General features: G+C 34.2%; 1 protein-coding gene across 1 annotated transcript; it reads left to right on the top strand.

Moving 5' to 3' along the window:
• Nucleotides 1–36,529: 36,529 nt before the first annotated feature.
• On the top strand, nucleotides 36,530–133,285 carry FSIP2 (fibrous sheath interacting protein 2). The gene is made up of 24 exons (XM_045558790.1): nucleotides 36,530–36,678; nucleotides 36,993–37,118; nucleotides 40,752–40,913; nucleotides 41,670–41,759; nucleotides 42,731–42,870; nucleotides 43,993–44,134; nucleotides 44,634–44,744; nucleotides 46,585–46,705; nucleotides 49,030–49,116; nucleotides 58,585–58,703; nucleotides 60,877–60,922; nucleotides 65,062–65,174; nucleotides 67,561–67,624; nucleotides 80,518–80,575; nucleotides 82,378–82,414; nucleotides 85,617–94,584; nucleotides 96,415–103,328; nucleotides 103,383–105,962; nucleotides 111,240–111,722; nucleotides 112,960–113,060; nucleotides 124,519–124,565; nucleotides 128,055–128,098; nucleotides 131,652–131,721; nucleotides 133,125–133,285. The coding sequence occupies exons 1-24, from the start codon at nucleotides 36,580–36,582 to the stop codon at nucleotides 133,259–133,261; spliced, it is 20,859 nt and encodes a 6,952-aa protein (XP_045414746.1). The 5' UTR covers nucleotides 36,530–36,579; the 3' UTR covers nucleotides 133,262–133,285.
• Nucleotides 133,286–144,179: the final 10,894 nt, after the last annotated feature.

Raw genomic sequence — 144,179 nt, 5'->3', positions numbered from 1 at the left:
GAGTTTTATTTGTTTAAATCAAATAGTTTAGGAATAAGGTATGTGAGAGTTGATCATATCAATTGGGTCATTCTTGTCATAGCCAACTAAACAGAGTCAAAAGGCCAGCAGGGAAAAAGGCCCTCAGGGCACATAACATTTCTCCAAGCATGTAATTCTCTGCAAGCCAGCCGCTGAAACTGCCTATTATAATCTGGAACCAGCTTTATCTAATAGCTACTGAAACAACCTGTGCATCTCTACGACTAGTTTTACCTACCACCATCACTCACCAATCAGAGCTTGCCAGCTTCCCCAAACTTTGCTAGTGCCAAAGAACTTCCCTTCAAACAATATGTAACTTTTCTCCTTTTCATAAAACCTCCAACCTTCTCTTTGTTCTTTGGACATACTGAAGACCACTTGTTCTGTGTGTATGCCTCAAACTACAATTTTTGCTTTCCAATTTAAACTTTTTAAATTTAGAGATTTGTCTCTATTTTATTTGACTTTGACAGGTATAAAAGTTATTGCAGAGGTCTTGTAAGAATACTAGGAAAAAAATACAACTTGGACTCAGTATTAAAGAGTTTTACATTCTACAGCAATATATAGAATATAGCAATTCTGTATCTCTGGATTTACAACATGTTCAGAATTATTTCAAAGATTCCTTTTTTCCCTAATCAGTATACAATGATATTTGAGAAAGAAGCATCTTATTTCTGTGCTCATTTACATATATTTACTGAACAAATATTAAATTAACACAATATAGCTAATTTACAGCTGTGCAAATAAATGGTCTGTTCAAAGAATGAAGACAACACATTTTTGAAAAAAAAACTTGTTTGTTATTCCTTATGCTTCCCCTTATGTCATTTTAGGAATTGTTTAAAATTATGTTGAATAATATAGCTGTCATATTACTTTGCTAGGTTGACATTTTAATAAATTGAACAGATGCAAACTACTTGTCTTAAACTAAACACAGAAAATTTTGCAGCTTTAAATTTAAAATCATTTCATAAATATAGTCACACCACAAACTAGATATGTAAGCACCCAAGCATCAGAATATATAGTTGGAATAATTCTGACCTGTCTCAAAATATGGCGATATCAAGAAAAGCAGTGTCATCTTTTCTTATTGTAAGTTGAGGATTAGCAAGCAATTATGTATAAACATAAAAACACTATGTATATACATTTTGTAAATTTTCCATATTCATTTTTCTTTTCAATTCCATTTCTTTTATTTCAATAGATTCAGGGGGTACAATTGGTTTTTTACATGGATGAATTGTATAATGGTGAAATCAGGGTTTTCAGTGCACCGTCACCAGAATAACATACATTGTATCTTGTGGGTAGTTTTTGATCCACGACCCCTTTCCCATCCTCCCCTTTTCTTAGTTTCCAATGTCCATTATACCACTTTTTTTTGCTCAGACATAAAGTTTAGATCAACTAAAATACAGAAAAAACTTACATACTAAAAATATAGGAAATGATTTAAGGCCATAGATCTCTTCCTATCTGCCAAAGAATGCAATAATTATTGCTGTACTGTAAGGCAACAGCTAATGAATTTCTGGGATAATTAGATCAATTAAAATATGTTTAAGAAATATTCTCATGTTTACTAGATTTCATGAATTAGCAAATAGTAAACTGCTATAACTCTTTCCAAATAAGAGTGGACACATATATAAAATTATGCACCACAAACAATTCACCACTCTTCTTTTAAGACAAAACCATTTTAATGGAGGAAAAGACCAAGAGAGATTAACTCTAAAAGATAATATAGCACATATACATGTGTTACTTTAGGCCTTAAATAAAAGAATTTCTTTCATATCAAACAAATTATAAATGATACGCTAGTTTTTATATTCCAAGTTTAGAATCTCTCTATATAACTTCTACTATCAATAGATGATTATAAACAATGTAATGATATTGAACTTAGAATCTGAAAATAGTTCATTATAAACATAATATGGCATGCAAAAATTAGAAAATTGTCTTTATAATTTATTTTGTTCAACTATGTTTATGAAACAATTGAAAAAGAAGGGAAAAATAAGTATAAAAATATAATTTAAAAATGATTTCACACTCAATCCCAGGAAGAGTCATTCATCCTGAATTAAAAGAAAAACAACTGAGTCTCACGATAAACATCAGTTGTTTAAGAATGATGGATGGTTACGAAGTTATCTGTATTTCTAGTCTATTAAAAAAACAAGTGTAAACAACGATAAAGGAAGTTCCCTGAATCTAAGAATGCCTGTGCTGGTAACTGAATTCGATTATAACTTGGTATTTTTTGTTGTTTGTGCTCATGTACAAAGTAATGATAATCTTGTAAGAATTTGAAATGTTGAATAGGACTATGAATTAATAGAAGTGTTATATTTAGACATCCATGACTTTTTCTTCTATTCTGTAAAATATTTGTCAGGCCAATAGTAAACATATAGCCCTAATTACTATTACAACTTCCATTAATAGTACCTCATTGGCACTGGCACAGGAACACAGCAGACCAGAGAAACTTCCAAAGAGGACATCTACCCTATCTGCTACACCTTATTATTTAATTAAAAAATGAGGCCAATATGGAAAAATATTATCCTTTTAATAGTTATATATTTTAATGGTTAATATTATTTTCTTTTCTCTAAGAGTATTTTATGACACATTTCATTTAAAAAATCTAACAATATACCAGTAGAGATGACTTCCATTTTCATGAAAAAAGCATTATACTAGAGTTCTATTTATGCATAGAAACACATATAAAAATAGATAGCAGATAATAGGTAAAAAGATAGAATAAAACATTAATGTTAAATCAATTATAAATGGTACTATATTAAATGTATTATATTTAATTTATTTGAACGTAAGATAATAAAGAAAAAAACTTAAAAGGAAATAACTAAATTGGTGAATTTTAGGTAATTATTTCTTGACAGAAGCTATTTCTTTTAATAATCCTTTACTGTTATTTATATGTTTAGAGAATAATTAATTTTGTAGACTTTAAATTTCTCTTTAATTACACTGTTCATTTTAGAAAATATAGTCAATTTCTCCCTATTATGTGAAATAACTACCTCATCTACATACTTCTTACCTCATACTGTATACTTTATTTATGGCAATAGTATATTTACATTAAATTCTTAACAAGGTAAGAACCATAATTACCAACTATATTTAATTAAAATTCACTAGGTAAATGTATTTAAATCCCACTGGTATTACTTTCATCAAGTCTTTCAATTCCTTAGTTTTTATGCTGAAACTTTTCTAATTTGGATAGATTTCTTGAACAAGTTTTTTTTCTTTTTCCTGGAAGAAACCATAAAAATTCCCTGAGATTTTGTATATTTCAGAATGTCTGTTTTTGCCATTATCAGGAATGATACTATGATTGGATATAATTATCTTGGTTCACAATTGTTTTGCCCATTCTTTTGTAGACCTTGTCGCACTATCTTCTAGTGATTGTGGAGATATGGAGACATATTTAAGTACCACCACCATTTCCCAGAAATTATTTAATTATTTCTCCTCCAAGGTATGTATTAGCTATGGTTGTTCTATACCAATCATCCTTGGAATGTGTCCTCCATTGGTGTGTAATTTATTCCCTAGTTTCATGCAAATTCTCTTCTTTTACATGTTGGAATATTTTTTTCCTATTCCATTTTTTTTTATTTTATTCTCAATTTAGTTGCTTCTCTCTGTAATATCACGTTCATGATGTTCTCTTATTTTATCATTCAGCCTTCGAGTTCTTAATTTTTTTTATTTTCTTTTTTAAATTTTTCTTTATTTCAGCATATTATGGGGGTACAAATGTTTAGGTTATATATATTGTCTTTGCCCCATCTGAGTCAGGGCTTCAAGCGTGTCACTAGAATGTTTACAGCAGCACAATTCACAATTGCAAAAATGTGGAAACAACCCAAGTGCCCACCAATACATGAGTGCATTAATAAAATGTAGTATATGTATACCATGGAGTTCTACTCAGCCCCAAAAAACAATGGTGATCTAGCACTCTTGTATTATTCTGGATAGAGGTGGAGCCCATTCTACTAAATGAGTTCTTAATTTTCATTGAATTCAAATGACTTCAACTTTACTTTTATTTTCCATAGCAAGGTAACATAAGGAGTCATGGGAAATTTTCATCCATTTCTTTAGGATGAATATTCTTCCGCATAGAGGAAAAGTTGAGTGAGGTTTTATCTTTGTGAGTAAGTGAAGCTGAAGGAGCACAAAAGATTTCTAGAGATGAGGCACTGTTGACTCATTCTGATGAGCTAATAGCTCAAGGCATCAATGATGATTGAAAGACGAATCTGAGTCTATGAGAACTTACATAGTTAATATTCTCAGCTGATTCTTAGGCACATGAAAGTAGCACTGACTTGAGGATATGGTCCGATAAAAATAAAAGGATTCTACCCCAGATAAATTACCTCAAAATGGCTTTAAAGGAAAGAGAGTTTATTACACTTCATTCACCATCAGCTCTCAGTTATTTTATATTTAGTGCTGAAATAAGATTACATAAAGTATCCTCTGCCTATAAAAAGGCAGAAAAACATTTCTTCTTGCAAATATTTAATAGAGAAATTATTCCAATAAACCATTTTATTTCACATTTTTTACTTACTTTTTTTAATGGCACAAATAGATAAGTCAGCGTCATGTTTAAAACTACATTATAGTTTCTAGAAATATAGTATTGAAATAAAATATATTTCATAAATGAAGGAAGAATTTTTTTATATTTCTGTAGATAATGGAAAACTTTATTTGGATGTTCTTGTGGATACTTTCTTTTCTGCTAGGGACTCTTTAATGAGCCAAAAACATCACTGTCTAGGAAAGGGATTTGATTATCAATTGCTTAAATGGTAAATCAACTAATTATTTATATTTTGAATCCAAGAGATTTTGATGGTTTCTTAATTTATAATAAGTACTTATTAATTGCCTTACACATCCAAGTAACTGAATAATACAGACACTCTCTGTGTCTCATTAAATTTACCTGCTGTTCAACATGGAATTCTTAGAATTGGTTAAAATCAGGATTGGGGGCTGAAAATTCATTCTTTTGTACTCTCCTGTATTAAGGCAGAAAATGATTATTGAAGATTGGATTATTTTGGAGTACATGAACCTATTTATCTTCTGAAGAGAATTTGAATTTGGTCATAAATGCTTAGAGCACAGCTGACATATAGGATAAGTAAAAATGATAAGTCATTAGACAAACTGCAAAGGGTCACAGTGGAGCATGTGCCCATGTGTGAATTTGAGGACTGCACCCCAGGGAGTGTGGAGGCATGTTCGGCCTGCTGCTTTAATTTGCCTGTACATGATTTGTTAAACAAACAAAAGAATATGGGAAGCTTGCTTGTCTGAGTGTGCCAAGGCTGCCATCAGGCACTTCCACTTCACCCATTCTTTCCAGTCTGCCGCCCTCGTGAGAGCTGCAGATGTGGAAGAGCTGGATGCTGCACCAAGGTAAAAAGGGCCCAGCAGCCAGAAAGAACTCTGAACTACAAGCATGTAAACCACAGATGCTGTGCTGGAAGAATACACAGAGACAGAAACAAAAAGCACAACAAAGCAAAACAAAAAAGGCATAAAATATACATAGAAGGCAAAAATTAAAACTCATTCTCTTAGATACCTAGATAAGCAAAGCTTGTGAATTAAAACATACTACAGGTAGTTGGTACAAGTATTACTGTGAATTGTATAATGATTAAGAAACCCAAGCATGATGGAAACTGAATTTATAGAGGAGAAAAGCTGTCACTTGTGAAAGAAAATGGTTTGCCAAAGCATATGATAAATTTTGAAACACGACTGAAATTATAACCTGCATCTCATAATTCCTAGTCTAATCATCTTTCCACTGAAACATGTTGCCTCTCTTCCATCATCATAATATGCTATGTCAATAATATCACTCACATTAATGTCATTAATAAAACGTTGCTGTTCAACATGTTATTTAATTCTCAAATATTAAGGCTTAATAAATTTATATTGTTACTTGATATTTCATTAATATATGAAATAAACATAAAGCTTCTGCTAATTTTATTATTTTATTGAACATATTATAATATTAATTTCAAAATATTTAAGTAATAATGTATACTATTATTTTTCCTGTGACAATATACCTTATATTATTTAACCATTTTGTTGTTTTTGATTTTATTTTATAGTTTCTTAAAAAACTGGATATGCTATATTCTTAAACCTTTTTAAAGACTATTAATTACATTTTCAAGCCTCTTCTATTCGTTGTATTACTTTTATATGTTTTGGAATCTGTGGTTCAGTTTTTATATCCTGATCTTTCTCTGGCTGCTACTGGCTTTCTTTAAACATCTGTTAGTCCTTGACTAGTATCCTATATTTATAAATGAAGGATTATGTTGGTTAGTATTGACATTGGTATTTTATTTTGCAATGGTGGAAGATTGTAAACCACTTAGTTTTTTCTGCATTATTGTGAGAACTTCAGATGAATTATGTGTGGAATGAACATAGGTTCTGAGAAAGTGGGCAGGTTCGAAGGGGAAGCAGACTTCCATTTAAGGTATGTGACTAGGGACATGATTAAGACCCTGAAAATCACTATAATAATAAGGATACTTCTCTGGAATCGGCATATTTAATATTTATTTCAAAACTGAGCAGCACCGAGTTCCTTTTTAAAAAAAAATTCTTATCTAATTTGGAAATTAAACTTATGTTAACTTCTGCTCTCCAATTCCCACTATAGGTCCCATCTATGCAGTGGTTATTTAGAAAGTACTTCTTAGGTTTAGCTAAGGGAAAATGCTACAGCCAGTTGCTCCTTGTAACACAAAACATATAATTATTCAGACAGTTCTTTAATTCATTATCATGATTTCTTCTCTAACAGTCCATCACGGCACTCAGTTTCTTTACTGTAGTCTCTTCTTTGAGACTTATACATTCTTTTCCTTAGATGTCTATGTCAATAAATCATCTGCTCTCTCTCCTCCAGAAATTTGTCAACATTTCTATTCTACTGATGGCATTATTTCTTATTTTGATTGGATTTATTCTTTTGTTATTAATATTTTAATATATTTTGTATATATCAACTCTCACATCAGTTGAATTTTATGGAGGAGAAAGGGTAAATTTATGTGCTCTGCCATTTTGAAACAGATGTTCATTTGTTTTTTATCTTTATTTTTCATCATTTGTTTAGACCACATATTTTAAAAAATTTATATAAATCTGGAACTGTCTTTTGTTTTTGTTTGTCTTTGTAGATTTTCTTAGGAAAATTTTAACCTACCCAATGCTATATAGTGCTTTCTTATTATTCATTTTAATTATGTCAAGTTTTTAATCTTTCCATATGACAATGAGAAACACAATGAGCAAAAGATATACACAATAATTATAGGCATAAATTTGTAATTTATCTAGCTCCACTTGGAGGAAGAATTAGGGTGGAGTTCTGGAGGATATTGTGTAAATGAACAAAGAATAGAAGCAAGATAATGTGAACTTGGGTTTTAAGTAAATTAAACTATAAGGAGAAAGTATTTATGGGGTATTAGAATCCTATTGTTCTCCCAATTGTCATGGGTTATAATCAGTGTAAATAAATTAAATACTTAAAAATCTATATGTTTAACACGCTCTATTTGGGGCAATTGTATATTGGAAGGAAACTCTAGAGCTAGGAAATGATGGCACTCATTTCCTGGCTTCATGTGTGATCTAGCTTGAAGAATTACCCTCTTGCTACAATCTTCCTATTCCTGGTTTTCACCAAAGTAGACCAAATAAATTCAAAAGGAGAGTTACTACAAAGGATTTTTGTTTTACATTCTGACTCTGGAGTTTTGGATTCTCTTAAACTCTTTGTGGCAATGTATTGAATACTCTATGTTCAATTTAATTTATTTATGACATGATATTTTCTTTGTTCAATATGTGATTCTTGGGAGGGCAGGGAAAAATATGTGATTCTTTTAAGTTTTCCTTTTCATAGGTCTATTTTTAAAAAGTAAATGTTCAGTTTAATTTTGTCTGTGTATGACACATAAAAATTTCATGTTGTAATTAGTTTATTAAAACCTGCCTAAGAATTCTTGTCTTTTATCATCAGGGGATCTTCATTTAATTACTCATAAAATGAGTGCTATATTTGGACTTGAAATCTTGATTCAGTATATTTGTTTTAGGGTTTTTTTGTTTTTTGTTGCTCTTTACATGTTTTTAGAACCGTGTTTCATTTTTGCAAAATGCGGATTGTCTTTTAAACTTTACTAAATTTAAAAGGAAAGCCTTTTCGATTATTTAAACCTACTATAAACTAAATTATGCTAATCAGCAAAATCATAAATAAAACCAAATATATTGACCTCCTCAAATAATCTACTACTTTCTAGAGTTTGATTATTTAGTCCAAAATATTTATTGCTGATGAATAACAGTAAAATACTGTAGCTTACATTTTATGCATTTTCATTATCAAAAATAATAGCTACTTTTGCTTGCCATTTACAGTCTAAATTGTAGATATTTAGATCTTCATTTTCTCTTTATTGTTGTCAAAGTACATCATTGTTCATCTATTCTTTCACTCTCTCTTTTCTCATCTACTCCTAATACACTCTTAATCTAAAGTATTTTTGCTCCCAGTCATCTCTTTCATGGTCCCACTTACTAATAAGTTGTGGAAGCCAGAAATATGGAAATTATTGTTGAATTCTTCCTTCCCCTAGTTCTCAAATTTTAATTAATTCATGGAGTCACTAGCATCATTCAAATCCATCCACTTTTCTATTTTACATTGCTATTGTTTAAGTTCATATCACCAACTTTTCTTGTTTTCTAATCCTCTGAGAGGTTATTTGCATTACTCTTACTTAAATAATTTTACACTCTGTAGCCAGAAATATGTTGTTTTTTCTTTCTGAAATTTTTAACCCATAGTTAACATTAACTATTTTCCTAAGTAAATAGTGATACATACTTAATCAACAAAATGACTTCATCATGTTTGTATTTATGCATTTTGTTGTATACCTTCTCTCTCTTTTTTAATCCTGCATAATTGTAACTTTTAGATATGAGTACACTTATGCTAGTAATTATTTTTTATTAAAGTTGAGGTATCTTATGCAAAAGAATCAAGCATTAACATATGGTAAATGTGCTCATGTATGCATTCACTAAACATATTTTCAAACCTGCCAGATAAAATTCATTTCATTATTAAAAAAATAAGTGAATATTTATTTTTTAATATATCATGGTAAGTTAGAACTTTCATTAAAATTTCTGTGATATTTCAGCATCAGTTCATGGTGGTATTACATTTGGAGAAAAAAAAATAGCCATAAAAAGGAATATGAAATATTTTTTAGAGAATTATTCATGATAACCTTGCTCAGAATGTATAAAAAAATAATATTTCAGGAGCTAAACTAATCAGAATAATAAGATGGGCAGGTAAAAAAAAGTAAAAATTATTAATATGTATATCTCTCTAGTTTTAAGAGATTATTGCTTATGAATTTTTATGTTCTGTTGGCATCAGGATATGACTTTTATTTATTTAAATTTGAAGGAATAAAAAGTGACCTAATATAGACCACTTTCCATTTAATGAGTTATATTAACTACCAATTATTTATTTTATACTTGTAAAATTATAATATTGGAAATTAACACTGCTATTTTAATTTTAACAGTATTTGTACATTCTAATAATAATATTAAAATATTTAAATAAAGTGAACTTAAAATTATTTTGCAGATGTTTCTATAATATTAGAATTTATGGAGGAAAAAACCACATTTTCTAGGTTTTTGAATGCTATTTTAGACTTTTAAGTTCAATGTCTTTCCATCCTTAGTAACTTTACCTAGTAGAATAAATAAATTTGAGAACTCGATCTATTAAAACAAAATATGCAGGAATGAGGATAGGAAGCAGCTATCCCTGACCCTAGGGATTGATATTAAATGAATCTCTAAAAGAAATCTATTTATAGCTTAACCATGAAAAATTTTTACCCAGAATGAATTATATATAGAAGAGAATTATAAAGAAAGAAAATTCCAAAGATTTCTTCAGTGGTCCTCTTGAACCTCTTGGTGAGGGCTTAACCTACACACACAAGGAGTGAAACTCCTTAGCCAGGGCAGGAAATTATAGGCAACTATGGGCTGAATCATTCCCAGATCTCACACAAAAAGTGAATTGTTCAAATTCTGACAAGGTAGAGTGAAAGTATCTCTTTGAATACCTGGACATCAAGTAGAGACAGCAGAAGTTCAGTGGTTTCTTAGTAGGGCTAACAGAGGCCTAGAGTAAAGACTATTTTAGGTCTCCAATTAACAAAGCTTAAAAATAAGTTTTATAAGATAATTTTCCAGATAATTTTCCAGTTTTATAAGATATATTTCCAGATAATTTTCAAGTTATTTATTATAACTATAGGCCAAGTAAATTTCCATGACCATAGAGGAAAACAATAAAATAGAGACACTTAAGGATGCTAAGTATGTCAAGAGAAGTTACTAGACAAAAGCATGTGTAGTAAAATGTTAAGGGAGAACCTGGGTGTGGACATACAGTTTTTTATATCAAAAATTGTTTTAATTTTTATTTAAGTCTTATACTTTTCTTAAAAAAAATAAAAATGTAGGTATGGGCCATAAGAAGAATGTCTTGCAAATTTAAGAATATAACCATACAATGTATGCTCTCAAAATACAGTGAAATTAAACTAGAAATCGATAAAAGAAAAATAGCTGGAAAACACTAACATCCTTGGAGATTAAACAACACACTGGTTAATAATAACACATGAGTCAAAGAAGAAGTCTCAGAGAAATTTAAAAATATTTCAAACTAAATGAAAATCAAAATACAATTTTTCAAGCTATGTGGGATGCGATGAAAGCATCCCACATATGTACAGGAAAACTTATAGTACTGAATGCATGTATTAGAAAAGAAGGATCTAAAATCAATAATCTAAGCTTTTACTATGGGAAACTTGAAAAAAAGGACAAATTAAACTCAAAGTTAGCACCAGAAAAGAAAAAATAAAAAATTAGAGCAGAGAACAATGAAATTGAAAATAGGATAAAAGCAAAAGGTGATTCTTTGAAAAGAATGACAAAATTGATAAATCTGTAGCCAGTTTAAGTTATAAAAATGAGCACATAAGTTACTAATACCAGAAATGAAAGCAGGGCTACTGATCATATGGCCATTAAAAGGAGAATAAAAACCTAAATGCCTATGCATGAATGAATAGATTTTTTAAAAAAGATAGTACATATGTACACAATGAAATACTATTCAGTCTTACAAAAAATGGAAATCCTTTCACTTTTGACAATATGGATTAACCTGGAAAATATTATGTTAAGTGAAATAAGCTGGATGCAGAAAGACAAATATTACATGATCTCACTTATATGTGGAATCAAAAAAAGTTGAACTAAGAAAGAGAGAGTAAAATGGTGGTTATGAGAAACTGCGTGGTGGGGGGAGATTGGGGAGATATTGGTCAAAAGATACAAAGTTTCAATCAGAAGAAATAAGCTCAAGAAATCTATAGTAAAACATGATGACTGTAGTTAATAACAATGTATTGCACCCTCAAAAATTCCTAAGAGAGTAGATTTTAAATCTCACCACAAAAAATGATAAGTATGTGAGGCAATGCATATGTTAATTTGCTCAATTTAGCCATTACACAATGTATACATATTTCAAAACAACATATGGCGCATGACAAGTTTTTTTACAATTTTTGTCAATTAACAAATAAAAAGATTTAGAAAGAATAATAAATATAATGAACAATAATAGTATACCCACAATTTTGATAACTTTGAAGATTGTATCAATTTTTTGGAAGATATAATCTATCAAAACTCACATAAAAAGAAACAGACTATCTTAACAGGCATAGATTTATAAAAAAATTAAAACAATAATTAATTGCCTGGCAAAATGGAAAGTACAGGTCCAGATGGGTTCCCTTGTAAATTCTACTAAACATTTAATGAAGATATTATAAAAATTCTTATAACCTCCTCTAGAAAATAGAAGCAGAGGACATACCTCATAATCATTAAGCCAGGATTACCCTAATACCTAAACTAAAGAAATTATAACAATTGAAAATTACAGACTAATATCTCTCATGAAAATTGATACAAAATTTCTCAACAAATATTTGCAAATCAAATCCAACAGTGTAGAAAGGAATTACATACCACGATCAAGTGGATGTATGACAGATATGCAAGGTTGGTTCAATATTAAAAAGATCAATAAATGTAAGCCATCACATCAATAAGCTAAAGAATAGAAATTATATGATCAAGTTGACTTATGCAGAGAAAACATTTAAAGAAATATAACATAGGCTCATGATAAAAGCTTTCAGCAAGTTAGGAATAGAGGTGAACTTCTTTGACTTTATTTAAAAAAAAAAATCTAAAAAACCTACAGCAAACATTGTACTTAATGGTGAGAAAGTCGGTGCTTTCCTGCTAAGATCAGAAATGAGGCAAGCATTTCCACTCTTACCACTCCTATTTAACATCATACTGAAAGTCTAGGCTAATGCAATAAAACAGGAAAAAGAAATAAATGTATACTGACTGTAAAGAAATAAACAAAACTGTCTTTATTCACATATAACATAAGATTGTCCCTTAGAACACCCCAATGAATCAACAGAAAAACTCTTGGAACTAATACACATTATGGCAAGTTTGCAGGACACAAGTTAACATACAAAAGTCCATTGCTTTCTTAAACACTAGCAATAAACATCTGGAATTTAAAATGAAAAATGCAGTACCATTTACATTAGCATCCAAAAATGAAATACTTAGGTAAAAATCTAGCAAAATATGTACAAGATCTATATGAGAAACTTTGATGAAAGATTCTTACACTGTACATTAAGTGGTTTAGTGGTTTATAAGTAGATTATGACAAGATAATGCATTACATAAACCCTAGAGCTGCCACTAAAAATAAGTCAAATAAACAGAGGAATTCATAGAGATGGTAAGTATGGGACACTAAAAATATTTGAAAAAGAGGGAAAAAACAAATAATAGATGGGACAAATAGAAAATCAGAGCAAGACAGTGAGTCCCAGATATGCTATCTTCTCATGCCAATACTGTCTCACCTCTATGTTTTCCTCCAGCATTAGTGTTGTTTCTTTCAAGATGTATTCAGTTGATTCAGGTTCCAAAGCTATTCATTTTTTTTGGTCTATATTGTCTATCTCTCCCCACCCCTACCCTATCCCTTACTTCTTGAGAATTCAGGATTTAGCTTCTTTAGCTGTAAAGGGAATTTCCTTTTAATGAAATATGCTTTTATGTTAACACTGAATTACCTGAACTCCATATACACCTCATCTAAATCTTGCATGTGCTCATCCAACCTACAGATATTTTTTTATGTTTTTTTAGGTTTAAGTATTTATTATTATTTATACTATAATCCCCCATATGCAAGAAGTAAATATAAAAGTTGTTTCTGTGGTCTTATTTTTAAAAAACTCTCTATTTAGCCTTACCTCATGCTATTGTTTTTATTTTTGTTTTTGTTTGGTTTGGTTTGGTTTGTGCTTCTAAGAATCACATCATTTATTGCCTTTCTGAATCTGTGGAATCCTGACTTTATACTCTCCTTCTTTGAGCATTTTTTTTTTAATATTTCACCATCTTTTCTGTATCAATTTACGAACTGGACTTCTCTACACAAAAAAGGGATCCAACTATACAAGCTTAAAAGATAGGAGTTTATTTTTCTCATGTAATTAGAAGTCTGGAATGGGCAGTCCAGATCTCATTCAGCTATTTTCGGAAAAAAAAAGCCTCCTCCTTTCAGTATTTAAGTTTCTGTAACTTTTTTTCCCTTATCTGAGAAGGCTGTTCTCCTTTAGCCTGCTATCTGTACTCTGGGGCGGGGAGGGACGGGAAGGATGAAGCAAAATGCCAGAGGGATATGCTTTTCAAAAAGGCTTTTCTAGAAGCACACATCTACTGACACTTCAAATATTTCTGCCCAGAACTGTGGTGCATGGCCACTCTAGCTGCAGGAGAGTCTGAGGAGGTGAATATTGCTTCTCTCAACAAAATTGCTCCTGGTAAAGGAAAACAGGAACACTGGAAATCAGAATTGCAGCCAGCATAGTCTGCCTCAGGTCAAAAGATTTCTTTTATAACTTCTTTCTGTGTTCCTCAGTGCAGTGATACTAATAGAACCTCTTTTATCTAAAAATAGCTTATGCTTTCCAAGGAATACGAAGCACTCAATTCCACATAGACATTTGCTCTCTAGGCAATCTACCTTCTATCTTCTACCTGAGGACATGCATAAATTCAATATTTCTAAAACACTCTCCTTCTTCAAGAAACCTCAAGTTTGTATGAAATCAGATAAATTGATTTCCCAGTTTCTTCTTTTCTCTGGATGATCACATTTTGTCCATTCCAGAGCTCTCCCTCACAGATCTGAACTGTAAAATCTTTCACCTTTATTTAGACTTTCTTAAATCTGTCAGTATGCTACATTATGAGAATTTATATAACCATAATTTGCTTTATACATAGACATTTCTAGTATTTTAAAGTTCTGCTATGAAAAAGGACATTCATGATGTGTTTTAATAAATTGTTTAAAATGTGTAATTACTTGACTGTTATTTATTATTCTCAATCTAAAAACTTTTTCTTTTGTCCTTTGGGAGCTGATATAGGAGACTGTATGAAAATAAACTGTTTAAATCAAATGTTTATAGGTTTTTTGTTTATAATTTTCATCTCATTTGGCTGTTAGACTATGGGTCTTTACTTTTACTAGCTTCCCCATTAATTCATTTTACCTTTTCCTGGATGCATTTTGAAGTAAATACAAATATCCGTGTATCTACCTCTGCATCCTGCAGTATATAGTTTAATATTTATTTGAGTTTTTTAATTGGTTTGTTGATATAATATTTACATACAACAAAATGTACAATTTCTAAGTGTACATTGGCTGAGTTTTTGTTTTTTTTTTAAGACAGTGTCTTGCTCTTGCTCGGGGTCTAGTGCAGTGGCGTCATCGTAGCTCCCTGCAACCTCAAACTCCTGGGCTTAAGCAATCCTCCTACCTCAGCATCCTGAATAGATGGGAATACAGGTGTGCACTATGATGCTCGGCTAATTCTTCTATTATCAGTAGAAACAGGTCTCACTCTTGTTCAGGCTAGTCTCAAACTCCTGGGCTCAAACAATTTTCCAGCCTTGGCCTCCCAGAGTGCTAGGATTACAGGCATGAGCCACTACACCTGACCGATTGTCTGAGTTGTGATGAATGAATATTACTATATAACTGAAATCTTTATCAAGATAGAGAACATTCCTATCACCTGATACATTTTCTTAATTTCCCCTCCCACTCAGTTCTTATCCACACCCCTTCAAAGACAATTATCATTATGATTTTTTCCCCATAAACATCAGTTTTATCTGTTCTACAAATTCATGTAAATGAAATTGTTCAGTATTCACTCTGGAGAAGGCTTATTTCATGCAATAAAATATTTTCTAGACTTATCCATGCCATTGTATGTATCACTAGTTTGTTCCTTTTCATTGCTGAGTAGTATTTCATTATATGAATTAACACATTTGTTTAAAACAATTCTATTAAAGAATACCTGGAATGTTTCTATTTTTATTTCTTTTTTATTTTTGACTATGATGAAATAAAGTTTCTATGAATATTCACCTACAGTTATTTTTGTGAAAATAAGTTTTCATTTATATTAAATAAATGCCTAAGAGGGGAAGCCTGGGTCACAGGATAGTTTATTTTAACTCAAAGAAAAAAGAAAAAATAACTTCTCGATTGTATTCTAAAGAGGTTTTACCATTTCATATTCAACCAACTATATGAGAGGTCTAGTCCATATTCCTGTCAACATTTGATGTTAGCATTTTCACTGCAGACATTCTGATGGATGTGCAATAGTATCTCATTAGTTTTAATTTGTATTTTCTTAATGACTAATGATGTCGATCTGTGCTCCCTTGACTTGGCCTCAGGAGCGCATTGTTCCAGAGTCAGTCACAGACTTTGTCAAAATTTATACATAGGATTTGGAACTTCTCATCTCTATTTTCAAATCTAATATTTCCAATAGATTTTCTTTTATATTTTCTATTCCTCTGCTGATATTTCCTGTATTTTCACTCATTATAAGAACATTCTCTTTTACTTCAACGATTATAGTCAAAATAGCTGTTTTAGTGTCTTTGTCTGATAATTATAACATCTGAGTTAATTAGTAATTACCATCTGTTGATATTTTTTTTCTTTGCTACCAGCTCACATTTTCCCAGTTGTTGAATAATTTAATTTTGTCCTGAACATTGTGAATAGTGTGTCGGGTTTATTCTAGATTCCTTTATGTTGCTTTAAAGAATATTGATGTTTTTGTTTTAGTAGGAAACTAACTTATTAGACAAATTTCTAACTTTCATATCTTCACTCAGTTCCTTATGCTTTAGTGGCAAGCTTCTTTCAATTTGACCTTCATCCATCTGGTTCAGGGATCGTGCAGTGACATGAGTTTGAGAAAGAATTAGGGATTCCCTCTTTCTCTCTCCTTACTGGGGACTCCTTCCCTTACTTTTCAGCAGGTCTGGTTTCTTGGAGCTCCTTCACTTGGTTACTCCAGCTTGAAAGACATTGTTTTTCTTTTAGACTTCTGAAACCAGGTACTGCCATTTTTGCAACTGGTTTTCTTCAGGAAAAAGCCACAAAAACATGGAAATCACTCCATGCTGATTAAGTCTTCCAAGTGTTGCCTTCCCCCTTCTTCTCCCCAAAATTTTCTACTTTTTTAAGCTGCAGAGTTCCCAGGTAGTGTTGTGTTTTGCTTTATTTTTCCCCAAAGTTGTTAACAACTTATTTGTGGGAGGACAAATATGTTAGATGCTCACTCCCCCACATCAGGCATGAAATTCTGGTAGCATCATGTATAGACTTAACTGCATCTGACTAAAACTCTGACTTTTAAAGTTTCAAAAATATCAGCCAGTAATTGAAGGAGAGGCCTTATATAAAAGTATGTTTATGGGTTTTTTCCACTTAAATGACACTACTGAGCCAGTATCAAATGAATTCAGGGCATTTCTCCTGTATCTGCTATAGGCAACAGCTCCATTAGTCCAATTATTCCACTAGTCTCTTTCTACAATTCTGGTACTGGTTAGACAAGTATCAGAAATTTAAAAAGAGAATATATGATTCAAGTAGGGGGACTTAAAAAAAATAACATTATTGTGTCTACAATGCACTAAATGTTTTGTTAGAGAAATGAACCCCAAATATTGGCTCTAAGTTTATCCTACCTATTGAATCTTTCTATGTGGCTCTGATTAATGAAAGCTTGGACTTGGAATTCTCAAATATGACTTAACCTAGTACAAGTAAAAAGATGTCAAAAAATCTATTCACTACGACTGTCAAATTAAAAAATTTCCATGGTAATTTAGTATTTGTAAACAAAGTAAGCTGGAACTTTAAGATATAATTCAGGAGACAGAATAGAAGACAAAATGGGTACATAAGTATAATATACAAAATAATTTCTATCTGCAAAAAAAACAGATTTAAGAAGATATGATTTTCTTCATTTGTGAATAATATGGCAGCAAGAATAAATATGCCTTAAGTTTTTTTTCAGGTCAATATTTTATGAATCTTTGTTTAACCTGCTGATTAAAATTAATTTCAATAGTCAACTTTCTTTTCATTTTCATATCAAGTGGATTTTATATCTCATGAATTAGTGATGGTACATCTACTCCAGGTTTTAGAAATAATGTACATTATTTAACTTAAATGATAAACTACTGTTGAATATCTGTGATTATGTTACAGGTATATCATTCTTATTATATATTTTGTAATAAATTGAGTGAAAAGAATGCAATTATTCTTTCAAGTTATTCTGTTAGTATTTTTTTTTTTTTTTTTTGAGACAGAGTCTTGCTCTGTTGCCCAGGCTAGAGTGCTGTGGCATCAGCCTAACTCACAGCAACCTCAAACTCCTGGCCTCAAGCAATCCTTCTGCCTCAGCCTCCCGAGTAGCTGGGACTACAGGCATGCACCACCATGCTTGGTTAATTTTTTCTGTATATTTTTAGTTTTTCAGCTAATTTCTTTCTATTTTTAGTAGAGACAGGGTCTCGCTCTTGCTCAGGCTGGTGTTGAACTCCTGACCTCTAGCGATCCTCCCCCCTTGGCCTCCCAGAGTGCTAGGATTACAGGTGTGAGCTACCATGTCCAGTCCTGTTAGTATTTTAATACATTGAAAAACACATTAAGTTTCAGATCAGAGTGAAAAAAGTCCTTTCTGTTTAATGAAATCCAATCATTCTTTATGATTTAGCCAGCCTGCTTTCATAAAGCCTTTCCCACATTCTCACCTCTTCTGCTGGCATGTCATTCACTTAGAATCATTTATGTACTATCTTTTGATATCACTTTCATTTGTAGTATTATTTCCATTTTTCAGGCATATCTATCTAAGTTCCCCTAAATGAACTTAAATCTTCTTAGAAAGATTATGTAGTACTCCAAGTTATTCCTACACAGGGACACAGCAACATGCACACATGATCTGTTGACTGCATACAAAAATGAAATATATATCACTGTTTAAAAATATGAAATATCTATCCAATAAAATTTCAAAATGCTTAAATAAGTTAATCAAAGTGAAGGAAAAATATGTTTTGTTAATGTAAAATTTTATTTGATTTGGTAGTAAGCTAAAGCAATTGTTTGATATAAAATTAAGTCCATGTCCAAATGGACATGTCACGGGGAAGAGAGCCGTTACATCATTTCTGGGGAAAAGACTCAAGGAAGGCAAGAACCATGTCTTAAATCCAGAGATAAATGCTAGTCCTACTCCAAAATATTACAGAAAGCTCAAGGCCCAATAGATATTTCCTTGGAAAACAAGCTAATAGGATAGAGTACAGGTTATTTTACGGCTTTTGTCTGAGTATCTTATAAATTCAATTTTTATTTTCTGCTTAAATGTTTATTACATGGATTAATGGTGATTCACAACAAGGCGGACAATCATGAATGGAAAAACAAATACTACATGTACTTACCGTTAAATTAGAACTAATTGGACAACACTTATGCGTACATATGAAAATAAAACTCCAGTCATGGTAGGTACTACATATAGATATACCATGTTTTATCTTTTATACTATCATTTTACTGTACCTTTTCTGTTCAGATGAGTTTAGATACACAAATACATACCATTGTATTCCAAGTGCCCACAGTATTCAGTACAGTAACATGTTGTACAGGTTTGTAACCTAGGAGCAATAGGCTATGCCATATAGCCTAGGTATGTGGTAGGCTGCACCATCTAGGTTTGTGTAAGTACATTCTATGATGTTCACACAACAAAATTGTCTGATAACACATTTCTCAGAATGTATCACCATTGCTAAAGGATTCATGACTTTACATAATAAACTATGTACTACTATTCTTGATATATAAGCTAATATTTTGTTCAGTGAAATACAAAATATGTTTAAAGTATTATTGAATGTATATACCTGTTATTCATGTGTTCCTTCAATCAGCTGAATCTAAAATTTCAACTAATAGCATGATAAATCTTTGAAATATTTTGATATTAAAAGTGTCCCATGCTTAAAGTATTTGGAACCAACTCTATTTTTCTTTTTTCCAAGTGAATTTGATTATTCCTTATTTTATTTAGTTACCTATACAAATTTAGTACTGAAAATAAAATTTAGAGATGCCATGATTAGTCATCTCAGAAAATTTACTGCTTTACAATAAAAATTAAACAAAACATGATGCTTTAGACATAAAGGCTCTATCTGCTTTCAACCTGAGGACTGCAAAAATGTTTTTCCCTAAAAGTCTCTTGGGTCATTTTAAGAGAAATGGTTTATTCTTTTGATATTAAGCAATTTATCTTCTGAAAATTATTTTATACAATAGAACAAGGACGCTATGTAGAATTAGGTCCCTGCATCAGGTTCTATGGGAGGTGGCAATGACGAATATAAATGGAGAGATCTAAAAATGATTTTTCATGGGTAAAATTCACCTCCAAATGTTTTCAGTTGGGATATATATATTTCCAGATTGAAGCAGCATTTTTGTTTTAGAGAACACAAAAATGAGCATTTGCTTTGATCTCATTTCTTAGAAGTATGAAATTCATTTACAAAATCAATTTCCTGTGAAAATAACTACTTGTTGCATTTGTTTTAGTAACTGATTAAATGCTGGCATTCATAGTAGAGATTTAATGTATATATTACACAAAACAAGATCTGCTTGCATATTTATTCCATTTAGAACTATGCCGTATGTATACTCAAACATAATTACATAACATATATGGAGAGCTGTGATCTTCTACCCACATAAGCACCTTACTGGTGCTCTAGAATATGTAAAAATAGCATATTAAATTCTGAAATATAAATGTATTTAGAGCTAAGTATATATTGCTCATTTGTGTTTAAAAGTGCTGATAGATGTTAGTTAAAATTTGAATATTATAAAATAAACATGTATCATATAAAAACTCTCACAGACTATAACTTTTAATAAAATAAAAATAAAATTGTCGAGATTTTTCTTCACTATTGCTCATACCTTCTGATCCTCCCAAATCTGTGAGGAATATCCCAGCATCCTAGAAGAGCTCTGTGGTCACTCTTCTCTATAGGTCAGAAATTACCGTGTAACTGCTAAGATTCCTAAATGCACTGGGATTAATAGGATCCTAAGTGGTAGGGCCCAAGTGGTGGCACTCAACTACCAAACACAAGGTGACCATGATTACGGTAAGGGACAGCAGAGACAAAGCAGTGATCAGAATAGTTAGACTCACCGAGACGTAAGATGTTGGCTCACAGGTCATGGTTTCCCTAGAAAAAAATATAGATTTTAAATTCTTACTTGATCTGTATAAGTAGAAGACTTCTAGATTCAGTGATCAGAATATAACCTGAATCATCAGAACAAACTCATGACCCCTTATCATTTCCAGACTTGAGCAGTTTACATACCAAGAATCTCTTGAATGAAGGGAAGGCTGGGTCCACTTGAGGAAGGACATACTTGTTTTTACAAAATTAAGTACCTACAAAAATAATGGTTTTAGTGATTACCAAGGTTACCCAAAGCAGCACACAATAAATTTAAAATGAGAACAAATCTAAAACATGTTTACAATATTTAGACCTATTAGAAAATAAGATCATATTTGAAATGAAGCACCCATGAAAATGAGGACACAAGGTATATTTAATCCATAAATGACAAACTTTCTCAAATTTTGTTTCTCTTTCTGATTTAAAGAAAACATTTTATTTTTTGTATCTTCAAAATCACAGCAAGAAACAATGGCTCTGATGATCTTTTAAATTTGGCTAGAATTTTTAAAAATTACTCCCTTTTCCATTTGCACTCCCTGAGCCAGAATGAAACTATTAAGACAACATCCTTGTGAATTAGTACTTGAAAATAATTTCATTATTACTTTTTCTGTAAAGATCTCGAAGAAATTTAGAAGAAATATCTACAAGTCAGCTAAGACCCTTAACAACTTACCCAAGTGAGAGAGACTTAAAGAAACTTAGTAAATGAGTAAAATACATAATATTTATGTTAATAAGTAAAATAGATTAATTTATTATATTTAGAAAAAAGAAGATTTCAAATTGTCCCATGAAGTAAAATACAACACCTTTCTATATGTAGGTAATATATACAAAACAAAGTGATTCAAAAGGATTTAAAATAAAGAGTTAGGAAATAGTAATACAAACATGCAAACACTAATACAACAAGAATGAGTTCCTGATCTCAGACAAGGTAAAATTCAGACAAAAAAGCCTCAGATAATGGAGAGGTATTTTTTCTTCCCTGCAGGGGGAGAAAATAAAGGTCTCCTAAGGTCTTTTTTATTCCCACGTTCATTATTTTGAAACCATACAAAAGATAAAGCTTTTCTCAGACTGTTCACTAATTAAGTAAAAAAATTAAACCAACCAACCAAACAAACAAACAAATAAAAACCTCATAACTGATAAGCAGCTTTCTGAAATAACACTGAGATCCCCTGCAATGCTAATATGAACAACCAGCTGGCAGAAGATGATAAGGATGCAGTCATATTTTTAATTGGCACTTGTTCTGAACACTTATATTAGAATAGTTATAATACCAACTACATGAATAGGTGACAATTATTACATGGTGACAATTATTACATGTTAAAAAAATCACATTTCTCTTAATTCATAAGGATAAAAAGTAAAAAAAAATTACATAATCACAATTAGAGGAACGTTATTGAAATGAATGTTAATTCCTTACAAAAACTGAGAAGAACTACATTTCTGCAGTGATTGCCCTTAGAGTAACACGTGTTTATTTAAAAAAATAATCTTAACTCCATGCCAGTTTCAGTCTAGTAAGCAGAATAGATCCAAAGTTATATGCTTAGACTGTTAGCATTGTATTCTTTCAAGTTCTTATGATTTGATGGAAAATTGATAGAGGACTTGACTTGTAATGTTAAGTCTCCTAATAATCTAATTTTTAATTGGAGAAAACAATTTTATTTTACTTAGCCCCTGTATCCTTACTTATAAAATATAATGTTCAATTATATTATATTCAGTAGCAATTTCTGTTCTAACATTTTGAAAGGTTTAACTTTTTAGAATACTTTATTGAAATATAAATGCTCAAAATTAATCATCTTATGCTACTTTCAAACTTTCCTTCCTTAAATGTATAATACACACAGCACATATATTATCTATTTATATAAGCAAAGTATGTGAATTATACATCAATAACTAAAACAAATTTGTATAAAGTAATACTCTTGCTAAGTCTGAAAGACCCTATTTACTGTTCTTTTCCCTTTTGTTTTATTTTTAAAAATATTAGTCTTGAACCACTGAGTTAATATCATAAATTACTAACAGTTTGTGATCCTACATTTAACAAAATAACTACATCTTTATGCAGATCTGTAATTTCTGTACTTTGATTAATTTTTAGATACTGATAGATTTTGTGGGTATCTATGCATGAAGACTAAACAGTCGCAAATAAAATGTGTTGTGATAAAACAAAGTATATAACAAAGTTATTACTACAAATTTGTGATGTATATATTCATTAAATAGATAAGTGAATGAGAGAAAGGGAGCTGTAACACATTTTTAAATTTTTAAAATTATATTAGTTTTATATAATTTCAGAGTATTACAGGGGTACAAATGTTTTGGTTACATAAATTGCTTTTGTACAGTTTGAGCCAAAGTTATAAATGTGCCCATCACCCAGATAATGTGCATTGTACCCATTAAGTGTGAATTTACTCTACCCCTCTTCTCCCCTCCCACCTGCTTGATTTCTGATGAGTTTTATTTTCATATTTGTACGTAAGTGTTATCCAATTAGTTCTGATTAATGGTGAGTACATGTGGTATTTGTTTTTCCATTCTTGTGATACTTCACTTAGAAGAATGGTCTCCAGTTCCACCCAGGTTAATACAAGAGATATTAGTTCAACATTTTTTTTTATGGCTGAGTAGTACCCCATAGTATACATATGCCACATTTTATTAATCCACTTATGTATTGATAGGCACTTGGGTTGTTTCCATATCTTTGCAATTGGGAATTGTGCTGCTATAAACATTTGGGTGCAGCTGTCTTTTTTATAAAATGACCTTTTTTCCTTTGGGTAAATACCCAGTAGTGGGATTGATGGATCAAATGGTAGTTCACTTTTAGTTCTTTGAGGTATCTCCATACTACTTTCCATAGAGGTTGTACTAGTTTGTAGTCCTACCAACAGTGTATAAGTGTTCCTATCTCTCTGCATTCATGCCAGCATTTGTTGTTTTGGAATTTTTTGATAAAAGCCATTTCTCACTGGAGTTAGGTGATCTCATTGTGGTTTTCATTTGCATTTTCCTGATGATTACAGACATTGAGTATTTTTTTCACAGTTTTTTTGGCCATTAGTCTATCTTCTTTTGAAAAGTTTCTATTCCTGTCTTTTGCCCACATTTTAATGGGGTTGTTTGATTTTACTGATTTGCTTGAGTTCTTTGTAGATCCTGGTTATCAGCCCTTTATCAGATGTATAGCATGCAAACATTTTCTCCTCTTCTGTAGATTGTCTATTTGCTCTATTGATTGTGTCCTTGGCTGTGGAGAAGATTTTTTAATTTGATTAGGTCCCGTTTATTTGTTTTTGTTGATGCTGTGATTGTTTTAGGGGTCTTCATAAATTCTTTGCCTAGGCTGATGTCTATATGAGTTTTTCCAATATTTTCTTCTAGAACTCTTATAGTTTCATGCCTTAGGGTTAAGTCTGTTATCCATTATGAATCAATTTTTGTGAGTGATGAGAGGTGTGGACTCTGTTTTTTAGCCTTTTATAACTGTATGCAGAACCCCATCTTTAGATTTATCCAAAAGGGGGGCTGAATGCCCACCAAGATTCATATATTCAGGATTTCACCCAAATAAGAAGAGTGATTGTGAGCTAAATAATTAAAAACTCTACTCTGGTTATCAAAACTATTCATCAGAATACTATATTGGCTGGGTCAGTGTTTCTGGGATTTCTAAGACCACCACCCAGACTTTTAGTGATTCACTAATGTTAGGTTTGCCTCAGTGTTCCCTGGTCCTTGGTTCCCAGTGTCAGGAATGAGTACTGGTACCGAGTTAAGCCGATGACAGAGTGATCACAAACACAAAGCAATCCCACACGCACATTCTTTATTGCAAAGTGAAAGTACATCTCAGAGGGAGAGACGAGTCATTCTCCATGAATGGAGAGGACACTCAAGTCTTAGCACACATTGTCTTTTATATACTCACTAGTGTGTCCTGCCTTGCCCCTGAGTGGGATTGGTTGCGTTTCCTGCCTTTGGTGATTGACATGTTGGGGTTATATAACAGGTTACATAACATAACAGGTTGAGGTTATATACAACAATTTCCTTTCTATGCATGCATCTTCCCAGAATCCTTCACAAAAAAACCTACTGGGGTGGGGGGAAAATGCTAATTAGATGGTAATGAGCCTCAGGTCAGTTAAAGTCCCTAGTACCTCCTCATTGCACATGCTCAGTCTAAGAAAAAGTCTCTGGCCACAAATATCTGATATTGTGGTTTCTTTTCTGCATTCTGATTGGTTCCCACCCTCCACCTTTAGCCACTTCCTCTACCTGCCTTTCCACCTGCTTGCCCTCCACCTAGACCTAACACTAAGACACATGGGACTCTGCAGAAAGTTGTGTTCACTTCTAAAATTTATTACAGTGAAAGGATATACAACAGGATTAACAAACGAAAAAGACACAGATGAAGTCTGTAGAAATCCATACACAGTCTTGGAATGTTCTCTTCCTCCCATAGGAGAACACACCAAACACTCCTTTCCTAGGCAGTGAAAAGTGCAGTAAAATGTATGCAATGTTTCTGCCAAGGGAAGCCTGTTAGAGACTCAGAGGCTGTATTAATTTGCTAGGGCTGCCATAACAAAGTACTACAGACTGGATGGGTTAAACAACAGAAATTTATTTTCTCTCAATTCTGGAGGCTACAGATCTGAAATCAAGGTGTTGGTAGGGCTGATGTCTTTATGATTTTCCCTCTGGTCAGGTCTATGTCCCAGTCTCCTCTTCTTGTAAGGACACCAGTAATATTGGAATAGGGCCCATCCTAATGACTTCATTTTACCTTAACTGCCTATTTAAAGACCCTATCTGAAAATACTGTCACATTCTGAGATACTGGGAATTAAGATTTCAACACATAAAGTTTTGGAGGCATAATTTATCCAATAACAGATTCCAAGGTTTTTATGGGGGCTGATCATATTAAGTACCTGCTCCTAGTAAATACCAAAATTTCAAACTCCTAGATATATGGCAGGCATTCAGCATAAACCACATTGTTAATACAAATAGTGTAGGCACAATGAACTAGCCTTATCAGTTTATGAATAGTTAAACTGACAAATTCCCAGGTACCGGCCAAAGCCAAATTGTGCAGGTAGGCATTTCTAAAAGAGAGCAGTCTCAGACCCACTTTGTTAAATTTTTTGTGCACAGTCAAGCAGATAATTGCAAAGTCATTTTCAATTTGTGGTATATTTTTATGTCAAATATATACATTTTATTTATTGTGATTATTTAATTTTGCTTTGATTTTTATAAAACAAAAATTATAAAATTTTGCAGTTTAGTCCATAATAAGCATTTTGGTCACTTTTACTCATCACCTTTGGTCCTTTTATCTATCACCTAAACTAATATAATTTAAAAAGCAACTGACAATTGTCTAGGGATTTTGTTTAAAGTTAGCAGAATAAAAGTTTCTTTACCATGGTCAAAAATACAGAGTGAAAATTGAAGGAAAGAAGAGGGGAATCTCTATTATCTCTGAAACCAAAAAATAATCATATAAACTAGTTTTAGCCATTACCTAAAACCACAACCTACGAGAAAGTTCTATTTGCTATTTTAACAGAAAGAGGACACTAACTGCAAGTACATACCTTCTCACATCTCAATTTGTGGAAGGATAAATTAGTGTACCTGCTTTGAGGGAAGCATGACAATATTTATTTTAAAAAAACATAGAAATGGGCATATCCTTTAATTCAGGAATCTAGGTAAAAGGATGCTTATTATAGAATTTTTATAACATAAAATATGTAAACATTCATAAATAGAAAACTAGTTAAATAAATTATGGTAATTACAGCATTAAATACTACATATGTATGGTTATAAACTAAATTAAATCCCATTGTGCTCATATGAAATGATCTTCAAGATATATTGCTCAGTGAAAAGTGTAACGTGAAACAATATGTTTACAAGTATATCAAGATACACAAACTACTGTTGTTTGCTTCTGAGTTGAGAGTATTAGGATCTAGAATTAAAGTGTGAATTATTTTTCTTTTTACTGTGTAGATTTTTGCCCACAAATGTATATTAATTTACCAAGATAAAATGTGCTTCCTATGCCACTAGGAATACCAAAAATGATTAAATCAACTGATAGAAGGATAACGTTTGAGAAAAGCTATCATAGAAATCAATACATCTTGGAATTTATGATGCCATAAAGGATCAGATTGATAATTCAGACTAATAGGCTTAGAGATCTTATCCAGTATCAAGCCTCACGAGTAATTTCAAGGATACATGTAACTGTAAAACATAGGCAAAGCAAAGAGAGGTCCAGGATGTCTAGTGCAGTTCACTAAGTCCTACCATATTAATACCATGTCATACGCATTCTGGCCCAGGCAAACAGATGCACTTTCTATGCAATTACCTCACTAGCACAGAAGGAGCCAGTTAAGTTACAAAATATTTATATTTTATACTGAGTTACATAATTTTATAACATTTTCCAAGGAGCCATTATCCATACATCCATATATTTCAGTTTGTTTACCCTAAGTAATTTTAGACAATTAAGCACATCCTGGTAAAAGTATCCCATAGCAAAACACTCTTTTGCTAGCAAAAACTTTATGGTTGTTATTGTTGTCTTGCTGGGTGATTTGTCATTAGTATGTTTTTAAGAGGATTAGTTCAGGCCACTTGCCTTCTTTCTCTCCCTGAAGCACCCCCAGGGAATGGAGAGAATGTGTTGCAGAAATCCTGCTTAACTTTTTCCTTTCCAGATGGCATGGATGAGTTCCATGGACATGCTGCTCAAATCTATTTACCCTAGAATGAGGAGAGAGGTGGTCAATTCTTAGGGGCCAAGAAAGAAATTAGTAATTAGTATTTAATATACTATATAGTTAATTTACATTCATATGTATTAAGCACAGAAAATTACTGAAATGGATGAAAACAAAAATGGATTTTGATAAATAGATAAATGGGATTGTAATGGATTATTAAAGTATGCAAAATAGTTTAGGGATTGTATCTTTAACATCTGAGATAGAATCAAGTGGAGAAATCAATACATCAATCTTTTTATAACCTGCCCTTCATGCCTCTGTCAGGCTTTGTCAGGATCAGGTACACAGTACAGATGATGAGGATACAAGCAGGTGGTTTTAATGTTGGTTTTCTATTATTTTCTCTAATTTTGTACTAGTGAAATCCAACATCCCAAAGAAAATATGTACATAGTTTTTAAAAATTTAAGATGTAAGAAATAAATTTATTCAAAAAAATGGTAAGGAGAAAGAACTGTTTGCTTGTTTAAAATGATCTCTTATAATTGAGCCTATTTCAAAGCTTTATAATAACAGGCAAACATTTAATTTCTCTAATCCCAAAGTCCATCTTTGAAAAATAGAGATCATAATAACGGTCCAACAATGTTAGAGAAAGGACTGCGTACTTTGCTCGCTGACTACTAGTACATATTACAGGAAGCATTACTTATCTATTGCTATATAATAAATTGTTCTAAAACTTAACAACTCAAAATAACAAACATTTAGTATCTCACAGTTTCTATGTGTAGGTGTGGGCGCAGGTTTTGTGTGCATATGGCTCAAGATCTCTTACAAGGCTATGCTCAAACTGTCAGCCAGGGTTGAGGTCTCCAATGAAGGCCAGATTGAGGGAGTATTTGATTCCAACTCCAATCACATGGTTGTAGGCAGGATTCAGTTGCTCAATGGCTATTTGACTGAGGGCCTCAATTCCTCCCTAGGTATAGGCCAGAGGCCTGCCTCAGTTCCTTGCCACATGATCCTCTTCATAGCTAGCTCATGACATGGTAGCTGGCTTCTTTCACAGTAAGCAAACAAGTGAGTAGAAGAAGGTGAGCAAGATAGAAGGAAGATTTTAGAAGTGATATTGCATCATGTTTGCCATATTCTATTTGTTAGAAGTAAGTCACTAGGTCCAGCCCACTTCTAAGTGTTAGAGAGTATGTAAGAAAATGAATATTGAAGGCAGGGATCATTGGGAATCATTTTAGAAGCTTTCTACAATAGACCTTAAATAAGTAGTAGATATTATCATTCATATTAACATAATTTTACTGACAGTTATATAATAGTAAATTGTATATATAATAGTAAATTGTTTACTTTTCATTTATATATAAAATTATTAAACTGAAAGACTTCTATGTTTTGTATTGTTTTTGGAAATAGATAAGGTGGGTATTTTAAAAACAAACTGCAGCTACTTGATTAATAAAACAAAAATGCCCATTTTGAAAAATATTTGAAAAATATTTTCTAGCTATTTTTTTAAACTTTTTTCCCCCAAAACACATTTAACATGTGATAACAGAGACTGAGACTGTGGGGGCAATGTACTACAACAATTATAATGAAAAGAAATAAAAGTATAAAAAACAAAGTCCAGCCTCTCCAGTTCTCTCTCTATGATTTTAAGCTAGAAAACATGGGACAATAGTTAGGACAACATGGACCTGGGGATAACTGCCCACCATTTAAATTAGTCACTGTTTCAGATGACGCTTCTCAATCAATGATATTAGATGGTATAATTTTAGAGAGGAGGAAACTGAAGCCATGAGTTGAACTGAACAAGATTTAAACCCAGGCACTCTTAACACTTATATCTATACTACTAACACTGTGCTGTATGTTCCGAATGCCTTTTACTACCAAGAAATTTTCTCCACCTGTGATGTGCTGTATGTCTGGCTACCTTAAATTTTAATACTAAACTGGAAATATTTTTATGTTTTAACATTACTTTTCATTTTATATTTCACTTGGATTTTTACAAATTACAAAAAAAATGTTTTTTTTTTCCTTTTTTTAATTTCAGCATCTTACAGGGGTACAAATGTTTAGGTTACATATATTGCCTTTGCCCACCTGAGTCAGAGCTTCAAGAGATGGTGCACTCCGCACCCATTATATGTGACTATACCCAACTCCCCCTACCTCCCCACCTGCCCAACACTCGATGAATGTTGCTACTATATGTGCACACAAGTGTTGATCAGTTAATACCAATTTAATGGTTAGTACATGTGGTGCTTGTTTTTCCATTCTTGTGATACTTCACTTAGTAGTTACTTGACATTTGATGAATTATTCATCTTTATAGATGGTTTACTTCAAAATTTTGAGTCAGTTTTGTCAGCAGTTTAAGAAGAAGTGGTTAATCAGAAGCAGTAACTCATTAGAAGCTAAGCTTTTATCTGGCAGAAATAGACCACTCCAGGGAGTACAGGTGGGTGATATTCATTTATGCTTTTTGCCTACTTTTACTGACTCAATTAAAGGAAGTTTATTGATTTCTTTCCATCTTCTCTTTCTACAAGTTCTGGGATCATTTAGAAACTCACATATATCATGAAGGTTCTGATATCTATATTTTTGTTATTACTACATAGATTCTTATTTTGAGCCCTCTGTCAAATGAATATCCTTGACAAATCCTTTTTTAGAATGCCAATATATTAATCTAACCCCAACAGAAAAATGTTCTGTAACACTTTGGTCTTAGTTTAATGGTGTCCTCCTAAAATTCATGTCTACTCATAACCTTGGAAAATGAGATTATTTGGAAACAGAATATTTATAGATGTAATCTGGCTAAAATGAGGTTATACTGGGTTAGCATGGGCCCTAGTCCAATGATTGGTATCCTTGTAATAAAACAGAAATTTGAACACAGAGACACACACACACAGAAGCAAACGTGAAAGCAGAGGCAGAAATTAGAATTATATATCTATAAATCAAAAAACGCCAAGGATTGCCATCGATCACCAAAATCTATGAAGAGGTAAGGAAAGATTCTCCCAGAGAGCCTTCAGAGAAAGCATGGCCTTACCAACAACTTGACTGTGGGCTTCAAGCTCCAGAACTGTGAGAGAATAAATATCATTTGTTTTATGACATCCAGTTTGTTGTACTTTGTTACAGTAGCCCTAATAAACTAATACACTCTTATAGAATGCTGTTTATATTAATATCTCTCTGATGGGGTCTGTATTATTCTGCCCTTTGTTGTAGCTACCTATACCTAATTCACAGCCTTTAACAGTATTCTAGCATTCCACTTTGATTACTATAGATTTGTGTATCTCTATTTCCTTTCCTGTTTGTTTCTCAGGTATTTGGTTAGACTACATTGCAATCATCACTATATATTTCTGGAAAGAAGACTTAAAACTTTTCAAACTTTCTGGTTTTTCTTAGAGGGATTATGTCATCTTTGAGTATTTCCTGCGTATTTGTCAGAATACTATGTGATGAAACTACTCTATGGCATGGAAAGAACGACTCAAAAAGAGTGCTGGGCTTTCACGTAGAGCTGAAAACAGTGTTTGTTTCCACAAGCCAGACTGGAAAATCTCCTGATTGAGGAAGCATTGGGTACAGTATTTAGAAAGTTCTTGTCTCAGAATGGAGCAATAATTAACCCTAGACTTAGAACTATTCTAGTCTTGCCTAATAGTTCTTAAAAGTAAGACCTAAAAGGAGCAAGCTGTTTACTGTTAACTTTAGAAAGAGCTGATTCCTGCTATCAGCTTTCCAGTCTTCCAGCTGAAGTTCCAAACGTCATAGAGAAGAGAAAAACTGTCTCCTCTGTGCCTCATCTGAACCTCTTAAACATCAGAAACTACTAGATAAAAAGAGCGATTAATGTTGTTTCAGCAATTAATGCTGAAAGCCTAAAGTTTTGGGGAAATTTGTTACTCATCTATAAAGTATTAATGCAACTTGGTTTGAAGTTCACAGGTCTTCAAATTAACAAACGCAGAGTCCAAGGAGCTGCCCCTAGACATAATTATAGACTACAAGATACTAAATTTTAAGTCTGATAAATTATTGAATGAGATTTTTGGTAGTGTGTGGAGGGGTAAGTGTGTTTTAAATATGGTAGGAACACAAATCATTGGGATCAGAGTGTGATGTGATAGATTCTTACAGCAATGACCCCCAAGGATGAGAGCCTTACTGTATACCGTTGAGTAGTTCCCTTCTACGCTGACTCTCCACTTGGCTATGTTACTTGCTTTGGCTAATGTGATGATAGCAAATATGATGCACTCAAATACTTGTAAAGTACAAAAGCCCATTCATGACTCCTTTTGATGCTGGGACCCCTGAGACTACATGTAAAAAAGCACTGCCTAACCTCCTGGAGGATAACAAGAACATAGGGGGTCCAGCCACCCAACCATTCCAGCCTTTTCAGCTGAGGGCCCAGACGTGTGAGTGAACCCATCTTAGATGATCCAGCTCTAGCTAAGCCAGCCCAGACTCAAAGAGCAGCCAGACAACTCAGAGAACTGTGATAAATAATAAATCATTGCTTAAATCATTGATTTTGGGAATAAGTTGTTATGTAGCAAAGGACAATAAATAAAGTGCTCGAAAAGACCTTCAAAGTTCATAAAATCTCAGAGACACATTCTTCTAACATCTCTAAGAATACAAAAAATCCTTCTTTACATATAAATACCATAGGCTTTCAGCTTCTAGACGTTTCCCTTTCCAATTGCTTTCCTTATAAACAGAGCTCTCCTGTTCAATGTGGGTTTATTTATTTACTTATTGAGAGTTGGTTTACTTTTTTGGCTTACCTATTCCCTCCAGACTCCATGCTACTCATTCACCTTTGTCAAATTCCCACAGCAACCATTCCTTCCAACTCTGTTCTTTTTACAGTAGGTGAGATGAGAAGGAGCCCAAAGTTTTAAAATATTTCCTCTTAAATGTTTCTCAAATACATTTTCTATGTGACTACAAGTCATGAAGTTTCCCAGGCCTTTACTTTCACCCCCACAAACCCACCTCCATAGCGTTGCCAGAGTGTTCTTCTAAAATAAGATTTTGCTTAAAGTCCTTCAGTGGGTTCTCATTCATGTCTAACTAGGTCAGGAAACAAAAATGCACTTAGGGTTCACTAAGTTCTTGCTAGCCCCTATGCTAGATGCTGTGCTAATAAGGTTGAATAAGCCAACTTCTGCTATATAGTGGTTTACATTCTAGTAAAAGGAGACTGACAGGTAAATAGATATTCTGGCTATAATGTGAAGATGCTAACAATGACGGAAACACAGAGAAAAAGAATTTGTCAAAAGCTTAGAACTTGTCAGGAAGACTTCCCACAGGTAATAACACTTGAGTTGTTTTAAAGGCTGACTGAAATTAGCTAAGCAAGGAAGTGCAAAGAACTGTAAGGGAGGAGGGACAGCATGGACAAAGACATAAAATCATGAATCAGCAGGCTCCATGTAGGGTTACAGCCCCCAACCCCTGGGCCACAGACTAGTACTGGTGGTCCGTGGCCTGTTAGGAATTGGGTTGCACAGCAGGAGTTGAGTGGCAGGTAGCTAGCAAAGCTTCATCTGTATTTACAGCCACTCCCCCCATTGCTTGCATCACGGCCTGAGCTCCACCTCCTGTCAGATCATGGGGGCGTTAGAGTCTCATAGGAGCTCAAACCCTACTGTAAACTGCACATGTGAAGGATCTAGGTTGTGTGCTTCTTATGAGAATCTAATGTCTGATGATCTGAGGTGGAGCTCAGGCAGTGATGCTAGCACTGGGAAATGGCTGCAAATACAGATTATTATTAGCAGAGAGGTTTGACTGCACAATAAATGTAATTCACTTGAATCATCCCAAAACCATCCCCATACCCTCTGGTTTGTGGAAAAATTGTCTTCCATGAAACCGGTCCCTGGTGCCAAAAAGGTTGGTGACAGCTGGTGTAGGGAACTAACCACAAACAGTTCTGTGTTGTTTGAGGTTCAATTTTGGTATGTATAGGGGAGTTGTGTCTCAGAAAGGGAGAAAAGGGCTGTGGCAGGCAGTATGATAGATAGAAACCTAAAGATGTCTATGCCCTAATTTCCAAGACCTTTGAATATGGTATGCTTCATGGAAAGGAGGAACTAAGGTAGCCGATAGTTGATGTAAATGAGGTTGTTAATCAGCTGATCTTAAAATAAATAATAAATGAGTCTGGATCACCTACATTAGGTGGTTCCAATGTAATCATAAAGATTCTTCAATTGTAGAAGAGAGGGAGGCAGAGTTCTGAGTCAGAGAAAGATTAGAGGATGCTACGTTGCTGGATTTGAAGTGGGAGAAAGGAGCAACTTCTAGAAATGTGAAAGGGCATGGATACAGATTGTGCCCTAGAGCTTCCAGAAAGAAGATAGCCCTCTCAAGAACTCGGTTTCAGCCCAGTGAGATTCAATTTGGACTACTGACCTCCATTACTATAATATACATATATATATATATATATATATATATATACACATATATATATATATATATTTGTGGTATTTTAAGCCACCAAATTTGTGGTAATTTGCCACAGCAGCAATAAGGTACTAATATAGGAACCAAGTAACAGAGGTTATTTATTAATATTGCATGTTTTGTGTTAAGTCATTCTGAGGGCAATTGGGGGTTTAAAGCAAGGAAGAGAAATGGTCAGTTTTCCATCAAAGAAAAATTTGATAAAAGATGGATTTTGGGGGCAAATGGTGGCAGAGAGATATTATAAGACTGTGACAATGGCACAGATATCCAATGAGTGGCTTAACTGGGGAAGTAGTGTAGGATAGACAGGAGGGGGCCAATTAATTTTGGTGATAAAATCAGTGGCAGCTTTAGGAATCAACTGAATGTAGAGGATAAGAGGAAAGTAAAGTATCTGGAAGTATTCCCCAGTTTCTGGCTTCAGTAAATGCTGCTATTGTCACTGAGATGGGAAAGGCAGGAAGGAAAAGGAGGCCCTTGTTTTTTCCTGTTTTGGTGAAAGGAATGTGTGTGTGTGTATGTGTGTGTTGAGATTTGAGTACTTTGAATTTGAGATGATTGTGGGACATCCATGTGGAGACCTGCCCCTAAACTATATCCCAGGCTCAGATTTCAAATTTAAGAGTCCTAAGGACATGAGTGGATCAAAAGAAACAGAATAAACTGTACTGATTAAGAAAAAAGCCTTTAGGGCCACCATTTCATAGCAATTATCATTCTTCCTTAATCTTTGACAAAAAGGGTAATTACTGACAAGGCTGTTATAAGACATAAATGTTTAAAAGGGTGTTTAGCACAGTATATGGAATTAGTAAATTCTCAATAAATGGTAGGTGTTATTATTAGATGGTCTAGGAATAATAAGGAACAGCAGTGGGCCAAAGAATTTATGAAGCTAAGGCCAAACTCCTGGCAAATCGATACAGTCTCTGCCCTCAACTTTGAGTCTAGCTTCTTAAAGGCAGGGCCCATATTTAACTCACTGCACTGTATCCCAGTACCTATCTCAATGACTGGCCCAAAGAAGTCAGGCACTGTGTAAATTTTGGCTGGATGGTTGACAAGAGAAAGAGAAGGAATTAAAAAAAAGCAGTGATATGTTTATAGCAGCACAATTCACAATTGCAAAGATGCGGAAACAACCCAAGTGCCCATCAACACATGAGTGGATTAAGAAAATGTGGTATATGTATACCATGGAGTACTACTCAGCCACGAAAAACACTGGTGATCTAGCACCTCTTGTATTATCCAGGATAGAGCTGGAGCCCATTCTGCTAAGTGAAGTATCACAAGAATGGAAAAACAAGCACCACATGTACTCACCATCAAATTGGTATTAACTGATCAACACTTAAGTGCACATATAGCAATAACATTCACCAGGTGTCGGGTAGATGGTAGGGAGGAAGAGAGGATGGGTATATTTGCTGTCTGGGGGATGGCCACGCTTGAAGCTCTGACTTTGGTGGGGCAAGGTCAATATATGTAACCTGAACATTTGTAGCCGCATAGTATGCTGAAATAAAAATAAAATAAAATAAAATAAAGGTGTGGAGAGAGGTGAAGAGAGCTTGAAAGGAAAAAAAGACGACTAGAGGAGGGAGGAGGCAGGAGGAAAGCAATGAACCTACAGGAGAGCAAATGAGCACTGTGTGGGACCTAGCTTGGGGATGGAGTATGGTCACAATGTCTGTAAGGGGGAAGATGTGGAAAGAGCCATACAAATGAATTTTTATGGAACGGAACCAGAGCTCCTTGGCTGCTATGAGAAATCAGCCAGCTACCCACCAACAAAACTTTATACGTTTTAGTTAGGACTGGCTGAAGGGTGATGGTTTCAGGGAGGAATGAAGTTTCCACTGTGCTCCCTCTTAGGCCAGGCCGCTAGGGCTGATTTTTTCAACTCTGAGGGCAGCTCAAGCCCCTGGAGCCGCGGCCCGCTGGGAGGGGCTCCGCCCTTCTGGGGCCCTGCCCTTGGGAACCTGGAACGCGGCGCGAGGGTGGCCTGGGAGACGCGGTTCACTGGTCATTCCCGGTCCGGTCGGGACGGTGGGGCGACCGGGAAGGGGTGCGAGGAAGGCCAGAGGGGCCTGGGCCCGCCATGGAGCTGTACCTCAGCGCCTGCTCCAAGGCTGCCAACGCCGCCGCCGCCAGGGCGGCCAGCAGCGGCCTGTCTGCCGCCAGCCAGCAATGTGGAGACGTGAGTGGCCGCACGGCTGGCGGGGAGCGCAGGGCCCGGCTCGCAGACACGGTCCCCGGCTCGTACCCGTCCGGCCGCTGCTCCCTCCTGCCGCGCAGTAGTGGCGGCGGCTCCCGGAGGGGCCGCAACTGGCTGGGGCGGAGCATGGAGAGCGATGCCCTGGGCGGCGGGAGCACTTCAGGGGGGTCCCGCAGGCCAGGCCCCTTCGACCCTGACTGTGTGACTTTTCTGTTTCTTTCGCTGGAGTGGGAGTTGGTTGGCCTGAACAAGTACCACCTAAAAAGTAAGGCAAAACTCCCGATTGTATTTGACAGGGCGTACACAAAAACCACTTCGCGGGGGTTGGACCGGATCACCTACTGGATCTGCCTCTTGGGGTCAAGCTGCCTGTGATCCCAGGTAGTGACACTGTATTCTTTACCACGAATTTAAGTGAAAAGGTAAACTAATTTTTGTTGTCTTACATTAGTTTCTTTACCCTTTACTACTTGCTGTTAAATTCAGAGGCTACATTATACAAAATCCATTTAAGGGAATTTGCACTAACATTCACAGAAAAAAAAATAATCCAATCCACACCTAACTGAAGGTATTGTTAGGAATGCATATCAAGCAGTTTCATCAAATATGGTTTGGACAGAATCATGGGCTAGAAAGTTAAGATTCTCAGTCCTTTCTTAATTTATAATTTATGGAAGCGTATTAACATTTTTTATAATAAAACTTTATATGTAACTATTTAGTGAGTTTTGATTTACTTAAAAACATGTTTGAAAGGTGAAAGATTATCAGTATTGGCTGCCATTTAATTATGTGTTAGGATTTTAATCAATAGTAACTTGGACTAGATTCTCAACATGTCTATGATTTTGTTTTGAGCTGAATTCTACTCACAGGGTGGGCAAAAAAGTGGAGTGGAAAAACTGGAGTGGAAAAAAAGTGGAGTTAAAATCAGTTATATGTTTAGTACTTTAACTTCACTTTAATGAAAGAGGGCCATGCCTCAATGAGGAGATGCCATAATTTGCCCCAGCCTTCCCATCCAGTGTTTTCTTCAACCAGAGCCCCAGCTACTTCCAGCTGATGTATTTTATACCTACCCATGGATACCATGATAATACTTTTGTGCTTTTGTCTGCCTTACCCCCAAACCTGGTATACACATTACCCTTGGTTTGTATGATCTCACTCGACACTTAATCATACTGGATTACAGACTGTACTTCCCTCAAACTTTTCTATGTTTTTAGTCCTCAGTGCTATCCCTACCCCCAAACCACCCTAGCCCTTGACTAAGTAGCCAACACTGAAGGAGGTTTAGTACATTCTTGGTGAGTGGTTGCTTTGATAACTATTGCAAAAAGTTCTACAAGGGAGAATTCTAAATGACCCACTTACCCTTCTGATGTCTATGATGTCATCAATAAGTAAGACCCCTTGGTATTTGATACTTGCCTAATATCTTAGTCAGTTCAGGACATTATAACAAAGTATCAAAGATCAGTTGGCTTAAAAACAACCGAAATTTACTTATCATTGTTTTAGAGACTGTAAGTCTGAAAGGAGGGTGCCACCATGCTTAGGTTCTGGTGAGAGCCCTCTGCAGTCTTCTTCTTGCATCCTTGCATGGTGGAAAAAAAGCTAGAGAGTTCTCTGTGGTCTCTTTTATAGGGGCATTATTCCCATTCATGAGGGCTCCACCTTCACAACTTAATTAGGCCCCACCTAATTAATGCCATTACATGAAAGATTAGGATTGCAATATATGAATTTTGAATTTTAGGTGAATTCAGTCTGTAACACCTAATAAACATGATTTCTTAAAGCAAGTGTTGTTTCTAGAAAAAAATATAGTTTCCCTTTTTGAAAACAAATCTGTTCTACTAGAATGAAGCAAGCTCACTAAAAATATGCCAACCTCACACAATTTGAGTGGCATTCACACAAACTTGATTTGCTCAAAGGTGCTTGAAACTTATTCCATTACAAGTGTTATAATTTCTTTTTAGGGTATAAACTTAGCTCTGCCTCTTTCTTACTTGCTCAAATATATACTGTTTATTGTATTGTCATTTTCTCTGTCAACCATTAATTTACTCATCTATTACTTTTTTAAAAGTTGTTATCTCTATTCTTTATTACATTAACTCCCCTCATACTTATTCATTTAATAATTAATTTGCACCAGACTAGTTTTTCTGAAGACGGACTTTGTGAGATTCTTTTGTCTCTTTTAATCTCCTTGATGAAGTAATGTTTTATATTTATATTTATATATTTTAAGGGAAAACGATTATTTCAATTGACAATAAAATGGTTGCCCTAGCTCTAATGAATGGGTTTCTTTAAAGGTATTCTCTGTTTACAGGTCAGTAGCTCAGGTTTGTTCTTGAGAGACATACACCTGTCACAGCTAAAAGACAACATGTAAAAGAAGTTGACAGCTGAATGTCAACTTTAAAAGAGATAATCATTCCACTCACTGACTTATTATTATTGATTGCTCCCCTTCTAGGAAAGATCTGGGCTTCATATCTGGTCTCACTGAATTCAAGACTTTACCCTATAAAATTTCTTTCTTTGCCTTCTCAGGGAAGCATTGGTAATCGGGGAAGCTAGTTCAAGAGGTCTGAAACTTAACAAAGATGCTTTTAAATGTAAAGTGAGAACTAGGATTCTGGCCTGTTCCTCTTATCTACCCATTTGCCTGCAAAGCATCCTCCTACCTATCTTGGGGGCATTCTTTTTAAGGTCCCACTAAGCCAGGCTTCACAATATTCAAGACTTGTACTGCAGTTGTGGGTATAGTCAGACTGAACACAGAGGTGGCAAACTGGTACCTGTAGGCATGTCTGGGAAGGTGCTCAATGTTGTGGTAGCATAAATTGAATCAGATGCCTGCAAACAGGGCGGGTGCTCTCTGGTGTCCACATCCCCCACATCTTCCAATTGTCTTTCACCTGAGCCAGTTGCTGATTTGGCATTGCTTTGGAATAAAACTTATGGTGTTCTGGCCCAACCAAACTTAAAACAGAAAGAAAGAATGCAAAGACAGCATTAACACAACTTCCACACCTACTTCCCTCCTCCACTTTTTCTCCTTCAGAAGTCCCCCTTAAGTGATTATCACCATCCTACTACTGAAAGATTAACTGAGAACTAACATCAAAAAAATCACTTTAGTGTTTTAGTTCATAAATGAGCTTAAGTAAATCAGCTATTTCCTCTAAAGTAACGGATATAGAAATATGACTATTAGCCAATTGTCTTTTCCTCCCTTTATTTGTTAATGGCTATTGCATAAAGATGTATATGGTCTTTAAACATTTGGAGAAACCTTAATTCCTATAAATATCCTTTAAAATTGGTTCTTTGATATGTTGAACTGCATGATATAGACCTGGAATAGTCTTCTGACTTTAGCTCTCAGAGATTATTGGTTTTCTTGCATTAAAGACCCTAAGATATTAATACAATGGCTTTTTAACTGAAAATCTTTAACATCTAAGTTTTACTTCTACTATTTCTTAAAGTTGTTTCCATGAATCATGGTGAAAGATTTTCTATTATTTTTCCTTCATTTTCAGATGATTGAAGTATAATAATCATAATTAATACTATCCCTTTATCTTTTGAGTATAGTGCCTTGATCTGTGAGAGGGAAGAGGAAAAAAGAGAATCCTAGCATTGGCTTATACCTTAAAACAAATTATTTTCTCTTCCCTTTCTTTTTCTCTCCTCTTTTTTTATTTGACTCAGAGACAGGGGTTGATGAAAATTAGAGGAGGAACTAATGAAGGGAGGGTGGGTTTTTATTTATTTATTTTTTTTAATTTTTATTTTCTTCCGACTTCAGTGAGCATCAGAAAGGTTTTTAGAATAATTCATGTAGGTGAGGAAAAGAAGAAGGCAGGTTGCCTAAGCCAAATCTTTCTTTTGCTGTTTTTTTCCCCACTTTAGATTCTTGTTGCTTGTTTTATTTTCAATGAACATTCTAGTCATTTCAATAGGTTATTTAAAAGTAAAAATGCATTAATTTTACATTTGTAATATTTTTGAATTTGTGTTTGCAGCTTTTTCAGCCTTCTTATGGTTTTAACCTGACTGATCCTTATTGTCAACTTTTGGAAAACCAGTACAAAAGTCTCCATGATCCACATTTAAAAGCATACCATAAGCGCAAAGATATCCTGAGGAGATTGAAGAAAGGGGGCTACATAACCAGAAATAATAAAGTGGGTTGAAGATTACTTCTTTTGTAATCAATGAAAACCTTCAAAATTTGATATAAGCTTGCCTTCTATACCTTACTAGGGGGCCTGTAATACCTTTAACTTGGTCAGGAGACGATACTTAATGGGAAATTCCATAAATTACTCAGTTATTTATGTTAAGGGAGATCAGACAACAGTTGTTTCTATAATAAATGAAACCAACTTCTTCTTTCACCTTTTTTCCTTGTAATATAAAAAGGTTATTGACAAATAATTTGAAGATCTAAATATATATTAGTTTTCCCAGCAGTATCATAGTCTTCTTTCTCTGTCTCTAATAATATATTTATGAAGGATTATGTTTCATATACTTTTAAAAAGTTGAAATGATGTAGGAACCTAGCAAAATTCAGTCTGTTAGAATCCTGATAGAATACATTCTTTTGGGGGTTGAACAATGTTATAACATTTACAATTATAATCCAATTATAATTAATTAAATTATTGTCAGAATAATTCTAATTAATTGTGTATACCAAATTCCTGATTATGGTATAGGTCATATTAATAAAGTAATATTTTTGGATAGAAATTTCCTGTTTATTATTAACAACAAATATAGAGAGATACTACTTACAAAAATGTTTGCAATTTATTACTCTTGATACCAAAATGTCATCAAATTTTATATCATTACTATTTACCCTCTGGAAAGTACTCTGATTTTAAAATATTTATATATTTAATATATATCTATATTTTTGTTTTTGTTTTTAGATTGTATGTACCTTGAGAGAATTGAATAAGTACAGGCAATATCTTACCAATTTAAAATTAGACTTTGAAAGAAACTATATAAGAGAACAAGTAAGTTAAATACTTAAATTTGGTTTCTTTACATAGAGTTTGGGAGAAAGGTTTGGTTATATGTAGAGTTTTTTAAATAATATTTTGACCTATAATTTATTGAAAAAGTAACTATTTTTTCCAAATGAAAATTTAGAGCAGGAATAAACAATATTTGAAGGTTGCTATATTTGGCCAAGAAAGGGAAAGGGACTAAGTCATCTGTCATTACACCAGTGGTAACTGGCATAATTCCGTAATTAAATTGCAAGTCAGATGTGTTCCTTCTACCTGATGTGGGACCAATAAGAAGTATCTCTTGTGGCAGCAAGATTCTTAAACTGGAATCCAAAACAGTTTGAGCAATTGGAGAAGAACAGAAAGAATAGCTGTGGTGTCCTACAGATGATTCAAGGAACATATACACTCTATATGTGCACCGATTTATGTGCACCTGTATTCATCCAGTAAAAACCTTGTTCTTAAAGATGAAATGGAATGATTGGATATAGAGTGAGTGGTTATAAATAGTGTGTGTGGGGTGTGTAAATATGAGTGAATTCAGATTCAGGGTCAAGAGAGTTGGATCAAATGAGAAAGGTGTGTGTATATGTGTTTTTAACAATTTATGTTCTACAGATAATAGGGTTGGATAAAAATGAGAATGACTTCCCTATACTTTTAAGTGTTCTATATTTTTCCCCACTTCCCCTTTCTGTGGCTAGAGTTTCTCCTTTACTTGTTGAATGTTTTCATTTAATTTCTTTGGAATAGGTGGATAAATAAACTGAAATATCTATCTTTTATTTCCAGAGAGATAAATCTTTATTTTGGTTCATTTATCCATGTCGTTAATGGATTCAAAACAGACTTTAATGCAATTAAACAGAATTAATCACTTATACGATATAGGAATTTAAATGGTTTTATATCTGGGAAATGTAAAAACCATTACATATATATATATAATTTACACACATTTTTTTAAATAGAAAATGCTTGCAAGACAACTACATAAACTACAGGAAAACAATCAAATCCCTGAACATTCTGACGTTGCACAGTTCCAAAATTGGTTGTTAATGGAGAGCCCTCAATTTATTAATGACCAGGAGAGGTTAATAAGGCACAGGTAAGAGTAAAGTTAATGCAAATTTTATGTATATATTCTGGACCCAAACGAGTTGGAAAAATACTAGAAATAATTGAAGGCAGGATTTTTATTTTTAAAGTACTCCCTTGTAGCTCTCAGAGTGAAGAGGAAGGAAGGGAGACCAAGAGGTCCATGGATTAGGAACTTTGCTGTCAAGGCTATTAGGAGTAATTTCTACCAGACAAGTCAGGGTTTCTGGGAGCCCAAGAGATGAGCCAAACTGATAACTGAAGGAAAAATCAGATCCAAAATTCTTTCTCTAGTAAGAGAAGGAGAAGAGATATCTTTAGCACATGCCTCAAACAGTAACAGTGTTTTATAATTCACCTTTAAGGACTGACATCATTAAGTTTTAGGAATTTAGTGCAAAGTCAAAAAAATGAAGTTTTATATAAATTTATCTGATGCCAATATAAATGGGTGTTGTCTCTAAAAAACTGTGCTCATTCAGATGTAACCCAGTCACATTCATTCATTGACATTCCATGGTCAAACCCATTTCTTAGGAAGTGAAGGGGTATTATAGTTCTTTTTCCTTAACTAGGCATGGGATGAGAATTGGGCTACATTACCTGGCTTTTGTAATTCCATGGTTTCATTTTATGGTACTGCCATAATACGTATTGATATACCAGACACAGACTAGAGATGGGAGATTTGTTCGATCTATGAATTACAAGGAACCCAGTATCACTTTTTTCTTAGAAAAATTTAAATATACTGTTATGTTTTCCCCACATTTCCCAAGTTATGATTTCAGTGATTTCAGACTTCTTTGCAAACTCATGTTCTTAAACCTGCTGAGTCATGAACGCTTATTGTGCAAAATGCTTTTAATCAGTTTGTTTCACATTTTACCATTGTCTTGGCCATGAGAACAGATACTTATCTAGTTGAGAGACCTTATAATGAGTAAAACATGGTGAGTTGGTGGGTTAGGCTGGCTTAAAGGTTCATGAACAGGACTGATAGAAAAACTGTATAATTCCTACAGTTCAAGAAATGAAAAGCTAGGAGGTGGTTTGGGAATATCAAAGCAGATGATGCTGTCATAAAGGAAATACTCAATTCACTTTCAGTAATATTTGCACTCTTACTCAGATATTTGGATATGATAAGTAAGGAACTGGAACAACTTGAGCGCACAGCAGAAGAGCAACGCCTACTCCAGATGAATAGAGAAGAAAGACGACAGCGGGAACACACAAGAAGAAAACTCATTCTTCGTAGAAAAATTGAAGAGGTGAGAGATAGCAAATTTAAAATATGGAGAGAAAATTTCTGCGCAGTTGTTTCCTTTGTAAATAGTTATAGCTGTACATCATACTTCTTTAAGTCATTCAGTTCTAAGGAATTTACTCCCATTAATCTTTCCTTATAGCTGTAATATACAAGTTGTTACATAAAATAATGAAGCAGATACCACAAACTATATGTGCATGAACCAATTTCTGCTCATAAAGAGCAGTTTAAGAAAGTTACTAGACACTATTTGACTCCCTTATAGTGCTTAATATGGAGAGAACAGTTTTTTAAATTTAGCTGTAGTAAAAAATAATCATACTTGCATTCCTAATAAGAGTACAATAAGAAAAGCCCATTCTAAACCTAGTATATGACTTCCATTATGCTTGACTTGATTTCTGTTAGGCCCTGACTTGTCTAATTTGCTATAAGACAGAATATGAAGATACTATAGTGAAGGGGACACACACCAAGTATAGTAACATTGTGCTTTTTAGGAATGGAAGACAAAAGAGATGTTACTTTTGACAAAGATTGGAGAAGATGTTAAAAGAGAAGAAAGGATAGAACAACAACGTCGTAGAAGCAGAGAAGAGAGTGACAGGAAGGTAGGGTGAGCTTTAACCTCTAACTTGGGCTATTTGAAGAAAAGGTTTTGTTATTTTGATTTTCCAAAGGAAAAAGTATTTTGTAAGATGACCATGGACCAGTTACCCCAAATGATATATACTATACAGAACTGAATGTTATGAACATTTTTCCTATATTTTGGTGCTATAACATAAAAAGTACTGTCCTATTAAGTGATATAACTACTTTGGCTTTATTTTCACACCATAAACTGTACTTGTAATTTTAGGTAGTTATTATCAAATATTTCTTTTATCTTCTTTTTCCTCTCTTCAGGTATATTAGGCTGCTTGAAATTATCTTACATCTCACTGAAATCTTTTCATTTTTTCTTCTCTCATTGTTTTCTTTTGTATGGTTTCTGTTGCTGAATTCTCAATAATTAATCTCTTTTTCTGCAGTGTCTACTCTGCCCTTAATGAATCCATTGTATTAGTCAGCTAACATATTACAAAAATTATTTTGATTCTTTTTATATCTTCCATATCTCTTCTTTACATTGTAAACATACAAAATGTAGTTATGTTAACTGTATTGTTGTCTTTATTTCTAATATTTGTGTCATTTCTGAGTTGATTTTAAATGATTTATTTACTTCTATTATGGGTCATATTTCCCTGCTTCTTTACATGCCTGGCATTCTTTGTTTGGATGCCAGATATTATGAATTTTACTTTGTCCTGAATACTTTTATATTCTTATATATATTCTTTAGCTTTTTTTTTCAGATGTAGATAATTTATTTGAAAACAGTTTTATACAGGTCTTGCTTTTTACAATTTATTAGATGGGTCAAGAGCCATGTTTAATCTAGTTATTCCCTACTACTGACACAAAACCCATCTTAATGCTCTACCTAGAGCCCTGTGATTCGTGAAGTTTTTCCAGTGCAACTGGTAAGAATAGGCATGATTTCCATCCCTAGGTAGATTCTAAGCACTGTTTCCTCTAATCTTTAGGATGGTCCTTTCTATGGTTTTTGGTAGTTCCCTTACACACATATACTGATTCATTTTCTTGATGAATATTTCATAGAACCCTCTGAGAATCTCTGCCTGTGTAGCTAACTCCTTTCTGGTAAATCCAGGGTCATTACTAGCATAGGGATTCACAAAGGGAGTCATATTTCATCTATTATTTTATGTTTACTTATGGTAGGCCTGAGTGACATATGGTTAAGCCCTTAGGAATCTTCCAGTTGAAGATGATTGAGAAATTGCTTAAACTTGCCAGGATAGCTATGGATGAGAGACTCATTTTGATCAGAAACTGTCCAGTGAGATAAACTGCATATAAGTGTTAAATATATTCTTTGTGGCCAGTTGCTGTGGCTCATGGCTATAATCCCAACATTTTGGGAGGCCGAGGTGGGAGAATCACTTGAGCTTGGGAGTTCAAGACCAGCCTGAGCAACATAACGAGACCCCGTCTCTACAAAAAGTAGGAAAAAAATTAGCCAGGCATGGTGATGTGCACCTGTAGTCCCAGCTACTTGGGTGACTGAGGCAGGAGGATCACTTGAGCCCAGGAGCTATGGTGATGGCACTGCACTCTTGCCCAGGCAACAGAGCAAGACTCTGCCTCAAAAAAAAAAAAATAAATAAATAAAATAAAATAAGTATATACATATATTTTTTTCTTTGTGTTTAATCACAAATGGAATATTACCACATTCCTACCCTCCCATTTTTTGTGACCTTACAAGTATGAGACAGGAGTGATTGTCCACTTCCAATATACTATCACATTTTAAATATTTGTTTTGCATTTTTAAATGGCAAGTTGATATTAACCAATGTATTTTCTTTAATTTTGTAGAAACAAGCCCTTCTAGAGAAAAAAATGGCTTATCATTTACAAAAAATGCAAGATACTGGCTTTAAAGGAGAAGATATGGAAAAAAATGCATTTAAATACAAAGCACAAGATGGAACATTTTGTGAATGTGAGAAAACTAAAGATGATGTAGCTAAGTAGGAAATGCTTATTTATGTAAAAATCATTTTGTAATACTCTATGTGCTTACACTTGCTACCCACTTTGTGCCAGGTGCTATTCTAGGCATTTCTGCGTTATGGTTCAAACTGAAAAGTAGATATATATGTAAAAAATTATAACAAACTAAAACAATCTTACCAAGTGTCTCAGGAGACAAACTTGCCCGTATTGCAGTTCTAACCAACTCCCTTATACTTAATGTTTTTTTAATACTGAAACTACAAAAACTTATTTTTAAGCTAATTGCTATTATATTCCAACATGGTATTCTACTATGTTGCCAATCAGTAAGAATGAATAGTACCAGATAAAAAAGAAGGGAAGAAGGAAAGGAGGAGGTACAGAAGGAGGAAAAAGAAAGAAGAAGGAAGGAAAAAAAGAAAGAAAATGAAGAAAGTCTAAAAGGAGGAATATGGAGCCATGACTTTGCTATGCCCAATCATTACCAGCTTCCTTTTATTTATACATTATAAAACCATTAATATAATGGATTTTTATCCCCTGAAAATAGTTAAAACTTCATGGCCAGAATGCAAAAATGTAGACTTGTTTTAACTGTGACTCTGTAGTATCAGGAAAGAAAAGTATCGTTTTCCACGCATCTGTCATCACAGTGTCCCATCAATCCTATTTCTAAGTCTGAACCTGCCTGTGTCACTCTGGTGTATATATTACTATCTGGTCTCTGTTGGCCCCTATTTTTACTAACCTCAAAGTTATTTGTGCACTTCCTTCTATTAATAATAACAATTAAAATTCTGTTCTGATGGTTTCTTCCCCTGCCCCTGTTACCTATTAAATGAAGCTCAGAGTGCTTAGGCAAGCATTCATCAGTGTCTCAAGTCCTGGCCCCACCTAACGTTTTAACTTTATTTTACACTACATCTTTGATGGCATCTGTGATCTAAGGGTGATATGTACAGGCTCTGGAGCCAGACTGCTGAAGTTCAAGTCCTGCTTTATCATTTTTCTAGTCATGTAATGTCTTGGGCAAATTACTTAACCTCTCTGAGCCAGTTTCATCATCTGAAAACAAATTTATAATAATACTCCTAAATAATTACCATGAAAAGCACAAAAGTTCTAACACATGGTAAGAACTTCATTTATTTCATTGTTCAGTCAAATGACACTACTGGCCATTTCTAAAACACAGGTTACCTTTCCCACTTCTCTGCCTCACTTTATTCAGTTTTCTCAGCTTAGAACGACCTGATCACTGCCTCTATTTATCAAAATCCTATAATTCTTTAAGCCCTACTGTAAATTACAGTCCATAAAGTTTTTATTGATAACACTAATTGGAATATCCCTCTTCTTTGAATCTCTTTATTTTTTACCATTCCTAAAACACTTATTACGTACCTTCCACTGCCTTAGTAACTCAAAATAGTAAACTCCTACCTTTTGTGTTCAACAGAGCACCAAGCAAGATATATATACGTAATAAGTGCATGTTTGCTAAATAGATTTATTCAATTTATTTAGTTCATTGAGGCAATGGCTGTAACATCATGCCTTAAATAAGAAATCACATTAATAACTGTATATATTCTTATATCTTCATTAACTTTCTTATGTAATAGGAAGAGTTTCAAGTAGATATCTGAAAGATTTTTTACCTCACATCCTCTTTTGAAGAAGTAGGATATAAATGAATTTAATTTATATTAGCAAAGTGACAGGAGAATAAACTCAAAGTAAATTGAATTATACTGCTATAGGAATGTTGTTATCTTCCACCAAGTAGACAACTTCTAGGACAGAGAGAAAGAAAGAGAAAGAGGGAATACCAGAAGAATCTTCTTAGTGAAGAGCGAATGGAAAAATAGATCATTCTTACCTGTTACATCTCCAATAAAAGCCCATTGAGCATATATGCAGTGAGGATCCTTTGCCACTTTAATAGTTAGAAAAAGATCCTGTGGGCTGGTAGGGCTTCAGCCCTGTCACTATGTTTGTATGCAGCTCCACAGAGAGGGAATGACATTTCCCAGTTGAGGCAGGTGCAGATTTTCCTTTCTACCAGAAAGAAAATTATATTTCTCCAAGTATATCTTTTAACATGAGTGGATAATATTTCCATCATAATTGTCTTTTCTCCCATTACACGTCTCTCCATCTTCCCCAATTTATCCCCCAAATCCCATATATAGGTTAGCATCTGGCTTGCCTCTTCTTGGGCATGAAAGGATAAATAGTCTATTTTGGGTAATTCTGTCATGACCATTATTAAAAATAAATGTTTTATTTTATTTCTTTAAGCTTCTTCAAAGACGAAAAAGAAATTATCTGATGATATAAAGTTAATTTATTCTTTTGATGACCAGAAACCATACGAAGGAACTTATGGTAATTGAATATTATGATAAGAAATACTAAATAGTAATTTAGGGAAAGACGGAGTTTGGTAATGGCCTCTTTCACTTAAATGCAAGTAAATCCTCTGTTCTCTTTTGTCAAATGACTGGTTTGGAGTGATGCTTACCAACAACTATGCAGCCTTTCTCGCTTTCAGAATATGATCCCTAGATAACTGAACTAGTGTTTTGAACTTGACATTATACTATCATTTTAGAAAAATTAAATGGTCCGTTACTATTAAATATATAATACAGGATACCTAACAAATTGTAAAATAATTTTTAGTGCTCAAAATGAGTTTATAAAACCCTGAAATGGGTCAAAAATTAAATACATTAACTCCAAAGCCACTGTGGACCTTATTAAAATGTCACTGTCTTTATTATTTATCATACTATGTCACTCCATGCTGTTCATTAGAGCTCACTAGAGTAGACCATGAGCCCAAATAACAACATAAAAATCCTCCAAAAATACATTATCAAAAGTATAATATTCAAATTTAACAATGACTCCCCTCCCATTATTAAATTTCAAAGGACAAATTAAAGTATAAATGTTAAATTTCTTTGTCCTTAGAGGTTAAAATCTAAAGAAAATAAAGTCCAAAATTTTTCCTCCCTGAATATACAATTTTCTTAGTCTCATCAAGACTCAGAAACCTGGGGGGAGAGAGGGTTGCCTTCATCTAGGCTTTCTTCCTCCCTCAGGATCACTAAGGTTGAGTTAGTTCAACTCTAAGATTCATGGGTCCCATTTTTAAAGTCCAAACAGTTTTTACAACCCACCAAAGGGTTATTACAACATGCAAAATTATGGCAACACAAGCTTTACATCTTACAGTAAATGTAGACAATAAAACTAAGTTATTAGTTTCTGGAGTAGTTATCTCAAGCAAAGTGATCCTCTAAAAAAAGTCTGGTGTTTAATGTAGGCCAGACTGTCTTACTGTTGTTAAAGAAGCCAACTAAAAATATATATAGAAAAACTTAGCTGGGCATGGTGGCACATGCCTGTAGTCCCAGCTACTCGGGAGGCTGAGGCAGTAGGATCGCTTAAGTCCAGGAGTTTGAGGTTGCTGTGAGCTAGGCTGACGCCACGGCACTCACTCTAGCCGGGCAACAGATCGAGACTCTGTCTCAAAAAAAAAAAAAAAAAGAGAATCTCAGTGATATCTGAAGAAAGGATGGTAGATGGAAAATATTGCTTTCAGTTTCATTGGGCTAGCCAGTCTGTCTGTGACAATTGTCCAGAAGCCACACCTATAAATTTAATTAAGTATAGTTGGGAGAAATAACCTATTAAAAGATGAATTGTGAAATTACATTGATTCATATATCTGGGAGAGGGAGGATCTATCTATAGCTCTTCTCCACTTTCATGGAGTGGCATGTGAGTCATTCTGATCTTTTTTGTGAATTTTAGAAATGCACAGTAGTGACACCACTGTCATCATACATTATTAGAAGTGCCTCTCCTTCACCATAATCAAACCTTCTTGCTTTCCATTTCATCACTGAGCTATGAGCATGAACTCGGTTCAGTGTCACATCCTCTATACTCTTATGAGCAGTTTGCTCCACACAGTTTTGCAGCAGGCAACCCTTTGAGCAGAGTTCAAAGCCCTGAATTTCCTACAACCCCTGCTTTTGATCTTGTCTCTGTGTCTTTTAATTCCCCAAAAAGATCATGAAGCATTTATTTTGGCTTTTAGATTATCCTAAAACAAAATGGAAAAAATTTTAATACAAACGCATGTGTGGATTTGTGTAACCACTACCACAAGCACATATAGAAGTCCCAACATTCCAAAAATCTCCCTCAGACTATCCCCTTTCAGTTACATCTTCCTTTCCCTAACTAATAACGTCAGGTAACCACTGATATGTTCTCCAATACTTTAGTTTTTTTTCTTTTGAAGAATGTCATATAAATGGAATCATACAGCATTTAACTTTTTAAAAATGGCTTCTTTTACACAGCATAATGCCTTTGTAATTCATCAAGTTGTCGCATGTGTCAATAGTTTCTTTTTATTGCTAATGAGTGTTCTGTTGTATGTATACACCAGAGTTTGTTTATCCATTCTTCTGTTGAAGGAAATCTGGAATTTGGGTCCTTTCCATATTTTTGGTGATTATGAATAGAATGACCAGAAGTACAGTTGAACCTTGATCATTGCGAGGGTTGGGTACTTACCCATTGTGTAGTCAAAAATCCATGTGTAACATTTGACTCCCTCAAAACTTAACTACTAATAGCCTACTATTGACCAGAAGCCTTACTGATAACATAAACAGTTGATTAACCCATATTTTGTATGTTATGTGTATTATTTATTGTATTTTTACAAAAAGTAAGGTATAAAAAAATGTTACTAAGAAAATCATGAAGAATAGAAAACATATTTACTATTCATTAAGTGAAACTGGCTCATCAAAAAGGTCTTAATCCTCATGTCTTCACATAGAGTAGGATGAAGAAGAGGAAGAGAAGGGGTTGGTCTTGTCTCAGGGGTGGCAGAGGCACATAAGTGGACCCATGCAGTTCAAACTCATGTAGTTCAAGGGTCAACTATATTTGTAAATAGCTTTCTTTGTAAATGAGGGATTGTTGGGTCATACGGTAAATGTATACTTAAGTTCATGAAAAACTGCCAAACTATCTTTCAAAGTGGCTGTAACATCTTGCATCCCCATCAGTAATGCATGAGAAATCCATTTGCTGTACATTTTTCCCCTCAGTATTATTGGTATGTTTTATTAGCCATTCTATTAGATGTGGTGTTGCCTCATCATGGTTTTCATTTACATTTCCCTGATGGCTAATGATGATGAATATCTGTTCATATGCTATTTTCCTTCTTTCAGTCCCATTTGGTGAAGTGTCTATTGAAGTCTTTTGTTCATTTTTATTTGGGTCATTTTTATATTGTTGAGTTATGGGAGTTCTTTCTATATTCTGTAGAAAAGTCTTTTTTAGAAATGTGATTTACAGATATTTTTTCCTGGTCTATAACTTGCCTTTTCATTTTCTGTTCCACTGATCTATGTGTCTGTCCCTTTGCCAATCATCACTGTAGCTTTTTATTATCTTAAAATAAGGCAGTAATATTTTTTCAAAATTGTTATAGCTATTTTAATTTGTTTTCCTTTCCATATACATTTTATAATTAGCTTATCTACATCTATAAAAATCATGCTAGAATTTTTTAATGAAGTACATTAAATATATAGATTAATTTGAGAAGGAAAGACATATTTACTACACAGTCTTCCAAGTTATGAACATCATAAGTTTTTCTATTAACATTTGTTTAGATCATCCTTAATTTTTTTAATAAGTGTTTTATAGTTTTCAGCATATAGATTCTATATATGTTGTTTTATATTTATACCTAAGTACTTTACTTTTTTGGTACTGTTTTACATGTTTTTGAAAAAATTGGTGTCTAATTGCCTGTGGCTTTCGTTTTTACTATATCTTTTTGTTTAGTTTTTGTAATGTTTGTCCTAGACTACAGTGTGCTTAGTTCTTCACAATCAACAATAAAAAATATATATTTTACTTCTTTAAATGGAATGTGGTTACTTTAATATTTATGTCTGTTTACCCCTTTCCTTTTTATAATTGTTTAAGTATTACATCTACATATGTCAAACATCCAATCAATGTAATAAGTTTTGCATTGAATCATCAAACATATTTAGTATTATTCAATAAGGTAAAATAGTCTAGTCTATTTACTCAGATTGTTACCATTTTGGTTGCCTTTTAATACCTGAGATCCCAGGTGTCTTTCTCATATTATTTTCTTTCAGTCTATAGAACTTTTCATAGCATCTCTTTTAGAACAGATTTTCTTGCACTGAATTATCTTAGTTTTTTTTATTCATGTGAGAATATTTTTAATTTTATCTTCATTCCTGAAGAATGTTGTTTTCACTTGATATAGATTTATAGGCTGATAGTTATTTTGTTTTTGGAATTTTAAAAATGTTATTCCACTTTATTTTTTTCTCCATGGTCTGATGAGATATCTGCAATATTTTAATTGTTGTTTCTCTATAATGAATGTGCCATCTTTTATCTAATTGTTTTCAAATTTGGGGGAGAGTAGTTTTCAGTAGTTTGACTATGAAGTGTCTAAGCATAGATTTCCTTGTCCTTCTCCCCATTTTGGGATTCACTGAGACTCTTTAAACTGTAAGTTTTTATCTTTTGACAAATTTCCCTGAAACAGACCTCTTTCTCCCACAAAGGTAACTGCTATGTAAATCTGGTGATTACCATAACCAATTAAAAATATATATTTACAATGTGAGTGTATATCTTTAAGCTGCTTGTATAGATACATATAGACAACATTAATAAGATGTAGTAATATAACTAATATGATATTATACTCAGTCTTCTATGACTTACTTTTTATACTCAGCACTATGTCCCAAAAGATTTTTCCATGTGTTGCCTAAAATTTTAGTTTATTTCACTACTAATTGTATCCCATTGTGTGAATATACCACAGTTTCTATACCTATTTTTTATTGATGGAAATATTTGTTATTTTGACCAGCAAAGCACTGAACATTCTTGTAGGTATAGATAACCTGATACACACAGACAAGTGATTCTCTAGGGGTTTCTGAGTCATGTTTCTTCTGAGAAATTACCATTTCTTGTATCTTGGCCATTTTCCTACTTGGCTGATTTTCTTGGTTGATTTTCTTATGGATTTGGAAGAATTTTTAGTCATAATACACACTCACCTATTAGATATATTTATATCTGTATCATCTATATCTTTATCTATAGTCTAGCAAATATCATCTTACAGTTTGTGGCTTGCTTCTATTTTCTCTATTTTTGAATGTTTCATGTCTTAGATTTAAGTCTGTTATCCATAGTGAATTAATATTTGTGAGTGATGAGAGAAATGGATCCTGTTTCAGTCTTCTACCTGTGGCTATCCAATTTTCCCAACAATATTTATTGAATAGGGATTGTTTTCCCCAGTGTATATTGCTATCTATGTTGTCAAAGATCAGATGGCAATATGTGGACGGTTTTATATCTGGGTTCTCTGTTCTGTTCCATTGGTCTATATCTCTGTTTTTGTGCCAGTCCCATGGTCTTTTGGTTACTGTTACCTTGCTGTATAGCTTAAACTCTGGTAAAGTGATGCCTCCAGATTTGTTCCTGTGGCTTAAGGTTGCTTTGGCTATTCAGGCTCTTTTCTGGTTCCAAACAAAGTGCAGGATTATATTTTTAAATCTGTGAAAAATGATATTGGTATTTTAATGGAGATTGCATTGAATCTGTAAATCACTTTTAATAATGTTGATTCCACTGATCCATGAGCATGGTATGTTTTTCCATCTGTTTTACATCATCCACAATTTTCTTCCTCAGTGATTCACAGCTTTCTTTGTAGAGATCTTTCACCTCCTTGGTTCAATATATTCCTAGGTATTTTATTTTCTTTGTAGCTATTGTGGAAGGTATTGAGTCTTTGATTTGATTCTCAGCTTGACAGTTGTTGGTGTATAGGAATGCTACTGATTTCTGTACATTGATTTTATAACCTGAGACTTCACTAAATTTATCAGTTCCAGGAGTCTCTGGGGGAATCTTTGGGGTTTTCTAGATATAAGATCATATCATCAGCAAAGAGCAATAGTTTTGCCTCCTCTTTCCCCATTTGGATACCCTTAATTTCTTTCTCTTGCCTAATTGCTATGGCTAGAACTTCCAGTGTTATGATGAATAGAAGTGGTAGAAGTGGGCATTCTTGTCTTGTTCCAGTCCTGAGTGGAAATGCATTCAACTTTTCCCCATTCATTATGATGTTGGCTATGAGTTTGTAATATATGGCTTTTAAAACTTTGAAATATGTTCCATCTATGCCTATTTTATTAAGAATTTTTATCATAAAAGGGTGCTAAATTTTGTTGAATGCTTTTTCTATATCTATTGAGATGATCATCTAATCTTTCTTTTTTTGCTTCTGTTTATGTAGTAAATCACATTTATGGATTTACATATGTTGAACCATCCTTGCACTCTTCAGATTAAGCCCACTTAGTTGTAGTGGATTATTTTTTGATGTGCTGCTCATGCAGTTTGCTAGAATTCATTATTGAGGATTTTTACATCTATATTCGTAAGGGATATTGGTCTATAGTTTTCTTTTTTTTGTAGTGTCCTTTCCTAGCTTTGGTATCAAGGTGATACTGGCTTGGTAGAATGCGTTGGGGAGGATTCCTTACTTCTTGATGCTATGAAATAATTTCTGTAATATGGGCACAGCTTTTTAATGATATTTTAAGATTTTCTTATTAAAAACTTCAAATATAAACAAAAACAGAATAGGATAATGAACCCTTATCATTCAATTTCAACAAATCATGAATAATTTGTTTTGCCTGTGCCCTCAACTATTCCCTACTGCCATGTTGTTTTGAAGTACCTCCTACATATAATATCATTTTATTAATCAATATGCCAATATGTGTCTCTAAAAGATAAGGATTATTTTTTTAAAATGTTTCACTACAATATCAGTATCATGCCACTCAAATCAATAATTTCATAATATCATCAAATGTTTAATCTCTATTCAAATGTTTCATAACGTCATAATTGTTGCAAAAATATTTTGAAGTTTGAATCTACATTGATATGTGTTGTAATAGGTTGATATGTCTTTTGAGTAACCTTGAATATATAGGTTCCTCTTATATATATTTCTCTCTCTTTCTCCTTTCCCTCCCTTCTTTTTTATTACAATTTTTGTTGCTGTTGAGGAAATTTTAGTTGCTGTTTTGTTGAGTTTCTTACACTCTAGACTTTTCCTGATTGCATCTATGTGGTATAGTTTTGCATGTTCTCTCGGCTGTATTTCCTGGAGAGTATTAGTTAAATCTATAGGCTTTCTGGTTGAATTTCTTTAGCAAGACTGATCCATCAGGAGACATATAATATCTGATTTTTTATTTCTCTGTGATTTTAACATCCATTTGTGCTCAAGGCCTAAATTCATTAGTTTTAATTAGTGGTAGCAAATTTGAGATATTTTAATTCTATCATTCCTTCTTCACAGATTAGCTAGAATACATTTATAAAATGAAATTTCTCCTCAACTACTATTTGGTTACATTGTGATACAGAATATTTAGGAAAATCAAACTACATGTTCAATATTTTACTATCATTCATTAGTTTTCAAAGTAATGAATTATTTAAGTACCACCCTCCATCAGTATGCAGTTTGTTTTGTTTAGTGTCATGAATTAACTAATTCAAATAAATTTGATGTGCTTCTATACATTGCTGTTATTGAATTTATTAATGCTGAAGTGGTACCACATTGGGCCAGTGGAAGCCCCTTCATAATAATTGCAGTCTTTTTTGGCATAACTCAAGTAGTTTTTGATAGCTTCCTTGCTATCTGGAAACAAAGGAAGATGCAAACTTATCTTGTACACATCCAGTTGTTTTAACGCCATTGAGTTGCTTTGGCAAATTTGAAAAGATAAAATGATCTAGATAGGTGGGCCTATTTCTATTCGTTCTCTTCTATTGTATTGATCTATTTGTCTGTCCCTATTCGAATGCAGTATTCTCTTCATTACTTACTGTAGCTTTATACTTTTTTGAAAATTTGGCAGTTTGAGTTATCCAGTGTTTGTTGTTTTTCTAGGTTGAATTGGTTATTTTAGGTCTTTGCATTTTCATAGAAATTTGAGAAACAAATTGACAATTTCTACAAATTAGTCTGCTGGGATTTTGTTCACTTTTTATTTCTGTTTTTTGCTCACTAGGACCTCTGGTATAATGTTGAATGAAAATGGTGATTATGTACTCCCTAAGATTGTTCCAAACCTTAAGGGAAAGTGATCACCATAAGTCAGGATATTAGCTCTAGAGATTTGAAGATAACGTTTATCAGAGAAACATCACTTTCTATTCCTAGTTTAGTAAGAGATTTGAGTTATGAATGAGTGTTGAGTTTTATTATATCATACTTTTTCCTGAATCTTTGAGATAATCACATGAATTTTCTCTTTTAGTTTGTTAAAATGGAAAATTACTTTTATTTTTGAATGGTAAATTAATCTTTCATTCTTGGGATAAACTCTATTTATTCACAGTGTATCATCTTTACTATATCTTGTTGCATCTGTTTTGTTTTTGCTTATAATTCTTGCTGCTTTGTTCATGGGGGAATTGAACAATTTAATTTACTCATAATATCTTGTAATGATATTTTATATCAGACTGATCCTCCAGTCAAAGTATGCATTGGGAACTGTTCACTTTTCTTCAATTTTTCTGGAAGAATTTGTGTAGAATTAGGGTAACTTCCCCCTTAGATATTTTGTACAATTAACAAGTGATGTAATTTGAGTGAGAGGCATTTTTGTAGACAAATTTTTAACTTCATGTTCAATTTCTTTAATAGATAAACAGTTCTTCATATTATCTACAAATTTCATTTCTGAATGAAATTTGGTAGTTTTGTATAGGTATTCAAATTTATTGCTATACATTTTTCCCTTTATTGTAACATTTAGTAATCATTTGTAGACTCTATTGTGCTGATTTGTGTTCTCTCTTTTTTCTGATAAATCTGTCTTATCACTTTACTTAATGTCTTAAAGAGCCAGCTGTTTGTTTCATTATTTTTTCTCTTTTCTTTTACATTTTACTTTGATCTTTATTATTTCTTGTCGTCTGCATACTAATGGTTAGCTAGGATGTGAAAAAACTGAAACTCTGATGCACTGCTGATTGATATGTAAAATGGTACAACCACCTTCAAAAACAGGTTTGGTGTTTCTTTAAGTTAAACATATATCCACCATATGAAACATGGTATTAATTAGGCATTCTATTACTAGGTATTTACCCAATAAAAATGAAAAAAAAATATTTCTACACAAGATTTGGGCATGAAAGTTCATATAAGTTTATTTATAAAATATCAAAACTGAAATAATCCATATCTCCATCAACAGATGAGTGGATAAAAAATTGTAACATATTCATACAATAGAATACTTCTCAAAAATAAAAAAAAGAACAAACTTGATAAATGTAACATCATAATCTTGAGTAAAAGAAGCCAAGAAAATCAAAAGAGTACATACTGTATGATTGATTCTGATTGTATAAAATTCTAAAAAAATCCAAACTAATCTTATGAATTAAAGGTACAGATCATTGTTGTTGGAGTATTAGAAAAGAGAGATGGATAGATTGTGAAGTTACATTAGAAAACTTATAGGGGTAATGGAAATGTTATTGTGTGTGTAATGGTTATTTCACAGTTGTATCCATATTTCAAAATTGATTCAATAATTAAACTTAAATAATTATATTTTATTGTACTTCAATTATACTTTAATAAAATTGTTAACAAAAACAATAGTGTTTTCTTTCATTTACTTTTAGAACATGGAACAAATGGTGTTCAAATGCAGTCTCAAAATAATTCTAAGAATGTTTTGAAAACATCAGCAACTTCAATTGTTAATCAGCCAGCTGTACAGAATAATGGTAAAGATCAAAAGGTATGAAATTACATTTCAAAGTTTTATATAGTTATTATTAATTTATCTACTTAACTTGACTTCTATGAATCATTTCCTTTACTAACATGGTACTAATTAGGTAGGAATATTGGGTTCTGTTCATGTGACCTGATCTTGTTTCCTGCAGAAAATATTGAGTTAGCTTAATACTAAATGCACTATACAATATAGCAGAAAATAATGAGAACATTTAGCAATTATAATAACAAGAGCTTGTATTTATTGAGCATGTGATTTTGACCAGATGCTATGCTAAGACAGAATGAAAGAAAACAAAACAAAAATAATGGGTTACATAAGAAACAAAGATAAGACATAATCATTTCCTTTAAGAACTCATTATCTAAGCAGACAAAAACATGCTGGAAAAGGGCACCCTATTCAATAAGCAGTGCTGGGAAAATTGGATAGCCACATGCAGAAGAATGAAACAGTATCCCTATATCTTACCATATACAAAAATTAACTCAAGATGGATTAAAGATCTAAATGTAAGAACTGAAACCATAAAAATTCTGGAAGAAACCATAGGAAAAATTCTTCTAGACATTGGTTTATACAAAGAATTTATGACTAACACCCTAACGGCAAATACGCAACAACAAAAATAAATAAATGGGATTTAATAAAATTAAAAAATTTCTGCACAGCAAAGGAAATAATCAACAAAGTCAATAGACAACCTACAGAATGGGAGAAAATATTTGCAAACTATACATCTGAAAAAGGGCTAATATTCAGAATCTACAAAAAACTCAAACAAATCAGCAACAAAAAAACAAATAATCACATTAAGAAGTGAACAAAATATATGAAGAGATTTTTTTTCCAAAAGAAGATACACAAGTGGCCAACAGACATATGAGAAAATATCACTAATGATCAGGCAAATGCAAATTAAAATCACAATGAGACACCACCTTATCCCTATTGGAATGGCCATTATTAAAAAATAAAAAAGCAATAGATGTTGGTGTGGATGTGGCGAAATGGGAACACTTATATGCTATTAGAGGGACCGTAAATTAGTACAACCTCTATGGAAGATAGTATGGAGATTCCTCAAAGAACTAAAAGTAGTCCTACCATTTGATCCAGCAATCCCACTATTGGATATCTACCCAAACGAAAAGAAGTCATTCTATCAAAAAGACACCTGTACCTGAATGTTTATTGCAGCAATATTCACAGTTTCAAAAATGTGGAATCAACTTAAGTGCCCATCAATTTATGAGTGGGTAAAGAAAATATGGTATGTGTGTATGTACACACACACACACACACACACACACACACCATGGAGTACTATTCTGCCATTAAAAAGAATGAAATAATGCCATTTGCAGCAACTTGGATGGAACTGGAGACCATTATCCTAAGTGAAGTATCTCAGGAATGGAAAAAAAAAAACCATTCATTCTTCACAGATGAGTGTGAACTAAATTGTGGGTACACATGGTCATAGAGTAGTGTAAAGGACCTTGGAAGCTAACCAAGGGGGAGGGTTGGAGGAAGGTGACGGATAAAAATGTACCTATTGGGTACAATGTACACTATTCTGGTGATGGGCACACTAAAAGTCCTGACCTCAGCATTATACGATTCATCCATGTAACAAGGAACACTTGTACCCCCTAATATTTTGAAATAAAAGTTATGGCAAAAAATAACTCATTGTCTAGTGAGGCAACAGACGCAGAAAAATATTATTATAGTAAAATGTGTCTGGAATGATGAATTTTACTTTGGTTCTAAGTAATGTTTTCAATAAGCATCACATCTGATTGGATTGAATATGAATAGTTGTATTGAATTTCTCTGAGATAAACTGAATGAGTCTAAACATTTTAGAATGAATCATTGAATTGATTACCATACCTTTAGGCAAAATATGGAATACCATAGGAGGAGTGACTTTGTACATTACTACATGTTGAACTCAATTTGGAATTAGTTAAATTTGAAATTGTGTGGAAGGTATCCCAGGAGGTTGATGATAAGTATCATCCTTTAACAATTTTTTTATAATAGAGTTAGAAGATAAAGGAGGAAAAGCATCTGTACTAATTTAGTTAATTGATATAAGGTACAAATTTCTTTTGGAAGTACATTTACTAATGAATATTTTTCTCTTTAACATTTTACCATATAGGGAGATGGATTGATAACTAAAAAATCAAGTATTTTTGATGACAGAGGTAAGAAAATGGAAAATTTTCATAATTTTTGCTATTAAGTACATAATTATAGTTATAGTTTTATCATATAGTTATATAGCTTTTAAAGTTGTTTTACCTGATTATAAAAATTATACTTATTCTGAAAAATAAAAGATGATATAAACTTATTTATGAATATAGATATTATAATTATCCCATATATTGAGTGATTGCTTGAGGAGTGTGCATTTTAGAATTTGCAACATGTGGGAAAATTAGTGTCCCTCCTGTGACTAGTTATAGTGATACTTAAAATGAGATACTGGGTTCAGGAGGTTGCAATAGAGAGAACTGTCCTCAGGAATGTTCCCATACTCCACTGTTACCAGTTTCCCACAAACAATACATTTCCCCTTAAATGAAATATACACTACTTAAGATCTTTGGCCTTGTTAGTTTCCTGTAAGTCACTAAATATACTCTCATGCATACCCTACATACACACCCACAGAAAATATTAGATATCTCCAGCCAATGGCAAATGATCCCCTCAAATTCTATACAAAACCAAATTCATTATCTTCCTGACCTCTCTTACTTTCACTGAGGCACAAAATAAAAGTTATCTTTGACTCTTCTTCTTTCTTATATTTTGCATCTAAAAGTTATCACTTTCTGTCTAGTGTACTACTTCCTTAATTTATCTTGTCCTCCACTCTTTTCCATGACCATTGCCCCTGTCCTTGTTTTCTCTAATCTTGACTACGGAAGTAAACTTTCTCCAACCTTTTCTTTCTCTTTTTAGTCCACTATACATTTTACTATAAAAGCCATCTTCCTAAAACACAGCTTTGTTTATTTTCCCATTTAAGTCATGAGCAGTTTCTCATTGCCTACTGAATGAATGTAAACAGTTAAATTTGGCAATGGGCTATGGTTAGCGGCAGAAGATTAAGCTGTCTTAATAAGTAAATAAGGATCAGAGGTTAAGGATTTAATACTTGTCTCTGAAGGCAGTGGTCAATCACTGCAAATTTATAAGCAGTAAACATTCAAAAAATCATGTTATTTTTGGAGATACTTCCTTAAGTCAAATAAATCACCTATAGTAGTAATTCCAATTACTATGGCAGCTCAGCAGGTAGAACTTTGGAGCAATGCTATAAGTTTTTTTCTTTTTATTATTTCAGCATATTATGGGGGTACAAGTGTTTAGGTTTCACATATTGCCTTTGTCCCATCCAAGTCAGAGCTTCAAGCATGTCCATCCCCCAGACAGTGCACACTACACCCATTAGGTGTGTATATACCCATCCTCTCCTCCCCCCCATATTCCTAACACCCAATGAATGTTACTACTATATGTGCATTTAAGTGTTGATCAATTAATACAAATTTGATAGTGAGTACATGTGGTGCTTGTTTTTCCATTCTTGGGATACTTCACTCAGTAGAATGGACTCCACCTTTATCCAGGATAATACAAGATATACTAGATCACCATTGTTTTTTGTGACTGAGTAGAATTCAATGGTATACACATAACACATTTTGTTAATCCACACATGTACTGATGGGTACTTGAGTTGTTTCCACATCTTTGCAATTGTGAATTGTGCTGCTATAAACATTTGAGTGCAGACGTCTTTATTATAGAATATCTTTTTCTCCTTCGGGTAGATACCCAGTAGTGGGATTGCTGGATCAAATGGTAGTTCTCCTTGTAGCTCTTTGAGGTTATCTCCACGTTACTTTCCACAGAGGTTGTACTAGTTTGCAGTCCCACCAGCAGTGTATGAGTGTTCCTATCTCTCCCTATCAAAGCCAACATTTATTGTTTGGGGACTTCTTGATAAAGGTCATTCTCACTGGAGTTAGGTGATATCTCATTGTGGTTTTGATTTTCATTTCCCTGATAATTGGAGATGTATACTGTTTCCATATGTTTGTTGGCCATTAGTCTATCTTCTTTGGAAAAGTTTCTGTTCATGTCCTTTGCCCACTTTTTGATAGGGTTGTTTGATTTTTTTTCTTGCTTATTTTCCTGAGTTCTATATAGATACTAGTTATCAGTCCTTTATCAGATGTGTAGCATGTGAATATTTTCCCCATTCTGTAGGTTGTCTGTTTGCTCTTGTGATAGTTTCCTTGGCTTGAAGAAGCTTTCTAATTTGATTAGGTCCCATTTATTCATTTTGGTTATTGCTGTGATTGCCTTTTGGGTTTTCTTCATAAATTCTTTGCCTAGACCAATGTCTATGAGTTTACCAATGTTTTCTTCTGGAATTATTATAGTTTCATGCCTTAGATTTAAGTCTGTTACCCACCATGAGTTGATTTTCATGAGTGGTAAGAGGTGCAGATCCTGTTTCAGTCTTCCACATATGGCTATCCAGTTTTCCCAGCACCATTTAATGAATAAGGACTCTTTTCCCTAGTGTCTGTTTTTGTCTGCTTTGTGCAAGATTTCATGGCTACATGAGTATGGTTTTATATCTGGGTTCTCAGTTCTGTTCCATTAATCTATATGTCTGTTCTGGTGCCAGTACCATGCTGTTTTAGTTAGTATAGCCTTGTAGTATAGCTTGAAGTCTAGTAAATTAATGCCTTCCAGTTTGTTCTTTTTGCTTAGGATTGCTTTTGCTATACGGGGTCTTCTCTGTTTACATACGAAGTGTAGAATTATTTTTTTCTGTATCTGTGAAAAATGATGTTGGTATTTTAATAGGGATTGCATTGAATCTGTAGATCACTTTGGGTAGTATAGACATTTTAACAATGTTGATTCTGCCACACCATGAACATGGTATGTTTTTCCACCTGTTTATGTTCCCTGCTATTTCCTTCCTCAGTGTTTTGTAGTTCTCCCTGTAGAGATCTTTTACCTCTTTTTAAAATAAATTCCCAGGTATTTTATTTTCTTTGTTGCTATTGTGAAGGGTATTGGATCTTTGATTTGGTTCTCAGTTTGACTGTTGGCGTATAGGAGTGCTACTGATTTCTGTACATTGATTTTGTAACCTGAGTCTGCTGAATTTCTTTATCAATTTCAGTAGTCTCGTGGCAGAATCTTTGGAGTTTTCTAGATATAAGATCATATCATCAGCAAAGAGCAATAGTTTGACCTCTTCTGTCCCCATATGGATGCTCTTGATTTCCTTCTCTTTTCTGATTGCTCTGGCTAGGACTTCTAGCACTAAGTTGAATGGAAGCAGTGATAGATAGCAACCTTGTCTGGTTCCAGTTCTAAGTGGCGATGCTTTCAATTTTTCCCTGTTCAGTATGATGTTGGCTGTGGGTTTGTTATGTATGGCTTTTATAATTTTTAGGTAAGTCCCATCTATGCCTATTTTGTTAAGCATTCTTATCATAAAAGGGTGCTGAATTTTGTTGAATGCTTTTTCTGAGTCTATTGAAAGGATCATTAGGTCTTTGTTTTTGCTTCTATTTATGTGGTGAATTACATTTGTAGATTTGCATATGTTGAGCCATCCCTGCATCTGTAGGATGAAGCCCACTTGGTCATGATGGATTATTTTTTTGATAAGCACCTGAATTTGGTTTGCTAGGATTTTGTTGATAATTTTTATGTCTATATTCATAAGGGATATTGGTCTGTAGTTTTATTGTTTTGTGGTGTCCTTTTCTGGTTTTGGTATCAGGGTGATGTTGGCTTTGTAAAACGTGTTGGGGAGGATTCCTTACCTCTCAATGTTGTGAAATAATTTCTGCAGGATAGGCACCAGTTCTCCTTTGTAGGTCTGGTACAATTTGGGTGTGAAGCCATCTGGTATGGGACATTTCTTTTTAGGAAGGGTTTTTATTGCTGCTTCAATTTTGGTACTGGATATTGGTCTGCTTAGGAATGCTATTTCTTCCTGATTGAGCCTAGGGAGGCTGTGTATTTCTAAGAATTTGTCCATTTCCTCCACACTTTCAAGTTTATGTGCCTAGAAGTTTTTATAGTAGTCATAGATGATATTTTGTATTTCCATGGTATCAGTTGTAATTTCTCTGTTTTCATTCTTAATGGACCTTATTAGAATCCTTTCTTTTCTGCTTCTTGTTAATCTAGCAAGAGCCATGTCAATTTTGTTTATTTTTTCTATAAGTTAATATTCACCTTTTTTCCAGAAATATTATCTTCTCATCTTTAAAGTTACCTTTTCTTTCTCTAGGATTTATAAACATGTCAGCTCAAGATTCAGTTACTTCAGCTCAAAATTCACCCACAGGAATTTTTCCCAAATGTTCACAGTCATTCAAAAGTAGAGGTCCTCCAAAAGTAGAGGTAAATAATATTTCTTTTACTCCAAATACAAAAAGAATAAATGAGGTATGATCTGGTGGTCATCATTGGTATATAAAAATGTCATTTTAAGTGACCATACAGTACAGTTTTATCACTGAAATTAGTCATATTGTAACAACATTTTAATAGCTCTAAGACAGTCCATCTAAATGTAAGGCACAACTATGTATCTGCAGCCTTCAGAGAAAGTATCAAATTGGGCTTTTTTAATTTGCCTTATGCTTGTACTGATTCAGTACTCTTGACCAGTGATCAGTTACCTGCTGTTGGAAAGTCAGCATCAAAGATTCAGGGTATAGCCCCTAGACATGAAATAGATTTTCTGTATGGTTTGCCAACTTGTTATTACAGGAATCAAATACACATCCTTGGTTTTGTTATTAGCATAATGTTAACTTCTTCAACTATAGTAAGGAGTTAATATGGCTTAAAATAGATTTCAACAAAATGGAAACGTACTAAATTATTTCCAAATGAATTCTTAATGTTTTAAGGTAGAAAGTGGTATCATTTTACATGTTCCATAATACATAATAATTGATATACTAAATTATGAATAACTTCTAAAATGTAGTATTTTGCCACAACCTGCTTCTCTGTAGTACAGATTTATTATAAATAAACATTTAACAAATGAATATTGGGCTTAACTTCACTATTTTCCTATGTTAGTAGCCACATTAAATATGCTAAGAATCAGGAAAGAAAATTTTTAGTAACTTTGACATTTCAAGTAGTCATATTGCCCAAAATATTCCAAAGGCTATGTTCTTAACTTTAAAAAAGAAAAAAAACTCCTTTAAAAACCATATCTAAATTTTATCATTGACCTTTTTTGGAGTAGTGTGTACTACTAACTTTGCCATCCATATTATTCTCAAATGAGTACCTGATGTTCACAAATATCGAATTTATTATGAGAAAAAGAATGAGCATTTTTAATATAACTACAGTGGTTCCTCAGTATCCATAGGGGATTTGTTCCAGGACCTTCACAGATACCAAAATCCGTGGATACTGACATCCCTGATATAAAATGGCATAGCATTTGCATATAATCTATGTACATCTTTTTGTATACTTTAAATCATCTCTAGATTACTTGTAATACCTAGTAAATGTAAATGCTCTGCAAATAGTAGTTATACTATATTTTTTAGGAATAATGACAAGAAAAGTGTGTACATGTTCAGTACAGATGCATTTTTTTACTGAGTATTTTCAATCCACAATTGGTTGATTCCACAGGTGTGAAGCCCATGGATATGGAGGGCCAACTGTAATATATTCTGTTTTCCAACATATTGTACACAGCCTCCCACTATCAGAATATGTATTTCTGGTGGCCTGTTTTGACCTCTCAGACGTGGGGGGAAGAAAAAAAGAAATTTATTATACTGGATTTGCTTCCCAGAGTAGGTTGAGTTCTTTGACAAGACTAAAGAGCCACATCCATGTACTGAAAGAAATTTGTTCTCTGCCTTCCAGCTCTACTTACAGTTTTCTCCTATTGTTAGCATTATTAAAAAACACTATTCTTTTCCCATTGAGTTGATTAACTTCCTTGCTAATTGATGTATTCCACAGGCAGTAAATTTTAGGATAGCAGCAAATACTGTCGTGCAGAAAAGAAAGGTAACATAGCAGGCTTGAGATTTTTATCTTTACATGGGCCCTTGTGTAAGGTTGGCCTTTGGCCAGTGTGTGGGAACTTGACTGGGAAACATTTTTCTACACTAACATGAAACTTTTTCTTGCTAAGTTGGGTGGTTCACTGTACCTAGACCGTACACACAATATGATCCTTTTTGCATACCTGTTTTTCTTCTGAGAGTGTGGAATTATGATATGTGCTAAGGCAGAGGGTATCTACATGATTGACCTTCAATAAAAACTTTGCTGAGTTTCTAAGTAATTTCCCTGGGCAGAAATATTGCAGATGTGTTACTGCATTTTTTATTGTTGGAGAAAAAAACATGATCAAGTTAGTCATCTCACAGGAGAAATAAGAGCATAAGGAAGACTCTGCACGTATTTCTTCAGACTCAGCCTGTGTCTTTTACCCTTACTTATCCTATGAGTATCCTTTCATTGTAATAAATCTTATATGTGAAGACAACTATATGCTGAGACCCAAATCTTAACAAATCAAATGTGTGGGCGGTCTTGTGGCCACCCTCTGATGTAAGTATGAACTTTTGAATTCTGTAAATAATACATGTAACACAAGCATCATAAATGTGTGTGCATTTATTATAAAATATTTTCAAAATCTTAAGTTTCTCTATTTCATATATAGATATAATGGTTGATGTTCAAATTCAATTCTCTAAGGATCTGGGTTTTTTTATTGTGAATTATGTAGAAGGAGATTGATGCTCGCTGTAATGGAAGACCAACCAAGAGATCAAGCTATGTGTGTGAATCAGGTAAATATTTGCAACACTTATTGAGTAAACCATATAATCTGTCAACTTTTTCTTTCAATTAACATTTACTGAGTTCCTGTTTCATGCTAGACATGGCCCCATATATTGAACATACAAAGAAGACAAGCCATAATTTTTACTCTTTATAGTAACTTCCCCCCAACTTTATTGAAGTATAGTTGGCAATTAAAAATTTTGTGTATTTAAGGTACAGTCTCCAACTTACTATGACTTGGCTTATGATGCTTCAGTTTTACTATGGGTTTATCAGGATGTGACCCCATCACAAATTGAGGAGCATCTGGTGTTATGATTATTTAACTTACAATTTTTTAAATTTATAATGGGTTTATTGGGGTATTAAAAACATTTTCAATTTATTTTCAACTTACAATGAGTTTGTCAAGATATAGTGCTATTCTAAGTCCAGAAGCATCTATATACAACTTGATGATTTCTTGTATGCTGCAAAGAACATGGAATTGAAGATATGTCTTCAACCTAGCGATTTCATTTCCTTTGGATATATTCCCAGAAATGGGATTGCTGGGTCATGGAGTAGGTCTATTTTTAACTTTTTGAGGAACCTACATACTGTTTTCCATAATGGCTATACAAATTTACATTTCCACCAACAATGTACAAGGGTTCTCTTTTCTCCACAGTCTTGCTAACACAAGACTTTTGTATCTTTGATAATAGCCATTCTCACTGGTATGAGGTGACATCTGGTGGTTTTGATTTGCATTTCCATGATGATTAGTGTCGTTGACCACATTTTCATATAATTTTTGGCTATTTATATGTCTTTTTTTAAGAGATATATTCAGATCTTTTCAGGTCCTTTGTTAATTTTTTAATAAGGTTATTTATATTTTTTGCTATTGAGTTGTTAGAGTTCTATATATATTTTAGATATTAACACCTTATCAGATATATTATTTGCAAATCTTTCCCACAAATCTGTAGGTTGTTTTGTCACTCTGTTATTTCCTTTGCTATGCAAAAACTTGTTAGTTTGATACAATCCCATTGGTCTATGATGTGAGATATGGGTCCAATTTCACTCTTTTGCATGTGAGTGTACAGTATTCCCAGCATTATTTACTGAAGAGATTATCCTTTTCATTTTTTTTGCTTTGTATTATTTTTAATTGATAAATAGTAACTGTATATGTTTATGGGGTACATTGTAATGTTTCAATACATGTATACATTGTGGAGTGATCAAATGAAGCAAATTAGAATATCCATAACCTCAAATATTTATCATTTCTTTGTGATGAGAATTTTCAAAATTCCCCTTTTCGAAATACCCATTGTGTTTTCTTGGCACCCTTTTCAAAGATCAGTTGACTGTAGCTGCATAGATTTATTTCTCCATTCTATATTCTGTTTTGTTAGTATATATGTCTGTTTTTATGCCAGTATCATATTCCTTTGATCACTGTGGTTGAAATCAGAGAGTATGATGCCTATAGCTCTGTCACTTCAATACTATGATTTTGGTTTGTATCCACTGCTAGAGAGCGGGCGTTCCCTTTTGCAGGTGTCCTTTTGCTTTGATTCTTTGTACTTCCAGAGTTCTTTCACTGATTCCTTCTCATCTTGAGCATCTGTTGCTTCTTACCTTTGTATTTTCCTTTTATTAGATATTGACATGCCCAGTTTAATATCTGAGCTAGTAGGTGGTGTTTGTGGGTGAGAATCAACCACATCTTGTATGAGTCAAAAAATGCAGTATAAGGGCATGCAAATTAACCTCACTGCCAGTAGGTAGTGCTTGTTGGAAGAAAGAAACTGCAATGTTGTTTTGGGGTCTTGTGACCAGCTCTACTTCCTCAAGAGAAGCACTATGATGCCCTAGGTGGTGGGTGGGGCCCTGGAACTTCCAGGTGTGTCCTTATTCTCCACTTCAGCAGGGGCATTGGGGGAAGTGACGCTGGGTTTGGCTGAGTTGGGTGATTCTGCCCTCAAGCTCCACAAATGCTTTTGAAAGGGGTCAAAGGTCTGATACCTGCCTCTAGACAAAGCTTCCAGGGAGGGGTTGAAGTGGCCCCACTCAACCAGACAGTCCGTGTGTGGAGGCTGGGCTGTCTGAGGTGTGCAATCTAGCAGTCTGGAGCAGGACTTGCTCCTTTACAGTATCCCCTATTCCATGGTTTCTTCCTGACCTCTGCCAGCAGGCAGGACCTCAAGCCAGCCACGCTCCCCTATGACTGTGATGTGCGCTGGGAAGTTCTCTGTCCAGGAGCCCAGGCTGAGCTAGGAGAGCAGCCCTCCTGTGGGACGAGGGGTGCCCCATGGGCATGCTGCAGCTAGGACCCACTCTGCACTCTCACCCCTGATCTGCCCCTGTAAGTTGTGAGACTAATTCACAAACATTCCCTCTGGTGCTCCCGAGTGATGCAATCGAGACCTGGGTGTATAGGATCTGGCCTGTGGGTCTGTCCCCTGGGCCCCAGAAATCAAACCCTAACCATGCCATAAAGAAGGATACCTGATACGATGTCCTTCCACTTCAGGCTGTGCCTCGCTCTGCTGGAATTGCCAGGTAAGCAGCACCAAGGAGAGCCAGCAGGCAGGGAGCTCACAGTCTGAGCTCCCCTTAGTCTGCTACAGGACCCTAAAAGGAAGAGTCTGAGCCCCGTATCCTGTGGAAGCCTCCATGCGGTGGCTAAATTGTCTCTCTCAGCAGCTGTGGGTGGGGGAGCAGAACGGATGAAAAAAAGTCTAGGTGGAAGAAAGTCCACCCTCTGGTCATCTCCAGTCCTCTCTCCTGGAGGTAGTCCACCAGAATGACAGGGCTCTGGAGTCACACAGATCCCCTGGGATCCAGTGGAACCCTGTGGCTCCTGCAGTCTGGGCCAGAGTTGAGAAATGTCTGTGTAGGGATGAGCATGACAGAGCCTGAGGGGTTGAGGCCTCCTGGAGAGCGCAAAGGCACCCAGTGGGTAGAGAAGCAATATGGTGCCTGCCATCCAGTAGAGGTCTATGATGGGGGAGGCACCCTGGGGGAGGTGAGAACCTGATGCCCTGTCCGCAAGAAGCTCTCTGCTCACTGGCAGCAGCAGTCTCTGGGCTTGCTTCAGCAGAAGGTGTCTCCAGCACCTCAGGAGCCCACCAACAGTCCGAGATGCAAGGGAGGGGGATGTTAGCCAATCCACCGACTCATCTCTCTGGTCTCCAAGCTTCTCTGGGCTTAATCCCCACCGATGGCCTTTTTCCTTCCAGTTCTGCTCCACAACCTCTTCCTGTAGAATCTCCTGTGGGTTCAGGCACCCTTCCTTCAGATCCTTTTCCAATCTATGTTTGTCTGTCTGTTAGTTCTCTTTCATCTAAAATTTCTCCTTCTTACAGAGATGCTCTGACTGGTGGTGTCTTTGGTCTGCCATCTTGTCCCTCAATACACAATTTTTAAAAACAAAATTATGGTTGGATAGAATGAATGAGATGTATTTAGTATCATAATAGAGTATAGTTAAAAATAATTTATTGTATATTTTAAAATAACTAAAAATACGTCATGTGATAAATATCCCATTTACCCTTATTTGATCATTACACATTGTATGCCTGTATGAAAACATCACATGTACCCCATAAATATATGCAAATAATATGTAGCCATAATAATAAAGGTATAAAATTAAATAAGAACAATAGAAAAATCAACAACACTGAGAATTTATTTTTTGAAAAAAATAAGTAAATCAATGAACACTTAACTAGACTAAGAAAAAAGAGAGAAGGCTCAAATACAATCAGAAACTAAGAGAGATACTATAATGGTTGTCTCTAAAATAAAAAGGATCATAAGGGACTATTATACCAACATACTAGATAACCTAGAATTGGATAATGTTTTGGAAACATACAACCTACAAAAACTGAATTAAGAAGAAAGAGAACATCTGAACACAACGATAACAAATAAGGAGATTTAATCTATAATCAGAAATCTTCCAACAAAGAAAAGCCCTAGGATCAGATGGCTTCACTGGTGAATTCTACCAAACATTCAAAGAAGAATCAGTGCAAATCCTTTTTAAATTCTTCCAAAAAATAGGATAAGGAACATTTCCACTCATCATGGGCTGGCATCACCTGGATACCCAAATCAGACAAAGGCACTATAAAAACAGAAAACTACAAGCCAGTATGTCTGATGAACATAGATGCAGATATACTCTATGAAATTCTAGCAAACCAAATTTAATAGTATTTTTGAAAAATTATACACCATGACCAAGTCATATTTTTCCTGAGCTGCTTGTGTGGGTCAACATGTGCAACGCAATCAGTATAATTCAATACATTAACAAAATGAGGGGAAAAAAACCTACATGATCATGTGAACAGATTCAGTAAAAATATGTGACAAAGTTCAATATCCATTCATGATTAAAACTGTCAAGAAAATGTGTACAGAAGGAACCTACCTCAGTACAATCAAGAACATATATGAAAATCCCACAGCTAACATCAAAATCAATGAGGGAAAACTTAAAAATTTTCCTCTAAGATCAGGTACAAGGCAAAAATGTCCATTCTCACCACTTCTTTTTGACATAGTAATAGAAATCCTAGTCAGAAGAATTAGCAATTAAACAAAAACTGAAATGTATCCAAATCAGAAAAAAAAATTGTGATTTTGAGAAAATTAACACTTTTTCATGTTAAGTACTCTCTTTCATTGAAGACAAAGTGCCTTTACATTTGAATATCATTTTATAGTGTAAATGTGTTCCCCAAGATCACATGTTGGGAAATTATTCCCAAATGCAACAGTATTGAAATGTGAGATCTTTAAGAGGTGATTAGGTCCTGAGGGTTCTACCCTCACTAATGGAGTAATGTCATTGTGGGTGTCAGTTTGTTATCAAGAAAGTGGGTTTGTTATAAAAGCAAGTTCTGCTTTCGCTTGCATGCTGTCTGAACATGTGATGCTTCTGCCATGTTATGTATGATATAGCAAGAAGGCCCTCACCAGATGTAGTCATTAGATTTTGGACTTCCCAGCCTCCAGAACCATGAGCCAAATAAACTTCTATTGTTTATAAATTGCCCAGTTTGTGTTATTCTGTTGTAGCAACACAAAACAGATTGAGAAATTATGTGTTTATATACATACATTTGATTATTTCATGTCTTTGGACATTATGTAAGATTTTGCTTTGAACATACTTATTTATGTATTTTTGGCACACATGTACATTCATTTCCATTAGGTATATTCCTAGTGGAATTCCTAGTAGTGTAATTGCTGTGTCATGTGTTATGTTTATATTCAGCTTTAGTAGAGACTGCCAAGTAGTTTTCCACAATGGCTTGTATAAATTTTTATGTTCATCATTATGTGGGAATTATTATGGCTCCACATTCTCACTAACACTTTGCTATTCTATATATTTTTAACTTTCCTCATTCATATCGATGTTTTATGCAGTATTATAGTGGTTTTAATGATTAAATATCTGATGACTAAAAAAGCTGAATATCCCTTATGTGTTTTTTGACTATTTGATCATACTATTTTCCAAAGGGTCTTTTCCATTTTTCCTCCCATTTTAATTGGATTGTCTGTCTTTGTTATGGATTTGTGTGAGTTCTTTATATAATCCAAATAAGGATTCTTTGTCTGTTGTATGTACAGAAAATGTATTCTGCCACTCTATGACTTGCCTTTTCACTTTCTTTAATGGTATATTTTTATTAATACAAATAGAAGTCTTTTTTTAATGTAGTCTAATATCTTAATCTTTTGTCCCACTTAAGACATCTTTGTCTACCTAAAGTCATAAAGGTAGTCTATGTCACATTCTAGGACCTTTATTATTTTACCTTTCACATTTGTATTTGATATCCAACTAGAATTGATTTTTGTGAATGGTCTGAGGGAAAGTCCTATAGATTTAATGTAATTATCAATTTTAGTTACTTTAGGTTTACCATATTGTTATTTTCATTTGTGTTTTATGATCATTTTTTCCCCTCATTTCCTCACTTCTATTAAATTGAATATGCTTTGGCATTCAGTATTATCTTCTCTTGTTGGCTAACTGGATAGAGTATTTTTTATTATTGTTTTTTGTTGTTATTCTCAGCAATTTGTCTGGGGCGTAACATTTATCTATAACTTTTGACATTCTACATCAACAAAATTTTATGCCACTATGTAAGAATATCACAGCAGTATATGTCTACTTCAACTATTCAGAACTTTGTTACTGTCATATATCTTACTTTACATTTTTAAACCTATGCATACATTATTTTTGCTTTAAACAGTCAAATATCTTTTAAATAAGTTTTTAAATTGATTTTTAAAAATGTTTTATATTTAGGCAAATTTACCATTTCTGTTACTCTTTCTTCTTTTCTGTAGATCTGAGTCTCTAAAGAACTTCATTTAGCATTCCTAGTAGAGCAGGTCTGCTGGTAACACTTTTTTTTTTTAACTTTAGCTTGTCTAAATGTAACTTGCTTTTCTTTTTTAAGTTTTGAATCTGTGGGCATGAATTCTAGGGTGACAAGTTTATTTGCTTTCTATTTTGCTTTTAGCATTTTAAGGAGGTTATTCCATTGTTTTCTAGTCTGCATTATTTTTTAAGAAGTCAGTGATGTTTCTTATCTTTGTTCCCTTCTAGGTGTCTTTTTCCTCTATCTGGCAGCTAGTACTATCTTTATACTATTTTTAATGATATTCATTATGATTTGACTTAGTGTGAATTTCTTTTTGTTATACTGCTTTGGATTTGTTAACTTTTGGATCTCTGTGTTAAAGATTTCACCAAATTTAAGAAACTTTTGGCTACTATTTCTTTAAATATGATTCTGTCCCCTCGTCATCTTCTGGGACCCCAACATAAATACATATTAAATCATCTGATATTTTCCACAGGTCACTGAGCTTCTGTTAATTATTGTTCAAGCTTTTAAAAATGCATGTGCTTCAGTTTACATAGTTTTTAGTGCTCTGTCTTTGAGATCATTTTATTTGTATATAGTGTCAAATCATACCAATGGATTTTTAATCTTAGATATTGTTTGGTTTTTTTATAACTTCTATTTGGGTTCTTTATATCTTTCATTTTCTCCTCATTAACCATATTTTCCTTTAAATATTTGAATGTATTCATTAATAAATGTCTCCAAAGTCTTTTTCTGATAATTCCATTATCTCTGCTATTCCTGGACTTGTTTATATTGACTATTTTTTCTCCTGGATATATGTCACATTTTCTTGTTTCCTTCTAAGTCTTGTATATTTTATTGCATACTAAACATTTTTTATTGCTATGCTGTTTAGTTTCTGGTTCTGGCTATTTTTAAAGATTGAATAATTTTGTTTTAACAAGTTTTAGTTATGCTCATGATTTATTAAATGCTTGTGTTTAAAGTTTGTTGTGGGATGTATAATGTCAATTTTACTTTAGGGTGAAAAGGGTGAATTTTCTGGGGTCTCTATAAGACATGCTAGATATTCAACAAAGTCATTCCTCTAAGACTAGCCGGATATGAAATATTTCCCAGACTTGTGTGAAATTTGAGAATTGTTACACGTCTCCATAATAAGCTTACTTTTTAAAATTTTTCACCAGAAGTTGCCATTTGCTTGGATTATCATACTAGAACATGCGACTTAATATAGAGCTAAAGAATCAAGAGGATACCTTTTTAGATGCATGTTCTTATACATATTATTACTATGTTTTCCTGATATTATTCTCTATAATTTGCAGATACCTCAACATCCTAAACTCTATAATTTCTAACTCCTCAAATTAGTGAAATCACCATGCTGTGGCATTGCCTGGAAAACATCTTTAGGTAAAAATGTATAGCAACACATTGACTGACACACTAGAAAAAATTTTTTTTCTTTGGGACCATGGTGTCTTATTATGAAAATAGAATAAAAACTTTAAAAACAAAATGATTCTTTCTAATTTAATGAAAAATTTGTTATGACTTCTATTCATTTAATTCATGTTTTTAGAATTAAATTTTCAATATTAATTATAACAACAAGAATATCAACAAGTAGGATTTTCATGAACCAACTGTGGTTTTACCCAGGTTTTGCTTCACAAGGCCCCCAGCTCAAAATTAGCATGAGTTAAATACAACTCACATGGCAGTTAATGTGGTAATTACAGGCTTCACTTCATTTTTATCCCTTTACTGAGAAACCACATTATTGTGATTCCTGTACTACATGTCTAAAAAGATGTTTCATATAGTCTTTCTAATTTCCTGTTTGATTATGGTAAGAGGGCTGGTCAAGTACCAGTTACCCCTTCATGGCCAGCAGCCTTCAAGCAGGATTTCTCAGTACTGACAGAGATATATTGCATGTATTATTCTTTTAATACATGGCTGGAATTTGTTTGCTATCATGTCATTTAAGATGTTTTTGTTTATAAGTATGGTTGATCTATTTATTTCATTTGTTATTCTAGTATTCAAAGGTTTTAATAATAAAGTTGTACTAGTTTTGTAAAATGAATGCAAAGCTTTGTACCATTTTATACCCTGAAATAAGAACATAACATTTCATAATTTGTTCTTTAAAGTTTAGATAAAATTCATCAGCTAATCCTTTGTATTCTGTTAACTATTTTCACAGATCTTTATCCTGTTTTTTGTTTGTTTGTTTGTTTTCATGATTACCTTTTCAAGTTTGCCATCCTTCTTGAGTTAATTTTGTTAGTTTTTATAATATTTTGCTGGGAAATCACTAATTACACTTATGGACCTAGAGTTACATGGAGTTATTCTTTTAACAATTCTAATTTATCCTATTTTTGTGGTTATGTCATCTAACACTAACATTGACTAGCCTTTGCTCTCTCTCTCTTTTCCCTTAATGATGCTTTTTATTTTATTAGTATTTTTAAAAGCACTTATCTACTTCATTGGTATTTTCAGAAGTTCAGTTTTTAAATTCACTTAACTTTTTACTAGTTGCTTGTTATTTTCTTAATTTTAGTGTCTTTGTAGTCTATTTAATTAATTTTGCTGTTCTTTTAATATTTCCTTGAATGAATATTCTATTGAAAACATTGTACAAGTTTAGATATTTGAAAGGACTCATGAGACTACATTGATCATACTCCCATAAGCTTTAATTTAAAGCAAAGAGAGTATTGTGTGGCAAGAGAAAGAGATTATAGACAAGTGTCAAGAGTCCAACAGATATAAAGGCACAGCCTCCCCAGAGCCGGTATTCACATATGGATATACTTCATCTGTAGATCTATATGGAAAAATCCTGGCTTCCGGGCAACTCAAGATAGAAATTCCCAGTGGAGTATTTTTATGCCCCTCTGCTTACAGAGCTAAGCCATGTTGTATAACTGATCATTCCAGTTGAAAGCCATTAGTAAACAAACACTACTCTGAAGGTCTCCAGGGAAGTTTGAGATTTTTGGCAATTACTCTTACATTTTAATTTTAATTTTTATGCACACATAAATGTTGTACATACTTATGAGGCACATGCAATACTTTGATACATGCATATAATGAATAATGATTGAATCTGGATAATTGGGTTACCTATTACCTCAAACATTTATTATTTCTTTGTGTTGGGAACATTCTAAATCTACTCTTCTAGTTACTTTGAAGTATACTTAATTAGGATGATTTACTTCTAATCATCATCACATATTATACATGGTATTGCTGTCCAATAATTTGAATTTTGAATTTTTGAGTTTTTTATCAGCCAAATTACTTTTCTATTATTGTTTTATACAGTCAGATTTGATTTATATTTACCCATGTGTTTATAGTTTTCATTTGTTCACTATTCATTTCTTCTTGCATTTCATATTTTTGAGGATCATTATTATTTTTCCTAAAGTACTTCATTCTGTAAAATGGTCTTTTGTGAATCTATTTTGGGAGTAAATTCTTAAAATCCTTGTTCTAGAATATCATTATATCTGGGTATACAAGTAAATTCTAGGGGATAGTTATTTTTTCTTAGCACTTTAAAGATATTTTTCTTTTTTATGAGTTTTTTGGTATTTATTTATTTATTTATTTATTTTTATTTCAGAATATTATGGGGGTACAAACACTTTGGTCACATAAATTGCCTTTGTATCACCCAAGTCAAAGTTACAAATATGTCCATACCCCAGACAGCACACACCACACCCATATTTTTCTATTTAATTATTGTACTTTTTATTCTACTTAATTATTCCTGTGTAAGTGTTTCTTCCCTCCCCTCACCTCAGGCTGGATCTTTTCTTTGTTTTTCTTTGGTGTCACTATAATGAGAAGTTCTTGACAAGTTTCAGCCATGTTCTTTTCCTATATTGCCTTTCCCCATTTTCTTTAATTATCTTCTTCTGTAACTCCAGTTACATATATGTCAGAACTTTATGCCTTCTGTATCCTTAATAACTAATAACTATATTTGCCACTTCTGTCTGTTGCATTCTTGTTAATTTCTTCCAATCTGTCTCCAATTCTCCAATTTTCACTTTAGTTATTTGGTTATATCTAATTTACTATTTCATAAACTATTGCATTTTAAAATTCATTTGATTATAGAATATTAAATTATATATTAAACATAAAACACAATTTTATATTACATATATAATACAATTCTGAATAGTTATTTTCAAATTTCACTGTGCTTTTCTGATAGGCTTTTATTCCATTTCTGTTTTTTTAAATTCTTTCTTTATGTATCTTGTTATTCAAATATTTGACATTTTTGAGGTCTAATTCTAATGTATTTTTTCTGCTATTTTTTTTCTGCTAGAAGTTAGTAGTTTATATTATGTATGTGAGAGAATCTCATTTTTAACAGAAACATATTGTTGGGAATTCTATATTTGCATGGGTTGTATTTTTCTAGAAAAAATTTTAATATGTTACTGCCAGGTATCTGGAAGAACTATAAACACTGGCTCATTTTAAGTTAAATTCTCACTTGGAGTTTTATGAACAATACAGGTTTTGTGAATTTGAAACTCAACATCATATGAGAGGTAGTCTGTGATTATGAATTCTTAAGAAATATTCTAATCTCCTCCCCCCCCTCTACCCACAGCCAAAAGCTAAGACATCATTTATTTGTGCTGCTTTCTCTGTGGCATGATTTCTTTCACTGAGGGTGTTGCTCTTTGGGATCCCATGCAGATAGACTTACAGTAGTTAGACATGATTTTTTTGACTTTGGGATTATGTGAAAGCAATATACGTTCGGTAGAAGCCATACTTCAAATACCCATGCAACCCCTGTGTTTTTAACTTTTAGTACAATATTCAATAAATTACACAAGATATTCAACACTGTTACAGAATGGCCTTTGTGTTAGATGATGTCACCTAACTGTAGGCTAATGTAAGTGTTCTGAGCGTGTTTGAAGTAGGCTAGACTAAGCTATTATGTTTGGTAGGTTAGGTGTATTAAACACATTTTGAACTTAAAATATTGTAGACTCACGGTGGGTCTTTTGGGACATAACCCCATCATATATCCAGGAGCATCTGTATATTCTTAGTTTTAATTCCCCATTTTTTTGAGCCTGATGTCTTGTTTTAAATCCTCTGACTAGACATTAAGTTTCCATGTGTGCTAATACTGCTAGGTAGACATCAGCTTCAGTATTTGCTTTCCACTATGGATTTGTGTTCCTACAGTTGTTTTATCTTCAGGGAGTTCTATTACCTCTTTGAAACCTTAGCCATTTTTAAGAGCATGGTTTTAATGTTCTATACAGAATTCTAGGCTAAAATTTTAAAAGATATTTCTCTGGAATATTGCTGGAACCAACAGAAGAGTTTTTGTTTATTTTAAACATAATATTGTCTTTACACTTAATATCTGAGGTCTTAACGTCAGTTACTTCCTCTCTAAAACTGAACACCCATAAAACAATACCTACACAAACTCAAAAGGTTCATAGAATTTAAAACTTTTTATATACATCATCAGTACCTATTGGTTACTCATTTTGGGGGAGAAACAAGAGTTACCAATTAAACTTGGCTTTAAAAAAGACTCTAATTACTAGCACTACATTCTGTTACAAGAGCATTCTATTTGTCTAAGACTTTCACTTATTTGTGTATTTGTATAATTGACATATAATCAATCCAGTATACCAGTACCGATGTTTTGCATAAAGACTTCCTATGTTACCTATATCCAGAATATTTACTAAAATCAGTAATGAAATCTTGCTATATTACATGCCATGCCAGTTAGATAATATTTGAGTGGAAAAAGATACATGGTAGACAGATTAATGAATAAATATTAAGGAAACACATACATTAAATAATGTATTAAAAATAAGTGTTATTGAGTATTTAACTATGTTAAATGCTGAAAATATAGTATGAATCATATCATAGTCAGGGATACACAGGAAGCTTATAATTACATTATAGCATAATGAGTTTTATAATATGAGCGTGTTTAGAGTGCTTTGGGAGCATGCAGGAAGGGTATTTATTTATTTAGGTAGGTTTCAAGGAAGGCTTTCAAGAGTAGTTAACACAAGCCAAAAGAGACCTAAAAGATAAGATATTAAAAGGGGATATAGGGTGCTCCAGACAAAAGAAATGGAAAAACCACTGTCCAGAGACATGGGAAACATGATATATTTAGAGACCTCCAAGATATTCCATTTCTCTGGACCACAGATATGTATGAAGAGACAGACAAGGATGTCAGATGCTACAGTATAGTTTTTGCCTTGCTAAGGACTTTGGACTTCACTGTGGAGAGTCCCTGAAAGCTTGCAAACAAGGCAGTGACCACAAAGAATAAAGACCTACTGGAAGGTGTTATTAGCATTTAACAAGTTGCTGAGGATGGATACAAACTATAATTTTCCTTTTCTGATAAATAGGATCTCAGGCTCATGCTGTGGCCCCGGGGATTTTTTCGTCTCCTGTTTTCTCAAATATGTAAGTATCTAAGAAAATTAATCCATAGAGTGCTGTTCATAAACAGATGATTACATGAAATCCTCCATTCTTGTAGTTGTACTTTAGTGAAACTTAGTCTTTTGGAAACTTTCAGCACTACATTTTAATTGTAGAAAATAAATCTTTGTTCTCCTCTTTCTCTACCTCCTTATCCCTACTGTGATTCTATACTCTCTCTATATTCAGAGCCTTCGTGCCACTTTCAAGTGTGTTCCCACTATGCCCTCTCCTCATAGCTTCCCATGATCTGGATTTATCCTTTTGCTTTTCTCCCCTTTGAATCATTAACCATTTCTTATGTCTTTTGAGGTTATTCACTTCCCATAGATGGTAAAATAGTTTGCTATACTGTATTAATGACATAATCAGTTATTCCCCTTCTAAAGTATATTTGAAGTTTAATCTAAAATAATGTTCTTGAATGATGAAAATTGCAGGTCCTTGCAAGAGACAGTTTTTTACACCCAGAGAATTTTCATTCCTCAAACCTTGGTAACCACCTAGTCTGTTGAAGTTTATATGTTTTTCTCAATTCAAGGAGGGGGAGAAAGACTATAATTTTTGACTCAATGCCATCATCTTTTTCAAAAAAAAATCAACAAACTAAATGAGGTCCAAGATAGACTTTACAAACCCCAAATTCCTATGAAAATGGCAGGATAAATTTAAGTGATGTGTGGTGGCAAACGGTGTTGACATTTTCAGACCAAGCTTCCTGGAGGAAGGATCTTGACTTTAGGACTGATGGATGTCAGTTTGTGTGACTCACTGAGTGTTCATAGGATGCATAGCAGTGTAACAGATGCAGAAGAAAGGAAGTCGACTATTCTAGTTCAAAGCAATAAAACAAGTTGGAAGAATGGTGACCACGTGCAGACAATGACCATTTTTATTTGTTGTATAAACACATTTTTTATTTATTGGAAATATATATACCTGCCTCTTTAAAAACAGGGTAGATGAGGCTCATAATAAAGCCTTAATTTCTGTATTTTTATAATAACTTCCCCTACCCAAGAATACAGAACTACAGAATTACTTGAATTTTTCAATGCACACACTTTGGATATTCTTTCATTAAAAATCTTAGTCAGCTAAAATGAAGAACTCTATATATGACCTGGAGCTTCTTCACCACTCCTCCTAAATTCAAGGGCATAAGATACTTTTACCTCCACACACAACCAGCCTAATATCAGGTCAAACTACAAACAAAACACAGCTAATGGGACTATCTGGTCTGGCTCTGCCCCTCATACACATATCACATTCTTCTTGTTCTGATTTAACTCCAAGTTCCGGAAGCATCACATCTATTCCATCATTAATCTCCTTTCTCCTCCCTTATCTCTATTGTTAATTCTCTGGGTTTCTTTCTCTTTTTAAATTTTAATACAAAGGACATACACAGAATGATTTCTAAAATAAAGATGAAAACTCAGGACCAAGGGAATGAAGAGAAAGCAAATATGATAGCAGTAGCAGTAAAGAGAGTTGCAATAATTAAGCATAGTATTTAGATAATGAGTTAGTTTTATTATTTGGAGGGAAGGTGTAAGGAGTGACAGAGTAAAGAAGGCAGTAAGTCTACCACCTTGAAGACTGTGTTTAGAAACTTGTAGTTTCTTTATTGGGTGACAGTCTGATGGTTTGGAGGGGGGATGTTATGTCCAAATTAGCATACATAGTAAGGACAACTATTATGTATCCATAATAATTAAAAGCAAAATAATAAATTTTTGACCATAAGTAATACCTCAGTGATCAACCTTTCTTTACAGACAACAGAGTCTCCTACAAAATTGCTTGCAAGAAAAAGTATGTATCATAAAATTCACTGTTAAAGCAGCATGTTAATCATACTCTCTAATGTGTCATAATAGAAAAAAATTGTGAATTATATAACTAGGAATCATCTATTGATATTTGTCAGCCCCATTCTTTGCCCTTTTCTTTTCTAGGAAGTTCTCTTTCAGTTAATTCTTAGATTTTATTGTGGTTCAAAATTATTATCAAGTTGGCACTTCAAAGAGGGGTCTCATGGGTATAGAATGGTAGAGCATTAACAGATCTAGCCATCATAGGAACAGCATCAAATTCCACAAATCCATTCTACAATGGGAAGCCATTAATAAACATGGCTTTTTAGACCTTGCTAGTGAATTCAGCAGGAGGTAAGCTGAAATGCCTGGATCAGTCTTTAACAGTTTTTATGGGAAGAAACCTGGTTACCTAAGAAGGTCACATGAAAAGCTACCTTGTCACCTATAAGCTGGGACTTGAAACAGGCAAAGATAAGACAGTATGTTTTTATAAGGCCCAACTTTGGAATCTAGACAGACGAATCAGTAAAGAAAAAGAGTTTGGGGAACAACGTGTACTATGACATACTATTTCACATGGACATCTGCTCAATTCATAGAGTGTGCAGTAGATATAAAAGCTTTGACCTGAGGGAATGTTTTTCAGTTTAATATTATAATGCAGAACAATTAGAAAATAGGGTTCTATCTATCATATTTCACTATATAGAAAACTTTATGGACGTCCATCTTTTATATATTGAGATTGGAAACTCCCATATCTAGTCTAAGAGTTGTAATGTAGGTCTGTTGTTTATTATCTCTGGTAATAGAAAAACAATATATATAAAATATCTTAGTTTATATATATTTTTTAATGTTTATTCCAGCATATTACAGGGGTACAAATGTTTAGGTTACATATATTACCTTTGCTCCACCCAAGTCAGAGCTTCAAGCATGTCCATCCCCAAATTGAAAAACAAGCACCACATGTACTCACCATCAAATTGGTATTAACTGATCAACACTTATGTACATATATAATAGTAACATTCATCAAGTGTTGGGCAGGTGAGAGGGGGGAGGAGGGGATGGGTATATTCACATCTTAGTTTATATTTTATATGTGCTATAGTGCATTTAAAATAATTATCTTCTTTATTAAAATTTAGGATTTATTCTTTGATTTAAGGTGTATTTACATGAGAGAAGTATTTTACAACATAGGCTGTCATCCCCAAATACATTTTTAAAACCACTAGCCATTGGTTATACAATAAGTTAAAAAGTATATTAAAATATTTGAAGATTAGAGATGAAAAATGGCCTTTCCTAGGGTGCTCCCTGAATGCTCTCAAATGAATCAAGAGAGAGTGTGCTACAGAGGTGTTTTTTTTGAATGGTGCCTTAAAATATGAATAATTTTGGATTGATATAGGCAACATTTTGGATGTGAACTGCCATATTATAAGAATCTTAAACAGATACAAGTAGACCTACCATTTGAGCTAGCAATCCCATTATTGGGCATCTACCCAAAGGAAAAAAAAGAAAGTCTATAAAAAAGACATCTGCACTAGAATGTTTATAACAGCACAATTCACAATTGCAAAGATGTGGAAACAACCCAAGTGCCCATCAATACATGAGTACATTAATAAAATGTGGTATATGTATACCATGGAGTACTTACTACTCAGCTATAAGAAACAATGGTGATATAGCACCTCTTGTATTTTCCTGGATAGAGCTGGAACCCATTCTACTAAGTGAAGCATCCCAAGAATGGAAAAATAAGCACCACATGTACTCACCATCAAATTGGTTTCACTGATCATCACCTAAGAGCACATATAGGAATAACACTAATCGGGTGTTGGCAGATGGGGTGGGGAGGGGATGGGTATATACATACATAATGAGTGTAATGTGCACCATCTAGGGGATGGACACGCTTGAAGCTCTAACTCGGGGAGGGAGGGGAGGGCAACATACATAACCTAAACTTTCGTACCCCCATAATATGCTGAAATAAAATAAAAAAAAGAAGAGGAAATATAAACACACACAAAAAATGACCAAGTGAAAACAGAAAAAAAAAAAGAATCATATTATTTAATGTAATGCCCATGCATCAGCCTTCCAAGCTTTGCTGCCAATTACATGTGTACAGCTTGTATGTTTTAGGAGCTATAACAATTTAAAAACCATCTACTACTTTAATATAAGCAATATGACTTTTGCAAGCCCAAAATATATTTGCAAAAAGTAAGTACAGGCTTTTAGAATTCTACAGATGCATTCTGTTTTTGTTCACTGTCCAGTTCAAATATATGATGGCACCATTGACCAGTATAGAAATGGTCACTCAAAACTGATTCCTTGTACCAGCTCAAACTGAGAAATATTCCAGTTTTCCTACCTTTATTCAGCCTTCCTTGATCTTTGATTCCCAGTTCTAGCTTAGCCCTTATTTTTTATCTAAATTTTTTTTTCTTCACTTTGTCATCTGTTCTCAGCTTTCTTAAGATAGTTTGTATTGATCTTTTTTTGTTGGGTACAAATCCCTTCCATCTCCATAAAGCATTAGCTTTTATTGTTGCCCAATCAAATAATTCTTAACAATTAACAGTAGTCATTTCCATATATACAGACCACTGACTCAACCTCAAAGCAGGGAATGGAGAGAGGAATCATAGCTTATTTTCCATCCTCATATCCCAGCTAGACAGATGCTTCTGAAAGCACCCAAATATTTTGACAGCATTTGTTTTGAGAAACACTTTGTTAAAAGTAATTTGATGTATCTTTAAAATTTTAGCTGCATCATAAACATATTCTTGCCAAAATATTTTCATCCTATGTGCCTAGACAGCAATTTGGTAATTTTTTTTTCTGTTTTTTTTTTTTGTAACTAAAAAGTCATTTATTTAAGTAATAAATGCTGGAGGTGAGGGGGTATACTTCTGAGGGAATGTGAATAAAATCTTATGCAAACAGTATTTCACTATAATACAAAATAAATTGACTTAAAATTAATCTGCATTTCTAAATTCCTTTACTGTTTTTTCTTTATATTTTTATAAACCATGGTGGCAATCCACCTATGCATTGTTTCATATGAAAAATTAAATGTTACCCTCTGCCCCTCCCCCCCAAAATAGAGTAAACTGTTAGGTGATTTTTTTTTTCATTCCTGATTGTCTCCTTTGCAGGTAACTTCTGAAGAACTGAATAGTATAATCCAGAATATAATGACCTGGGTTGTGGCTACAGTGACCAGTATATTATACCCAGCCATCACAAAATATGAAGAAAGGTTGAGACATAAAACATATCCAATGTCTGATGAGTCCACCCTTTCGTCAGATAGTTCAAGTTTCTGTAGCACATGCAGCGAAGACTTTACATGTGGAAACTACACATATGCAACAAGTAAAATGTTTCAGGAGAAGCCCTGTCCATTTGCAGTTGACAAGTCAGTAAAGAACCAAACCACACCTTTAAAACCTCCTTCTGCACATATGGAAAGAACAGTTGTGGGGAAAACATACCACACAAAAGGACAATCTATATCCTCTAAACGCAAATATGATAAAACCAGTTTGACATGTTCATCCCCTAAGCTCAGACCTTGTAAGTCTGATAGTCACCTTTTAGCATCATTTGAAACAGGCACAACAAAATCTAAGGATGCTACCACTGAAACAGATAGCTTAGGGAGTTCACTTTTTTGGGATCAAAAAGTAAAAGCCATGGATGAAATAAATAATTTAAAAAATGTTTTTGTTAACTTTAAATGTTACTTGAAAGAGGAAACTCAATTGATTTTAGAAAGTATTTTTCAAGAAATAACGTCCGATTTAACCCAGGCCATTCCCTCTCTTTCTTCTGTTACTGCTGAAGTTTTTGTTGACCAACATGAGTCTGAAAAAGAAGACTTGCTCTCTGATGTTGATATCTGCTCAGTAGCTTCTGAGATTGTGGAAAATATGCTTGAGAAGTTAGAACTAGCAGTTGAGAAAAGATATGTTGATATGTTTTCACAGGAAGATTTGTCAGTTGACATTAAACCAAGCTTAACATCCAGTGAAGAACACCTCATATCATCAAATGAAAAACTTTTAAAAGATTCACAGCCTTATACTTTGGAACCCATGTGTGATATTGCAGAGGACATGGTACATGATATTTTAGAAAAGCTAAAGACTCTTGCATCTTATAAACAAAATGAACTTCCTCATCTTGAAGATACAACTAACCTTTCCCATCAGCAACATAAGACAGACCCAACATGTATGTTCCTTCAAAGAGCTGGCCATAAATCTAGTCCTGAACCTGATGCAGCAAATTTAATTGTCAAAGAAGAAATACACAATTTAATATCAAGTATTTTTTCCCAGACCCCTTTGGTTGGTTATATAGAAGAAGCAATCAGCACTATACTAGGTTATATACAAACTGAACTTAATAATGAGAGACTTACTGCATCTGAAGAAACGGTAGAACTCCTTCAGCTATTTGATGATATCCTCACTCAGCTCTACCGGGAACCAGTAAATGCAGGTGTTCAAAAATGTAGACAACCTAGAATAAGAAAATCTTCTGACAATGAAGAAAAGTACAGACTCACTGGCACCAGATTATCTAATCATCCTAAATCTAGAAGATCATTTTCACCTATTAATGTTCCAGGCATGGCCCTTTATTCTGAAGATGATAATGAAGAGATAGACAAAATTGTAAAAAATGTGCTTGATTCATCTTTCAAAGAGGAAAAAGCAAAATCACAGAAACAGATTCCTAATCATTGGTCTACAAAGGGAAACACTTGTTTTGAATACGAAAGAAATATCGACCCAGCTACTAAGCCTGCTTCTAGAAGCAAAGGTGTAATTCATGATTGGGAATTAAAGTCTGAGCCACCATCTCTTAATAATCATGACATTTTAAAGAAAAAGCACCACTTGAAAAAAAATATTTCCTTTTTTAGCCAAGATCAAAAGCATCAAATACAAAACATAGTTAAAAGTATTTTAACAGAAATGCTCAAGGACATATCTTCTGTTCCTCCTGGTCACTTAGACAGCCAAGCCAGGAAAAAACCTTCAGTTCTTATTTCAGAAAAACCTCAAGGACTGTCACATCAAGAATGGATGGACCGGATGTTCTCTGTGTCAGAAATTAGTACAGTAGCCCAAGAAATAACAGATGCTGTGTTAAATATACTTCATAAAGCATCAAGTTTCATTTCATCATCAGTTGAGCAAACTTCACTAGATAATTCTGATACTTGCCACATAGTCAAAGAAACACCAAATAAAAAGCCATTGAAAATATGGTTTGACAGTGAAAAGAAAATGAAATATTTATCTTCACCTAATATAGATCCTGCAGCTTCTTCCTGGTTTGAATTTGGAGAAAGTGAATCTAAACATGTAGACGACATTACTGACAAGATCATTAATACAATTTTTAAAAGGCTGAAGTTATTTGTTTGTCCAAAATTGCAAATGGACTTCAAACCTTCACTTGCCAAGCAATCTTCATTACAATCTCAACTTAGTTCTTACACAGCTAAAGTAGTAAACATTGTTTTGAGTGCTATCCTGAATGAACTGGAACTTAATGAGAAAAACGTAAATATTAGGGAAATTGACCATACTAAATCCCTTACAGAGAAAGAATTTTTTGCCGACACTGACAGAAAATTAAAATCTGTTGTCACAAATAGCAATGATGACATTATGGCAAGTCCATTATTAACTTGTATTTGTGAAATGTTATCAAGTAAAAATGCAGATCAAAGAAATATTTCACTTCCTTCAGATAAGTCAGAATCTGCGACTTCATATGGATCTGACAACATTGATAAACAAAATACTTTGCCAAGTAGGCAGGATAAAAAATCTTTTTACAAATATTTGGCTACTCCATGTACTCTACACAGTGTCATTGATGGAAAAGATCTTAAAGAGAATGCCAAATTGCAAGTGTTAGATAGAATTGGGGAAACACTACATGAAATGTTAAGCAAGCTTATAGGAACCCCTCCTCACTCTCAGCCATCTTGCAGTCAGCAAAACAAAGAGGAGATGAATGAAAATCAGCAAAGCGCTGCTGCATTGCAGTCTAATATTCAGCTGATTTCTAAAGCAATTTTGGAATATATCCTTGCCAAATTATGTAGTATTGGCATGGATATCAGTTTTGCAAGTTCTGGATTGAAAGCTCTCCCTAAGTTTCTTGACACTGACAACCTATCATTTACTTCAATTATTAAGGAAATGGCCAAATGCACCAACATAGTCTCCAGCATAGTTTCACAAATAATTCAGGAAGGCAATAAAGAGGTGACCAAAAGCAATGCAAAAACTATTTCTCCTGTGCCCGCCAAAGCAGGGAGTACAAAAGAAATGCGTCCAAATAAGATGAAAGCTGTAGCTTCAGATATTCTTAATATGGTCTTTGCTAAACTAGAAGGGTTTGCCAATGGAAATTTAGAAACTATAAATGCTAATAATGATGGAAATAAGAAGAGCAGTAAAATGGATTGGGAATGTGAAAGTACCAGTATTTTTACAAACACAGATATAGAATCATTACAATCTGCTTTATACATGCATGCAAAGAAGGTATCAAGTGCTATTTTGAAGGCTATTCAAACAGAATTAAATGTGAACTCATCAGATTTGAGCACAAGTGTAAAAAATCCACCACCTGAGGCACAAATGTTTAAGAATATAGTCAATTTAATTTTGGATGAAGTATCTTCAAATATTTTTAACGAAACTGAATCTGAAGAGAGAGACATTGAAAATTATCGATACAGGCCAACTTATGGAAATTTTCTTCCTGGAGGAGCTGAATCAGATTCATTTCTAGAAGATGATGCAAATAAAGAGAAAATACTTATTGGAGAGACATCACAACTGAGAGAAGAAACTAAAACACATTCTCTTGAACAATGGGTTCTAGAAAGAACCTTAAACAAAATTGAAGTAAAACTCAAAGAACCACATAAATCTCCAGTCACTTCCATTACAAGAAATATTTTGAATGAAATTTTTCAAAGTGCTTTAATCAATCAATTAAATGTGCTTTCTCTCTCCCACTCTCATTTCAGTGGCATGCCTCACAATGTTGATGAGCCAACTGCTCAAACATCTGTTCAATTTATGGACAAAATGATGGGTCCTTTAGTGTCTGAAGAAGATGTAACCATAGTAACAGATAATATTGTTAGAACTATATTTCATAAACTTTATTCAGCTGCTATGACAGAAAGAAATGTAAGTGAAAATAAGTATAAAACAATTACCTTTTCAACAAATGTTTCTTTTCATGAACACACCTATAGAGGAAAGTCTTCTGTCACTGTGTTGGACAGAAATCCATGTACTCTTCAGTCCAGATTCAATGTTGACAAACAGGCCAAGGAAAATGTAGTTGAAGATATTGTACAGGCAATATTAATAAATTTAGAAACTTTTGCTACTTCCAAATTAAAATCTCTCTTTTGTCCTCAAGTCAGCTTCACAGTTCCAGTGCCTTTACCTACTGAGCAAGATAACACTACATTGAGCAACGCATTATCAGCCAAAGATTCATATTTAGATGAGCAATTTTCCTGTTGCTCAGTGGATTATATTAAGTCAGGAAAGACCAACTTGCGCCAAGTGTCTTTGTCTAAATTAAATAGTTATGCAACAGAAGTGGCTAGAAAAATTTTACAAGGTATCAAAAATGAGTTAGATAAAGAAAGAGAAATTTCTTTCTTAACGCATAACATTGTGGTTTCCGATAGTATTGCAAGTCAAATTGTTAACACAGTGTTAGATATTGTCTCATGTAAAGGCAAATGTGACAAGACCAGTTCTGGCAAAAAGATTGACTCAGATCAGCAAGAAGGTATTATTGAAAAGCTGTTCAATAAGACTGAATATCGAAAAGTACTTCAATATCAAATACAAGATACCATTGAAGGTATCTTGTGTGATATTTATGAAAAAACACTATATCAGAATAATCTCTCATTTGCCACGCCCACTCTGAAATGTAGCACAGCTTGTAAACATTCAGAAGCAAATTCTGAAACATCCAATGAGGGTGCAAATAAGATTATTCCAAAACTTTCAGTTCCTAAATCAGATGTCATCTTGATATCCAATGATACAGTGAATATTGTTCTCCATAATCTCAGTTCTGCTGTCATGCTTGTCATAAATGCAAAGAATCCTACTTCAGCAAGATTGCCTCTGACCTTTTATGGTATGCTTCCCAAAACAGAGTGTCAACTGCCTCATCTTATGGCTTCAAAAAGTGAAAGAAAAAGAGAGTGTTTTCCATACTCAAGAAATCAGAAATCAGCTTATGCTGATGATAATCGGGTAACTATAGTAAAGAAAGAAGACATCAAGAAATCTGTCCCTGACCCATGTGAGGAAAATGCTAACTTCATTACTAAATCTATTTTCAATTGTTTAGAATCTTTTGCGACAGAAAGAGTAGATTCATTTATTACTCTTGCTTCCCAGCCTAAAGAAAAGTCATTTGTTAGCCCAGAATTGCGAAATTGTAAACAAAATGACAGCGTTTTTCATGAATCAAGCCAAGTGGAATCAAATGTGAATGTCCTGAGAATATCAACAACTGAAACTGTAACCAGCCAAGAGCTCACAGATTCCACTTTTGCCAGTTACAGAGAAAAACTTGAATCCACAATTCATCTATCACAACCTAGCCTTAAGAAACATGCTGATAGCATTGCCAGTGCCATTTTGAAGCTTATTAAAAATGATTTAGACTTAGAAATGAAAAATATATATCCATATCCAGACAATATTTTGTTTCAAGAAAATATTATTGTGAGTGAAATTGTTGAGAGTATCTTAAAGATTTTAGATGATAAAAGATCTGTAAAGGAAATTGGTTTTTACTCAAAAGAGAATCCCAACATTTCACAATTAACTGACTCAAATGAAGTATTGCTGGAACATAAACAGAAGGAAGGAAACACCAAACTATCTCTGTTTACAAAGCATCCATTAGAACAAAACCAAATGATACTGGAAAAGAAAAACCAGAGAATTGTTTTGGAAGAAATATTTATGAGAAATAAAGACTCAAAACAAAAAGTAAAAACCAAATTGCTCAGTGCAGTGGAAGAACATTTGAATAAGTTGTATCAAAGAGTAACGGAAGTTATAGGCCATTTGCCTCCATTTAATGAAATCTCTCATTTTATATCTAATTCTAAAATTAAAACATCAGACATAACACAAAAAAACTTTTTTCAATCACATATTAACAGTGTAGCAAATGACATAGTTGAAAGTGTTTTGGGAAAAATGTACTCTGTAATTGTGACATCAGTATATGAAAATAATAAAAGTAGAGAATTAGAAACATCTGACAACAATGATTCCTCACCATTGAAACCGTCATGGTTTAGAGAAACTAAACAAGCAGAAGGAAGTAATTCCTCTAGGTATGTGACACCACAGGTTTATTCCTGTGCGGACAGTCAAAATGTCTCTGTGTTGGAAAACACTTTTTTGCAATATTCACCATTGCAAGTGGAGAAAGATTTAGTTCAAATGGTTCTCGATAAGATCACAAATTTAATCTCACTTCATCTAGATGAGAGTTTGGCCTCTGAAGGTTGTTCTGATGAGTTGCAACTTCTAAGGCTACCCGGTTCTAAAGTCAGCTTTAAGGACCCTTCTAAGCCAAGTTTTAAAACAAGTTTTAAAGCAAGATCAAGAGGTACCTCTTTGCCTAAATTTACAACAAAACCACACCTAGGCCCAAGTGGTGCTAAGGTCAAAAGCAAGATCAAGTTAGGTCCTGGAGAAAAGATTCCAAGAGGCAGCCGGTCCAAGACTGCCACTGGACTGTCACACATCCTATCAATAGGAGATGCCAAAAATTTACTGAAAACAAAATTACCCACTTCAGAACTAAAAATTTTTGCAAAGGACATAATAAGTAATATCCTGGAAACAACTGTGAAAGAATTTGAAAAGGTGAAACAAACCAGAGCAATGGTAAATACAGAAGCTTTACCATCTGATCAAATCATGGCAGCAAATAAAATAGTTAATACAGTTTTGAAAGAATTATATGCTACAAATAACCATAATTTTGATTATCCAATAAAATTCTCACATTTGGATGACCTCAAACTTTCACAGGGGAGCACAGGTGCAGGGTCCCTTGCCAAACAACCAGCATGTTATTACTTGGAGAATGTTTCTTCACAGCTAGAACAAATTTTTCCTAAAGAAGGTATATTTAAAAAGATGTTTGACAAATGGCAGACAGAATCAAATGACATGGAAAATGAAAAATGTAAGCTATTGACAATTGCTGAAAATGTTTTGACTGAAATTTCAATAAAATCAAAAGAATTAGAATATTCTCTTTCACTTTTAAATTTGCCACCTCTTGAGAATAGTGAAAGCAGATTTTATAATCATTTTAAAGGAGCTTTTACTAGAGCTGAGGATACCAAAGCACAAATTAATATATTTGGAAGGGAAATTGTTGAAATGCTATTTGAAAAATTACAGCTGTGTTTTTTGTCCCAGATGCCCACTCCAGATTATAAAGAAACTCTAGTGAACAGTAAAGAACATATTACTGCTAAAAGTAAATATGATTTTCCAAACAACCAAATCTTCAGCAGTTTACCATTCTATAATACAAAGACAAAAGACAAATTTTCCATGGGCTCTAGCAACCAGATTGTTCAAGAGATCATAGGAAGGGTTTTAAACACATTAGAGTCATTTGTGGACTTGCAGTTTAAACATATCTCTAAATATGAGTTTTCTGAAATAGTGAAAATGCCTATAGAAAATCTTTTCCATGTCCAACAGAGACTATTAAGCAAAAAGATGCTGCCAAGATTGCAACCACTGAAAAAAATTTCTGATGAATCCAAGCCAAGTACTATTATTTTCAAGGAAGATATACAGAGTACCTTTCTACAAGTTCATTCATTCCATTCAGAATTACCTAACTATGCTGTTAATATTGTCAGTGACATGCTAGGTATAATTAAGAACAAGCTAGACAAAGAAATGAGCCAAACGGAACCATCTTCAGTTAGCACTTTCAAAGAGAACTTTGTAGCAAGTGAGATCATTGGCACACTAATGGACCAGTGTACTCATTTCAATGAGACTTTGATCAAAAACCTTCCAAAGAAAAGTTTGTTCCAAGGAGCTGAAAATGCCTACATTGTTAATCAGGTTCAATTAGCAACCAATATGAAAATGCCCACATCAAAGTTAGAGGAAGCCAATTTGGGGGATAATCCTCCACAAATGAATGTCCCTGGGTTGGTGTTTTATTCAGAGGAAGATAGGGGAAAAAAGTATAGAATTTCATCAAATTTACCCTCATATGTCAGATCATCTGTAGAAAACACAATTAAAAGCTTAGAGCCAATGCAAAGGCCTGATTCAGAAACTATGCCATCGTGTTCGCTAAACAAAGTACAAGACCACAGCCCAAGGAAATCTAACTCTCACCATTTTGATGAGGCCATGACAGGAAACAGCTCCCTCCCTGAAGGCAGTGTTTTACAAAAACTGTTTAAGAAAGCAAATGACTCCACAGAAGCATCACTGAAGCAAGTTATGTCATTCATAGAAATGGGAAAAAGTGAAAATCCAAGAATGTTTCATTATGAGGCCCTAAAACCAGTTGCTGAGCCAAACCAAATTCAGACAACTGTTTCTCCACTCAAAATATGTCTAGCTGCAGAAAATATTGTCAATACTGTGCTGTCCAGCTATGGCTTTCCAAGTCAATCACACACTAATGAAAGCATGGAAGCAATGAAACCATTTTTCATATCTAAGCAAAGCCCTTTATCAGAAGTATCTGGAGGACAAAAGAATGAGGAGAAGAGTTTGCTTAGAATGTGGCACAGAAGAATCAGCTGTATACCTGAAGAAGAAAACAAAAACCCTGAAGCCAGCAGGATAGATTCTTCTTTACTGCACAAATGGCATAAAAATAGGTACCCAAAGACAAAGAAAATAGGGACTCCGAATGAAGTGGAAGTCATTGCCTTTGCTGATCATGAACTGGGTCTCAATGAAATTCACTTTATAGCAAGACATGTCACCACATCTGTGGTCACACATTTAACAAACTTAAAAACTAAAGGTAAGCAAAAGATAACTTACTCTAAAAGTTGGCATGATTTAGGAAAAACAGTAAAAGATATGTTTTAAAGATGTCCTATCTAAGAAGCTGCCTTCAGTGTTTTTCTGAAAATAGCCTTGGAGGTGCGGTGACTATTTAGTTGCTTTTTAATCTATCACAATGCTAAGAAAAAAAAAAAAAAAGCTAAACATTTGCATTGTTTGAATGTGAAGGTTGTGTTGCTTAGTTTGCCACATCTGCAGATGAGAGAAAATGAGACAATTTTAAGGCAGGAGATTTTGGTTGAACAGGAGGCATGAATTCCAATGAGTTTTTAAAGTTCTTATGCATGACTTCTATGATCATATAGCATGCACAGTTAATTGATACAAAGTTATGTAACACTTTTTCAAAGTGTATAATTGAAGCTTTTTCTATAATTATTAACAGTTTATAAAAACAATAGAATTAAATATCTTGTTTTGTTTGCATTCCAGTATTCTGACTTAAATATCTTTAAGGTAAAACACGCTAAATATCTAAAAATATCTTTACAAGGATTATATTTACATTCCCTTTCTAAGAATGCTTATCTGTATATATTAGGTTAAGCTTTACGTAATAGTCATTTTTATATATCAGAAACTATTGATTATTGCTAGTTTAATAAGATTTAATCTAATAATACTATTATAGCCTTGAACTGGGCCAATAATTCCAGTTACCAATAATTAGTTGCTACATTACCAGTCCAGATATATCACTTGTCCATCACTCAAATAGGAGGTATTAATAATCCTATCCACCTGTATCCTTAGAACCAGTATTCTCTCAAGGTGGACAGTTATGCATCTGCAATTACAAACTGTTAAGTAGACTTTCTCTAGGCACGACCTCACTGATCTTAGAAAAATAAAGAAAAACAAAACAAGCAAGAATAGATCCATGATTCCATCTCATTGGTACTTGGCTCTTTCTATCAAATTAATTCTTTATATTCAGACATGTCCAGTGCCTGCCAGTTACTTCACTCATGTTCCTTCTTCCACTTGGAATACAATTTCCTCACTCCCTGCATCTCAACATGGCCAAATTCTGTTTAGCAGTGAAAGCTCAGCTTAAAGTTTCCCATTTTCACAGAGTCCTGCCTGATTAGGTTCTGAGGAAAATTTTGAGAACAGTGTATTGCTTTAGCTGCCACTGCCATAAGTTGGCCATCCCAAGTAGGTAATGATTTGTCACAAATATGCTACTGAACAGAACAAAGAACAGAGTCCTTTGGCTAACTTGGTTGACCCTTCTTTATGATAAATTGTTTTCTAGGAGTTAAAATACGACTGCCGTTGCAGCCTATCACTAACCTTTCTGGTGTTGCCACACTTTTATTTTAGTCAATTTGATATTGTAGCACAATTCCTTAGCATCCTAAAAGTAAAATACAGCATTAACATTAAATGTTTTGTCTAAAACTATTTTTAAATATTTATATGAGGTCTCTAGATATCATGGAAGGCATGATAGGATGTATCTGCAAACCTGGAAATTATTTCTCTGCCCCAGGCTTTCCAGCTTCTTAGAGCCCATAACCATCCAATCAAGGCAGACACCAGCACTTGGCTTAGAGGTTTGAATCATTTTGGGCTATTTTCTCAACTTACTAGCTAAAATTAAGATTCTACAAAATGAGAAATAAGTATTTGAGGAAAACCCAATTTCTTTCTTGACTAGGTTTTTCTTTTTCTTTAGTGAGGTTCTCCAAAGGTGAAATACATATGCAAATAATTACCAATATATTGAATGTTCTATATTTCCTTTAATGCATGCTAAAAATGGTAATGTTTTCTTTCTTAGTTTCCAGTGAGGAGAAAGCATCTATTGTTTCTACATTGTCAAGGAAAAAATGTGAATCAAAGCAGCCTCAAAGAAGCATATACAGTGATTCTTCAGTTTATCAACTATGTGAACATCTTACTGAGTCAGTCATTTATCATTTAATTTCAAGTATTTCTGATGGCATCAAAGAAAGCAGAGAAAAAGACAAAGCATGGGAAATCCAAAAAGCAGCATTTAACAAGATTATTTCAGTGCATTCTCAAGTGTTTGAGAGCAGGTCAATTTCTATTGGAGAACTTGCTTTAAGTATTTCTGAAATCATTATTAAAATCCTTTGTAATAGTAACATTATAAAGGCTGACAATGTACAGCAAATGGGTTCCATAAGAACAAAATTCATTTACTGTCCAGGAGTAGTTTCTGCTGACTTTAATGACCTCTTTCAGGATTTTGTAATAGGAGTGATTCATGTACTGTCCAAAGAAATAGGAATAAATCATCACTTTGAAAGCAACAGAACAAACAAATCATTTTCCATATTTCAGAGCAATAGTGTATACAACTGTGACAAAACCAATACTATGGAAAGACAGACAGAGCCCAGAGATTGGCAGTCATCTACTCAACAAATTGATCAACTCATTAAAAAAAATAAATTAAATTATCTTGCACATAAATTAGACAGCCTGGTTGGTAACCTAAAATCAAATGAATCCAAAGAAGTAGCCAATAAAATTTTTAATATTGTTTTAGACTTATTTTTGCCAGATGAATGCCCAGAAAGGGCTACGGATTCTGGTACAATAGCAAGAAAATTTTTCTCCTCCCCAAATGATCAACAAAGTAATAGCATACTTCAAAATAACCTAGGGCTCTCCCCCAAATCAGTTTTTCTTCTCAATATTGTGTGTGAGAAACTTATCAGAACACTTTTGGAAAAATACACAAGCACTGCATTTCTTGATAATGGTTCTATTTCTAATGAAATATCAGCAGAAGAATGTCAACTTTTAAAAATACTTCAAAGTGTAGAAGATGAAGAATTTGATTATTGTCAGAGAGCAATGAATTGTGAACAACTTCAAGGAGATTACATGTCAGACCTTTTAGAAAATCTGGCAGAAATGGATCAAGGTTTATTGTCATCAGACTCTATGCTTACTATTATTTCCCACAGCTTGGTTAAATCATTGATGGACAAACTATCTCACAATATACAACAAAATCCTGAAAGTCCACCTTTTGCAAATGCACATTTGAACTACAGAACAAGAGAAATACAATCTAGTTTCTCAAAAGCAAAAAGGTCAGAATTAATAGGACAGGGTAAAAGCTCTTTAGGATGCATGAGTTATGGCAGTAATTCTTTGACAGAATCTCTGTACAACCCTAGTGTTGTTAGCTCCAAAATACAAGCACCATTTGGCAAGAAATGCAAAGTAAAATGCTCTTCTGTGTTACCTCTTGAAAGACAAGGAACAAAGGAAATAGATCCAGTAGCCACTGATAACAACCTCGATCATGGAGGTATGGATACAGGTGTTTATTCAGCCACATTTTTGGAAGAAATAATTTCGGAATTGCTTTTTAATCTCTCTACCTCATTGTGGGGCAAAAATAAAAACATCACTGTGGCCCAGCTCAGTGAGATGAATACATTACTTGTTAACAACATAGTGAATGAGTTTAATAATGTTCAAGTCACTGTTCTCCGGGATCCAGAAGAACGGCTGTGTTTTCCACCAGTCCATAAAATAACTGTTAGTAAGATTGTTGACTCAGTTTTTTATGATGTTTTACAGCCATATGAATTGACAGTGACCTGTAGTAATAATCTGGCATATGACAATACCTCAATAGCAGAACAAATAACTAATGGCATATTGTTAGAGATTTTAGACTACCAACTCCCATCTTCTTTCAGGGCACAGCTAATGCCCCACTCATATTACCCTCTTAAAGCAGAAATTATACTGCAAAAGCTTCAAAATAACCTGAGAGAATTTACTTCCCTACCCAAGTCTTCAGCAGGCTATAGGACCATGTTATCACACTCATTTTTAGAAGGTGTCATCAGAAGGCTTTTATCTCAGCTCATTCCTCTACCCAGTAAGGTGGCTTCCTCTTTGGGAAAAAAATATTTAATCAGTTCAGATTTTAATGAAATGTCCACTTGTATAATAAATAAGGTTATGTCAGCCATTTCAAAACATAAAATATGGTTCACTATATATGATAATCAATATTTATGTACTGGCACAAACCTCCAAAAGATGGTGGATTCTATTTATAGTAATATTTTGCAAATGTCTGACTCTCTTGCTTCAATACAGAAAAGTATAGTCAGCCGAAGCCCAATTATGGTTGACCGAATAGCCAGCTTAATTATCCAAGAGATTATTGAAAATCATCTTCAACCATTTTTGTGTAGAGGGCTTTTACCTCGTCCAAGGACTCCACTGGATGCAGTATCTAATATGGTTAAACAGGTTCTCAGTGAAGTCACAGAGTTACACAGACCCCCAAAGCCATCACCCTTAGGTGTTTACCCTGATACATTTGTAGGGGAGATTGTTGCCAGACTTTTATCAAAGATTTTCAGCTCAAAGCATAACACTGAAGTGGAGCTGGAAAACCTGACCCAAAAAATAGTAAACTCAGTAAATAATCATTTTGACAAAGCTAAAATTCACATTCTATCTGATAACAAAGAGCAGATTTTCCCCTCTGCCAATACCGATATTATGGATGAACTTGTCACCTCAGTTTATAAAAATGTTTTAAAACAGCATGGGCTAGATCCTGACATTGATAAAGAGTCTGAAGACAGTGACATTTTTGTGGAAAATATTACCAATTTAATTGTAGCAACTATTTCAGATTATCTTCTTCATCCACTATTTTCTGGGGATTTGTCAGCTTCTTCTTATTCTATTTCAATGGCTGAAAATATCGTTCAAGAAGTCCTCAGTAACATCAGTAAATCTACTGAGTTAAGCCAGAGTTTACCTCTGTATAACTCATTGCTGCCATACACATTTTTAGAAGACATGATCAGAGTACTATTATCTAAATTCTTTCCTTCTGCCTCTAGCATGGTTCCTAACAGAGAAACCCCAAAAGACAGATCAAGAGTGAATTTCAATGAAATTGCTTCTAACCTAATTAGTGATATTAGGATGAAAATTTCCCAACATGAAATTCGATTTTCAAAAGATGAAGAAGAAACCATGTTTGTTTATTCAGAAGATGATGTTCAGCATCTTGTTGACTCAGTATTCAAAAATATTTTACCAAACTCTGAGTCTCAAGAATCAGTTGAGCAAAATATCACAAGCAGTAATGATGTTCTTATTGATAGAATAGCAGGTTTTATCATTAAATATGTCTGTCAACAACATCTTCAGCCATTTGTGTACGGAAAGTCATTATCTTCTTCATCATACACATATTTTGATGATGAGAGAAGACAGTTATTTTATGCCAGTATTTATTCCTCAACTTTTTTGGAAGATGTGGTCTCTGGGGTTTTAAGCAAAATATTTCACAGGGTGGTAGGCATTATACAAACAAAATCAGAAAGAGATTCAGAAGATGAACTGTTTGATAAAGCTGAAAACCTCATACATTTTATAACAGAGGAATTCTCAAAAGCCCAAGTTAGCATTTTAGATAATGCTGAAGAACGACTGTGTTTGCCTCCAGTGGAAAGAGATGTAGTAAAAACAATTATTGACATAGTGTACAGCAAAGTTTTGCAAGAATATGAAATAGAAATAACGCCCAATAAAGATTTTCTAAACGACACAAAGACATTGGCTGAAAGGATAACTAAAATCATCCTGGCCGAAATTTTTGATTTACAAATTCATCCAGATCTTATAGCAAATCTGCCTTTTAAGTCACATTCCAAACTCAGTGCAAATGTTTTGATAAAGAAAGTTCAACACAATATTAGTAAATCATTATTCCGAAGACAATCTTCAACAATATATACGACTATGTTATCACATACTCATTTGGAGAAAATAATCACTCAGCTTGTATGTAAGATGAGTCCATTGGCCTCTAGCACAGAAAATCCAGCTACTTCTCAATCAGACTTAAGTAATACAGTCATAAAACTCATAAATGAAATTATGTTGATAATTTCAAAACATGCAATATGTATCACTAAACATGGGAATGAAAAGCAAAGTATGATTTCAGAAAAAGATATCCAGTCTATGGTTGATTCCATTTATGCTGATCTTTCTTATTCAAATCTGTACCAGTGTCTTACAAAAGATAAAAAAGGCATAAGTAATATACCTGCCTCAAAAATAGCAAGTTTTATAATAAAAGAAATTTTTAACCATCATCTTCAGTCATTTTTATCTGGAGATAAATCTCTCCCTTCAGCTACAGTTGATCAAACTTATAAAACAAAAGCAATACATCTTAAACAAAGAGAATTGTCTCTTATTGTGAACTCAGCTGTCTTTTTGGAGGAAGTAATTTCTGAGCTTTTATGCAAAATCCTTTATGCATTTTCACATAATGTTTTGGCTGCTGTAAACCCAGATAGAGCAAAAGCCAAAATTACTAGCATTGTTACAACATTGGTAAATTCCATTGTTATGGAGTTCACCATATCAGAGCTTTCAGTTGCGGATAACTTTGATAAAAACTTGTGTTTTTCAGAAGGATATAAAGAGATGGTTCAAAAAACAGTCAACTCAATTTATGAAAAAATATTAGATGAATATAAATCTTTGATTAACGTATATAGGGCTATACAAAGTGACACTGTCTGTTTTGGAGGGAAAATATATCATTTGCTATTGGAAGAAATTTATGATCACCAGATACAGTCATTAGTTTCAGGAGAATTAGTGTCTTCTTCCTATTCTTCCCTTCAAGCTGATAATATCATCACTCGTGTCCTCCATATTATCATGAAGGATAGCCATGCCTTGCCATCATGTATTACTGTGTTGCCTCGTTCCCTTTTAGAACATATGGTTTACAAGCTCCTAGTGCATATCTTCCCTTCAACTGACAGTGAAAATGAACTAGAAGAGGAAGAGGTTCAACCAGATCATGAGTTTGTGGATGCAGCTTCAAAACTAACTGATGAAATTATAAAAGAAATTTCTGAACATGAGATTCGACTTTGCATGGGAGAGGATAATGTAGAAAGTACGCAATTAGAAGCTATTGAAAATTTGATTGACTCCATATGTAATAATATTTTGAAGAAATCTGAATTCCAAGCTGAAGTACAAAAAAGTGCAGGCAAAAAGGGAGGCTCATTTCTCAGTAAAATAGCTGGCTTCATTATGAAGGAAATCATGGATCATCATTTACAGCCATTTTTACATGGTGAAGAATCATCTTTCAGTGACTTATCTGATTATGACCACGTCTCTTTACTTACTAAATCTGGTAAAGAAAAGACACAGCCTTCTCTATATTCAGGTACATTTCTGGAAGATGTAATTGTTGACCTTGTCCACAAATTTTGTTCTCTCCCCATTATTACTGATGATTCTAAGAAAAAAGAAGTGCCAGAGTCAGACACTGTGGGCTTGGCTATAAAATTTGCAAACTCTCTGATAGGGGAATTTAAGAAAAGTGAAATTAAAGTATTACCAAATGCTGAAAAAATGCTTTCATTCCCACCAATTGATAAAGAGATAGTTGATAAAATATCCAATTTTGTATATGACCAATTCATAGGAAAATATGAATCTAATGATATTCAGGAAAATGATAAAAGTGACATTGTTATAGAAATGATTGCTGCTTTAGCCCAGAAAGCAATCTCTGCCTTCAAGATTCAACCACTTTTTTCAGGAGACTGGTCTTCCGTCTTCATTTCATTTCTAAATCCAGAAAACATCACCCAAAGAGTTCAGCACCTACCACAAAAAACCTCTACACAGATAATCAGATGCTTAACAGGGAACCAATTTACTTTGCCACAACAGTCATATAAACACACTTCTTTATCCTCAGACCAGAAAAATATGATGGATACTTTGGAAATAAATGGAGGTACGATGAGTAGAAAGAAAAGTTCCAAAACCAAGAACATATCAATGAAAAAAGGTGACACCCAAAATCCAATACTTACTTCTATAACTACCATTATGAAAAGCAACATTATTAATCTAATGTCAGGGTCAGCTGCAGATGTGACAAATAAAAATAAAGAAAATGAAAATAAAATGGGAATTTCTATTAAAAAATATTGTGAGAATGTTTGCAAAGTTTCTTCTCCAAGCAGCAGTGTGAAAAAGAAAGCGGAGCCAGATTTGAGTGAAACATTTAAAAATGATAAAATTGAGAAAAAAAGAAAATCAGCTCCAAAAGATAAGGAAGAGAAAGGTCCAGCAGTACACACACATTTTTCAGTACCTCCTGATGATATGGAATATGAGAATGAAATGTTTGGATCACATTTTGAAAAAGACAATGAGAAGATTGACAATACAACAGAAAGATCATTTAAAAAAGATGATGATTCCTTTCAAATATCTTCTTTGAAATCCAAGGAGAAAAATATGGGGACTGCAAAAAAGAAAACTTTGCAGATAGTAGCCCAAAAGCCAAGTAATGAGGAGAGGAGAAACTCTCCAGCTCAAATGGATACAGATGATGCACAAAACTCAGATTATGAACATGTTCAAAATGTCATTGAAAATATTTATGATGATGTTTTAAAAATATCTTCTCAAGAACCATCAGGTTTTTCAAAATTAAGATGCAGTGAAAGCCTCCCAGGTGATACAACATTAAATGTAATCCAAGAGGTTAACAAGGATTCGGTACAGTCTGTTAAAACAGAAAATTTATCCTTCTCAATTAACAAAAATGTCCCTTCCAAAGAAAAAGAAAAGAAAGAGAAAGAGAGAGAAAAAGAAAAGAAGAGAGGAAGAGAAAAAGAGGTGGAGAGAGATAGAGAAAAAAAGGCAGAGAAAGATAAAGTAAGAGAGAAAGAGATTAAAAATGAACCTCGTAAACAAGACCTTCCTCAGTACTTCTCAGAAAGTAAACCTGGAATTTTTCCTGCTAATTTTTTAGAAGATGTTATTACTGAAATGGTTAACAAATTGATCTTTTCTTCCTTACCTGAAACACAAACACATGATAGATGTCAAAATGTAAATGATGATGAAAACCAAGCTAAACTCTATGATACTGCTTTGAAACTTATCGATTCACTGTTAAAGGAGTTTTCAGATGCTCAAATTAAGGTATTTAGGCCAGATAAGGGAAATCAGTTTTTTCCATCTTCAGGTAAAGATTCTTCAGTTTCTAAAATACCCTCCAGGTATAAAGAATCAAATACAGATGAAGTATCACCCAGCATTAAGATAGAAACTGTGGATAAAATGCCATGTGAGCATGAAATGACTAAAATACCCTCTTCAGATAAAATACCTTTCCAAGATAAAATACCAGCAATTGATAAAACATTGGTCAATAAAATTGTTCACTCCTCTGTATGCAATATTTTGAAAGAATATAGATTACAAGACTCTATTTGCAAGAATATAAACAATGATGGAGAAAATTTAGCAAGGCAGCTATCTAGTGCAGTGATAAATGAAATTTTTCAACATCATCTTAACTTGATATTTTGTGATGAGGTTCCAGTTTCAACATGTTTGCCTCTGGAATCTAAGGATGTTGTTAAAAAGGTCCAAAAGGTGGCCCAAACAGCCAGCAAAGAATGTCAAACATCATCACCATATACCATAATGCTGCCTCATAAATTTTTAGAGAAGGTGATTTCTGCTCTTTTATGTAAAATTTTTTCAACAATATCCAATACCAAAACAAAACCGTCTGAGGGCAATTTGTTAGCAGAACTGGATTTCCTTCAAATGAAGTTAGTAAGTACAATTGCAGCAGAGATTTCCAAAGATGAAGATATGATTATACAGTATGTAGAATCCTTACATTCCAATGATGATGAAATTATTCAGTTAGTGGCTCAGTCTATTTATAATAATCTCTTGCCACAATTTGGATCCCAAGAGACCATACAAAATTGCACAACTAGTGGATGCAGAATCCTTTTAGAAACCATAGTTGACTTAGTTGTACGAGAAGTGGCTGGCAATCAGCTGCAGAAATACTTTTGTGGAGAGCTAACTCCACATCAGTGTGCAGAAGTGGAAAGTGTTGTTGAAGATATCCTTAAAGATGTTATCCAAACTACCAATGTGCTCCCACCTGAACCATCACATGTTCATAAACTGTCTTATAACATAGTAGAAGAAATTGCTGTACAATTTTTATCAAAGCTTTTATCTATGTTTCCAAAATTGCCTAAGGAAAGAACCAAGTCCCTAGAAATTGAGATGGAAAAAATAACCTCAAAAATATTAAATTCAATCCAAGAATTTATCTCCAAAAGTAAGATTAAACTTGTAGCATTGGCCAATGAATCACCTGCTGTACCTGTAACTGACAATGAAACTATTAAAAAAGTAGTTAATTCTGTTTATACCAGTATTTTAAAGCACTCTGGCTCTCCTACTTCTGTATTCAAAGATTTAATGGGTAAGAGCAATGCCCTCTCTGATATAATAGGATTTTTAATGGTGAAAGAAATTTCTAATTCTGAATTTCAACCTCCAGTAGAGGAAGAAGTATCAAGTACAGAATTAGTTCTGGAAGCTGTCAAAGTTATGGAAAAAGTGGTCAAAATTATTGATAAATTTAGGTTCCAGGAAAATTCTTCATCTAGAAAAGATTCTACATTAGATGCCAAGTTTTTAGAGGAAGCATTGGCCTTGTTCTTGGCTAAACTAGTAAAGTTGCCAAGTGCCTCAAGCAAAGATGAAAGAAACTTATCAAAGCCTGAGTTAAATAAAATTGCATCTCAACTGACAAAATCTGTAACAGCTGAAATTTCCAGAAGTAACATTAGTCTTGTCAAAGCTTATCCTGAAAAACACTTTTTAAATCCAGAAAGTATAGAAATGATTTCTCAAGTTGTTGATTCTGTTTATAGTGATGTCCTACAGCAATCCGGAACTGACAAAGAACTTTATTATAATATAAAAGATACAAACAAAGTCTTCCCTAAAAAAGTGGCTCGTTTAATTATTGATGGAGTTTCAAATTTTCCATTAGATGCAGAAGCAGTTAGTTCAAAAAGTCCAAATGCTGCTAACTTTGGAGAGCTAGACATTAATAGAATTGTTCAAAAGGCACAAGAACACTCTGATAATATGGTCCCTGACTTAGACAAAGAAGAATCAGATCAAGATTTATCTGAAGAGGAATTTTCATTTGAAATAGTTCCATATGTTGGGAAAAAACCGATTAAAATAGATCCAAAGATTGTTTCAGAACACTTAGCAGTCATTTCTGTAAAAACTCATTCTCTTGAAAAACTTAAGGGGGAGTGTTTAAAAACAACTGGTCATAGCATAACACAACTGAGAAAAGCCTCAATAAGTGGTAAACATTATTCCACCTCAGACTCACATAATGTAGGACAGAGAAAGAAAGAAAGACGTACCTCACTGGATAAGTCTGGACGACTGGATGTAAAACCCTTAGAGGTAAGTGCAAAGGTAATGGCAGAAAAATGAATGAAGAGTGAGACATGGTTGTTCTGTGATTTCTTTCCTCAAACAGGTATATGAGAATGCATTTTGTTGTTGTTGTTGCCCAGCGCAATAGAATTGCTTGTACCAGTTCATCCATCTAATCATGTGATTTACTGGGACTTGCTGTATCAATTCTGTGGCTCACTCTAAAATTCTCAGGCTAGTTTCCCCAAGACAACTCATTTGAACTAACATTTTTTTGAAGAATGAGAATATAAGAACATACCCTTAATAGTAAAAGCAGACTGATGGAAGTTATAATTGTCATTTGAAAATTCAGAAGAAACAATTTTGTATAATTTCTTTAGTTATTCATTATGAATATCTAAAGGAGTTCAAAAGGGCCAGCTAATAGAATATGAGGATATATAGAACTATCTAATATAGTTTTAATTCTCAAATTTAAGGCTCTACAGTAGTACTCTTTTTTTCTAAAAGCAACACTCATCAGCAAACATTAGACAGCAAACTCTTAGATTGCATTTGTCCTTATTATTTCACTTTAATTATATTAGTCTTTCCCATTTGCCCTGTAGTCTCAAGATGCACCCAATTTCTTCCCTCTTCCTTTGTTCTGGACTTAGCTGCCCTAATGCTGCTATTTCATGAACCTGTTTCCTCTTGCTGTACACCTAGCACTGCCCTGTAGCCCCATGCTTGGGCCCCAAATATATTAAACTAATTGGGAATTCAAAATGCCAATAAAACTATTAATACTACTGAGGACAAAAGATTTGTTTGCCAATAGATAGAGTTAAACTGATCCATCAGACATTCTGATTTTTATCAAAGCCCCTTTTGTGATGATGTGCATTTATAAAGATGGCTGAGTTTGCTTAAGGATGCAGTCTGTGGCCTGGACACTGAACAAAGTTTTATATTAATAGAATCATTTCCCCTGGAGCAAAAGCTCAGAGTGAGTCTTTTCCAACACTGTTCTGCTGCCCGTTGAATTAAGTCTCGAGATTGGCAAACACATTAATTAATGCATTATGTTTTTAAATGCAAATACTGAGACTATCATGATCTGGGACTCCTTTATTCACCTTTACTCTTAGTGTTTTGGAACTGATGATGGTCCCTTTCAGCTCCAAAATTTCTTCTTCCATCTGGATTCTCATCATTATATTAGCAATACTTCGGAGTTTCCATTCATATGTAAGTAATCCCTTGGGAGTAATATTTCTGTGAACAGACTATAGAATAACATTACCCCAAATCATTTTTTTACTATCTATGGAATTGTCTATCAAAAATCTTACCCCTACTTACCAGCTTTCTTTACTTGAGTCATTTATATACCACAAAAAGCAGTAAGAGAATATTTAAACCAAAACAAATACCTTTGTCCTCTTAAAGGAAGGAAAAGCCATCCCAAAAATAAAACAATAAAGAAGCAGACATAGAGAACTCAGTTAAAGCATATGATTTGCACCAATCTGTGTACTAATGTTGTCTGTTTTCAGCAAAAGGACAGAGAAGAGACAGAAAAACAGAAGATTAGGTCAGATACCCTAGACTTTTGTTGGCTGTACCTCAAGGCTCAATTCTCTGTTTTGAGGTACCATATATTCTTAGCACCCTAGACATGTGCACATTGAAACCACATGCAGTAACAAACCCCAAAGCCATATAAATGATTTTGGATATTCTAAACCAGTGTTTTCCTCTGCTAGCACAGATACTCAAAGTTGATTGTTTTAATTTTTTAAATAAGTTCTTCTAATATTTTGTTTTCACAAATATTCCTTTAAGGCCATTATCTGAAAACCTTGCTTACAATTTTACAAAGGTAGTTTGAGTTATAAGATTATTAAATTAAATCAATATTGAGGTTTTGTGACATGGTCAAAAGTTATAGAAATGGGAATATTATTTTATTTAATTATAAGTATCTTTTTTAAATCTGTTTTTAACATTGTCAATGAAATTGCAGTTTGACAGAGGAAATGAAAGGAAATGAAGAATCTTTTGGAAAATATGTCCAAAAGATCAGTAGTGGAAGCACAGGCAGTAAAAATTTAAGACCAAAATTTTGGCTATTCATTACTTTTAAAAATCAAAATTAGACAATTTTCTTTTTCTTACAAATATGTATATTCAGATTTCTCTATAATTCCTTACCTAGCATTTTGGAAAAACAGATTATCATGTCTACTTCTGTCACAAAACTTTCAAGATAAATGACAAAAATAAAAAGTTATTAACTTATTTTTGGACAAAATGTAAAGTTTAGGCAAAAAAGAAACTCTATTAGAATTTCCTCTGATTTTTGGAGTAAGTTATGTTCAATTAATATATTTGAATCTAAAGAAATGATGGACAACAGCAAGTATTTCTTAAGATTTCTATTTATTTCTTCATTTAAAAATATTGCTAATATACAAATAAGTGACATTTGAGGATAATACTTAAATTGAAATTAGAAATCATAACAAAATTGCTATATCGCACTAGAGTGACAAGAAAAGTGATTGAGGCATTTTTTTTGTTTGTTTTATTTCAGCTCATCATGGGGGTACATAAGTTCAGGTTATATAAGCTCATCATGGGGGTACATAAGTTCAGGATGTCCCGCCCATCCCCTGAGTCAGAGCCTCAAGCGTGTCCATTCTCTAGACAGTGCGCCTGGCGCTCACCATGTAGTCATACCTCCATCCCCTCCCCCCACCCCCTACCTCCCCAAGTCAGCACCTTCAAGCACGACCATTTCACAGACAGTGCGCAACGCACTCATTATGTAGGCATACACTCATCCCCTCCCCCCACCCCCCGTCTCAGTCTGATATCCAATTGGTATCCTTCCCCGATGTGCATTTAGGTGATGATCCAGGGAAACCAATTATCTGGTGAGTACATGTGATGCTTGTTTTTCCATTCTTTGGATACTTCACTTAATATAATGGGTTCCAATTCTCTCCAGGAGAACCAAAGAGATGTATCATCGTTATTTCTTATAGCTGAGTAATACTCCATAGTATACATATACCACAGTTTACTAATCCATTCGTGGATTGATGGGCATTTGGGTTGTTTCCACATCTTTGCAATTGTGAATTGTGCTGCTAGAAACATTCAGGTACAGGTTGTCTTTGTTATAGAATGACTTTTGTTCTTCTGGGTAGATGCCCAATAAAGGGATTGCTGGATCGAATGGTAGGTCTACTTGAATCTGTTTAAGGTATCTCCATAATGCTTTCCACAGGGGTTGCACTAGTTTGCATTCCCACCAGCAGTGTATGAGTGTTCCTGTCTCTCCGCATCCACGCCAACATGTGTTGTTTTGGGACTTTTTGATAAAGGCCATTCTCACTGGAGTTAAGTGATATCTCATTGTGGTTTTGATTTGCATTTCCCTGATGATTAGGGATGTTGAGCATTTTTTCATATGTTTGTTAGCCATTCTTATATCTTCTTTTGAAAAATTTCTATTCATGTCCTTTGCCCTCTTTTTGATAGGGTTGTTTGATTTTTTTCTTGCTGATTTTCCTGAGTTCTAAATAGATTCTTGTTATCAGTCCTTTATCTGATGTGTAGTATGTGAAAATTTTTTCCCATTCTGTAGGCTGTCTGTTTATTTTCGTGACTGTTTCTTTGGCTGTGCAGAAGCTTTTTAATTTAATCAGGTCCTATTCGTTTATTTTTGTTGTTGCTGTGATTGCCTTAGGGGTTTTCTTCATAAATTCTTTGCCTAGACCAATGTCTGTAAGTCTTTCCTACACTTTCATCTAGAATTCTAATAGTTTCCCACCTAAGATTTAAGTCCGTTAGCCACCGTGATTTGATTTTTGTGAGAGTTGAAAGCTGTGAGTCCTGTTTTAATCTTTTACATGTGGCTATCCAGTTTTCCCAGCACCATTTATTAAATAAGGAATCTTTTCCCCAGAGTATGTTTTTGTCTGTTTTGTCAAAGATTAGATGGCTATATGAGGATGGTTTTATATGTAGATTTTCTGTTCTGTTCTGTTGGTCTGTGTCCCTCCACTTGTGCCAATACCAAGCAGTTTTAATAATCACAGCTTTGTAGTATACTTTGAAGTCTGGTAAATTAATACCTCCCATTTTGTTTTTGTTGCTTAAAATTGCTTTTGCTAAACGGTGTCTTCTCTGGTTCCACACAAAGCACAGAATCATTTTTCTATATCTGTGAAAAATGATGTTGGTAATTTAATAGGGATTGCATTGAATCTGTAGATAACTTTGGGCAGTATAGTCATTTTAACAATGTTGATTCTTCTGATCCATGAGCATGGTATTGTTTTCCACCTATTTACATGTTCTGCGATTTCCTTCCTCAGTGTTTCGTAGTTCTCCCTATAGAGGTCCTTTACCTCCTTAGTTAAATATATTCCTAGGTATTTTATTTTCTTTGTTGCTATTTTGAAGGGTATTGAGTCCTTAATTTTGTTCTCCATTTGACTGTTATTGGCATATATGAATGCTTCTGATTTGTGTGTATTGATTTTGTATCCCGAGACTTTACTGAATTCATTGATCAGTTCCAGGAGTCTCTTGGTTGAATCCTTGGGGTTTTCTAGATATAACATCATATCATCAGCAAAGAGTGAGAGTTTGATCTCTTCTTTCCCTATTTGGACTCCCTTGATTCTGCTCTCTTGCCTGATAGCTCTCGCAAGGACTTCTAATACTATGTTGAAAAGTAAGGGGGACAGTGGGAAGCCTTGCCTGGTTCCAGTTCGAAGTGGGAATGCTTTCAATTTTTCCCCATTCAGTATGATGGTGGCTGTGGGTTTGTCATATATGGCTTGTATCATTTTTAGATAGGCCCTGTCTATGCCTATTTTGTTAAGTGTTCTTATCGGAAAAGGGTGTTGAATTTTGTCAAATGCTTTTTCTGCATCTATTGAGAGGATCATATGATCTTTATTTTTGCTTCTATTTATGTGGTGAATTACATTTATAGATTTGCATATGTTAAACCATCCCTGCATCTCTGGGATGAAGCCCACTTGGTCGTGATGGATTATTTTTTTGATAAGCACTTGGATTCGATTTGCTAGGATTTTATTGAGAATTTTTGCATCTATATTCATAAGGGATATTGGTCTGTAATTTTCTTTTTTTGTTGCATCCTTTCCTGGTTTTGGTATTAAAATTATGTTGGCTTGGTAAAATGTGTTGGGGAGAATTCCATCCTTCTCAATATTGGAGAATAGTTTATGTAGGATGGGCACCAGTTTTAAAAAATATTTGTATTTTTAATTTCAGGCTGTTTGCAGAAATTCATTTCAGAATATAAGAAAGCCTGATATTACTAAGGTGGAGCTTTTAAAAGATGTTCAAAGCAAAAAAGATCTTATTATTCGTTTAGTAGCTCATGATATTGATCAAGTGAATTTGGATGATGACATAAAAGAGGAATTAAATTCTGATGAAGATGAAATAGTTTTAGGAGAAGTTTCTGCACAAGAAGACTCATTCAAAAATAAAGAGAAAGAATTCAAGAAGCCAGTGGAAAGCAAAGTTCCTCCTAACCCAACACTAAGCACAAGCAGCCTGAAAAAATTCTTGTCACTAAGTAAATGTTGTGAGCCTACATCCAGTGCAGATATTAAAAGTACTGAACTAATTTCAAATCAGATAATAGAATTTGATGAGACACGTGTTAAAAGAGCTGCTGCTGAGCTTGACATGGCCGGAAGAAAAACCACACCGGAAACAGTCTCTTCGGAGAAAAAGCCAGAGCATAAGGTAAGTGAGTAGCATGGCTGTCAATGAAAAGGTAGAGAGCTTCACAAATTTGGTCCAAGAATGTACCTTGGTGAGACACAAAAGAATACTAAAATGAATTATCTCCTCCCAAACCTGATGATATTTACAGTATAAGGGAAATAATTAACAGATACAGCCATGACACTCAACTTTGGGAAAGCAGATAATGGAAAGAAACCTAGATTAATTGGAAGTCCAAGGAAAAAAGTAAATGGAAACCTGTTAAGAAAAATGTAAGCTAATTATTGAATACAACAGATTCCAGCCCTTTTGTTTTTTTGGCTGGTAAGTACTCATTGAAATTTTGTGTGGAGAGCCACATGCCAGTAGAACAGGACAAGAAGGTTGGCTGAGGTAGATGGAAGTGAAAAAAGATCCACAGAAATTTAGATTCTTCTGGGTTTGAATCCTGACTCTGACTCAATAGCTAAGTGATCTTTGGGCAAGTCACATAGCCCACTTTTTTCTTAAAAGTGTCTTAGCCAACTTATCCAAACTTAACAAATTAATTAAAAATTTTAATTATCACCCTATAATTAGCTCACAAACTCCACTATCATCGTGGTGCAGAGCTCGTTACTGATTCCAAACCCTTAAATGATGGTCTGGGCCTCAGTGAGCCTTTGGAGTTTTTCCTGTCCAAATATCTATACCATGACATGTTTTTGGAGAATATACAATTTAGAATTTCCTGATGAAACAATTCTTTTGATTATTCATTTGATGAGATTCCTAGGTTAATACAAAAGCTGACATGAACCAGAGAAAAGAACAGAGACATTCCTCTGGTCAATTCAGAAGAACACGATTCCCAGCAAATAGATCAAAGTATTTGTTAAGATAATTTACCTGGCAAGCTTCCTAATTGACCAGAGTTGAATTGAATCTCTGTTCTTTTTTCTTTTGAACCCAGAAAAATATGATTGAAAGTATTTTTAAAGTTTAGAAATGGAAAATTATATTCTTTAAACATTGTTCTAGGTTTGTTTAAAATCTACTCAAAACCCAATATCATAATTTAGATCATCTTCACTGAGCCATTTCAAGAGAATTATATTGGAAGAGACATTTTACTTAAAATTATAGGATGCAACCACCTTTTAAGTAATCTCTAAAACTTTTTCTTAAAGTGTACATTAGACTGCAAAATAATGCCAAAAAATGAGAAAGTACATATTAAACTCTACTTTGTATAATACCTGATTTTCACTTCCAGGAAGAAGAAAGGAATCTTGTTGCTGAACCTACACATTACTTAATACACAGAATTATGAGTTCATCTTCATACAACCAAGAAGACCTCAGTCCATATACCAGGTACATAAAATTAAGATAATACAAATGTAGAAATCTGAGATGAAAGTAGAGCTTATAGGAAGAATGGGGCCCCTGGTAAAACTTAATGGAGCAAATATTCAGCTTCAGACCTTTACTCACTTCTTATTCTGCCCTCCCTTGGCTTCCCACTGTGGAAAATTCCTAAGCCTCCTCTTGCTACCTGCTCCCCATTTTTAGTTACCTGGCCTCTACACCTTTATTTTGAGACCTGTTTGTAGTGCAATCATATCTTGGATCAAGTATTTGCTAATGGATTAGGATACTTTTTAACCTGAGAGATAGGCACTGGGTCAGCAATAGAATACGCACTATCAGAACAAAAGGCTTCCTGCACAGCTCTCTTAAATAAGCCAAATGTTCTAACGTCCACTGCCTGTAAAAAGAATATATAGAAGAGAGGAAGAAGTATAAGCTGGAGCATTCAGAGATGAATTCTAGAAAGCTAAAGAGCTTGTTGTGGGGCTTTAAGAATGAATAGCATTTACATGAGCAGAAGACAATCTAAGTTTGGGGGACTGTAGGAGCAAAATATGAACTGTATGGCAGTTATATGAGACAGAGAGGAGCAAAGTGTACTGTAGCCTTAAGATCTGATTAATAACTCTATCAAGAATAGTTAAAACATCTAAAATTGTTATTAAGTTTATAAAAATATTTATAACATGGAAGAGGTACATTATTATCTGGGGAGAAGCACTGGGTATACAGACAAAAAGTTGTTTATATATTTTTTCCTACTCAACATGATGGAATTATTATTTTTTTAACATGACAGTGTTTTGGAACATCTCTTTCTGGCCTACCATTGCCCCTTTTCTCCTGCATATTATTTCTTTTATTAATAACATACATTACTAGTAATGAAGGCACCCCTCTACTGTTTATATCAGTGAAATAGAAAGGGGCACAGATAATACTAAATAAAAATAAATTCAGAGCAAGATGATAGATACCAGGTCCTTGTTTTCTATGTAAACAAAAAATAAACAACTACAAATGGACTAAATCCACTTTACATTAAAAAAGAGCTTTGGAAACCAAAGATCTGCAACAACCAAATGAACACTCAATCAATGAAAAGCCACATAAAAAATGAAAAAAAAAAATCTGTGGATTTTAACTTGTTCATGTACCCAAACTCTTCCCAGCATGGTACATCACAGTAGGGATAAAGGAGTCCAATTCCCAGTTTCTTCCATTATGGTGGAAGGGGCAGAGTAGAACTTGGTTGCAATGTTCTGGGTTATCTATGTGCTTCCTGAGGAAATCGTTTTTGTCTGATCTGACTAGGAGCTCAGATATAGGCAATGGTGGCATAGATTGGATCTAAGCCTGGAAGCCACAGAAGATAGTTGATAGGTGCCACAATGCATGAAAACTACAGGGGGACTGCAGACCAACAAACACCTTGGGAAAGAGATTATGGGAAGAAGAATACAACAGAATATCTAAGGCCCTGAGAAGAAGCAGGGGGAGACCCATTGTGAAGTTAAATCATTTAAAAGTAGCTCAGGAAAACTAGAGAAATATGGCTTATTCAAAAGAACAAGATTAATCTCCAGATAATGTACCTAAATAAGTACATCAATTGAACATACATGGCAAAGACTTCAAAACAACTGCCTTAAATATGTTCAAGAATTTTAGGAAAGCACAAAAACTAATGAAATTAGGAAAAATATATATATCAACAAAATGAGAACATCAACAAAGACATAGAAATGATTTTTAAAAAAGAACTACACAGAAATTCTGGAGCTATAAAATATAACTGAATTTAAAAATTCACTGGAGAGTTTCAACAGCAAACTTAGATAGACAGAAGAAAGAATCAGTGAACTTAAACACAAGTCATTTGAAATTATTAAGTCTAAGGACCAAAAAGGAAAAAAGACTGAGTGAAAAGAGAACAGAGCCTAAGGGACTTTTGGGACACCCTCAAGCAGACCAATATAAACATTAGATGAGTCCCAGAAGAAGAGATTAAGAAACGAGGAGAGAGATTATTTGAAGAAATAATTGCTGAAAATTTCCTAAATTTGAAGAAACACATGGATACATAAGAAGCTTAATGAACTCCAAGTAAAATAAAAACAAAAGTACCACACCAAGGGACACACATAATTATCAAACAGTCAAAAGACAAGGAGAGAATCTTAAAAGCAGAAAGAAAAAAATAACTCATTATATATAAGGAATCTCAATGAGATTATTAGTGGATATTTCAGCAAAAACTTTGCTGGCCAAGAGGCAGTGGGATGATATATTTCAAGGGCTGAATGAAAAATGATAATGTCAAACAAGACCTCTACATCCAACAAAAATGTGTCATCAATGAGGAAATAGTAAGATATTCCAACACACATACAAAACAGAAAAGAAAAGAAAAGAAAAATCTAAGGGAGTTCATTAACAATAGAACTATCTGACTAGAAACACTGAAGAAAGTTTTTTTTCAAGTTCAAAAGAAAAATGAAAGGATGCTAGGTATTAACTCAAAGCAATATGAAAATATAAATTTCTCAAGTAAATGTAAATACATAGAAAATATAAAACGTATTTTCAGAATTTCGTTCATAACGTCACTTTTTACTTTATATAGGATTTAAAAGACAAATGTATAAAATATAAATTATCTGTACTGATGGGTACAGAATATATAAGACATAAATTAGGATATCGGGAACATAAAGTGGGTAGGGGGCAGATGTGTAAAGAAGTAGCAATTAAGCAATTAAGGTAACTTGTCATCAATTTAAGAAAGATTTTAACTTTAGGATATTATATGTAATCCTTGCGGTAACCACAAAGAAACAATTTATAAAATATACATAAAAGGAAATAAGAAGGAAATCAAAATGTGTCACTAAAAACATCAACTAAATACAAAGGAAGATAGTAGTTGAGGAAATGAGGGACAAAATTGCTCCAAAACACATAAAACAAATAACAAAATGGCAAAGAAAAGTTCTTCCCTATCAGTAGTTAATTGAAGTGTTAATGTATTAAACACTTAAATCAAAAGATATAGAATGACAAAATAGATTTAAAAAGCAGGGTTCAACTATATATTATCTACAAGGTACTCACTTTAGATCTAAGGACACATACACATTGGAAGTGAAAGAATGAAAAAAGGTACCCCATACAAATGGCACAAAAAGAGGGCAAGGGCAGCTGTACTAATATCAGACAAAGCAGACTTTAAGTGAAAAACTGTTACAAGAAAAAAAGAAGGACACTATATAATGACTAAATGGTAAAACTCACCAAGAAGATATAACAACTATAAACATATATAGACAGTTCCCAGCTTAACAATAATTTTACTTGTGATTTTTTGATGTCATTGTGGTGTGAAAGCAAGGCATGTTCAGTACAGAATTCAATAAAGTACATAAGATATTCAACAATTTATTATAAAATAACCTTTATATTAGATGATTTGGCCTACCTGTAAGCTAATGTAAGTGTTGTGAACACATGTAAGGTAGCTTGGTTAACTGTGATGTTTGGTAGGTTAGGTGAATTAAATACATTTTCAACGTATGGTATTTTCAATTTACTATGGGTTTTTTGAAACATAACCCCATCATGAGTTCAGAAGCATCTGTATGCACCAAACATCAGAGCTCCAAACTATATAAAATAACTACTGACAGAATTAAAGAGGGAAATAGATAGCACTACAAAAATAGTAGGGGACTTCAATAGACCATTTTCAAAATGGAGAGAACAAACCAGACAGAATGTTGGTAAGGTAAGAGTATATGAATAACACTGTAGACTAATTGAACCTAACAGACATACACAGTACACTCCACCCAACAATAGCAGAATACACAGTTTTCTCGAGTGCACACAGAACACTTCTCCAGGATAGACCAGATCTTAGGCCACAAAATGAGTCTTAATAGTTTTAAGAAGTTTGAATTCATACAAAGTATCTTTTCCAATCACAATGGAATGAAACTAGAAATCAATAGCAGAAGGGAAAACCAAAACATCTGCAAATATGTGAAAATTAACACTCTTAACTAATGGATCAAAGAAGAAATCACAAGGGAAATTTGAAAACATTTGAGATAAATGAAAATGAAAACGAAACTTACCAAAAATTATGGGATACAGCAAAAGGACTATTAAGAGGAAAATTTTTAGTTGTAAATTCTTCATTAAAAAAGAAGAAAAATTTGGAAAAAGTAACAAGATTGTGGACTAGAAGCTCTCTGCACAATGCCATTCCAATGGAGAGGATTGAAAATGGGGGATAGATGCCCACCTTTGGATTAATTGTCTGATCAAGAGCACTGAGAATCCACAGAGAGAAGGCGGGAGTGAAGTGAAGACGATGGAAGTGGGAAAAGCTGCTCAGCAGAACTGGAAGTACTTAGGGATGGTGTACACATATGGGAAAGGGAAGGAGGAAAAAAGCCCAGACCCCATGCTTTCCCTGAGGATACTGCAACCAGAGCAGTGGGAGGACCCCTCCACTGCAGCAGGCCTCTGGTGCAGCTTGCGAGCCCTGGGCACTGTGGCTGGCACCATTGTAATATCCCAACCTTGGAATTCTACTTTTGCCTTGAGGTCAGATCTGTGACTGCAGCCTCCTGCTTGACCCTGCCAGGCAGGGAGAGGGTGGGAAATCCTAGCACTCACATGCGCCTCATGGGCAAGTGACATATACTCCAGCCCCACCAGTGCCACTGGGGCCCTAAGCAAACCAGGAGACTAGGAGCTCTGCACCTGCTGCTGTGATCTGGATGATCATGCTCAATTGCACTTCCTGTGGGACCCAGGCAGAGTATGTACCTGTTGCCCTCAAGGCGCACTGCTGAGATAGCAGGACCACTGCCACTACCACTGCCACTGCTGCTTGGAAGGCCTCATATGGGACAATAACCATGTAGCTGAGGCCTTTGGATCTGGGTGGTCTGCACACTACTGACCCACACCATTCTACACAGGTACCCTGGGTGTTGCACCTTAAACATGCCCTGCCCCACTCATATCCCTTGGTGCATGGCTATCCCAGACTCCAAGCTGAGCAGTGTGCCCCACAGACCTGCTCCATCTTGAGTAGGCACACTGCCCCATGGGTCTAATCTGTTCAGGGGTCCCATTCCACCTCACACAGGGGGTGAGACATTCCAGTCTGCTGTGCACCAGGGGCCACTATGCCCCATGCTCCTTGGACTTGTGGGGCTGCTACACTCGGAGCACCTGCTACACCCTGTGCTGCATCCTGCTCAGACCTCACCCAGCCCACACAACTGGCACCTCGGCTTTCCAGGCCTGCACCCATGTGCACCATGCCCAGTGGACCTCCTGCATCCCCATGCACACCTCATCGTACTCTCCAGTTTTACCTCTTGTGTGCACCAAGCATTAGGGCCCAGCCCTGCCACAGTGGGCAAATGACAAACTCAAAGGAACAGGGGAGATGCAGCAGAGCAGCAGTGTTAAAGGCTCATGTGCATCAGCCCTTATCCTGCGTGGTCAAGCTTCCAGAAGAGGATCCGAGCACTATATTCAAAGACCCATACCTATCTTCACTGAGCAACAGAAGTCTCAGTAGAGGAGAACAGGTGTACCATATCTGCTACCTACTTTGAGCTGAGAGAAGTGGCACCAAATGAGAAGTCACCAGTACAAAAACTCCAGTAACATGAAGAAACAAGCTGTCTCAGCACCCACAAATGATTAAAATAGCTCTCCAGTAACGAACTACAACCAAAAGGAAATTTCGAAATGACAGATATGGAATTCAGATTGTGGATGGCAAGTAAGATGAATGGAATTGAGGAGATTGTAGAAAACCATCTCAAATAAACCAAAACAATAATTCAGGACATGAACAAAAAATTTACTTAAGGAATAGATAACATTGAAAAAGAGACAATAGAACTTAAAGAAATGAAAGAGTCATTTAGGGAATTTTAAAATACATCAGAAAACTTTAACAACAGATTAGACCAAGCAAAAGAAAGAATTTCAGAGCTTGAAGACAAGGATTTCAAAGCAACTCAGTCAGTAAAAAAACATAGAAGAAAAGAACAAAGAAGAATGATCACTGAGGGAAATATGAGATTATGCAAAGAAAACTAATATAAGAATTATAGTTATCTCTGAAGGAGAAAAAGAAACCAATAAGCATGGAAAATCTGTTTGAGAGAATAATAGAGGAAAACTTCCCTGATATTGCTAGAGATTTAGATATCTACATATAAGATAGTTGTCAAATACCTAGAAGATTCATAGCAAATAGATCACAAAGACACACATGCATCAGCCTGACCAAAGTCAAAGTGAAGGAGAAAATCCTACAATCTGTGAGAGGAAAGTAAAACATTAGTTACAAAGGAAAATCAATCAGACTAAAAGCAGACCTCTCAGCAGAGAACTTCAAAGCCAGAAGGGATTGAGGTCTTCTTTTTAGTTTTCTTAAACAGAATACCTACCAGCCAAGAATTTTGTACCCTGAAAAACTAGGTTTCTTAAATGAAGGAGAAAATCGTCTCCAGACAAGTAAACACTAAGGAAATTTGTCACCACTGGACCTGCCCTACAGGAAATGCTTAAAAGTGCTCTCTATACATGGAAAAGATCAATACTGACCAATGTAAAAACACCCAAAAGTTAAATCTCTCAACCTTTCCAAAACAGTAACACAAGGGAGAAAACAAAGCAACTAAGTATCATTCAACATGATGAACAGAACAGGATCTCACAAACCAATACTAACATTAAATGTAAGCAGTTTTAGTACTCCTTTTAAAAGATACAGGCTGGTTGAATGGATGGAAAAATACACTCCAAGCTTGTACTGTTTCCAATAAACCCATTTAATTCATAAGGATACTCATAGGCTCAAGGTAAAGGGAAGGAAAAAAATATTCCATGTGAATGCAAACCAAAACTGAGCAGGAGTAGCTATTCTTATATCAGATAAGATAAATTTATAATTAATAATGGTAAAAAAAAGGCAAAGATGGTCATGATAATAAAAAGAGCAATTCAGCAATAAGACATAACAATCCTAAATATATATGCACCTAACACAGGAGTTCCCAGATTCAAAAATAAAATGTTACTACATCTAATCAAAGAAATAAACAGCAAAACCATAATTGCTGGAGACTTCAACACTCTACTAACAGAACTGGACAGATCACTGAGGCAGATGATCAACAAAGAAACACTGAACTCAAACAGGACTCTAGAGCAAATGAACCTCACAGACATCTGTAGAACATTCTGCCCAAAAACTGCAGAATATACATTCTTTTCACTAGCACATGAGAAATTTTCCAAGATAAATCATATGTTAGCCCCCAAAATAAGTCTCAGTATACTCAGAAAAATCAAAATCATTTCATGTATCTTAGACTACAGTAGAATAAAACTAGAAATTAATTCCAAGAGATACTCTTAAATCCACACAAAGTCATGGAAGTTAAACAGCCTCTGCTGAATGATCCTTGGGTCAATGATGAAATTAAGATGTAAATTAAAAGATTTTTCAAACTGAATGGCAATCATGACACAAGCATCCAAAATCTATGGATGAAGCTAAAGCAGTGTTGAGAAGAAAATTCATAATCTTAAATGCTTACATCAAAAAGACAGAAAGATAACAAATTAACAAGCCACTGTCACACCTCAAGGATCTACAAAAATAACAAGTCATATCCGAAGCTATGAGAAGGAAAGAAATAACAAAGCTCAGAGCAGAACTAAATGAAATGGAAGCCAAAAAAAAATAATTATACAAAGTATTAACAAAACAAAAAGCTGGCTCTCTGAAAAGATAAAATCAATAAATGTCTAGCTAGATTTACCAGAAATAGAAGAGAAGACACCCAAATAAGCTCAATTGGAAATGAAAAAGGAGACATTACAAATGATAACACAGAAATACAAAATATCATCCATGAATCCTATGTAAATTTCTATGCATACAAACTAGAAAACAAGAGGAAATGAATAAATTCCTGGAAACACACAACCTCCCAAGTTTGAATCAGGAAGAAACAGAAATCCTGAACAGGCCAATAACAAGCATCAAGATTAAAACAATAATAAAAAGTCTACCAACAAGGAAAAGCCCTGAACCAGACAGATTCACAGCTAAATTATATGAGACCTACAAAGAAAACTGGTACTTATCCTATAGAAATTATTCCATAATATTGAGAAGGAAGGAATCATCCTTAATTCATTCCACAAAGCCAGCATCACCTTGATACCCAAACCAGAAAAGGCCCCCCCTCCAAAAAGAAAACTATAGACTAGTATACCTTATGAACATAGATGCAAAAATCCTAAACAAAATACTAGCAAACTGAATTCAACAGTGCATCAAAAAATAATCCAACACGATCAAGTGGGTTTCATCCCAGAAGTGCAAGGATGGTTTAACATATGCAAATCAAATACATGATCCACCACATAAACAGAAGCAAAAACAAAGACTCCATGATCATTTCAATAGACGCAGAAAAGCATTTGATAAAATCTAACACCTTTTCTTGATAAAAACCCTCAACAAACTAGGCATAGAAAAAACATACCTCAAAAATACAAAAGCCATATATGACAGCCATACATCCAACATCATACTGAACGGGGGAAAGTTGAAAGTATTTCCCCCAAGAACCAGAACAAGACAAGGGTGCCCACTGTCACCACTGTCACCACCTCTATTCAATGCAGTACTGGAAGTCCTAGACAGAGCAATCAGGCAAGAGAAAAAAATAAAGGATATCCAGGTGTGGAGTGTGGTGGCTCACTGTAATCCTAGCACTCTGGGAGGCTGAGGTAGGAGGACTGCCTGAGCTCAGGAATTCGAGACTAGCCTGAGCAAGAGCAAGACCCCACTTCTACAAAAAAATAAAAAAAAAATAGCTAGGTGTCATAGCATATGGCTATACTCCTAGCTTCTCAGGAGGCTGAGGCAGGAGGATCACTTTAGCCCAGGAGTTGGAGATTGCAGTGAGCTACAGTGACACCATTGCACTTTACCCAGGGCAAAAGAGTGAGATTCTGTCTCAAATAAATAAAATAATAAATAAATAAATAAATAAATAAATAAATAAATAAATAAATAAATAAATAAATAAATAAAATCCAAATCAGGAAAGAGGAGGTCAAACTGTCCCTGTTCCTTGATGATCTGATCTTATATCTAGAAAACCCTAAAGACTCCACCAATAAGACTCTTAGAATTGATAAATAAATCCAGCAAAGTCTCATATTGCAAAATCAATGTACACAAATTATTTGTATTTCTGTATACTAATAACAGGCAAGCTGAGAGTCAAATCAAGGATTCAATGTCATTTACAATAGAGACAAAGAAAATAAAATACCTAGGAAAATACTTAACCAATGAGGTGAAAGATCTCCACAAGAACTACAAAACACTGATGATGGAAATCAAAGATGATGCAAACAAATGGAAAAACATCCTATGCTCCTGGGTTGGTAGAATGTTTTTGCAGAAATAGAAAAATCTATCCTAGAGTTCACTGGAAGCTCAAGGAACCCTTAGTAGCCAAAACAATTTTTAAAAAGAGCAAAGTTGGAGGTCTCTCACTTCCTGATTTCAAAACTTACTACAAAGCCACAGTAATCAAATGGTATGATACTGTCATAAAGACATGCTTACAGAGCAAAGAAAAAGAATAGAGAATCCAGAAATAAACCCTTGCATATATGGTCAAATGACTTTTGACAATGGTGTCAAGACCATTTCATGGGAAAAGGATAGCCTTTACAACAAATGGTGCTGGGGAAAATAGATATCCACATGCAAAAAACATGAAGTTGAACACTACTCACAAAAATTAACTCAAAATGGAGCAGAGATCTAATTATAAGAGCTATAACTTTACATACGACTCTTATATAAAGACATAAGAGAAAAGCTTCATGACATTGGATTGGGCAATGATGTATGATTATGACACCAAAAGCACAAACATGAAAAGAAAAATACAAATAAATTGTACTTCATCAAAATTAGAAACTTTTGTACTTCAAAGGACATTATCAAGAAAGTGAAAATTCAATCCATGGAATGGGAGAAAATATTTGCAAATCATATACCTGATAGGGGACTGATATCCAGAATATATAAAGAACTTCCATGACTCAACAATAAAAATGACCCAATTAAAAATGTGCAAAGGACTTAAATAGTTCTGCAAAGAAGATATACAAATATCTAATAGGTAAGCACACAAAATTATGTTCCATATCACTAATCATTAGGGAAATGAATATCAAAATCATGAGATGGTATTTTAACCCTATTAGAATAGCTATTAGAAGGGAACTGTAGATGATGGGAAGACAAGTGGGGGAGAAGGAAGGAAGGAAGGAAGGAAGGAAGGAAGGAAGGAAGGAAGGAAGGAAGGAAGGAAGGAAGGAAGGAAGGAAGGAAGGAAGGAAGGAAGGAAGGAAGGAAGGAAGGAAGGAAGGAAGGAAGGAAGGAAGGAAGGAAGGAAGGAAGGAAGGAAGGAAGGAAGGAAGGAAGGAAGGAAGGAAGGAAGGAAGGAAGGAAGGAAGGAAGGAAGGAAGGAAGGAAGGAAGGAAGGAAGGAAATGAGTTGGGTGTATAGAAATTGGAACTCCTGTGAATTTATGGTAGAAATTTAAAATGGTATAGCCACTGTGGAAAACAGCATGGTGGTTTCTCAAAAATTAAACATAGAATTACCCGATGATCCCGAAATTCCATTTCTGGGTATATACCCAAAATAATTTGAAGCAGGGACTAAAACAGATGTGTGTACACCCCCTGCCCCACATTATTCATCATAGACAAATGGTGGAAGCAACCTAGATATCCATCAATAGATGAATAGCTAAATAAAATGTTTGATAGGCATTCATGGACTATATTATTCAGGCTTAAAAAGGAAGAATATTCTGACATGCATGAACCTTGAAGATATAGTAATTTAAATGTCAGTTACAAAAGGACAAATGTTGTGTCTCATATAAGGTCCCTAAAGTAGTCAAATTCATAGAGACAGAAAGTAGAATAGTGGTTTTCATGAGTTAGGGAGAGAGGGAAATGGGGTGCTAGTGATTAAGTGGTACAGAGTTTAAGTTAGGGAAGATGAAAAGGTTCTGGAAATGGAAGGTGGTGATGGTTGCACAATGATGTAAATGTACTTAATGTCACAGAACTTTACACTTAAAAGTAATTGAGATGGTAAATTATATATATATATTTATATAAAACCATAATTTTAAAAATGAGGGAAAAAGTAAATTTAGAAATCACTTTCATTTGACTTGGAATCTCAGTGATATACTAGTCCAGGTTTACTTCCATGTGAGGAATGACTGATTGTTCTTTTGCATAACCTTTAATTTCTTCCTTTATTAAATACATTGAAAATGATGTTCTTTTTCTTTTGTTTTAGCGAGGCTGAAGATTATAACCCAGATGCAAGTGCTAAAATATTAGAAGGTTGGATGCTTTTTTCTTAAATTAGAGAGTATTCAAAAGGCAACTTTATTTACTACTTTAATATCTTCTTTAGTTATCAAACTTGAAGCTAATATTTTTTTTTTCTATGAGTTTATCTACTTTTGGAAAGTGCCAGTATTACCTCACTCAGGTGTTAAAATTAGCCAAATACTTTGCCTTGTCTAAATTGCTGTTAAGATTTCATTAATTATTTTGGCATCAAGTATATGGTGTGATATGATGAATTTACATTTGCCATGCTCCTATGAGAAATATCCACAAAATAGGATGTATATCTGTGTCAGAACTCATGCTATTAGAATTTAATAATTTCTTTCAAGAGTTATGCTTCATTTATGTCATAGCTTAGCCCTACTAACATGCGCAAAAAGGCTTTTAAAGCTAAATTTATTTGCTCACCTTAAAATATGGCTAGGATAGACTTCACTTTCTTTCTTTCTTTTTTTTTTTTTAATTTCTATTAGTACTGATTCCTTAGAACATTTGTAGGACTTTTAGAATCTCTATTTCTTCAGACCTCAGAGAACCAATGTGGTTCTGACAATGACAGCATGTGTAAGAGGTAGAGTGTCACGTTTACTATAAAGTGGTTTTGAAGTCAAATCGCAGGTATTGTGATTATTTAAAACATGAAACCAACACAAGAAACATACTCTTAATTTGGAAGTGAAAATCATTTTTATTAAGATAATCTGTAGAAAAGCAGTTAAGTATGCTAGAATTCTACAAACATACTCTAACCAGTAGGTGTCACAATAATACTGGTATGATGTCTGAATTTTGGATTCATAGACTGTGACAAAAACTACTTAATATAATTCTCCTCATTTTATAGATGATGAAACTCAAGCTGAGAGTAAGGTAGTGACTTGCACAACATTGTCAAAAACAGAGTCTAGTCTGCATCCCAAGTCTCCTGCCCCTAAATTTAGTGTTTTGTTATGTTTTATCCAACTTTGATGCAGTGATCATGCTTAGTTCTTATATCCTTTAGTAATATCACAGCTGTCCAATTCAATCATTTATTCATTCATTCATTCATTCATTCATTCAAAAGATTTGTTCAGTACCTCCTTTGTACTCTGAGATCCCACGTGTGAACAAGACTGGCAAAGTCCTTGCTTTCATGAAATTTACATTTTAACTTGGGGTGGAAGTCTCATCCCAAGGATAAGGACATTAACAAGATAATTCCAAATATTGATAAGTACAATCATGTGCTGCATAATGACGTTTTGGTCAAGGATGAGCCACATGTATGACAGTGGTCCCATAAGATTATAACACTATATTTCTACTGTACCTTCTCTGTGTTTAGATATGTTTAGATATGCAAATATGTACCACTGTGCTACAATGTCCTACACTATTCAGTGCAATAAAATGCTATGCAGGTTCACAGCCTAAAAGCAATAAGCCATACCATATAGCCTAAGGGTGTAGTAGGTTATATCATTTTGTGTGTATGCTATGATGTTTGCACTATGGTGAAATTGTCTGAGGCATTTCTCAGAATGTATCCTTGTTGCTAAAGAACACAAGACTGCAGCTCTACCTCATTTAGGATCAAATCCAAAGTCATTGCAATGGTTTACTAAACCCTGCATTATCGGAGCATCACCCTAACCCCCAATTACCTCTCTGAGCTGCTCTGTTTCTATTTGGTTCACTCTTTGTTCTTACTGACCTTCTTGCTGTTCCTTAAACATTCTAAGCATTCAAGGCCTTTGAAGTTTTTGACTCTCCTATAGTACTCTTCTCCTATCTCTGCATTGCTCATTTCTCACCTTCAGATCTTTGCTCAAATGTCACTTTTTCTGATCACACTCTCTGAAATTGCAACTTAATTCCCATCCTGGCACTACCTATTCCACTTCTTTGCTTTTTCTCCCTAGCACTTATCAGAAAGATAGTATATTTTAATTATTTTTTTTTTTTACTGTCTCTCTAGAATGTAAGTTCTATGAAGGTGGAGATTTATGTGTGTTTGCAACTGTATCCCCAAGAGCCTAAAACAGTACATGGCAGATAGTAGATGGAAGCATTTAGTAAGTTAGGAGAGGCTGTGGGAGGAACTAAGGGTGTAGGAGGAACACAAGAATTCTCTTTTGGTTATGTTGAGATTGAGGTATTCATTATAAATTTAAGTTAAGATGTCACATAAGCAATTGGATATTTCAGACTAGAATTAAATGGAGAGGTCAAGGCTGGACATATAAATTTCTAGTTTCACAAAGTATACAATAAAATCTCAAGTAACTTAAATCTCTAAATATCTCAGCCCCTCAAATATCAGGAATTCTTCTGTGTCTTTTCATCAAAACAACTTTCTAGATTTTCCTGGAAGTTTGTTGCCCATGTAGCCCAGAAGTTTAAAACTGGTGTTTAGAATAATGGCCCTGAGAGTAAGTAAACCCAAAAGTCCTCAGTCATTTAAAAGCAAAAGTCTCTTCAATTATGTGCTATATAAAGTAGATTCAGATACTTTAGAAATATTTTCAACTAACAATGAAATTTTGCCAATTTTGTCAGATAATTCCATCACTCCTCCTCATGTTTGAGTTAAAGGAGGTTTTATTACTACTTTTTAAAAAAAATTTTCTAGGACCTACATTGGCCCAAAAAGTAATTCAGAGAGTGATTGCTTGTGTTGGCTCTTGATAACTACATGTGTATAAAATGCACAGGTCTTAAATATATAGTATTCCATTGTGTCCCCTTGTGAGACAGGCAGGGAAAATAGTCTCATCCCCATTCTATGTATGAGGAAACTGAGAGTCAGAGAAGTCAGATATGATTTCTCAATATTCACACAGCTCTAAGTGGTGAAACTAAGACTCACACACAGATTTTCTGATTTTCTAGCAGTTAGCTGCCTCCCTAGCAGTGGGGCTTTGTGAAGCTTCCTTCACAGTGACATTGCTACTTCCTTGCCTGAGTTTCCTTCACTAGTATATTGACCTCCTCTGGAACTTGGGAAACTTTTAGTTCTATAGCAACTCCACAAGATTTCTCTCATCAGGAGTTACTATTTAATAATACCATCACCTTCCACTTTATTCCAATTATCTTCTTTTAATTAGGTATGTACAAAGAATATTAGAGCTGAAACGGCCCTTAGGAATCATCTATAGGGTAACCCCCCATTTTACAGGTAAACAAACATGCTCATAGAGGTTGAATGCTTGTGGGTAGAAATGTAGCTATTAAGTTGGAGAGCCTGCCTCTCCTCCTAAATTACATTCCATCTCTCATAGTTCTTAAGTGAATGGCTAAGACATGCTCCAGCATTCTAGGGCTCTCATCTATTTTGGTCTTGTTCCCATTGCCTATACACTAAAAATAATAACATCTTCTATATGCTTAAAGTCTATGATTCTTAGGTGAAATAAAAGTAATAAGATCAGATTTGTGTCAACAAATATATATGAATCAGAAAAAGATTATTTTCCTTTTTTTCCCCCACAGAAAATTCTCAGAAACGAAATCCAGAGAATGTAAGCAGTATTAAGGTAAATATTTTTAAGAGCCCAGTATACATTGAGGTCTAGTGGAGAATAACCCAGTTTTCAAAGTCCAATCAGGGACTGTATGGTATGATTTGTGGGACGTCAGGAAGCATTACCTGTTCACAATTCATTCACACCCAGATCCCTCCCCCAAGCTGAGGCCTATCTCTGGTACATGAAAATCTCTTAATCAAAATTCTGACCTTTGGGTTAAATTAGTATTCCTTGTTTAAGTGCACAGAGTAAGCCACTGATTCTTTCTAGCACCTAAGTACAATTCCATTTATTGGCTCTGTTCCTTCAGTCTCTGGAGAAAAGCCTAGAGGGAATGAGTCACTTGGCCCTGCCTAGAGAGGGTAGACCCAAGTGAGGGACTTGGGGAGGCAGAGAGAGAACAGGAACTTCAAAGATGTCTCACAGGAAATAAGTGCTGATTCCATCTACTTCTCTGTATTCCTAAAGGCTGAGCCTTTACAGGCAGCTTTCTAAAAAGCCTGCCTACTCCCCAGTGTGGGCCCAGGACATTTCCTTTTCTTTAATCCTTTTTATAAAGTTTCAAATGAGGAATAAAGCTACAGATCCTCTTCTGCTTTTTATTACATTATTTCTTTCTTGGTTCAATTTAATCACCCTTCAAACAGGTCTTCCCACCTCTACATACACACAATCCATCAATTATCCAAACATTTCTCAGTATGTCGATATGCACAATTTTCAGAACCAATTTCTTAAAATCCTATAACTCATGCTTAAGTTAATTTTTGTCAGATTTCCAAAGATCCTGGATTAGTTTCCCACTCAACTTAATCCTCATTGATGAATATAAAATATCTATTTAACAATCTTAGACTTCACTTAGGCCATACTTTCCAAAAAGTAAAATTATAATGGCAATAAACAGGAGACACTGAGGCCCTAGTCTGGGATCTACTAACTCCTTGTATCAAGTGGAATTTCTGGCTAATCGGAACCCTTTCCACTCTGTCATTTTCTCATTTGCTACCTTTTCCATGGTAAAACTATGGTTAAAGTTGTTAACAACAGTATGAAGTGAGGTGTGGAATAAGCACGCTCCACCTTCTCTCTCTCACTGATTACAACTAAAAACTCTACACAGCTGCTGAGGATTCTGGAAAATAAATAATAGCAGGGATTTAGGCAGGGAAATCAAAACTCAAAGAACAACCAAAACCACTGGGAGTTTCTTGGGCATTTTTTCTTCCAATATTTCCTGGCTTAAACTCAAGATGGCTCTTATCCTGAAATTGCATAGGTGGAATGCATAGAATAAAGCTCCAAAAGAAATCATTGCTTTCTGACCTTAGTTGGAAAGGAGGATCCTGTGGGACAGAGATTGTAGGGGGGAGCCTCCACTTTATTTCCCACCACTTTTCCCCCTGCTGGCCCTGCCTCATGGCAACTTTTAGTCATGAAGCTGCATGGCAGTGGCAGCAGAGGCTGCTGAGGCACCACGGAAAATTCTGTAAGAAAAGTCTCTCTGACCAGAGGAAATTGGAAAAGGGTCCTCAGTAGCCTTAAAAGTGTACTGATAGAACCAGTTATTTTTTTCTCTGCTTTCTCTTGCCACTTTACCCTGGAGGTGGATGTAGTCATTAGAAGTTTGAGACAGCACACACAGGGAGGCAAGAGCCACAGAATTTTAGCCATAGAACCAGAAAAGGGGGCTGCTGAGAATCAGAGACACTGAGAGAAATCACAGAGAGGAGGAATCTTGAAATAGAGATCCCTAAATCTATTTATGACGTCTTCTCTGAGCTGTACATGTGTTGAACTGATCTGAAGTTACATAGACAAAAGGCCTTAAGAACTTGAACTATAGTCTTAACAGTAGTGCAGACACAAGGATACTCAACACTACAAAGACTTTGAAAACTGAAATTACACTGGAACCATAGCCATAGAAGGCAGGGTAGGATGTGCCGTCTGAACATAAGTGGGTTGACTGCCTACTTAAATAAACAAAAATACCAACCTTTTCCAGAGGATTCTAATGAGACTGAGAATCTTATAATTTGTCTAAAATGCTGGGATACAATCCAAAGTTACTCAGCATACAAAGAATAAACACAATAGCTACAATTTTCAAGGAAAAGGGCAAGAGATGCCAACCCCAATGTAGCCAAGATTTTGAAATTTTCAGGTAAAAACTTTAAAGCCATGATTATAACAATGTTCCATTTTGTTAGATTCTTGAATCTAACAAAAAGATACACGTTCTCAGCAGAATTTAAGTACCGTCATCCCCTGTTATCTGTGGGGCCTTGGCTCCAGGAATCCCCACAGATATTAGGTCCCTTATATAATGTAGAATATATGGCATAGTACTTGCATATAACCTAGGCATATCCTCCCATATACTTTAAATCATCTCTACATTCCTTATATATAATACAATGTAAATAGTGTAATACTGTGTAAATAGTTGTTATACTCCCTTGCTCAGGAAATAATAACAAGAACAAAAAGTTTGTACCTGTTCAGTACAGATGCAGTCATCTATTTTAAAAAAATTTTTTTGATCATTGGCTGGTTGAATCCATGGATACAGAACTCACAGATATGGATGGTTGACTGTATATCTACTCATCCCTGACACATGGTAGAATCTGCGCTTTGCTTTTAGATCAGGGATTCTCAGCCCTAATTCTCCCACATTAGCATTTTGTGGGGCATTTAAAAAAATCAATAACTGCCCCAACCTTGTTATGGGCCCCAGGGATTCTTACTTTAAAAAAATGTCCTTTCACAGATGACTATATTGTATAGCCAAGATTGAGAACCAGTATTTTCGATTGTCTCTATTCTACTTTATTTCTCAGGTATCTTGTTTGCAACAGCTTAATACATAAGCTCCCTCAAGTCCTCTTGGAGGAACTATGGTAAAACTCTTATAATAGTGTCTGTTGCTCTTTACATGATCTATACACAACACATTTCTCTCATGTTACATGCGTATAGGCCCCACTTCACTGATTTTTCACTTGTTTTTTAAGCTGATGACATTAGAACAGGAACACTGAAGCCCAACTACCTGTCTCAGGCTATTTTATACCTTTCTGGAACAACTGCTGGTCCTGCATTCAAAGAAGTGATAAAAGTCTATGGAGTAAAGCCAATATCTGAGCCATGTTCCCAGCACTGCCAACAATGGCTAAGATTTCCATAAAAGGAAATTGAGGGTTATGAAGTGAACATCCTTTTTCCTTCTCCCCTAATCATTATATCTACTCTCAGAAAAGCATGTGTAACTTATCCCAATTCAGTCAACGGAGGGAGGGGCAGATAGAGCTGACATTTTTTGTCAGTTAACATAGCTGAGCCTTTGACCATCATTTAGTAGTCAAGCCAAGACATCATACTTGGCAAAAATCATGAGCCTAAGTGTCATGTAACAATTCTTTGAGACTACAGAGCACAGATATTTTTATTGTAAGATGCTATTATGGTTGTGCTTTATCCCTTGAGGATTTCTAGGAATATCTAGTGTTTAGTGTCCAATGAAAGACTAAGTTAGTATTTTAATTTGCCTTGGCAGTTTATCACCATCTTTGAAGGAACCAGGGATATTCCTGGCAATGCATCTTCCTCAAATGAAGTCAATTCAGGTACAACATATACTGTCCTTTTAACAATTAGTATAATAAAGCTCTCAATTGCATTATATTAAACGTAGAATTTATGATTACCCTCCTGGAAAGAGTGGCTCTTCCCTTACATATAATCAACATGGGATTGAAATAATATTCTTACTATTTATATAAATATCAATTTTCAGTGTATTATGTAGTTCTCTTGATTTAACTTCACACCAAAGGGACAATGGATAATGTAACTAACATTTATTTGGCACCATCTATCTATATTTTATTAAAGAGAAAAGTGAAAATTGTTAAGGGGAAAAATGACAGTAAATTATCCAAGGTCACCTCACAGCTAGTAAGCTGCAGAGCTGTGATTCAAACACAGATCTGCCTGATTTCAAAGCCTAAGCTTATTCAGCATCATCATAGTTCACACACTCAAATGGTTATAGGAGCAAGGTAGATACTAAAACAAGAACAGCAGGTTGAGCCAAGGTCTATGGCTCACTAGAGATGGCATATTCCATCTGAAGGAAGGAACTGCTACTCTGGCTCCAATCACTGGCATGCTAGATTGTTGAGAAGTCTTCCAATTTTTCAAGAGAAGCTGGATATAGAAGTTCTATATGAAAATTCCAGACTTTTAAATGTTATGTGCTACAATTAAGAAAATGGAGTTTTAGTGTTTTGTATGTTTTCATATCAAATCACAACCTATCATGAAGTATCAGAAAAATATATAAATATTTATTTCTGTCTTTTTATATAAAATAATCCTTTTGTTAAGCTGAGATAATGAGCCTCCAGCGCTGAATAAGTGATGTAAAAAAATCCAGATAGAGACTCTTTTATTATCTATATAGTCCTGTCTCACATGACAAAAATAACTACTTGGGATTAGTCAGTGGAAAATTTACTAAAAGCAGATGAGAAGTTATGGTGTTTTTAATATATTCCTATTTTCACTTGAGAATTCTTAAACAGTCATCCTCACTGTATAGAGTTGAAGGTTACTTTCTCATTTAGCTCATTAGGCATGTTCATAGAGTTTTGTGCTGGAAAAGAGAAGTTGAACTTTGCACACTTGACCAGAGAACCATTATGTTGCAGTGGACATAATGATGACATGAGAGTCCGAAAGCCTGGGCCCCATTCCCAGCCTGGCCACTTTTTAATTATATGACCTTAAACAAGGTATTTGACCTCACCAACTTCAGTGTCCAAAAATAAAGACACCATTCTTCCTGTTTCCTAGGAGTGCTGGAATGATCAAATAAATAAAAAAAAAACTTTGTGAATAATTTTTAAATCCTATAAATTATTTTGTAAATGTCAATTTTTGAATTTTAAACCATCAATACTATAGTATGACTGCCTCAATTAAAATGTCTAATGAAAGTCCACATTATTTTTTGCTTTGTCCACAGAAACTCCCAAGGCCAATGCCTCCAAGCAAGGATCTAAAATGCTAGCAAAGGTATCTTCAGCTCTGTCAAAGGTGTTTTCCAGATCTAATACCAACGTTTCTAAATCTTCTTCACCACCTCACCAGGATAAACACTGAAGTTCCTTTACCCAATACAAGTATGCTTACTTCTCTTATAAATAAAATTGTTTTTAAAACATAACATAGTGTCCTATAAGATGATTCTTATACTACTGAAAATAAGAGCAAAAGAAATATAAAAGGATAATGAAGAGTTTAATAAATGCTTTTGGTAAGAATTTTGGTATAAGAAGATGTTAATAATTAGTATTACCTGAGTGCCATGAGAGTATGTGACTAAAAGTATAATTAGTAAACCAGATAACTCACAGCACCCACTAGAAAATGAACATGAATTTTTTTTGTTCAATGTTTAGAGGATGTTATTACTGAGATGGTTATCAAATTGAGAAGAAAATCAAGCTGAAAATCAAACTATGAAACAGATTCATTCACAGTTAACTACATATTTAGATGTTCAATTAAAAGTATTTATGTCAGATAAAGAAAATCAGTAGTTCCCACCTGCAGGTAAGTTTCATGAGTTCATTAAAATACCTTTCAGGCAAAAGATACAACTATAGATAGAGCCCTATGTGAAAGTAAATATTTTAACTATGAATATAATATGATATATGCATGAAATGTCCCCTGTAACTGAAAAAATAAACCCTTTCAAATAAATTACTTTTATGATAAAATATTACCAATCAAAAATCACTGGTCAATAAAATTATTAAATCTTTCATATAAATATTTTATATGAATATAGACATGAAGACTCCATTTGTATAAACAAAAAAATGGAGAAAATTCAGCAAGATGGCTAGCTAGGTCAATGATAAAAGAAAATTTCAATATCAGCTTAACTTGCTGCTTTGTGATATTGTTCCAACTTTGGCATGTTTGCCTCTGGAATCCAAGGATGTTGTTATTAATAAAAAGATCCAAAAGGTGGACCAAATAGCCAGCAAAGAATGTCACATATCATTGTTCAAAAGCTTACTCATGAACTTTTACAGACTGTATCTTCTCATTTATCTAAAATTTTCTTAACAGTAGCCAATGCTAAGGCAGAAACATCTGAGAAATTTTTTTTTTACAAAATTGAACTCCTTTTAATGAAGTTAATCAGTGTAGTTATGACAGGTAGTTCTAAAGAAAAAGTGAGTACTTAATCAAATTTTTACTTATTAATGATAATGAAATTATTCAATTGATGGTTTAATCTATAATAATCTCTTAAAATTATTAATAGTTATAAGAAATAACGATGATACAACATCTCTTTGGTTCTCCTGGAGAGAACTGGAACCCATTATATTAAGTGAAGTATCCAAAGAATGGAAAAACAAGCATCACATGTACTCACCAGATAATTGGCTTCCCTGAACATCACCTAAATGCACATTGGGGAAAGATACCAATTGGATATCAGACTGAGATGGGGGGTGGGGGCGGGGGAGGGGATGGGTGTATGCCTACATGATGAGTGCATTGCGCACTGTCTGGGGAATGGTCATGCTTGAAGGTGCTGACCCGGGGAGGTGGGGGGTGGGGGGAGGGGATGGAGGTATGACTACATGCTGAGTGCCAGGCGCACTGTCTGGAGAATGGACACGCTTGAGGCTCTGACTCAGGGGGATGGGCAGGACATGGTCAATGTATATAACCTGAGCTTTTGTACCCCCATGATGAGCTAAAATAAAAAAAAAATTATTAATAGTTAATCTCAAAAATCATATGAAATTGTGTAACATATGGATGCAGACCTTTTAAAAAATGATAGTTGCTGGGAAATAGCCAGAAATTCAGTTCAGAATTATTTTCAGGAGAGCTAACTCTACATCAGTGTGCATTAGTTGAGAGTGTTGTTGAAAGTATCATTACAGATGTTATCCGAATCACTGGTGTTTCTAAGACTTAGGTATCACATGCTTATTATAAGATGTTTCAACATAACAGAAGATTTCACTGTAAAAATTTAAAGCAGTCTGGTTCATATGCTTATGGATTTAAAGATTTAATATATCAGAGTAATTTACTTTCCTATATAAGAGGTTTTCTAATGGTGAAGGAAGTTTCCTATTTTCTCCAACTCAAGCAGAGGAGGAAGTATCAAGTTCAGAATTAGTCCTTGAAGTTCTCAAAATTTTGGAAAAAATGGTCAGTATTGTTGATAAATTTAAGTCCCAGGAAGAACCAAAAGGATTTTGTGTTAGATGTAATGTGCTAGATGAAAGATTGTTCTTATTCTCAACTAAACTAGTGAGAAATACTCTAAACTGGAGTGAATGCTAAAAGTATCAAAGACTTTATTGAAAAAATTCATATTATCTGATCAAATAAGTAGTAGCTGAAATATCTAGAAGTAACACTAGTCTTTTAACTAAAGACTAATGATAAAGAAGAAAGATTTCTAAATTCATAAAGTATTGAAATTACACTTTTAGCTATTGATTCTTTTTATGTGGCACTGAAAAGGAGGTTGGAAAACTTTTCATGTGAAAGGCTAGATAGTAAATATTTTAGGTTTGTAGGGCCCATGATCTTTGTCAAAACTACTGCATTATGTTATTTTAGTACAAAAGCAGCTAGAGACAACACATAAATGAATGTGGATGTGATCCACTAAAACCTTATTTATGGGTATTAAAATTTGAATTTCATTTAGTTTTCACATGTCACAATATATTATTATTGTTTTGATTTTTTTACTAACTTTAAAATGTAAAAGCCATTCTTAGATTGGTCAAAGCCAGATGACAGGACATATTTATCCCATGCTCACCTCTGAAATATGATAATTTGGAACCTATGAATAAATTTATTAAGATATGAAAGGTACAGATTATTGCCTAAAAATAATGACCTTTACTAGTAAAGGTTCAAATTCCATTACACAAACTTGGTTCATAAAATTCGAATGTTGATCTCTTTAGTGATTTGCTTATTGCTTATTGAAACTACTGTTGAAAAAGCATGTGAGCATGCTGCTAAAATATACCTTGTGTTAGAAAAAGAAGAGTTAGATCAAGATTGAATATGAAGGTAAATTTCTAGTTAAAAATTCTTTCTTACTTTGGGAATAGTCAATCAAAATGGATACAGATGTAATATCAGAACTTCATTTTTCATTGCAGCAAAATGAAGTGGGAAGCTCCAAGCTACAGAAACATTAGCAAGTAAGCAAAAATTGTCAAAACCAACTTTTCCAGAACTCTGGAAAACAGTCAGAGGTTTATAGGAACTAAGCAAACATTGAATCAAGAAAAGGTTAATTGCAAATTATAGGAAATATTGGTGGTATTTTTACTTGCCCTTTCCTAGCCCCTTCTCAGCACAGCAGCAGTCTTGAAGAAAGGAGTCTGTATTCTCAGTGTGGGGCCTTTTTAAGAGAGCAGAAAAGATCCTATTGGAAAATTATTGTATTTGTCTCTTCTAAACTGTTTGGGGGCTACATGAACAACTGACACAAGGCATGAGTCTCTATTTTGACTAACTGGGAATTCAGACTTGAAAAGCAGTGGACGTTGATCAAAAACACTGCAAGCCAAATAACAGCCTGTGGATTTCTGAGACAAAAGATTATGATAGAAACATGAAATAGATGTGAAAGGTCTGGGAACAAAAGCTGGGGAGTTCTTTAAGAAATTAAAATGTTTAAAATTTCCCAGGTGAAGGAACCTAGAAAGCCATGCATATGCACAGGGGAAGACTTATGTTCAGAAAATAATTGATGTACCCCAAGATTTCACCTCAGGTTGACCCTTTGGCTCAGTTCAAGCCTAAATAGAATTTATCTATTTATTTATTTTTTTGAGACAGATTCTCATTCTGTTGCCTGGGCTAGAGTGCCATGGCATCAGCCTAGCTCACAGCAACCTCAAACTCCTGGCCTCAAGCAATCCTTCTGCCTCAGCCTCCCAAGTAGCTGGGACTATAGGCATGCGTCACCATGCCTGGCTAATTTTTTCTATATATTTTTAGTTGTCCAGCTAATTTCTTTCAATTTTTTTAGTAGAGATGGGGTCTCGCTCTTGCTCAGGCTGGTCTCGAACTCCTGAGCTCAAACGATCCTCCCGCCTCAGCCTCCCAAAGTGCTTGCTAGGATTACAGGCGTGAACCACTGTGCCCGGACTCCTAACTAAGAATTTAAGTGGAGTCCTGGCACAGGCCAATCAACACAGATTGGGAGATGCATTTTTAGTAAGTTTCCTTGTTTTGTTTTATTTTGTATTTTAAATCCTGATATTCAAGAAAATTTCTGTCAAAACTCTAACTGAACATCAGGAATGGAAACTGTAGTGATCATACAAGGTAAGGAACACAGTCTTTAAAAAACTAATCTGGCACTTTCACTAAACAAATAGACTAAGACAGCCTTCAACAATGAAAAATCAACAATGCCATCTAGGAAAGGGGGAGATCTGGTTTCCAGAATTACCACATAATATCCTTTTGCTTGCTTTTTAACAACAACAAAACAAAATCACAAGGAATAGAAAAAGCAGGAAAGTATGGCCCATTTAGAGGTATGAAATAAATAGCTAGAAGCCATTCCTAAGCAATTTTATACCTTAGACTATTAAAATTATACAAAGACTACAGAATAACTTTTAAATACACTCAAAGTGCTAAAGGAAAATATAGAAAAAGACTAAAGGAAATCAGGGAAACAATGTACAAACAAAATGAAAACATTCATTAAAAGATAGGAATTATTAAAAAAAAAGTAAACATACACTGTGGAAAATTTTGGTGGTTCCTCAAAAAATTTAACATAGAATTACCACATGATTTGTTAATTCCTTTTCTAAGTGTATACCCAGGATAACTGAATGCAAGGACTCAAAGAGATACTTGTACACCGATTTTTATAGCAACATTATTCACAAAACCAAAGGTGGAATCAACTCAAATTTCTATCAGTAGATAAATGGATAAGCAAATATGGTATGCATGCAGTAGAATATTATTCATCCTTAAAAAGGAATGAAATTCTAATATATGCTGCAACATGGATAAACCTTGAAAACATTATACTAAGTGATAAGGCAGACACTAAAGTACACATGCTGTATGGTTCCACTTGTACGAGGTACACAGAATAGGCAAATTCATAGAAAAAGAAAGTAGAATAGACATCAGCAGGATCTGGGGAGAGAGAGGAATGGGAAGTTATTATTTGATGGGTACAGTGTTTCTGTTTGGAATGATTAAATAAGTTCCAGAAATGGGTAGAGGTGATAATGACACAACATTATGAATGTACTTAATACTACTGAATTATACACTTAAACTGGTTAAAACAGTAAATTTTATGTAATGTATCTGTTACCACAATAATAAAAAAAAGGAAACACAAAGAAGTTCTGGAGCTGAAAAATATAATAACTGAAATGAAAAATTTACTAGATGTAAATTTTACCACATCCCAGCCTCTAATAACCATCATTTAACTTTCTGTTTTGAGTTGACTTTTTTACGCTCCACATATAAGTGAGAACACGTGTACTTGTCTTTCTGGGCCTCACTTATTTCACCTATAATGTCCTTCAGGTTCATCCATGTTGCCACAAATGATAAAATTTTATTCCTTTAAAGGCTGAATAATATTTCTTTTTGTATTTATACCATGTTTTCTTCATTCATCTATTGATGGACACTTAGTTGACTGTATATCTTGGCTATGCACAAACATGCAAAAATCTTCAACAAAATACTAGCAAACCAAATCCAGCAGCACCTCAAAAAAATTATACACCATGATCAAGTGAGATATATCCCTTGATGCAAGAATGGTTCAACATATGCAAATCAATAAATGCAATACATAACATCAACAGAACGAAGGGCAAAAACCATAATATCATCTTAATAGATGCAGAAAAAGCATATGATAATATCCAACATCCTTTTATAATAAAAACTCTCAACAAATTAGATATAGAAGGAAGGTACTTCAACACAATAAAGGCACAAATCCACAGCTACCATCACACTGAATGGGTAACATTTGCTTTTCCTTTAAGAACTGGATCAAGACAAGGATACCCACTTTCACCACTCTTATGCAACATAGTCCTGGAAGTTCTAGTCAGAGCAATTAAGGCAAGAGAAAGAAAGAAAGAAATGGCATCTAAATTGGCAAAGAGGAAGTCAAATTGTCCCTCTTTGCAGATGATATAATATTATATAGGGAAAAGCCTAAAGACTACAAAAAAAAAAAAAAAGAAAAAAGAAAACCTTTTAGAACTGATAAACAAACTCAGTAAAGTTTCAGGCTACAAAATCAACATAACAAAAATCACTCCTTTCTTTACGTAGATCCAAGCTTCTGAACTATATTATAAATTCTCTCTAAACAGCTTTTAATATTTCTTGCAAGGCAAGTCTACTGGTAATAAATTTCTTCAATGTTTGTTTGAGAAAGTCTTTATTTCTCCTTAATTTTGAAAAATAATCTTACAGAGTATAGAAGTCTAGGTTCATGGTTTTTTGTTGTTGTTTTTTTTTTTTTTAATTTTCTCTTAACACTTCAAATATTTCATGCCACTTTTCTTTCTTTATTTATTTATTATTTACTTATTTTTATTTCACTCTTGTTGATGGTATGGTTTCTAAAGAGAAGTTGGATATAATGCATTATATTTGCTCCTCTATAGGTAAGATGTTTTCTCCCCCTCTGGCTTCCTTTCAAAATCTTTGTCTTTGATTTTCCGAAGTTTGAGTATAACATACTCATATGTAGGTTTTTTTGGCATTTATTCTGCTTGATGTTCCCTGCCCTTCCTAGATATATGTTTTGGTATCTGAAATTGATTTGGAGGAATTCTCAATAAATATTGCTTCTGTTCCTTTCTCTCTTTATTCTCCTTCTGATATTTCTGTTATGCCTATGTTATACTTTTGCAGTTGTCACACAATTCTTGAATTTTATGTTTTGTTTTGAGTCTTTTTTTCTCTTTGTTTTTAAGTTTTGGAAGTTAATATTGTCATATTCTTAAGCTCAGAAATTCTTTTTTCAGCTGTGTTCAGTTTACTAATGAGGCCATCAAACACATTCTTCATTTTTGTTATAATATTTTTCATCTCTAACATTTCTTTTTGATTTTTTTTAAAATTTTCATTTCTCTACTTACATTGTCCATCTGTTCTTGCATGTTGTTTACTTTTTTCATTAAAGCCCTATTATATTCATCATAGTGTTTTTGTTTGTTTGTTTGTTTTACTTTGTGGTCTGATAATTCTAACATGCCACTTCTGACTCTATTTTTATGGTTGCTCAGTCTCCTTCAACCGTGGTTTTTGTCTTTGAGTAGGACTTGTAAAAATATTTTTGAAAAGTGGATATGATGTACTGGGCAAAAGGAACTGTAACAAATAGGTTTTTAGAATGTCATGGTAAGGTGACATGAGAAAAGGAAGCATTCTATAGATTTATGTTTAGGTCTCAGTCTTTTGATAAGCCTGTGCTCCTGCACTGTGAACTTCACCAGTGCCTCTCAGTGGTTTTGCCCTCCTTATGTGGGACAGGATAGCTAGGGGGCACTAGAGTTGAGTATTTTCCTTCCCCAATTTTGGTTAGACTCATAAGACCCCAGTAGGTTAGGCCCTGATAAATTAGTTCCTCCTGAGGGCAGGCCTTGTTAAAAACAGAATGCCATGCATATTTCAAATTGGTTACTTTTCATTTGATGGAAACATAAGGTTTCTATTGTCAGGCATATACACATTAATTATCAATTTGCTTCATAGAGACTTGATTCCTTTATCATAATATAATGCCCATGTTTTCCCATGATAATTTCTTTGTTCTAAGGTCTGCTTCATCTAAAATTAATATAGCTACTCCAGCTCTTTTTTACTTAGTATACTATCTCTTTTTCCATCCCTTTGCTTTTAATCTATCTGCTCTTTATATTTAAAGTGAGACTTTTTGATAAAGGCCATTCTCATTGGAGATAAATGATACCTCACTGTGGTTTTGATTTGCATTTCCCTAATGATTAGAGATGTTGAGCATTTTTTCATATGTTTGTTGGCCATTAGTCTATCTCCTTTTGAAAAGTTTCTGTTCATATCCTTTTCCCACTTTTTGATAGGTTTCTTTGATTTTTTTCTTGCTGATTTTGCTGAGTTTTATATAGATGCCAGTTATCAGCCCATTATTGTATATGTAGCATGAGAATATTTTCTTCCATTCTGTAGGTTGTCTGTTTGCTCTCGTGATAGTTTCCTTGTCTGTACAGAAGCTTTTAATTTGATCAGGTCCCATTTATTTATTTTTGTTGTTTCTGTGATTGCCTTCGGTGTCTTCTTCATAAATTCTTTGCCTAGGCCAATGTCTATATGAGTTTTTCCAACATTTTCTTCTAGAATTCTTAGTTTCATGCCTTAGGTTTAAGACTGTTATCCACCACAAGTTGATTTTTGTGAGAGGTGAGAGGCGTGTAGACGTGGAGAGATAGGAACACTCATACACTGCTGGTAGGACTGCAAACTGGTACAACCTCTGTGGAAAGTAATATGGAGCTACCTCAAAGAACTAAAAATAGAACTACCATTTGATTCAGCAATCCCATTCCTGGGCATCTACCCAAAGGAAAAAAAAAGAAAGTCTATAAAAAAGACATCTGCACTAGAATATTTATAGCAGCACAATTCACAATTGCAAATATGTGGAAACAACCCAAGTGCCAATGAGTGGATTAATAAAATGTGGTATATGTATACCATGGAGTACTACTCAGCTATAAGAAACAATGGTGATATAGCATCTCTTGTATTTTCCTGGATAGAGCTGGAACCCATTCTATTAAGTGAAGTATCACAAGAATGGAAAAACAAGCACCACATGTACACACCATCAAATTGGTTTCACTGATCAATACCTAAGAGCACATATAGGAATAACATTAATTGGCTGTCAGGCAGATGGAGGGGGAGGGGATGGGTGGATACATTCATAATGAGTGTGATGCACCGTCTGGTGGATGGAAATTCTTGAAGCTCTGACCTGGGTGGGGCAAAGTCAATATATATAACCTAAACATTTGTACCTCCATAATACGCTGAAACAAAATAAGTTAAAAAAAAAAAAAAGCCCTTATGGTACTGAAAAGAAGAGTCTGAGAGGTTTCCCAACAAAGAAGATGACTATGGCTGCAGCTAGAGGTGCCTCCATAGGCAGCGTGGGCCACCTCTCCCAGCTCAGTGCAAAAAGTGGGCCGCAGCTTCCCCCAACCCCAATGGGCCCTGTGGACCTGTTTTCATTCAGAAATTACCACATTAAACATTGCAAATGCGAAACCTAAAATTTCTAAAATGGTGCCATGAATCAACATTAGTAAAATGTATTTATCCATGACCCACAACAAAATTTTCACCACCAAAAATCACATTACTTCATGTCTCAAGTGGAAGGCAGATTTCTGCCAATCCTGGGGCCAAATTTGTGCCTCAGCAACTTGCTTCTAATTCTTCCTGATGTTAGTGGTTAGTGTGACGTGTTTCCTGAGAGAAAAGATGCCCTTTTGGGATGGAGTCTTTCAGTCCCTATTGTCACTAGTGCTCACGGATGACTTGATCCATTATGACAACTTCCTGGTGACCCTTAAGCTGTACATTACAGAAACTGGGAATTCCTATTGCAAAGGGGTGAGTGAGTAGATGCTGTCAGGAAAAAGAAATTATAGTTATAACAGTTTTGCCCAAGAATAGAGACTGACCATCTTCACACAGAAAGCCGTCACCCTCCTCTCTACATGTTCCCCAATATGCTGGAACCCAGCCATTGCAGACAGAGGAGTGGTCCTAGCTTTCTTTCCAACATCACCCCCTACTGTCTGCCACAGACTACTTTAACTCCACCAGACCTTTAACATGGTGCCATCCAGTGTAAAACGTACCCTCACCAGACTGCGCATGATTCAGAGAACTGTGCCAGGTAGAGCTGCAGGCACCTTGGAGGTCATCTGCTGAGTGGCTCTTAAACATTTTAGGTTCTAGACACCTTAAAGAATGTGGTGAAAAGCTCTGCACGGACAACACCAAATGCTGGCAGGTATGTGGAACAATAGGAACTCTCATTCATTGTTGGGGGGAATGCAAAATGACACTGCTGGTTTGGAACGTTTCAGTTTCTTATAAAACTAAACATACTCTTACCAAAAGATCCAGAAATTGCACTCCTTGGTACTTATCCAAATGAACTGAAAACTTATGTCCACACAAAAACCTGCATTGGATATTTATGACAGCTTTATTCATAATTGCCAGGAATTGGTTGCAACCAAGATGACCTTCAGTAGGTAAATGGATAAAGTGCAATATATCCAGACAATGACATATTATTCACCACTAAAAAGAAATGAACTATCAAGCCACCAAAGACACAAAGGACTGCTAAGTGAAAGAAGCCAATCTAAGAAGGCTACATACTGTTTGATTCCAATCATATGACCTTCTGGAAAAGGCAAAATTATGGAGACAGTTATAAAGATCAGTAATTAGAGGGGAGGGAGGGATAAACCAGTGGAGCAGAGAGGACTTTTAGGGCACCGAAACCACTCTGTCTGATGCTGTATGGTGGCTGCATATCATTACACATGTCCAGACCCATAGCATGTACAACACTAAGAGTGAGCCCTAATGTAAAGTGTGGACTTTGGGTGACAATGATGGATCAGTGTAGGCTCATCATAACAAATGTACCACTCTGGTGACGGGTGTTGATAACAGGGAAGGCTATGCAAGTGGGAGCAGGGGGTACATAGCAAATCTCTGAATCTTTTGCCCAATTTTGCTATGAACCTAAGACTGTTCTACAAAATAAAGTCTACTTAAAAAAATAATAATAAAAAAATAATAAAGTGAGTTTCCTGTAGACAACTAATATATAAATAAATATGTATGTAAACATCTGGAATATATGGGAAATCAAAACTGTTGTGTTAACTCTGAGTATTACTTATTTTTTTCTTTTATAAAA

The sequence above is a fragment of the Lemur catta genome, chromosome 8, assembly GCF_020740605.2.
Source record: "Lemur catta isolate mLemCat1 chromosome 8, mLemCat1.pri, whole genome shotgun sequence".
In the NCBI taxonomy this organism is placed as follows: Eukaryota; Metazoa; Chordata; class Mammalia; order Primates; family Lemuridae; genus Lemur; species Lemur catta.
This window is presented reverse-complemented; position numbering and strand designations above follow the sequence as displayed.

Coding starts and splice junctions, on each gene's coding strand:
- FSIP2 (XM_045558790.1), top strand. CDS start 36,580: ATGGAGCTGTACCTCAGCGCCTGCTCCAAGGCTGCCAACGCCGCCGCC. Junction 58,704..60,876: donor ATAATGGTAAAGATCAAAAG/GTATGAAATTAC, acceptor TTTACCATATAG/GGAGATGGATTGATAACTAA. Junction 103,329..103,382: donor AGAGAGGAAGAGAAAAAGAG/GTGGAGAGAGAT, acceptor AGAGAGAAAGAG/ATTAAAAATGAACCTCGTAA.